At 31.3% G+C, this 138861-nt stretch overlaps 19 protein-coding genes, 1 long non-coding RNA gene, 4 other non-coding genes and 2 pseudogenes across 43 annotated transcripts; 13 read left to right on the forward strand and 13 right to left on the reverse strand.

Annotated features, from left to right (window-relative positions):
* Positions 1-3459: 3459 nt before the first annotated feature.
* LOC110619070 (potassium transporter 5) lies at positions 3460-6113 on the forward strand. The gene is made up of 7 exons (XM_043958170.1): positions 3460-3597; positions 3682-3907; positions 3978-4226; positions 4305-4616; positions 4708-4875; positions 4946-5200; positions 5272-6113. The coding sequence occupies exons 1-7, from the start codon at positions 3460-3462 to the stop codon at positions 6111-6113; spliced, it is 2190 nt and encodes a 729-aa protein (XP_043814105.1).
* Positions 6114-7824: 1711 nt separating this feature from the next.
* LOC110619659 (membrane protein PM19L) lies at positions 7825-8949 on the forward strand. Its single transcript, XM_021763190.2, has 4 exons — positions 7825-8119; positions 8206-8425; positions 8516-8561; positions 8645-8949. The coding sequence occupies exons 1-4, from the start codon at positions 7987-7989 to the stop codon at positions 8747-8749; spliced, it is 504 nt and encodes a 167-aa protein (XP_021618882.1). The 5' UTR covers positions 7825-7986; the 3' UTR covers positions 8750-8949.
* Positions 8950-9146: 197 nt separating this feature from the next.
* Positions 9147-11032, forward strand: LOC110619114 (annotated as a pseudogene).
* A 2916-nt stretch (positions 11033-13948) lies between these two features.
* On the forward strand, positions 13949-20490 carry LOC110619250 (annotated as a pseudogene).
* Positions 20491-20761: 271 nt separating this feature from the next.
* On the reverse strand, positions 20762-25733 carry LOC110619251 (graves disease carrier protein). Of its 8 annotated transcripts, none has more exons than XR_006351232.1 (9): positions 25224-25727; positions 24332-24508; positions 24074-24223; positions 23702-23803; positions 23530-23600; positions 23360-23427; positions 22581-22902; positions 21904-21978; positions 21067-21563 (listed from the first exon to the last, which is right to left on the reverse strand). XR_006351232.1 is itself a non-coding variant. In XM_043958333.1 (7 exons), the coding sequence occupies exons 1-7, from the start codon at positions 25419-25421 to the stop codon at positions 20984-20986; spliced, it is 795 nt and encodes a 264-aa protein (XP_043814268.1). In that variant the 5' UTR covers positions 25422-25729; the 3' UTR covers positions 20762-20983. The 8 variants fall into 8 exon arrangements, 3 of the variants coding, with proteins under 3 accessions (XP_043814268.1, XP_021618249.1, XP_043814267.1); XR_002488629.2 differs by having other exon boundaries at positions 21904-22396; XR_002488628.2 differs by having other exon boundaries at positions 21904-22403.
* A 1742-nt stretch (positions 25734-27475) lies between these two features.
* Positions 27476-30777, reverse strand: LOC110619809 (BEL1-like homeodomain protein 9). The gene is made up of 4 exons (XM_021763366.2): positions 30081-30777; positions 28373-28737; positions 28211-28271; positions 27476-28079 (listed from the first exon to the last, which is right to left on the reverse strand). The coding sequence occupies exons 1-4, from the start codon at positions 30594-30596 to the stop codon at positions 27603-27605; spliced, it is 1419 nt and encodes a 472-aa protein (XP_021619058.1). The 5' UTR covers positions 30597-30777; the 3' UTR covers positions 27476-27602.
* A 2756-nt stretch (positions 30778-33533) lies between these two features.
* Positions 33534-35911, reverse strand: LOC110619164 (ras-related protein Rab2BV). Its single transcript, XM_021762431.2, has 3 exons — positions 35647-35911; positions 35326-35549; positions 33534-34487 (listed from the first exon to the last, which is right to left on the reverse strand). The coding sequence occupies exons 2-3, from the start codon at positions 35488-35490 to the stop codon at positions 34005-34007; spliced, it is 648 nt and encodes a 215-aa protein (XP_021618123.1). The 5' UTR covers positions 35491-35549; positions 35647-35911; the 3' UTR covers positions 33534-34004.
* Positions 35912-37261: 1350 nt separating this feature from the next.
* On the forward strand, positions 37262-41262 carry LOC110619163 (cucumisin). Its single transcript, XM_021762430.2, has 10 exons — positions 37262-37381; positions 37458-37546; positions 37634-37731; positions 38401-38638; positions 38725-39238; positions 39354-39457; positions 39778-39993; positions 40075-40186; positions 40273-40486; positions 40564-41262. Exons 1-10 carry the CDS (start codon positions 37283-37285, stop codon positions 41088-41090), a joined length of 2211 nt encoding a protein of 736 aa, XP_021618122.1. The 5' UTR covers positions 37262-37282; the 3' UTR covers positions 41091-41262.
* A 557-nt stretch (positions 41263-41819) lies between these two features.
* TRNAA-UGC lies at positions 41820-41892 on the reverse strand. The gene has a single exon. It is a non-coding gene; the product is annotated as a tRNA-Ala (tRNA).
* Positions 41893-41981: 89 nt separating this feature from the next.
* TRNAA-UGC lies at positions 41982-42054 on the reverse strand. The gene has a single exon. It is a non-coding gene; the product is annotated as a tRNA-Ala (tRNA).
* Positions 42055-42830: 776 nt separating this feature from the next.
* Positions 42831-42903, reverse strand: TRNAA-UGC. The gene has a single exon. It is a non-coding gene; the product is annotated as a tRNA-Ala (tRNA).
* An 8031-nt stretch (positions 42904-50934) lies between these two features.
* On the forward strand, positions 50935-53143 carry LOC110619534. Its single transcript, XM_043958494.1, has 7 exons — positions 50935-51057; positions 51297-51414; positions 51663-51732; positions 51883-52043; positions 52131-52206; positions 52299-52357; positions 52920-53143. Exons 2-6 carry the CDS (start codon positions 51298-51300, stop codon positions 52313-52315), a joined length of 441 nt encoding a protein of 146 aa, XP_043814429.1. The 5' UTR covers positions 50935-51057; position 51297; the 3' UTR covers positions 52316-52357; positions 52920-53143.
* Positions 53144-53306: 163 nt separating this feature from the next.
* On the reverse strand, positions 53307-54120 carry LOC110619533. Its single transcript, XM_021763043.2, has 2 exons — positions 53598-54120; positions 53307-53473 (listed from the first exon to the last, which is right to left on the reverse strand). The coding sequence occupies exons 1-2, from the start codon at positions 54103-54105 to the stop codon at positions 53457-53459; spliced, it is 525 nt and encodes a 174-aa protein (XP_021618735.1). The 5' UTR covers positions 54106-54120; the 3' UTR covers positions 53307-53456.
* Positions 54121-55306: 1186 nt separating this feature from the next.
* On the reverse strand, positions 55307-56204 carry LOC110619531. The gene has a single exon (XM_021763042.2). It carries the CDS (start codon positions 55990-55992, stop codon positions 55459-55461), a length of 534 nt encoding a protein of 177 aa, XP_021618734.1. The 5' UTR covers positions 55993-56204; the 3' UTR covers positions 55307-55458.
* A 154-nt stretch (positions 56205-56358) lies between these two features.
* Positions 56359-56430, forward strand: TRNAP-AGG. The gene has a single exon. It is a non-coding gene; the product is annotated as a tRNA-Pro (tRNA).
* A 116-nt stretch (positions 56431-56546) lies between these two features.
* Positions 56547-59725, reverse strand: LOC110619530 (rop guanine nucleotide exchange factor 5). The gene is made up of 7 exons (XM_021763041.2): positions 59131-59725; positions 58708-58824; positions 58466-58620; positions 58088-58162; positions 57711-58001; positions 57264-57602; positions 56547-57181 (listed from the first exon to the last, which is right to left on the reverse strand). The coding sequence occupies exons 1-7, from the start codon at positions 59411-59413 to the stop codon at positions 56702-56704; spliced, it is 1740 nt and encodes a 579-aa protein (XP_021618733.1). The 5' UTR covers positions 59414-59725; the 3' UTR covers positions 56547-56701.
* A 2204-nt stretch (positions 59726-61929) lies between these two features.
* Positions 61930-68383, forward strand: LOC110619627 (guanylyl cyclase 1). 4 transcript variants are annotated; one of them, XM_021763147.2, is made up of 10 exons: positions 61934-62205; positions 62936-63235; positions 63407-63531; positions 65225-65336; positions 65681-65755; positions 66134-66222; positions 66484-66545; positions 66927-66999; positions 67522-67597; positions 68062-68383. In XM_021763147.2, the coding sequence occupies exons 2-10, from the start codon at positions 63062-63064 to the stop codon at positions 68098-68100; spliced, it is 825 nt and encodes a 274-aa protein (XP_021618839.1). In that variant the 5' UTR covers positions 61934-62205; positions 62936-63061; the 3' UTR covers positions 68101-68383. The 4 variants fall into 4 exon arrangements, with proteins under 4 accessions (XP_021618841.1, XP_021618840.1, XP_021618839.1 ...); XM_021763149.2 differs by lacking the exon at positions 66927-66999 and having other exon boundaries at positions 61930-62205; XM_021763148.2 differs by lacking the exons at positions 67522-67597; positions 68062-68383 and adding an exon at positions 67178-67515 and having other exon boundaries at positions 61930-62205.
* A 14340-nt stretch (positions 68384-82723) lies between these two features.
* LOC110618426 lies at positions 82724-85259 on the forward strand. Its single transcript, XM_021761558.2, has 5 exons — positions 82724-83187; positions 83314-83640; positions 83893-84304; positions 84402-84521; positions 84627-85259. The coding sequence occupies exons 1-5, from the start codon at positions 82891-82893 to the stop codon at positions 84734-84736; spliced, it is 1266 nt and encodes a 421-aa protein (XP_021617250.1). The 5' UTR covers positions 82724-82890; the 3' UTR covers positions 84737-85259.
* A 613-nt stretch (positions 85260-85872) lies between these two features.
* LOC110619447 lies at positions 85873-87967 on the forward strand. 2 transcript variants are annotated; one of them, XM_021762900.2, is made up of 5 exons: positions 85873-86373; positions 86466-86795; positions 87006-87240; positions 87451-87516; positions 87613-87967. In XM_021762900.2, the coding sequence occupies exons 1-5, from the start codon at positions 86155-86157 to the stop codon at positions 87720-87722; spliced, it is 960 nt and encodes a 319-aa protein (XP_021618592.1). In that variant the 5' UTR covers positions 85873-86154; the 3' UTR covers positions 87723-87967. The 2 variants fall into 2 exon arrangements, with proteins under 2 accessions (XP_021618592.1, XP_021618591.1); XM_021762899.2 differs by having other exon boundaries at positions 85886-86373; positions 86997-87240.
* A 4502-nt stretch (positions 87968-92469) lies between these two features.
* Positions 92470-93313, reverse strand: LOC110619449 (18.2 kDa class I heat shock protein). Its single transcript, XM_021762901.2, has one exon. It carries the CDS (start codon positions 93196-93198, stop codon positions 92710-92712), a length of 489 nt encoding a protein of 162 aa, XP_021618593.1. The 5' UTR covers positions 93199-93313; the 3' UTR covers positions 92470-92709.
* Positions 93314-93994: 681 nt separating this feature from the next.
* LOC110619446 (UDP-glycosyltransferase 76B1) lies at positions 93995-95960 on the forward strand. Its single transcript, XM_021762898.2, has 2 exons — positions 93995-94612; positions 95007-95960. The coding sequence occupies exons 1-2, from the start codon at positions 94117-94119 to the stop codon at positions 95909-95911; spliced, it is 1401 nt and encodes a 466-aa protein (XP_021618590.1). The 5' UTR covers positions 93995-94116; the 3' UTR covers positions 95912-95960.
* Positions 95961-97025: 1065 nt separating this feature from the next.
* Positions 97026-98886, forward strand: LOC110619129 (7-deoxyloganetic acid glucosyltransferase). The gene is made up of 2 exons (XM_021762381.2): positions 97026-97699; positions 97816-98886. The coding sequence occupies exons 1-2, from the start codon at positions 97207-97209 to the stop codon at positions 98754-98756; spliced, it is 1434 nt and encodes a 477-aa protein (XP_021618073.1). The 5' UTR covers positions 97026-97206; the 3' UTR covers positions 98757-98886.
* Positions 98887-100998: 2112 nt separating this feature from the next.
* Positions 100999-103899, reverse strand: LOC110618755. Its single transcript, XM_043958048.1, has 4 exons — positions 103777-103899; positions 103431-103743; positions 102978-103343; positions 100999-102300 (listed from the first exon to the last, which is right to left on the reverse strand). Exons 2-4 carry the CDS (start codon positions 103716-103718, stop codon positions 101650-101652), a joined length of 1305 nt encoding a protein of 434 aa, XP_043813983.1. The 5' UTR covers positions 103719-103743; positions 103777-103899; the 3' UTR covers positions 100999-101649.
* Positions 103900-108222: 4323 nt separating this feature from the next.
* LOC110619781 lies at positions 108223-112951 on the reverse strand. Of its 9 annotated transcripts, none has more exons than XM_043958565.1 (4): positions 111995-112951; positions 111139-111218; positions 110830-110913; positions 108223-108685 (listed from the first exon to the last, which is right to left on the reverse strand). In XM_043958565.1, the coding sequence occupies exons 1-3, from the start codon at positions 112354-112356 to the stop codon at positions 110852-110854; spliced, it is 504 nt and encodes a 167-aa protein (XP_043814500.1). In that variant the 5' UTR covers positions 112357-112951; the 3' UTR covers positions 108223-108685; positions 110830-110851. The 9 variants fall into 9 exon arrangements, with proteins under 9 accessions (XP_043814500.1, XP_021619025.1, XP_021619028.1 ...); XM_021763333.2 differs by having other exon boundaries at positions 111139-111239; XM_043958564.1 differs by lacking the exon at positions 108223-108685 and adding an exon at positions 109607-110186 and having other exon boundaries at positions 111139-111239.
* A 6342-nt stretch (positions 112952-119293) lies between these two features.
* LOC110619756 lies at positions 119294-120869 on the forward strand. The gene is made up of 2 exons (XR_002488707.2): positions 119294-119775; positions 119992-120869. It is a non-coding gene; the product is annotated as an uncharacterized LOC110619756 (long non-coding RNA).
* Positions 120870-128930: 8061 nt separating this feature from the next.
* On the reverse strand, positions 128931-131842 carry LOC110619852 (cyclin-T1-4). Its single transcript, XM_021763420.1, has 7 exons — positions 131673-131842; positions 130494-130585; positions 130293-130383; positions 129899-130191; positions 129657-129796; positions 129377-129447; positions 128931-129300 (listed from the first exon to the last, which is right to left on the reverse strand). The coding sequence occupies exons 1-7, from the start codon at positions 131679-131681 to the stop codon at positions 129181-129183; spliced, it is 816 nt and encodes a 271-aa protein (XP_021619112.1). The 5' UTR covers positions 131682-131842; the 3' UTR covers positions 128931-129180.
* Between the last annotated feature and the right edge of the window lie 7019 nt (positions 131843-138861).

Here is a 138861-nt window from a genome sequence, read left to right on the forward strand (position 1 = left end):
AATGTTCTAAAGTTTAATTAAAATATTTTGACTTTAATTATAGCGTGACATCTCTGTATTACCAAAACAATATGGTAGTATTAATTATTTGATCCGGTTTAATTTTATAAATTTAATTGAAATCATCATATTTTGAAAATTAAAACTTAACTGAATCGAAAAGAACATACGGAATTGAGTTTTTAAATTAATTCAATTGAAGTAAGTAATTTCAAATTGATTCAATTGAAGTAAGCTATTGTAAAAATTGAATATTAAGGATTTTAGCCCCTAAAATCAAGTTAAAACTAGTATGAATTGCCCTAATTAGGTAGATAATTATGATCAAATGCTTAATGTCCTTTTGATATGGGTTGTGGTTGGCTAGCTTCACACATAACAAAATTTTCCAAAAGTGGCAAGCCTAAGGCCTATGGCTAGATTGAGATGCTTCACTCACCCAAATGCAAAAGAGATGGGTCCATTTTGTCTCTCCTTTTATAAGACTTAAAATTATTTAATATTTTAATTTTAATATTATAAAATATTCAAATCTAAACTTAAAATTTATTAAAAATTATTATTTAATAAAAAATTTACTAATTAGTATTTTGATATTAAAAAATAAAATTAAAACATCTTTAATATTTTTTAAAAATTTATTAATTAATCTATTTATCAATTTTAATTATTATAAAAAAAATCTAAAATACTTTTAATATAGAAAGATTAATTTATAGACATTTTTATAAAATAGAAAAATCAACTAATAAATTTTTTATATTATAAAAATTAAATAATAAAATATTTAATGGTTAATAATAATAATTTTATTGATTAATAAGATTTTTTTCATATTTTTTCATATATTAATATTAAATAATTTTAAGGTTAATAAAAATGTATATAAAAAATAATAATTAATACTATTGTAAAATTTTCAAAATGACACATAGATTTAAGATAAAATATCAATGGTAAGAATTTAACTAAAACTAATTTAAATAATTTTTAAATGTATTTTTTAATTTAAATCATATCTATATTTATATATAAAGGTGAATTCTAAAATAGATTATGGATGGATCGATAAGTGACATGTTTAAATTTATATAATTATACATAGTGAAATATTTAAATTTATATATTTGTGTTTATTTTTATTTTAAAATTATATTTTTATATTTAATAATATTATTAATTAATATATTTATAATAATAAAATTTATTATTTTTATTATTATAATTTATATATGACTTTTAATTTTTTTTATTAAAAGGTACTTGACTTTTTAATATAATATATTAATCATAATAAAATAAAAATTTTAATATATATATTTTACTTTTATTTTTAGTAAATAAGTTGAAAAAAATTTTAACTAATATTATTAATTAATTGATACTATATATTTTTATTTTTTATTTTTTATATGAATAATAAAAAATATATAAGAGATTGTCAAATATACAATTAATCATATATAATTATATTATATACCATAAATTTATAATATTTTATATATTTATAATTTTATTTCTATATAAAATAATAATTAATATATATAAAATAATAACTAATATATAAGTTAAATACAATTTATTACTTTTATCATCATTATTAATATATAACTTAACTTTTTTTATTTTTTATTTTATAATATAATAAATATAATTTATTATATTAATTATTACTAATCTTTTAATTTTTTACTACTTTTTAATATAATATATTATTGATATTGTAATAAAAATTTTATCATATTTTATTATTAAAAAATTATTATATTTTTTATTTTAATAATAAATATAATATTAAAAATATATTTATAAAAATTAGATAATTACGGTATATAATTAAAAAGAGGTTTAGATAATAAAAATAAATCATTATAATATATATATACATATATTTTGTGAGGTTGAAAAGTGTTATGTTTAGGTTCATATAATTATGAAAATGTATATTTGTATTAAGTAACACATTTAATATATTTTATTTTTATTTTAAGTTATATTTTTATATTTAATAATATTACTAATTAATATATTCATAATAAATGAAATTTATTATTTTTATTATTATAATTAATATATAACTTTTTAATTTTTTATCATTATTATTAGTATGTGCTTTTTAAATTTTTTATAATTTTTTAATATAATATATTAATCACACTAATATAAAAACTTTAATATATATATATATATTTTATTTTTAATACTAAATAAACTAAAAAAAAATTAGAAACAACGTTATTAATTAATTGATACTACATATATTTTATTTTTTATGTAAATAAAAAATAAATATATGAGAGATTATCAAGTATATAATTAATCCTATATAATATATCACATAAATTTATAATTTTTTCATATATTTTTAATTTTTTATCTATATAAAATAATAATTAATATATATATATTAAATGTAATTTATTATTTTTATTATTACTATTAATATATTATTTTTTAATTTTCTATTTTTGATATAATAATACAATTTATTATATTAATCGTTATTAATCTTTTTGATTTCTTACTATTTTTTAATATAATATATTATTAATATTAAAATAGAAATTTTATTGTATTTTATTATTTTTTAATATAATACATTATTAATATGAAAATAAAAGTTTTATTGTATTTTATTATTAAAAAGTTATTGTATTTTTTATTTTAATAATAAATATAATGTTAAAAATATATTTATAAAAAATAGATAAATATCATATAAAAAAATTTAAATAATAAAAATAAATCAAGTAAATATATATATATATATAAAAGTTCATAATAAAATATTATATAAAAAATTTTTACTATCTCATCTATTAGTTTGTTGATTTCACAATTTTTTGAAATCATATCTAATATAATTTAATTAACAAATATTATATAATAATTATATAGAATAAATATATATAATCGATTAAAATTATTATAAAAAATAATAATTATGATAAAGTATAAATAATTAAAGAATTAATAGAATTAATTATATAAAATATTATCAAATTAAAATTTTATTCAATTTAAATAATTTATAAAAAAATTTCAATTTAAATAATTTATAAAAAATAAATAATAAGTAATTAAAATATAATAAAAATAAAATAGTATTTATAATACTCTAAATCAAACATTATAAATTTTTAACAACTAAGTTATTAAATAATCTCTTTCACTTTTTACAAATATGCAACATTTCATATGTTCTTTTTATATAAAATTTACAAGTATAATTTTTAATCGGTTCATATTTTAAAATTATTTTTCTTAATATCAAAATTCAATCTTTTAGATAGATAAAAGTTGATGAGATTTGAATTCTTTGATTCAAAATGACTGTTGGATAGATAAAAGTTAGATAAGAGTTATTCAAATATTGAAATTTTTTGATTCTAAGTGATTCACTCTTTCACTATCACCATCACTGCAGCCACCGCTGTTCACAGTTATTGAAAGGTTATAATGGCAGGTTTAGAAGAAGAAAGGTTATCCATTGAAGAACAACAAAAGCAAGAACAATGTGGACGAGGGACAAGCTTAACTAAACAAAGATCATTTGATTTGGAGGCAGATGGAGTTACCACCTATACTGATCGTCATGTATATATATGATAAACTTCTTGTTTGGAGTTGATTTATGATTAGGATTCAACTAATGGAATTTTTTTTTTTGTGGGTCTGCAGAAAAAAGATTGGAGAACAATCTTGAAGCTTGCATTTCAATGTATTGGTGTTGTTTATGGTGATCTGGGTACATCTCCGTTGTACGTTCTGCCTGGAATTTTTCCTGATGGGGCCGAGAACAAGGAGGATGTCCTTGCAGTGCTTTCTTTGATAATTTACTCCATTATTATAATCTCCTTGATTAAGTATGTATTCATCGTTCTATCTGCAAATGATAATGGGGATGGTAAGCTTCAGCTTCTATTAATTCCAATTTATTGGATATGAAAAAGTTTCTAAGTTGTCATCCATTGCAGGAGGAACCTTTGCACTCTATACTCTGATATGTCGTCATGCAAAGGTCAGTTTGATACCAACACAGCAGGCTGAAGACAAAGAAGTGTCCACTTATAAGTTGGATTTGCCAAAACACAGTACAAAGATGGCTTCAGCTCTCAAAACTTCACTAGAGAGCAGCCTTATAATCAAGTACTCTCTATTGTTCACAACCATGGTTGGAGTGTCCATGGTCCTTGGAGATGGCATTCTTACACCCTGCATATCTGGTAAATAAATAAAAATAAAGTCCTTGCCTTCTTTGTTTGAAAAGAATAAAAATTTCCATCCTTCAATTTCTTGTACAGTATTATCTGCTGTTGGAGGTATTAAGGAGGCTGTTCCTAATCTTTCAGAAGATGTAATCATGTGGATCTCAGTGGTGATTTTGATTTTATTGTTCCAAGTTCAGAGGTTCGGAACTCATAAAGTTGGCTATAGTTTTGCTCCAATTCTCGTCTTGTGGTTTGCTTTTATTGCATCTATTGGGCTTTTCAACTTCATCAAGCATGACCCTGGTGTCATCAAGGCTGTCAATCCATGGCACATTGTGAAATATTTCCAGAGGAAAAAGAAGAATGCTTGGATTTCTCTTGGAGGTGTCGTTTTATGTCTCACAGGTACAGATCCTAATGTAGTGATATCATGGAGTTTAGAATGAACCCTTGAGATTCTAGTTTACTTGACCCTTTTTCACTTGAATAAAATTAGGTTCTGAAGCTCTATTTGCTGATTTGGGCCACTTCCATATTCACTCGATTCGGTTAAGCAGTTGTGCTCTGATCGTTCCTTCTGTCTTGTTAGCCTATATGGGCCAATGTTCCTATCTCAGTAAAAATACAGAAGATGCTGCTAATTCCTTCTACAAATCAATCCCAAGTATGTGTGATTTTTACTAGACCTGCCTTATATTAGATTCAGTACTTATTCCAAATTTTTATTGATGCAGAAGCACTATATTGGCCACAGTTTGTTTTGGCAGTATTGGCTTCGATAATTGCTAGTCAGTCATTAATCTCTGCGTCCTTCTCTATTATCCAACAATCTGTTGCTCTGGGGTGTTTTCCACGAGTTAAGGTTGTGCATACATCTTCAGAACATGAAGGACAAGTGTATGTGCCTGAGATAAACACTCTTTTGATGTTGGCTTGTGTAGGAGTCACTCTTGGCTTCAAAAATACTTTAACGATTGGCAATGCATACGGTAAGGTTGTGATTATGTTACAATAGTTTTTAGCATATAACCAATTTAACACTTTTTCTGCTTTCTTGCAGGAATTGCTGTAACATTTTGTTTCGTGATTACATCTTCATTTCTGGTTCTTGTTATGGTTATGGTATGGAAAACAAATATCATTCTCATAATCATCTATGTCCTAACCATCGGTTTCATTGAAATGTTATTTTTGAGCTCTACATTGTACAAGTTTGCTGATGGAGGGTACATTCCATTACTCTTTGCCTTCATTATTGTCTCCATTATGTTCATATGGAACTATGGCTACAGGAAGAAGTATATGTACGAGCTCAAAAATAAAGTTCCAATTGAAACACTTACTGCTATAGTATCTAATGAGAGGATTTGTCGAGTAGAAGGTCTTGCTTTATTCTATACTCGGCTTGTTCATGGCATATCTCCTACATTTACTCACTATGTGTCAACTGTTCCTGCATTGCATGAAGTTCTTATATTCGTTTCAATCAAGTCATTGCCCGTCAGTAAAGTTCCAGCTGAGGAAAGGTTCTTGTTTCAGCGAGTAAAGCCTGGGGAGTTGATTTTTCGATGTATAGTTAGGTACGGATACAAGGATCAAAGGATGGATCATAAGACATTTCAGGAGATGCTAGCAGATCAATTGAAGGCCTTCATAGAGGAAGATAACTGTGAGGAAGATAGGCAAAGGGAATTGGCATTGGTTGATAATGCTTTGGAAGATGGTTTTGTTTATCTAATGGGTGAGGGTGAGGTGATGGCTGCAAATGGATCCAGCTGGGTTAAGAAATTGGTAGTGAACCACCTCTATAATTGGTTAAGCAGATGTGTGAGACAGCCAGATGAAGTTTTCTTAATCCCTCATAAGCAATTACTCAAAGTGGGAATGACATACGATGTGTAGAGATTCAGCTAGTTGAAATTACCTGATAGGATTGGATTTTGGGAATCAAAACTTCCTTATTTCATTTGAGTGTTTACTTTTAAATTGCTTGTTTTACAGTGTGCATCTGTGTTGAGGGTAGCTTTGCTAGAAATTGATTGTAATGGTTGGATTTCAATGACTATAGACAATTGAGACTCTCCCACCTCACATTTGCCAATAAAAAATTGAGATGGTCCCTCTAAAATTTATTTAATGCCCTAATAGTCTGAAAAATAATATTATCAAAATCATTTTTTTCCTTCAAGTTCACTGGCTTTCTCTTGAAGCAATTCATGTTCAACAACCTGCTTCCAGAATTTAGATTATGTTTGGATTTACGATGAACTGACCTGTATTATCTTATCTTGAGTTGTGGCCGGCAGATAAGGAGAAACTATTTCTTTCTCATGCTTCAAGCATCGTTCAACCTAAATTCACCACGAAAAGATTGAACCATCAAGAAAAAGAAAATTAAGAATGGACGAATAACTACACACTAAATACTGAACAAAAAATGTATTTTCAATACCAAATACATGTAATCTTCATAGGACTCGTTCTGTATCCATTTGTGAGTCCTTCTCTGAGTAAAATGCAGCACTTTCCTTGAGCAGTGATGCTTCAAAATCTCGTTCATTGGTTCTATTCCCATTTCTACATAGATTGTCACAGTACTTTTCACCAAGTCCTGATCAATTACTTCTCCATAGTTGTTTGATAATAATTTTAGCAATTGTAACCACAATTTTAGTCAATAATTTTAGTATGAATACAGTTTCAAATTAACAATCTCTGAGGCAAGTCCTGCAAGACCCACATTCTTTTTGCTCTTCTTGCCTTTTCAGGTCCTTCCAGGTAAGTTCTTCGGGCATGTCTCTTTCAGCCCTTGAGTGCTTGAAAATGGCCAAATGGGTTTTGACCAAAGCAACAATTATCTGACACCCCGTTTGCACAGCATTGGGACACTAGAGATCTTAAATTGAAGATGGAGGGGAGAATGGAGAGCTGGCATAATGAAGCTCCAGCCCATATTTCTGTTTTTCCTTTTTGTAGATTCTGGTAAAGATATAGAGTTGGTTGGTTAGCTCTCGCTGCGTTTTGTGGTCGATCCACCTTGATCTTTTGGAACGAGCTAACAATATTTTCTCTGCTTTGATTCATCTTTCTTTATTGAACATTAATCTATTGCGTTCTGCATTTTTCAGTTTTTAAGTTACTGTTTATACTTTGTTCTAATTTTCCAGCAAGGAGTAGGTCAAAGTGGCACCCTCTTCGCCATGGCAGACGAAAATACTAAAGAATTCTGTACCTGCAAGCCCGTGACAGCAAAGATATGGAGAGCAGAACGACAAAGGAACAGCTAAAAACGCTGCCAGATTTAAAGTGTTTGCCGTGAGTCTAAATCAGGCACTAGCAATAGGATAGAGAATCTTTGTAAAATAAGGAACCGGGGTGAGTACGCTGTTTAATAGTCTTTCTAAATAAATTTACCTTAATTAATACCTGTAAACTTATTTCGGAGCTTACCCAGGATTACAAGCAAACATTATTCCTTCACTGTCCGCAGAGCCTAAAATATTCCAGAAAAAAGTGATCCAGGGACACAGTTTCAAGGCTTCATTTGATTCCTTCCTCTTCAGTGAGGCAAGTCCAGTAAGGATAAGGGATTAAAGACATTTCTTGCAAATTAAGAAAGTCCAATAATCCATCAACAAAAATTATGCATAAAGATGTGGCAGGATCACCCTCTTCATAACTTGTAGTCAGGAACAGTAGAACTCCTTACCAAACCAATAAGGAAGACGCAGAACAAATAGTCTTGTCCGCTTGCCATTGTCTCCAAATTCCCAAAATGGCCACGGCTTCAGGAGCATCCAAATCAGCAGCCTTCTTGCTCTCAATTATAAATATTGCCCTGTATTTCATCATTATAGTAATTGCTTCATGGGCTGTAAATCATGGGATTAAAAGAACTCGAGAAACAGGTAAATTCAGATATCTGCACACAGAAATGTTTAGTTTATCAGCAACAAGCAGGTATTAACAAGTTCTTGCCTCTGTGCATATGCAGCCTCTGTTTTATCAATTCCTGCCCGCATATTTCCAATATACTTCCCAATGGGAAACATGGCAACAGGTTTCTTCATCATTTTCTCCCTTCTCTGTGGAGTAGTTGGCATCGGTACCTCACTTACAGGACTCCATAATATTGTTCAATGGAACGTTCCAAACTTACATGCGGCTGCTGCCTCCTCCGTGACATCCTTGTCCCTCACTCTGCTAGCGATGGGGTCGATATTTATGATCAATTTTATGTTTCTCTTTGTTCACCTGCTGTTATTTTAAGATCTTATTCATGTTTTGGTTGTTTGGTTTCGCAGATTGGCATGTAAAGAGATTAACGTAGGCTGGACAGACTCGAACTTGGTAAGTTCAAAACTTATTAAATGCAAGAAGAAAGATATTTTCAGAGTAAGTTCTGACGGTGACATTGCTGTGTCGACAAACAGAGAACTCTTGAAGTTGTGACGATAATAGTGAGCGCTACCCAATTGTTCTGCACCGGTGCTATCCATGCTGGGGTTGGAGATGTTACTGCTCGATACGGGGCATAATTAACACATAATTTCCTATTGAACTCTGCATAATTGTGAGAGAAGATGCATTTGTGTATGAGAGTATTGAATAAAGAAGCTTAATGGTTTGATTTGCCAAATAATTGTGTTTTGAATGTTTATGTAATTACAATAATTATTTTTATTATCTTAATGTTAATTAAGCCATGGAGCACAACTATATGTTGTGTTTTTGTAAACGCAATGATATTGATATGTCGTTCAGATTTTGGGAAAAGATTGAAACGATATTCTTAAAAATACGACGTGCCGTTTTTAAAACGAGAATGCATTGATATTCGCTGTTGTTCACAAATGATAATACGACATATCGTTTTCCATAATTCATTTGGCACAAACGACAACCGTTTTACTTTTTAAATTTTATGTAAAGGAAGATTTACAGCATCTACTCTTCTATCTCTTCAACAACAATACCAATGAGCTCCGCTAACAGCACAATCCTAACGACCATCCCCCCTTCTTCATCTGGCAAGTTTCGAAACCCTAATTTCAAAACCTTAATTCCGCAAAATCGCGTTCTTATTTACGCTAAATGTCGTCTAAACCATACACCTACTATTTGGATTTATAAAATCCCTGCAAGTTTGAAGCTGAGAAGTTCCAGAATTAGAGCTTCAGTGGACAACCACGGGTGAGACTGGAAACTGGTTAAGTCGCCAACCACCTTTTTGCATCCTGTTGACCCCAGAATCAAATTGGTAAATTTCATTTTGAATTCAATTCTTGTTTGTAGCTTCAGTCCACTTTTTATCTTCATAAAATTGATTGTTGCTAATTTTTTAGAGGATAATATATTTGCTTTTGCAAATCAATCCTATTATTTTGCTTATGCAGATATGGCTCTTGGTCTTAGTTGTTTTGCCAGCACGGGCACATATAGTAATGCGTTTTGTATTGGTGGTGTACATTGCTCTTCTGTCAATATGGATTCTCCCAAGACAAGTCTGGATGGTAAATTCAGTAGTTTGACTTTTTAAATGCAAAGAGCAGGATATATAAAAAATTTGCCTCTGGATAGTTTACTCTTTTGAATGGTTTTATAGTGATACTTATTGCTGAATTTCCTGAATCCTCTTAGGATCAATTGGGAAGAGTGTCATTGCTTTCTGGAATTCTATTCGTAATGTTGGGGCTGGGTGCAGATAGTGCACCTCCTCTTGTCCAGCCAAGAACTCCACCGCCTGCAATGATGGGCTTGCCTAATCTTCCTGTGTCTTTGGAAGGTTATTCATATTTAATAATGAAGCTAGGACCATTAAAATTTACAAGGAAGGATTTATCAGTAGCAAGCACAGCTGCATGCTTAACCTTCACTGTGAGTTCCTTTCATATCCTTAGATCCTCTTTGTCTCTCCATGATAATTAAGTTCTTGTGAACCTTTTTCCTGTGGCATTTGAGGACATGAATCATTCATGCATGTACATGTGCACTCAGACATGATTAACATGGTCCATATCTCAGAACCTTGCAAAAAGTTATCTCATGGGTTTTAGTAAGCATTTTTTAGACAAACACACTCTTGTTCACTCTGAGAGCTGGTCTTTGTGTTTTTTGATAGATTTTCCAAAGTGCAAGCCTCTGCCTGGCAACCACAACTCCAGAACAATTGGCATTTGCATTGCGGTGGTTTATGCTTCCTTTGAGGTGTATTGGTGTACCAGTGGCTGAGATCACTCTTACCCTCTTTCTGTCTTTGAGATTCATCAATCTAGTGTTTGATGAGGTAAGAGAAAGATCAGTTGATTAGTTAATTATTTGTCAAATAAACTGCAGACTTTAAATGTTTGCTGTTGATCTCTTTGATAATTCAACAGGCTTATTGAAAATTGTAACATTGATTGCCCTCGTATTCATTTTTCGTTTTTTCTGTTTGCAGGTACGCGGAGTTGCACTAGGGATTGTATCTCATGGGATAAATTGGGAGCAATTGACAATCATGGAGACAATTGATAGTAAGCACACAGTTCTACCATTTTATCTTCCGAGAGAAACAAGAATAGAGAAGGGGGTGAGGGGAGGTAGGATGGGATCTGGGTTCTTTATTGCTGTATAATATTTAATTTAGAGGCTGTTCTCAAATATAAGTTCTTTCAAACTCGATGAAGAAGGCTTTTAGAATCTGGTCATAATGTAGCTCTTCAATTACATGATATTTGTGTCGCAAAGAGAGATGTGAAAAGAACATAATTTCCGCTCCTCCATTACATGTGTAGTATTTCATGCTTCAATGATAAGGTAATTGGAGTTGAATATGAGCATTCACTTGAGTATCTAATGCCAATAAGTCGTGGTCTAACAAGTTGGATTCTAAAATAGGCTATGGAGAAATTGACAAGTGGCATGTTTAGATTCATATAATTATTTCAAAGTGACACTCTTACACTTATATATTTGTGCCAAGTAGCATGATAAAGTTATATTTTTATATTTAATAATATTATTAATTAATATGTATATAATAAATAAAATTTATTATTTTTATTATTATAATTTATATATGATTTTTTAATTTTCTACCGGTACTACGAGTTTGTGATTTTTAAGATGTGACTTTTTAATTTCTTATCACTTTTTTACTATAATATATTTATTATAAAAATTTTAACATATATATTTTATTTTTATTTTTAATAATAAATAAATTGAAAAAATATTATATCTAGTATTATTAATTAATTAATATATTTTTAATTATATTTTTATTATTAGTAAATAATATATATATATATATATATATATATATATATATATTTATTTATTTATATACACATATATAATTAAATTTTAAAATATATTGATGAGAGATTGATAAGTATCGCATTAAATTTACATATTAAATATACAATTAATCCTAAACATAAATTTATAATTCTTTATATATTTTTAATTTTATTTTTATATAAAATAATAATTAATATATATATTAAATACAATTTATTATTTTTATCATCATTATTAATGTATGATTTTTTATTTTTTATTTACTAATTTTTTGATTTTCTATTACTTTTAATATAATATATTATTGATATTAGAATAAAAAAATTTATTATATTTTATTATTAAAAATTTATTATATTTTTATTTTAATAATATATATATAATGTTAATATATATATATATATATATAGTGGTTAATAAGTGCATACCTAGGTTGATGTAGTTATGTCAATGTAAACTTGTGGATGTGTGTCCAGTGATCAATTTTAACATGTTTTATTTTTATTTTTATTTTTAAAGTGTATTTTTATATTTAATAATGTTACTAATTTATATGTCCATAATAAATAAAATTTATTATTTTTATTATTACTCTTTATATATATCCTTTTAATTTATTATTATTATTATTATTAAGTTCCTATAATTTTTTTAATATAATATATTAATCATAATAAAATAAAAATTTTAATATATATATTTTATTTAGAGTAATAAATAAACTGTAAAAAAAATATAACCATGTATTCCATCTCTTCCCTAAATAATAATAAATATACGAGAAATTGAAATGTGTACAATTAACTCTGCATAAGTATGTGGCATAAATTTATAATTGTTTATATATTTTTAATTTTTTTATCAATATAAAATAATAATTAATATATATTAAATACAATTTATTATTTTTATCATTACTGTTAATATATAATTTTTTGATTTCTTAATTTTTAATATAATAAATATAATTTATTATATTGATCATTACTAATCTTTTATTTCCTATTACTTTTGAATATAATAAATTATTGATATTATAAAAAAAATTATTGTATTTTATTATTAAAAAATTATTGTATTTTTTATTTTAATAATAAATATAATATTGAAAATATATTTATAAAAGTTAGGTACTACCACATAAAACAATATTTAAATAATAAAAATAATATATATATATATATATAACAAAATATTAAAAATTTTCACAATTGATTTGATAATTTTTTAAAATTATATCTAATATAATCTGATTAACAAATGTTATATGTTTTTTAATTTTTTTAATATAAATATTTATATAGAATAAATATATATAATCAATTAAAATTATTATAAAAAAATTAATTTTAATAAAGCATAAACGATTAAAAAAATTAATAAAATTAATTACATAAAATATTATCAAATTAAAATTTTATTCAATTTAAATAATTTATAAAAAAATAAATATCACTAATTAAAGTATAATAAAAAATAAAATAGTATTTATAATACTCTAAATTAAGTATTATAAATCTTGAATAATTAAATTATTAAATCTGAATTGTTATAATATATTAATAATTGTGGTAATTTTAATTTCTTTTACTTTCTATAAAATATTAAATCTGAATGGTAAGGGGTAAGGGCATATCTCAAGCTCATAAATGTTTGCCCGGGAAATTTTTTTTTTTTTTTTTCAAAGAAAACGGAAGAAAGAAAACAAAAGAAAAAGCGAAGTGAAACAAACAGAAGAGAGGACAAAATTCCTCTCCAGCTCCAATCCATCCCATTGGTGCTCAAAAAACATTCTCTCCTCCAATCTTTCCCTTTCGATTCTATACCATCCACCGTCACTTCCATATTCTCCGTCTCAGCAGATTCCTTCTTCCCCCACATTTCATCTTTTTCCGATCACTCTTAAAGCTCTTTTCCTTTCTTTCTCAAGCTAAGAATCTCTTTCTCTTCTAGATTCTTTTGTTTCCCTCTTATTAATTCCTCCCTTTTTAATCAACCATGCTCTACTGCGTTGTTCCTTCCCTTTTGTTCTTCTCTTTACCCATTTTTGTTCATTCTCTTCCTTTCTTTTTCTTCATTTCTTTCTGTCGTTTTCATTTCCTTGGGTTTCCTTTGATTTCATCATTTTCTGGTTAATTCTATACATACAAATAGCTTCCTTTCAATTCCCATGGCTCCTCCATCTTCTTCTTCGTCGTCTTCAGGTGTCAACCATATCTCTAATCCATGCATTTATGGTAAGATCAACATCTTTCCTTTTCATTTTTTTTTCCTTGTTTTCGCCTCCAATTTGTTTGATAATTTGCTTCCTTAACTGTTTCTTTTCTTTGGGTTAGACTTTAATGTGTGAAAATTGATATATATATATATGGTCTATATTTGCTATTGTTTCTGTGGGTTTATTGGAATTTTTATGTTAAGAGGGGACTTTGTTTGTTTATACGCAGAGAGAAAATCTCGGTTCATGAAATGGCTCAGCAAGATTTTCAAGAGTGGGTCTAGTCACGGAGGTGGTGGTGGTGGTGGGGGCAGCCGTCAACCACAGCTTGAGGAAAACATGGTCAGCTGGCGGCCACCAGCTAGATCTTTGGTAAATTTTTTTATGGTCATTTTCCATTTTCCTTATTTTTGTTTATGAGCATGTATCTATATATTCAGCCAATCAATGAATAACATTTTAGCTAAAATCAGGTAGATATTATGTTTAAATTTATGAATTTCTTTGGAGATATATAAATATCTTGATGCCGGTAAAAAATTTACTATACGTATGTGTGTGCATGGTCTGTTATCATTGATGTTAAAGTTGATACTGAGAAAAATACTTTTTCACATATATTAGTCAGAGTTAAATAAAAAATTTTGAAAATTTTTCGAGAATCATTTAAACTCTAACCCTTAAACTAATATATAATAATTATTTAAATTTATAAATTTTTAAAATAATCCCCTAATCCAAAAACCGTTAAAATATAAAAATTCAATTTAATCCTCTTAATTATAATTTATTGAATATAGATGTGAATTACTCTAAATATTTAGAATTTTTTTAATATTTCTTAAATTTAAAATTATTATAAGTATACAAAAATAATTCACTTTAAAAAAAAATTCAAATTATCTTTTATTTTTCCTTTAATTAGATATCAATTTTAATATTAACATTTCATTTAAAAACTTATAAGTGTTATTAAAATATGTAAATATTATTATAATTATAGATAATATTTTTTTAATAAAATTTAACTATAGAAATTATGAAAATATAAGAATTGTTAAAAGTAATTCAAAACTAATAAAAGATCATAAGATATTTTTTTTAATTAATTTACAATATTATTTAAATTCCATACCTATATAAAAAAATTACATTTAAACTTTTAATATATTTTATTATTTTTCTTGTTTTTATTACATATTATATTGTAATAATTGTATTTTTTTAAAGATATGTTAAAAATTTTTAAAAAATTTTTTAATATTAAAATATAATCTTTAAATAATAAAAAATAAAAAAATATAAAATCATTTATGATTTTGATTGATATAAAGGATTTTTCAATTTATTATTTATTAAATTTAAATATGAATTCTTCTAAAATTTTTAAATAATATTTTATTTATTTTATAAAATTATTATATTCATTTATAACAATATAAATTAATATAAACTATATATAAATTAAATTATTAAAATATAATATTAATATTATTTATTTAAGGGCTTAAATGACTATTGTGATATTTATTAAGGGTTTTATTATCATTTTTTATAGAGATTTAATGGTGTTAGATTTTAGTTTTTTTTGTGTTATTTTTAATAGTTTAAAGGTCAAATGGAACATTTTACTTGACCGAAACTTAAATGATTATTTGCCTAAAAAAATTGATAAGTTGTAACTATAAAAAAATATTAAAATAATAAAGTATTTTTTTAAAGAAAATCTTAATGAAACTTTTTTTTTTAATTCCTAAAACTCAATTCCAAACGGCCATGTTAATTTGGTACTTTAAGCAACCATAAAAGCCTTAAAAGTTAGTTTTTGTATTCCTTTGCAACTTGTGAAATGAATGGCAAATATGCTTGTGACACAGTGCTTTATAAATATCAATTTATATTTGTTCTCCACTTTATTAATTCCTTATGCTACTGATTTTTTTTATTGTCTTTTTTAATATGTTTCTTTTGAAGGGCTTTTGCTTATAAGTTAATGCACCGTAGGTTCTTTGCCAAACATGATGCTTATTTATTTGGGCCACCAAAAGTTTACTTAATGTGCAAGCAACTTCTACAACAGGTCTTCCTTTTCAACAATGAGACGCTTCAAGTTAAGTAGTTAACCACGTAGAGTTTGACTAGTTTGCCATCATCTCCACATGCAAAGGAGCCTGGAAAACAGTTCGTGGCATTTCTAGACTAATTAATAAAGATCGATGATTCTTTCTTTTGAAAATGTCTCCCTTCACTTGACTTGTGGTTTAGTTGTGTGGGTTACATCCTATCTATGTTGAGATGATTACTGAAGCCCTTTATATCTTAATTTTGGCCAATCATGTCAGTGCATTTTGCAAAACATCATTTTGGTGATTGATCTGCTCAAAGTGCTTGAAAAATGAAAAGAAAGTGGTTATTTTATAGCAATTGAAGAAGTACATAATTTATTTATATCCCAGATGTTAGTTTAACATTATTTTGTAATTTTGGGTGCTTTGGAGTGCCCGATTATGTTCATTCAACTGTTCCATTCCATGTGCAATTAGAAGGGGAGAATAGTGCAAACTGAAAAGGAGGAAGTCTGTCTAATTCATAAGTGCCATACATTGCAATACTGAAAATTCTACATATTGGTTGCTTAGTATTTTGCCAGTAATAATAATAATAATAATAATAATAATAATAATAATAATGAGCTCCTCTACCATAATCAGGATGAGCACTCGAGAGCTGATAAGCAGAAGGAGAAAGCAGATCATGCTGTTGCACTTTCTCAAGCAGAAGATTGGAAAAGACCAGGTTTGAAGTTTTTATATGTTTCAGGCTCCATACATATTAAGTTCACATTGTCTTCTCTTTGGGCTTGTGTTGAAAATTGACCCTTTCCCAGGATATAGATGCCGCACAGATAATGATGAAGATCTAGATAGGGCACTTCACGATAGCCTTAATCCACCTGGATATCGTCCTCTTGCCCCTTCTTATGCGCCTCTACAATATTACAACATAGGTTGTAGGTAAAATACAAATCATCGTTGCGAAGAATGTGTAGCTTAGTTCAGCCAAAACATTTTTCTTAGGCATACATCAAACTTTAGGTGTTAATTTGCCTTGTAGTAGATTTGATGAGCTGATTGGGTTGCTGGCTGGTCAAGCGCCATTTATATGATTTTGCCAGAATGACTAATCATCCTTCTGGCTTTTAAGTTAATATATGACAATGACTAAACGCCAATGAATTATTTGCTAGTGCGATGTTGCTTGATCTAGGTGAAGGCTAACCCTCAAGATGCATATACTAGCTATGGAAATAAGTATTAAGCAATGATATGAATTGGCTCAATATGAATACATATCCTTTGCATGTTTTAAATTCACAAATACGACAGGATTGCAAGAACAATCATATGAAATTTAACATACATTATTCACTGGTAAGTCTTTTCTCCCTACTCCATTAAGGCAGGTTGAGCACAATGAAGTAATAGGAAATAAAGGGCATACAGAACTAGGATGACATGGGGTTAATTCATGAGAAATAGCAGCTCCAGAATTTTCTGAAGATGCAGTCTAAACAGAGTGGAATGGAGGAAACAAATCCATATAGCCAACCCAATTAATTTGGGTGGAGACTTAATTTAGATTAGTTGTTATTGTTTTATTAGTTAACATACCGTAAGAAGGAATTTAGAACTTTTAACTTCTCTGCTTGGTGCACCGCCAGGATGCTGAACTTCTGACTTCCTTCTTATGATTAGGGTGGTGTAGCATTGTGCTACATTGAAGATTTGTTTTTGAATTCAGGTAAGAATTTTCTAGGCTGTTTGGGGTTCTTGTGACTCCCATTTTCAGTTTGCTCCAATAATTTATGTATAACTCTTTTCCCTTGCTTATTTAAACCAGAAATAGCTTGTAAGTGGGAAAAATGAAGAAAAAGGAATCATAAGTCAGTTAGAAAAGTTTGAGCATTCCAATCTTGTACTTGGTTGGTCATGAGTGCTTATCCCTGGAACTTACAGATTATTATGTGGTGGCTGCCATCGTGACATTGGTTATGGCAATTACCTTGGATGCATGGGAAAGTTTTTTCATCCAGAGTGCTTTCGTTGCTCTTCTTGTGGTTACCCAATTACTGAGGATGAGGTAGTTTGTTCCTCTTGGTTTGCAACTATCTTAATTTCAATTTTGGTTTGTCATATTTGTCACTAAATTAAGTGAGTCTAATGTCTTGAAAATTGCACATAAAAGTAAGAAAATCCAATCATGAACTTTATATTTTTTGTTTCATCTAGCTCTTAACTCAATTTTCTTTTTCTGTTGATCCAAGTTTTCTTTGTCAGGTAGCGATCCATATCACAAGTCTTGTTTCAAAGAGTTGACACATCCCAAATGTGAAGTCTGCCTTCAATATGTAAGAGAAAAAATTGTTCTTCAGTTTCCACTTTATTATTTGCAGTTGTTATATTGAGACAAATGGTAGTTTTCCTATTCGTCCTATTAACTGCATTTCTTAACATCAATTATGAACCAGCTGAACAATTTGATTAACAACAAAAACAGCAGCAACAACTAACCTTTAATTTCAAACTAGTTGTGTTGATTTTATGGATTTGAACTAAGTTTCTCAATTAATAATTTGACTTATTTAATAGAAGTTCAATCCTTTGTATCTGATAATAATAATAATAATAATGATTACTCTTGATATAAAAAATTTGCAATGTGTTTGAATTTGATTCAACAGTATTATATTGTTTATCAGTTAAGTGAATGTATCAAATCATAGATAGGAAGAATGGGCACTACTTGTTGAACATGAATGAAGCCATTGTTATGGACTGGATTCAAAAACCAACCATTATGCTTGGTCCAGCAAATTATGCTTGTTTTGTGGCTTAGATATTATCCACGTACATTATAATAGGCTCTACTAATATAATAGTTTTCACTTCATATATTTTTCAGATCCCAACAAATGAAGTTGGTTTGATTGAGTATAGATGCCATCCATTTTGGTCCCAGAAGTACTGCCCATCGCATGAACATGATAACACAGCTCGCTGCTGCAGTTGTGAACGCTTGGAGGTATTCACCTGAGATAGCATAAAATTTTACGGTCCGATAGGTAATCACTTAATGTTTGGAGGAAATATGTGAGCATTCGAATCAATTTTGTCTACCCATAATGCTTATTGGTTATTTTCCTTGTCTTTTTTATTTGCTGCCATCATGAAGTCTTGGGATACAAGACACTATTCTTTGGAAGATGGACGGAGCTTATGCTTAGCATGCATGGAATCTGCTATTATGGACACTGGTGATTGCCAACCCCTTTACCATGCCATCAGGGACTACTATGAAGGGATGAATATGAAATTGGATCAGCAAATTCCCATGCTTCTTGTTGAAAGACAAGCGCTCAATGAGGCTATTGTTGGGGAGAAAAATTTAGCATGTGACCTCCTGCTATATCATGTGGGTTTGCATATGAAATTGCCCTTACTCATTTGTGTTCCTTTCCAGGGCTATCATCACTTGCCTGAGACAAGGGGTCTATGCCTTTAAGAGGAGCAGACTGTTACCAGTGTATGATATAAGACAGCTATGCTATTAGATTTTCTAATATTAATGGTGGTTTATGAGTGAAGAATTGAATCCATACCAAGTTGTTTTCTCTTTCTTTTTTATTATACCCAGATACAGAGGAGGCCAAGAATTGGTGGTAACCGGCTAGTTGGAATTAGAACTCAACCACAAAAGGTGACTAGGAAAAGTTGTGAGGTTACAGCTATTCTTGTGCTTTATGGTCTTCCAAGGTAACAGTTAGGGTAGTTTTCACTTTATCACTTTGTCATTTATTGGTTGGTGTTATGCATCTGGGTTTGCCAAAATTTCAATGAAGGGTCATGGGTTCTTTCCTATCCGGTAAAAAAATGAGCTTTCTTATGTTTCTGCTTTTGGAAATATCTCATTTATTGATTTCCCTGGTGGATACAGACTACTAACAGGTGCTATTCTTGCCCATGAGTTGATGCATGGCTGGTTACGACTTAAAGGTTTTCAAGCCTATCCAAATGTTCTATGCTTCTTTACTTTTTTTTTTTTCAACTGCACTGTTCATTTTGATAATTTCCTTTCTAACAATGCAGGTTATCGTCATCTTAATCCCGAGGTAGAGGAAGGTATCTGTCAAGTGCTCTCATATATGTGGCTTGAATCAGAAGTATTGCCATCAAAAGGCATGCCATGTACATCAATAGCTTCCTCCTCCTCATCATCCTCTTCAAAAAAGAGAGGGAAGTCCGACGTTGAAAATAAACTGGGCGAGTTTTTCATGCATCAAATTGCCAATGATGCTTCACCAGCTTATGGGGGAGGGTTCAGGGCTGCTAATACTGCTGTCAATAAGTATGGTTTACGTCGCACTCTTGATCATATCCAGCTTACTGGCCATTTCCTATTATAATACTAACACAAGTTTATATGTTGCTTCATGGTTCATGCCCTCATCTCTTCTTTAGCCTGATTTGATATAGTATTTTTGCTCCTTCAAAAAGATTTGAGCTCATTGCGGAAGTTTCAACAAACCCCCACTTAATTTTTTGTTCTTGGGGTCCTGTATGACATACGCCCAAAAATCTCTTATAAAAAAAAGTTCAAATATTGATTATGTTCTATTACTATTTAGTCAAGAAAATTCATTTGGGAACAAAGCAGGGAGAGCAGAGAACCTTATTGTATTCAATCCCTGATGTATTCAAGATTATACAATTACATTCACTCTGATTACATGTAGGTGGAGAATATATGGTGTTCTGATCTCTCTCCCCCTCCCTATATCTGGCTCTGCTGGGCAGCTGCCATGTCTTCCATGATAATAGTCTTAATTATAGTCGAGAGCTTTGGTTATATGTGCAGTCCAACCAGTATAAAGAGAATAAATCTCATATACTCAAATAACTACTATTCTTACAACTCAAAGCCTCAAAATTTGGTGGAACCAATCAACAAAATTAGTTCTCTTCATCATCATCATAAGAAGAAAAGGTCAGAACAAATCATTATAATGCCATCTTTAGGGTGAGACAATGCCGAAGGCTGCTAACAGTATTGCATTTCTATTAAGAAGAATAGTTCTCCTTACAGTTACAAGCTTGAACAAACACATTAAAGAAATAATTAGCTTCTAGGGACTTGAAGATCTTGGACAAACAAAACAAAATTTGTAGATAAGAAGCAGAAGCCGTATCTGCGGATTGATTGACTCGTACTGTCATGAGTTTGGAAGAATGATGTTGGAAACTGCAAAATTCTTCAACTCAGTATGTCAGTTACATGTCCCAGTTCTAGATAAGGTGATAAGAAACTGGACTACTGAAGGTTGTCCAATGGTATTAATCTTGTGTGTAAATGTTAGACAAACTGTTTAACGATACACTTGAATTATGATTAAGCTTTGACCTATCTACACAGAACAATATAATTCTCATAGTAGCATCACAAAATTAAGCACCATGAGAAAACCTTGGAGTACAACCGAAATTGCTATTGCATATAACCGTGCGTTGATTGTTTCATTGCATATCAACCTCAGAGATATGCTCACAGCAACTACAATTTGGCAGTAACATCTGCTAAAAGCAATTTCAGAGTCTCATAGGTCATAAAACAAATGCCAACACCAGGAACGACTTTGTAGTATTCGGGCATAATGCCTCTATATAGACCCCAAAAGCCCTCGGTCTGGATTATATGTTTGAATGTACCAAAAAGACCTGTCGTGTAAACACGGGCCCGGCCACCTGCCCCTTCCAATTGCTTCCGTCGTCTCACAAGATCAAGAGGAAATGTTGCTGCATGTTAAACAGAATGCATCATTATTCTTGAACATGCAACTCCTTTTAACTGGATTAGATTTATGAAGACAACGGAAGCTAAACAGGTCTCAACCGTTCATATACATGTATGCATATATAGTGCGCACTGGGAAAAGTCGGTCACTTGGAATAATAATCTCAAAAGCAAATGAATTACAAAAAAGAACTCCACATCTGGTATTAAGAATTCTAAGCCATCAGCATATATGAAATACTGGCAGGAGTAGGCTACCTTGCACTTGCATGCAAACAGAAAATGCACCAATGCAGCTATTATAAATGCAAGTTATGTTAATCTCAAACAAACTGAACATACCGAGTTCTAGCTCACCATGAGAATTTGGACTTGTAGCTGCTTCCAGTACAGTTCTGATTATCGCTAGGGTCGATACTTTTGAACACGAGCAATAAACATAAGGGAAAGTACAAAAGAGTACCCTAATATTTCAGACTTAGATTTTAGGGACTTGTGGTTCAAATTTTTCACAAAATGATATCTTAAGCTTTACTTTGTTAGCACTTTAAAGATAAATGCTCCAACACCGTTAATTTCACTAATGAGACTCTGTAAGTTTATTAAAATGATATTTTTTAAAAAAATTTAGATCTCATAAAAAACTGAAAATAAAAAAAAAATGAAGTAACAATTTTTTTGGAAAGGAAATATATTATATTATTTATTCTACACTGCCACATTAGCAAAATTAATGACACAAAACATTGTCCTTAAAGTGCTAACACAGAAAAGTTCAGGGTTTCACTTCGTCATGAATTGAATCACAGGTTTGCATGAAAACCTCAAGGTACTTCTTTGTACTTACCCCGAATTTCATTAAAATTAGGAACAAAAAATACTTTGTACAAAAAACTATGGATTTAACCTTTTCTATCAAAACCAGTGGGCTGAACCTTGACAACTGCATCACAAGGCTTGAAGGATTTATATATCCCAATTTAATGCAATTGCCAAGGAAATCTAATTGAGATGCATACCTCAAAGAGGACAGCTCTCACATTTGATTTCCGAGAGAGCAGTACTATTTCACCTGATAGTAATGCCATCTATTATAGAATCAACTGCAATGCTTGGGAAGACAAGTTCCACATGAAATGTCGGAGAAGAGAAGTTAATGCAGTTGAGATTCTTAAATAGAAAAAGAAGTTAGATGAAAAGCAATGAAACAGTAAATTTTTTCCTCGACTTCCTTACTAAAATTATAAAATGCAAAATATAAATAACTCCTGTCGGGTCTCTGGCTCTAGGGGTCAGTCTGGTTAGATGCTTAATGCAGAGCCTGCACCACACCCTGCTTCTCTGCATCAAAAGCATAATAAACAGCTACAACATTAACTTCTTTGTTTAGAAGTTGACATCATCTAGTCAGACAAAGAGTAGTCCAATGAAAAGTTTACCAAACATTGGTATCTGCTAACTAACATTTGACACAGTCAGTAAAGTTCTGTGAGAAGTGAAAAAAGTTCTGTAACCTTTACATCTCCTGTTCCTCTGTCTTGTGATAAACATAAGGAGCAGACATGACATGGAAAGGGCCATTATTCAAAGGGAATATGCAGAAAAAAGATAGGAATATGTGCAGGCATTTTGCAGAAATAACACAGTAAACATTAATCAAGGTTGAAAAACTTGGACAGTTAATACTTTGCTGAGATGAACTTTCAAAAGCAAAGACTATGATTCATTTAACATCACTAGTAAATCTCGATTAAAATTTGCAAGAAGCCTTTCATTTAATATGTTTCAGGTTAATCACCTGTTGAGGATGCAATTCCCGATAGACTGCCACAAGCCAAACTCACTGCAACAGTAGGATCATGAGGCCTGAAACAAAATAGAAAACTATAAAGATTACAACTGAAGAATAGGTTTGGTGGGATACTCTTATGGGAACCATAGTGTTATTGATCCAACTAGGACGCTTACCTGTGCGATTGCCAAAAAGATCTTAAAGTCTCATACACTGAAAAGCTGATAGCTATACTGGGTCCGACACCCTGCATTAGTATTAAAATCAATATATATATATATATATATATATGAGAAATGATGGGAATTGTCTAGAGTAAATCTTATAAACATAAACACAGAATGATACCAAAAGTGTTGCTCCAAGTCCCTTGTAGAGTCCCAAAACACCCTCCTCTCTGCTAATTGTTTGTAATGCATGCAATATACCTCTGTAATAGATTACATTTGTCTGCACATTTAGAATAGAATTAATCAATAAACAAGCATAATGAACACATGAAAATATAATTACAAGTTTAAAGAAAAAAATAGGCTAACGTTTCTTTACACTTTCCTCAAAGAAATTTTGAATTATAATTTGGGAAATAATAGCAGTTTTCACGTCCCTGAGCATGAATTAATGTGTTGACAAGCCACATAATGAGCAGGTAAGAATAAGGAATCTATAAAACATGATAATGGGCTGAATTTATCAAAGGTTAAGCATATCTCGTCTTACCTGAGCTGCAAGGCGGGTTCTTACAAGATCCAACGGATATGTAACAGATGCTGCTGTTATTCCAGCCATACCACCGCCTATAAAATGAACGAGGACATCTCCACCCACATTTTTCCTGTGGTTTTCTAGTCCCGGTATCATATGTAGCAACTGCAACACAAGTTCACCTCGTCAAAGTTTGATCAGTAAAGCTTAAGATTAAGCACTAGCAATGCAATCAAACCATTTTTCCATAATCATTCATGAAATTTTAGATACCTTTTTATAGTGCTCGTATGAATAAAAGTTGACAGATGAGTAAGGCAACCGATGAGCAATTGTGACAAGATTCCCCTTCCAGAAAGCTCTAACTCCTTCCTCCCTAAATATTCGAGAGGCCTCATGCCATATGCTAGCCTTTCTCAATGTTGCAACATCAGAGTGCATACCTTGCACCTGCAAAGATAAGGTCATGAAGAAAATGGTTCTCAATACAAAGCGTTCCTAAAACCACATTGATCATCCTAATGTTAAATCAACCAAAACTAGCATTCACTATTTCCACCTGTGATGATCCCTTGTGACGATTGGAGGACTATTTCAACCCATGTCTTAAAATTCCCCAAATCCAAGCATCAAGCTAGAAGAAACATGAACTCTGGATATCGCAAATAACTGAAAATCTCAACCTATAGAACCTGCTTTATTATATATCAACATTTTTTAATAAAGAATAGCTGTTTACCAACAAACTAATAGCTAATAACTGCTCATCACAACTTGTAACAAAAGTTGCCAAATCAAGTAATTAACTGCTTATTCACGCAAATCAGACTATCATACAACATCCTTTACTCTTTAATTTGAGTTGGTTCTCAAAACTCCATCGATGGCATGCTCCTCCAGTTTATCCATCGAAGAATTCCATTACACTTAACACGTATTCTTATTGTTTAAATCATTAAAAATATGGTGGTGTTCAGATAAGCTCATACCACTAAGGAAACAAAGAAGGCAACTTTACACCTCAAACATGGCAAGTTAAGAACATTAACAAGAAAATCTTCCCATAAAAATTATCCCCACTCCCATACTTCCTTAGAAAAATTATATAAAAAAGAAGATTTCACAGAAAATTAAACCATAAATTGATAAAAGTAAAAAAGAAAACCTGAAAGAGTATGGTAAGGCGAGCAAGAGGTGCAGTGCAAGTCTTGCTAAGAGCACCCGCCATGCCACCGGCCATGAGCTGCGAAACTGTTCCGATTTGGGATTGCTGCTGTTGCACTGGCTTTTGCTGTTTCTTCTGCGAATTGAGAGTTCTTGTCCCTCCCTCTACCACCACTCCAACTCTCGCCTCTGTCTGCATCTCTCCCTCTCTCTCTCTTTATCTCTGCGTTTCCTCTTTCAAAATTTAAACGTAAAACCCTCTTATATTCAAAGAAAATAAAAGAAGAATTTGGTTCACCAATTTATGAACTAACAGAAACCCACGAAAAATTTCTTCGAATAATTGTTCTCTTTAAAGAGATTATTCACTTTTGAGTTCTAGCTTCCGGGGTGACCTCCGCTTATGGCGCAAGCAAAAGTGACAAAAAGAAGAAGAAGAAGCAACAGGGCACAGAGACTGCGTCGTTTTAATCCAACCTACCCTTGACAACTAAACCAAAGTCCAAAGATTCGTCCTTTGGTGCTTGGTCGGTTTTGGACTTTACGCTATCTTGTATCAGCTTATGATACCCGAAACAGCATCAGCCGTTGATATGTTATACAATAGAGTGATGTGATTGACTTTGACATAAGGGTAAGCGATCTTAACGGTTGAAATTAATTCATTCTGTAGAGAGGGAAGTAGGGAAGTGTTTGGAAGTTGGAATAAGTGGAAATTCGGATTGGAATATCCTATGAAAGTCGGATTTCGGATGAAGTACGTTTGTTTGAAAGATGTCGGATGCTAGATTTAAAACGACGGTGCTTTTGCAAGTCGGCTAATCCTTTTAACTTCACTTGTCGACTGCCACGTGCACACACAAGTTTTTGCCATATCACTCGTATGTACCCTAGGTGCCCTCTTCCTTGAGCTCGAAGAAGTTCAATTGTTTTTGGACAAATGCATGTCTTTAAATTCGCTAGTTCACTGGCACGCACTATTTTAAAATTATTTAATTAAAATATTTTTATATTTTAAAATTTTCAATTATTTAATAATATTTTATTAAAATATTAATTATTTTTTAATATTTATATTATTTAATTTTTATAATTTTAAATATTTTATTTAATTTTTTATTAAAATTATAATTAAAATAAATGACTAAAAAATAATTTTAATAAATATAAAAAAATTTTAATAAAGCAATCGTATATTTAATTTAATAATAAATTTATTTAAATAAATTTGACAAATCTCATTTAATTTTTAATTTTCATTTAATAAAAAAAATTTTAATAGATTAATTTTAAAATAGGAGATTAATAATTTTTTTAAAAAAATATAAATACTTAATTGTAACTTTTTTATTATTTCATAAAAATAATTTAAATTTTCTTATAAAAATTAATATAATGATAAAATATTTTATTATCTTATTTAAAATTAAAATATTATTATATTTTTAAATTTTTTCACTATTTTTTTCTTAAACTGATAATTACATTTGTTTTTATCAGATCTTAAAATGATAATTTTTCAAAAAATAATTATTTATAAATAAATACATCATTTTATATAAATTTATGAGACAAATACTCAAATTTTAAATATTTCAATTTGTTTGAATAAATTTATAAAAATATATTTATATTTATTTTTAAAATTCTGTTATATTTTATTAATTTAATATGTTATTCATATTTCGAGAAAACTCTTATTTATTATAATATAACTATTTAAAAAATAATAATAAATATAATTAAAATTTTAAAAATTAAATAATTTAAATCAATTAATAATTTTGTAATAAAAAATTAAAGAGTTAGTGACGAGCATGTTAATTTCACGAGGGTTGTATCATTTCCCTTCGCTACGGATCAACTAATAAAATTAGGATGATTATTGAATTGGTTTAATTTAAAATTAAATTAAATTAAATTAAATTAAATTAAAAATTAAAAATTTAATATTTTTAAATTTAAATTTTTAATAAATTTTATTTTTAATATTTTAAAATTTAATTAAAATATTTTAACTTTAATTATTATTTAATTTATTTATATAATAAAAAATAATATATTATTATTATTAATTGATTCAGTTTGATTTTAATTATTAATTATTAATTGATTGAGGTTGATTTTAATTAAAATTAAATTGAAATAATTAAAATTTTTTAAATTAAAAATTAAACTGAATTAAAATAAATAAAAAATTAAATTAAATTTATAAATTAATTTAGTTTGATTTGAATTGAATAGCCGTATGGATAAAATAAGAAGATTGCCGAGTTGAAGTTGCATTAAAATCTAAAGTGTGTTTTATACTTTAAGCACAATTAAGAAAAGCAGAAAACTACATCCAGAAAATTTTGGGCAATCTTAATATCTTAACCCTCTATTGCTTCCCAAACTGCTGGTTCTGTGCCTGTAAACTTGCAGCCGATGCTGAATCCATCATACTGATCATTTCCAAGTTTACATGGTGAGCTAAGTTCATGGGAACTGATCTTGACAAATCAATCCCAATATTTTGATGGAGTCCTAATGCCAAAGAAACTCCATTGCTTCCATTGACAGCAGCTTGGTAATGGCTCGAAGAATTGTTAAATGCATTCCTCAGATCTCGTCTCTGCATGGATATATCAGCTAGCTCTTGGTTTCTGGAGCGTTTGGCTTGGATATCGTCGGGCTTCTGGGGCTGAGTTGTTTGGATTTGCGACAGATTCTCCGCAGAGAAATCAGGCAGAAGGAAACTGGGATTGTGGTTGACTGCTTCTAATGGTGATTGAGCTTGCTGAGATGCAAGCTTGTAAACTTCTTCTACCATTGGTTTCCAAAGTCTAACTCTTGCATTGATGAACCAGTTAGAAACCTGCAGATACAGAGATTAACTGAAATGCTAGAAACAAAATTTTTAGCCTTTCAGGTTGATTCCTGATACATTTGAAGCAAGCAGGCATGTCTCCAAAAACAATGGAAGGAAATTTGAAGTGAGAAAGTCACCTGAGTCCTTGACAGACCTGTCTGTTGAGCAAGAATCTGCTTTTCTGAGTCAGAGGGATAGCTGTAATACATAAAACATAATTTCATAAACTACATAATTAACACTTATAATCAATTTCTTTTAACCACAGAAGATGTTCTATATGTTTTTGAATCACTTACGGGTGCAGGAAGTGTTCGAATAACCATTTCTTCAGGACAGCAACTGCATGATCTGGGAGTCCTCGTTGTGATCTCCAAACAGGATGTTGAAGAAAACTGATGTTGAGACTTTGATTTTGGTTTTGCTCATCAGCTGCCCAGAACCTTGGAATCCTTTCACCACTGATGATGTTGCCATCATCAGAAGTCTTGCATGTGAAATGAATTTGGTCCAAAAGGGCATTCTTCAAGCAAGTGAAATGCTTTGAAATAGTTTTGATAGCATAACAAATGTAAGGAGCTGCATGTCCAAGACCAGCAACAGTTTCAAATGAAGCAACAGCTGATTGCATTTGCTGGCAATAGAGCTTGTATCTTCTGTATACCTGAAACATATAACCAGACAACAAATTTTTCATGTCCATATCTGAAATTCATGATCTTACAACTAGCAATTTGTGGGTAGATGAAAAGGGTATGCCCAAATTTTTTTTGTAGCCTCTGACTAGGATTCAAACTCGATATCTAGAATGAGTTAAAAGCTCATTGGTTATGTTTGTTAATTAATGAAGAAGCGTTCAATAATAGAAATTTGACTGGCACAGTAATATCTGCAACAGTTTCAGTTAAAGAAGCAGAAGGAAAGCAGGAAAGAAAATAAAGCAAATAAAAACAGAAGAACCCTAAAGGAACAGTACATTGATTCAATATATGACAAGACAAGTCATCTTTTTAGCAAATGTCTACTAAATTTACTCAAATATCTTGTCCCAAGAAACTGTTGTCCTGACATTAACAATCAAATCACTAGTTTTCAATAACTCAATTGGAAGAAAACACTAACAGCAAAGATTCACAAGCATCCATTATCTTTCATCAACTTTCTTTTATACTAATCTTGGACTGTTCCATGCATAGTGTTTGATTGGCAGTGCATGTGTGAAGCTTTTTTACTGTACATGTTTGGAAGAAAAGAAGTTTGAATTATGCTGGCCTGTGCATAAAGTTTCACATGCCTCATACACTGGAGAAATCCATATAAAAAAATATTTTTTGATGTAATTAGTTCCTATCCGAAATCAAATTCAAAATCTTTCAGTTTTAAAGATTAAGGTTTAAGTTCGAAGCTGAATCAAACCTGTTGATATTGAAACTAAAATCAGACAGGAAGTAACTTGATCAGAAGCAATAAAGACTGAATTTTTTCACTTTAAAGCAAGTATAGCAAATCAGATACATCAAATTTGAATTAGAATCAAATCATTAAACTGTCAATTCGATTCGATTTCTGCCCGAAATTGGACCAACCCATGTCTCTATAATGTACTCAAAATCAAAAGCCAAATACTATATGAATATTTAATTTTCAATTATACAACTAATCTCATTAATTTTCCAATTTGAAATAATAAAAAATAATGAGAAAATTTATTCACGCCATTTTTTTAAAAAAATGTAACGTCAAATATTTTAGAATTTAAAAATGTTTATATATATATATGCCTAATAATTAACATGGTCATTTACTTAACAAAATTCCATTGAAGCTGAGTGCTCAAGCAAGTCTCACAATATATTTTCTTAACAACCAAACAAAAATATATTTGTTGCATTCATTTTTTCGAATTGGGAAAATTAACATCTCATTGAAACAGTTGCAAAGAATATTAATGAGAAGGAAAAGTTATTAAATTCTATAACAAAATGAAGAAGAAATTAATTAACATACCTCGTCAAGCATCAAGATCAACTTTGAATTCTTCCATCGATGCTCTATATGATCAGCAAAAGCAACACTTTCTCGCATAATAACTTCACTTTCGTTCAAGAAATCCAAAGAAAGATTCAAAACTTCATAATTTGCAGTACCACAAAGATCATCCAAAATCTGCTGTGCAGGTTTCAGGAACCTTGAACTTTTCAAGATTGTTGCATAGCCAGTAAACGGACCAAGAGGGAAAGAACTTGTGATTTCGCCATTCTGCTTCAAGAAATCTCCATAAACTGAAACAGCATTGCATCTTTGGCTGTCGAGTTGAAATGAAAGAGACAAAGATAAACCCTGAGGGTGGTAGCTCATCAAGTGATGATCTTTAGGGTTTTGAAGGGAGGAGAACGGAGGAGATGGAGAAGGGTTCATGAGGGTTGGTGGATTTTGCACTTCTTGGCTGGTTTGAGAAGTGAAACGAAGCTTGTTTCTTCTGTTTTGCTGTGGTACATGGAAGGATTCAAAGTTTTCTGCCATGAAAGGAAATGAAAGCTTTCTGGGTTTGAGAGAGAAAGAGAGAGAGAGGGAATGTGAAAGAGAAGTGATGATGATTGATGAAGGACAAAGGGTTATGATATAATGATTAAATTTTTTCTGAGTTGCAGAGAGTGTGGTTGCAGTGACAGGCCTGAGAGGTCTTGACGTGAAGTATGGGGGAAGAAGCTTTTTCAAAGAAAATAATTTTTGTAAATCAAGATTGAAAATTTTTTTTATGGGAAAAATGAAACATCACATGAAGTAACAGTTTTATTACATTCTGAAAAAGAGAATTTGATTTAATATTTTAATACAAAACTGTACTTGGTCAAGTTATTATTAGGTTACAAAATTTCAATACTAATCTCTCTAAATTGCTTTTGTTCATATATAATTAATTGATGTATTTGGATAAGATGATTTTTTGTCAAATAATTTTTTTTCAAAAATATTAAAGAAAAATTTCAATTTACTTATAAGTTGAATAATTATTTTAAAGACATTTTCACCAAAAGGTATTGTAAAAAATTATATATTTTTTCTGGATTTTTAAATAAAATCTTCTCCTTATTAAAACAAAACAAAAAAAAAACTCAAATACCTTACCATCCTACCTCCTAGCCAACAACACAAACACACATAAATTCAGAATATTAATGGCTGCCGAAAGCCAGCAAAAATTGTCTAAACAATTGGTGTTGAAGTCCTTTCCAATACAGCTCTTGCCATCTTTCTCTGTAAAATGATCCACCAAGATTATAAGAAAGCTAAATAGGAAGTGTCCAAATTCATGCCCACTAAGTTTCAAAGCTATACCCAAACTTCTCATAGAGTCAGGAACTTAGTCATAAAAATATTCTTCTATTCAGCTAGAGAACTGACAGATGCTGGTGGGATATGGAAATTGTGAACAATTTTTCTGTTCAGTGTAGCTCCTTGCTTGACAAATTAAGAATGTTGTGGGTTGAGATTCATGGTAGAATCCCACATCATGAGATTAGTAAAATATATATATAAAGCTAGCTCAGGACTAGACTGTTATAATTGGTTTATATTAATCATTCTGAATCAAAAAAATCATGTAGAAATAATGAAAAAAAAAGAGAAATCCAAGACACTAGCAAACATACTCGGTTGCAATAAAGCTGGGCCTAATTAAACCTTTTAAAAAAAAATTAAGATCCTAATCAATGATCGATGAAATTCCTGAGTCTCACTATACTTGCATTGTAGGCCTGCTTGCTGCATAACTTGTGGGTTGAAACCACAGCAACATTGAGCAGTGTTGGAAATTTACTCACCTGAGTTTATTAGTGTGACCTAAGAGCCTGCCTTAGGTCATTCAAAGTCTTGGGAACTTCAAACCAAAGATCAGGATCGGAAGGATAAGGTAATTTTTTTCTTCCTTATAGCAGCAACCAAAACCTGGAACATAGGTGTGAAAGGGCTCCCTTCTGGCAACCGATATCGTTACTAAGGCCTACCACGATAGAATGTTACAATACTAAAAGCCATGATGATGGCGAGAATAAGGTATGCTGCACCCCAGCTCCCGCTGTCTTCAACATAAACTATAACCGTAACGCCAAGAAATAGGCCGCAAGGAACTGAAAAAAAACCCAAGTTGAAGTATTCTTCTTCCTTTCCTCCGAGTGACCATCGTCATCAAATTGATCAGCTTCAAAGCTCTCAAGGCATGGCTTGTGTCCTCCTGTCCCAAGAGAGAGACTGTACATGGCAAGGAAAAACACCACTACGTGAATTTTTCTGGGATTCTGACATATGACTGAATTGCATGGCTCAGCTTGTCAAGAGGCTTAGACCCTGAAGTTTTAGCGATATATATAAACCTTTACACACATGAACCATATAATAAATTTGATATATTCGATTGTAGTGTTTATATGAATTAGAAGTTCTTAAAATATTTATATGTTCTACTAAAAAATATTTATTTATTTTAAAATTTAACTAATAATTATTAATTTATGTTTTTCAAAAAATTTGATAATATTCTAAAAATCAATGAAACTCAATGTGTTGTGATTTATTTTTAATGCATATCCAAGAGAAAAATAAAGGATTGCCCCAAATTCCCTTATAGTCTTTATTGCGATTTATTTAAAATTATTTTTATACTTAAATTATTTTAATTTATTTTTTTGTTTTCTTATAATTCAATTAAAATAAAAAATGTTATTATAATCACCAAAAAAATATATTAATCTAATGTAAATTTTAATCCAAAACCAATCATAGCTAAATAAATAAAGTTAACTATTACCTCTATAATATATATATAGTCCTCCTTTAATTAACCTATACCAAATATATTTTAATTGAAATTGAAAATCGAGAGTATTATATTTTTTAATAATCAACTCAGACTTTTATAAATGGAATAAATACTAATCGAGAGTATTATATTTTTTAATAATCAACTCGGTGTGAATAAGATAATGCATTACGTTTCAGTTTCGAGCCTAAACAGCCAGTTTCCAATCTTTTCTTTCACTGGATTTAAAGCCTATATATATTTTTTATTAAGAAATTGAGCAGCGGATGTCTTTTGTCTGTTTATGCCCAGCACTGAACAAGGCTACTGTGTTTTTTGTTTGAACTTAGATAGACATTTGGAGTGGGGGTTCATGGGTTTGAGGGGCTGCACCTGCTGTGAAGTTTATGGCCTGATTCACCTTCTCAATGAAAGATCTGGACAATTTGTACACCAGGCATCACAAAATAAATTAGTACATCTCAATCATTGTCCGATTACAAAAGTAGTTTTAACGTCCCACCATCTCAATGATGCATGATACTAGTGCATCATTGTTAGTGATGTACAATGGAAATTCATTATTAGAACAGATTAGGCCAGTGAAATCATGTCAAGACAGTGGAGAATAGGTCAATTGGGCTGAAAAATACATTTTTCAAGTGTATACACACGACTACTAAGAATAAGAAACACTACAACATCACTCGAAGTTAAACATATAGGAATGGACAAGTACCCATTCCAAGGAATTACTTATACTCATTCATATGATTCCTTACAGTTTTTACACTTCAGCAATTCATGTCAATTTTCCTACAACATGTATACATTTTCTCAAAATGCAACATAAGTACATTCTTAATTGCCATAATTCCTAACATTTCCTACCATTCAATGAATCAAGTTTAAGATCTGTCTTAAATTTGAGAGAACCTTCTTTACCTAATCAGTTCTTTTGTTCATTGTTGATTGTTTGTAATGAAATATTAACCTGCTAGTATGGCCTCTTGGGAGAGTATTTTACAGAAGGTGAAAAGGGTCGTGTACCTTCTTTGTCAAATGACCAAAAATGAAACTTTTTTGGGAGTTCTGGACTCTTCTTTCTCAATGTTGTCAAGATCAGGATCTTGCTAATTAGAACAACATGGTCTGTTGTTCATATCACCAGACTGATTTGCAACATTAATTGTAGTTCCTTGAAGTGCAGTTGATTTAGCTGCTGCCTGTGCTGCCAAAGCTTTCTTGCAAACAATATCGTAGACATCAAGCAGAATGGTCTGAAATGCTTTCTCCACATTCAAGGCTTCCAATGCTGAAGTCTCAAGGAATGCAATGGCTTCCTTCTCAGCCAACAACTGACCATCTTCCGTTGGGACTGCTCTCAGGTGGTTGAGATCAGACTTGTTCCCAGCCATTATGATCACAATGTTGGAATCTGCATGGTTCCTTAGTTCACGGAGCCACCTTTGGAGATTGTCAAATGTTTGCCTCTTTGTTATGTCATAAACCAAGAGTGCACCAACTGCACCTCTGTAGTATGCACTGGTGATGGCTCTGTACCTTTCTTGACCAGCTGTGTCCCATATCTGTGCTTTAACTGTCTTCCCTTCTACCTGTATTAAAATCAACCAAGCTTAATGAACAATTAAATTATACAAGAAAAATAACAGGTTTAGGAACTTCAAGCTTTAGAAGCAGCCAGACAATTGAAAATTTTGGGTAACTTACTGGTAATACAGAGAATGCCTATCCCATTCAAGAGGCCAATATTTCACAACCCAACATCACAGATTCTACTCATAATCCAATTATGGCAGAATATTATCAAACTCTTATGCTTTGTTTGGATGGAGGGAAGAGAAAAAGAAAAGAAATTTAATTTCCCAAAATTCTCTTGTTTGGACATTAAATAGAGGAGAGAAAAGAAGAGATATGGAGTGAAAGGAGGGGAACTTATATTTCTCAAGTCCTCATATTTAATTTGGAGATGGGAAATGGAGAGAAATGAAGAGAAATGGGTATTAATTATATTAAAATACTTAAATATCCTCAACCTTTTAAAACACAACCAAGTATCCAAACAGAGGGTAAGCAGTTTCTTTTGGTAATTGGAAATTTTCAAAGGAGAATGCTAATAGTATAGTCTGTTTATCATCAAATATGGAATTCAAATTCCCATGTTCTATGCCAAAATTAATATTTATGTTCATCATTTATAAGAATATAGTAATAAGAAATGTCAAATAAATATACAAGTATGAAATGAAGAACATTTCAAGAGCAATGAGAGATTCATTTAACAGAATTTAAACTCGAGATCCTTTTAATGAAAAAAATTCTTTATATCCTAAATAACTAGGGAAAAATAAGTGATTAATGGGATTGATCAATTGAAAATAATAAAAAAATGGAAATTCGAAGATCCCAATTCAAGGGTAGGGAAAAGGGTACCTGAAGAGTCCTGGTAGCAAACTCCACGCCAATGGTGGACTTAGAATCCAAGCAAAAGTCATTACGAGTAAACCTGGAAAGAATGTTGGATTTACCAACACCTGAATCCCCAATCAACACAATCTTGAAAAGATAATCGTATTCATGATCCACCTTGTATGCCATTTAGTAGTATTCTCTTCTACTTCTTCTTTTTCTTCTTTCTCTCTTTTGCGTTGCCAAACCTACATCTCACGCCCATTAACACTTCACATAGAACAAAAGAAAAAATATATATATATATATACATCAAAGGGATTCCAAGGAAAGAAAGGAACTTACATAAAAGAGTATGATGGAAATTGAAATGAAATGTTGTTGAAAGCTTTTGGTGAAGGAGAAGGTTGAGGGAAAATAAGAGAAAGGAGGCGTTTTCCAAGAGGGAGAGAAACTAAAAACAGGTTAACTAAGGAAAAGGCGCCTAACACGGCTTTTCATTTGGGTTAAGGATAGAAATTCCTGCTTTAAATTTAAATTTCATCCTATCGTTTTATATATGAATCATATCCAAATGAAACTAAGCAAGCATTGCATCTCAATTGTTGGAATATACATTTGGTAGGTTACAAGGGTGTGTCTAAACTTAGCCCCGAAGATCACCTGTTCCCTTTATTCCATTTTACTTTATTTTCTAGTCACCTACGCACGCACCTGCTGGTGTGAGTGGAGCGTAATTCTATTCTTTTCCTAAACATGGCAAATTAAAACGGTCATAATTTTTTCCTTTTTCTGAACAATTAAAACAGTCCAGTCCGATCCAAATTGATTCAACTAATTTTTAGGATTCATTTTTCATTTGCCTCAAAATGATTAATTCAAACAGTTTCGTATTAAATTTGTGATGATCTCATCGTAACTGAATTAAATACTCTCGGGTATTGTAGTTGGCTAATACTTCAGACGGTTCCGCCTCGTCTCACACAGGTAGCCTTTTTCTCCTTGCAGGTCCATTGGTTCTGCATAATTTATCTGACCAAAGTGGCTTTAATAACCCAAATAATTTAGCAGTTTCATGCTAACTATTATATATAATTCGAAATTGCTGTAATTCGCCGATATGAGAATGTCTCCCACATTCAAACTGCTCAACTGGGACAACAGAAGCCGTGCGGTGATCAGTCGCCATATACTCCGTTGTGGATAGAGGCCATAAAGGTGTGGAAATACCCCCTAAAAATTAGGCAGAAGACAAACAGTCATGAAGAAGAACTTTCAGTCATGAAGAAGAACTTTCAGTCATGAAGAACTTTCAAAATGAAGAAGAGGAGACCATAATCACTGCATGCAGAGCGGATTATATTAAAATTCATATTTTTTCCTTAATAAAATCATATAAAATTTTAGTTTCATTTAAAATGAATTTATTTAAATTAAAAATAATAATAATTTCATTCCAAATAAGAGAATTATTATTAAAAAAAAATTGAATTGAATTTTTATAAAATTTTGGATACCAAAAACAAAGTATAAAATTAAAATAATCTTCAATCTTTTTAAAAAAATTTTACTTCATCCAATTGGCATGAATATATTCAAAAGTCTACAAGCATAATATTTCAGCAAATTTATTCAAATCTACATAATATAAAAAAAAATGGTAAAATAACCATTGATAAACTTTTCAAGTTGATTGATAATTATATTATTATAATTACCTATAATTCAAACCGTTGACTAATGAAGCCGGACATTATTTTTAGACTCAAAACATTATCAATGGTAGCTGACTACACAGGACAACCACTAGCGTCCATAATATATATATATATTTTTTATTTTGAAATTAATTTTTCTTTTGATATTACATACTTGAATACATTGGAATACATTGGAACAATCGAACATCAGACTTATAAAAGCTTAGCTTCTTCTACTTATCTAACACAACCCAAAGCAAGCAAGCATTCTAAGCTCAACAATGGATGCCAATGTCTCTCTTCTTTCATGGCTTCTCTTGCTTAGCCTTTCATGCGAACTACTCGTTCCCAGCACCACAGCTGCTCATGCCAATCCAAAGGTAAACAGAGATCTGACTTCTGAGAACTACTGGATTTTCATATTTTGTTTAGATTCTAACTGCAGAGCTTATTCAGTCTTATATTGTCTATATGGGAGAACGACCTAAAGGCCAATTTTCCATGTCATCGCATCACTTGAGCATGCTTCAGCAAGCCATCGGCAGGTCTTTTTCCTTTATTTTCGAGATTGAATTATAATTGTACATTTTTATTTTTAAGAAATTAACTAAGTAAAATGCAAACAAATGCAGCAATTTTTCGCCAGAATCTCGACTAATCCGTAGCTTCAAAAGGACTTTCAATGCCTTTGTTGCGGATTTAACTTGGGACGAAGCACAAAAAATAGCAGGTCAGTAATTTCTTTCTGTAACAGTCAGCTGACTGTTTTTACTGTGAAAGTCATCCCATATTGAAAAAATTATAGAAAATTAAAAAACTACTAAATAATTTGGATTAATCATTTTGAATTAAATGGAAAGTGGATTTAAAAGTTATTTAGGTCAGTTTGAATCGGACTATTTCAATTGATATCAGAACCAGTTTAGATCAGATAAATTGTGGGCCTGTAAGGAAAGAGTTATCCGTGAGAGACGAGGTGGAGCTGCCTGAAGTCCTAGCGAACCACAGTATCTAAAGGTCCGGTTCTGGTTAGCAATTATATTCGATTTGGTCTTCGTTGTAAAATTTAGTAGGACCGAGTGTAACGGTCAACTGTATGTTTCCACTGCGGAAATTACAAAATTTAATGGACCATTATAGAACCGAGTGTAATGGTCAACTGTTTGTTTTCGCTTCAGAAATTGCAAAATTTAGCAAGATAAAGTGTAACGGTCAGCTGTCTGCTTCCGTTGCGGAATCCGTCCCACATCGGAAGATTATAGAAAATTGAAATAGTACATAATAAGTAATACGAAACTACTAAATAATTTTAGTTAACTATTTTAGACGTAGTATAAAGTCGGACCGGACTATTTTTTCTTAACAAGGAAAATTATTAATTATTTATACACGTGTACAGGAATGGCTAATGTAGTATCGGTGTTCCCTAATAAAAAGAGAACACTTGATACAACAAGGTCTTGGGATTTCATAGGCTTTTCTCAGCAAGTTAAAAGATCAACTCTCGAAAGTGATATTGTAATCGGCGTGCTTGACACTGGAATTTGGCCGGAGTCTGAAGCTTTCAACGACCAAGGTTTTGTTTCACCACCAAGCAAATGGAAGGGCAGTTGCCCACCAGATTTCAGATGCAACAAGTAAACTTCAACAACCATATTGTTAGCTAGATTTCTAGCCTTAGATTTCTGTAGCCTTCACTGATAAATTTTAAAACGCGATGCAGTAAACTCATCGGAGCTAAATACTATCGTAACAATGAAACATATGACCCAAGGGATGATCGATCTCCGAGAGACACAGCTGGCCATGGGACACATACAGCGTCAACAGCAGCTGGGAGCTTGGTTAGCATGGCAAGCTTATATGGACTCGGCGAGGGAACTGCACGAGGAGCAGTGCCATTAGCTCGAGTTGCTGTGTACAAAATATGTTGGTCTGATGGTTGTTATGATGCTGATATTCTTGAAGCATTTGGTGACGCTATTGAAGATGGAGTTGACATAATTTCTCTCTCAGTTGGAGGAGATGATATTGAAGATTATTTTGAGGATACAGCAGCTATTGGAGCTTTTCATGCAATGAAAAAGGGGATATTTACGTCAACTTCAGCAGGTAATAGTGGTCCTGGTGCTGGATCCATCAGAAAACTTTCGCCATGGTTTCTTTCAGTAGCTGCTAGTACCATTGATCGGAGGTTCATTGCTAATGTGCAGCTGGGAAATAACGAGACTTACGAGGTATATACTACATACTGTATGGTTCAAATTTTATATACCAATAATATTTATTTAAATCGGATCCATAGTATTAATATATAATAATATTTTTTAAAATATATATATTTTTTTATAGGGTATTTCAATAAATACTTTTGACCTCAACCAAACCATGTATCCTCTGATTTATGGGGGAGATGCACCAAACCTGGCTCAAAATTATACGGCTGAGAAATCCAGGTACCTGTTATTGTTTTTTCGGCAAGTCTTAAATTTGGACATGCCAAGCATATTAAATATTATTTTATTTTATTTTATTTCATTTTTCCGACGTGGGATAAGTTACCTAGTTCACTTTAGTTAATAATAATTAACCACATTACTACATTTTTAAATTTAGGCAATAATACGATGTTAAATTATTGATTTAATATCACTGAATAATTAATAATTTATAGTAGTTCAAGATTAAAGTTCCCAAAATTTGCAAAAATATGAGCAAGATAGAGGATACTTGGTAATTAATTGGAAAAACTCAATGGACATTTATTGCTTAACAGGTTTTGCAAAGAAAATTCACTGGACGAGAATTTAGTGAAGGGTAAAATTGTTCTCTGCGATGCCCGGAGCACTGGAAAAACAGCATTTTTTGCTAGAGCAGCTGGTGTGGTGATGAAAGGTCGACGACCCAGAAATCGTGCTTTCTCTTATCCATTGCCTGCATCTCACCTTGAAGATGAGGATAACAATATATTTTCCTACATAAGATCAACGAGGTACGATGTCGATCATGGAACAGCTAATCATTGCATTTAAATTACGCTAACATCCTAATGAATTGTTCATAAAAATTGCAGTAATGCAACTGCAACTATATATAAGAGTACTGAGGGAAATAACACGTTAGCACCTTTTGTTCCCGACTTTTCATCAAGGGGTCCCAATCCAATCACGCCTGACATTCTCAAGGTAATGATCAAATTGGCTTTGTCCTTCTTTCTCTCTAATAATCCATTGATGGACTCGTTAAAGGCTTTTAATGTTACTGCATGCAGCCAGATATAGCTGCTCCAGGAGTTGAGATTCTAGCTGCATGGTCTCATGTTTCTTCGGTGACTGGAATCCCAGGTGATGTTAGATTAGTACCCTACAATATCATCTCAGGGACATCAATGGCTTGCCCTCATGCAACTGGGGTAGCTGCCTATGTTAAATCACATCACCCCACTTGGTCTCCTTCTGCTATTAAGTCTGCTCTCATGACTACTGGTAATTCTCGTTTTCATATAAATGGCTTTATGTTCTCAGAAATCAAACATAACCAAGTTGATCTTCCTTGCTTGCAGCTTCACCGATGAGTTCTTGGACTAACTCTGATGCAGAATTTGCTTACGGCGCAGGCCATATTAATCCTGTCGAGGCCAATGATCCTGGTCTAGTATACGATGCTGAGCCAATTGACTACGTAAAATTTCTGTGTGGACAAGGATATGATTCGAATCGTCTACAGATTGTTACAGGGGACAATAGCAGTTCTTGTTCTGAGACTGTTAATGCAACAGTGTGGGATCTCAACTATCCTTCCTTTGCACTTTCTGTTTCGAATTCAGAATTTGTTAGTCGAGTTTTCAACAGGGTTGTCACGAACGTTGGATTGCCGACGTCTACGTATAAAGCTACGGTGACTGCTCCTCCAGGGCTGAAAATCCAAGTAAACCCTAGCATGCTGGCGTTTACTTCTGTTGGTGAGAAGCTATCTTTTGCGGTTACCATTGAAGGATCAATGAATAGTCGTATAGCTTCAGCTTCTTTGGTGTGGGACGATGGAGTGTACCAAGTGAGGAGCCCAATCATTGTGCATATTTTATCATGAAGTTTTAAGATTCTTGTATGAGTGGAAATGAAAACTCTACCTTGTAGGCAAAAATTTTAGTATCTTTTTTTTCCTATTTTTGATTTTCAAGCAAGTCCTTTGTACTTTTTCGCTTAGTTGAAATGATAAATCTTTATAAAGTAATTTCAGCCAACATGGTCTCCATTGAGTTTTTGTGTGCACAAGGCTATAGTACTAAACAACTGCAAGTTGTTACTGAGGACAATAACAGTTGTTCTGAAGTACCAAAAACAACGTTGTCCGATCTAAATTGCCCTTCTTTCACCTTCTGCACCGTCTGGGCAAATCTGTAGGCCGTGTCTTTCATAGAGTTGTCACAAATGTTGGATCACCAGAGTCCACTTACAAGGCCGTTGTGAAAACTTCGAAAGCAGAAGACCAATGTGACACCTAATGTTCTTTCTTTCAAGAAGCTTGGGGAGCAGAAAACTTTTCATGTAACTTTGACAGCAAAACTGGGCAGTGCTTCAATTTCTGGGTCTTTGATTTGGGTTGACGGAGAACATCGGGTGAGGAGCCCTGTTATTGCCTATGTTTCTTCTTAATGATGATTCTCCTGCCATAGTTGAAGCAAGACCACTGGCAGAAGTTTTTTCTTTTTAATTTTCCCCCTTGAGAAGTCATGTCAATTTAATTTTAATTTGCAGTTCAAAACATTTTGGAGAATTCCCGAGAAAATCTACAGTTCCAACGTAAACATAAAAAGAATGGAGATGCAGGGGATCGAACCCTGTACCTCTCGCATGCAAAGCGAGCGCTCTACCATTTGAGCTACATCCCCCAGGCAGAAGTTTTTTCTTTCATTCTTTAATTTGCTGCGCCAAACATTTTGGAGATTTCCCGAGAAAATCTACCGTTCCAACGTAAAAATGGAGATGCAGGGGATCGAACCCTGTGCCTCTCGCATGCAAAGCGAGCGCTCTACCATTTGAGCTACATCCCCTTGACTGTTTATTCTTATAAAATAAATAATAATTAATATTATAAATAGAGGCAATTTATGGGATGAATCTTGTAAAAATCAAACTTAAATTACCTTGCATAGAAATTTCAGTGATTAGTTTACTATTATAAGTTAATTTATTGAATTAATTAATGGCAAGGATAATTGAGAAAAATTTTATATGCTTATTTGTTTCTGATGAAGAACTTAATTGTAACTAATTACCCATCTTCAGGAAATTTCCATATTCATTCCAAATAGGAAAAACAAGGAAAGAGAGTCCTATATTTTACTGAAAGTAAGCCATGTGTTCAACAATTAGAAGCTGCCAAGCAATTTGTCTTAATTACTTGTATATTTCCACCCAAGAGAAGGAGTATGTGAATTTTGAATTAAAGATGTTTTTACTCTTAATTATTCAGCTTCTATGTGAAATTTGAAATGCTCTTGATTTCTAAGTCTCACAACTACCTCACCTTGAATGTCAATTTTGATTCAAAGAAATTCGTGTAATACCCCGTGTATAGATGAAAATTAAGATATTTATTGGTAATCGATTCAATTAAATCTTATTACGTGTCTGAATTTAAATAATACATAAAATAAAAAGTAAAGTAAATTTATTTATTTTATTAAAATTAACTATTCATCTATAATTATAAAATCGCTTAGTTAAAATAATCATTTTTCTATTAAATAACATATTAGCTAATATGTTATTGAGGAGAAGAAATCTTTTGCTGTTACCTTACCAAAAATAGCATGAAAAAATAGAATGGAGATGCAGGGGATCGAACCCTGTACCTCTCGCATGCAAAGCGAGCGCTCTACCATTTGAGCTACATCCCCTTTTACTGTAAAATCAGAGTATTTTATTGTTTTTATTGTATAAAATAAATTACTTCCCTTACCTCAGTTAAGTCATTTCTTAAAAAATTTATTTTTCATAAAATAATCCATTTGAATCAAACAACAGTTAGAATTAATTATAAAACTATTAATTATGAGAATAATTGAGAAAGATTTTCTATGATGCTTCTGATGACCAACTTCTAACAAAATACCCAGATGGTAGGAAATTTCTATATTAATTCCAACAGGAAAACAAGCAAAGAAAGAGCTACTCTCAACTGAACAAGCTCTTTATTTAACAATTAAAAATATATATTTATATATGAACGATGTCGTATCAATCGTCATCCTTACCAAATAATTATTTTGTTAAGTTAATTTTCTTCAAACATTGGCTATTGCGATCATAATCACGACTTTTGCTTAATTCCCACTTCCCAGCCCCTGTAACAAGTTCAAATAAATTATCACGCCATGGCCGACGGTGTGATATATGTGCTTCAATTTTAAAACAGTGAAATTATTCTCAGTTATCAATTTTAATTAATTAATTTGCTGCTCAATTAATCCTAATTTAGGGTTTCCCCCGTCAAACAAGTTCTCTTCTTTTTGACTAAGCAAGATTTTGATGCTTTGTTTCTTGAATTTCTTCTCTTACCATAATGCATCCATATGGCTCACAATTTCCAGTCAAGATAGGGAAATCATGGGATTATAAATATATATATTCATTTTTTTTATGGTGCTAAATTACTTTTCATGGAGAATTAAATTTATAATTTTTAAAAATAAAAAATATATTTTGATATAAATTATAGACAAAAAAATAATTTATTATTAGTTTATTAATTAATGTATGTTATTTCATATACATTCCTTTAATTCCAAAATGAGTTAGTAACATAATTTACATTTAGCTTTTTAATAAAGCAATATGATTGAAGCTGCATATATTAGAAAATTAATAAATAAATTTTTTTAACAACTTAATTTATATAAAAATTATTTTTTGAAATTAATGAAACAAAATAATATATAATATCTTTCATTATTTTCATTTTTCAAAACAATGAAAATAATATATGAATAGTCTTGTCATAATAAAGGCTAATTTAGAAAAAAAAAAAGAGAGAGAAAATATTAATTTAACTAATTATTAAAAGCTTCAAATAATAATAATAATAAAAACAAACACTAGCTGGCAAATAGAAAATTCAAAACACAATAGAAAAGATGAAAGAATATTTCCAATAGATAATTAATGTTGGAAAATAGTAATCCAATCAAACAAACTGGAAAGAAGCTTCTATATACTAATTACCATGCAAATTCAAAATTCACATCAACACAAATATTTCCCTTTGTTCACATTTATTAAGAATAATTTCTCAATAAACAACAAAAAAGCCCATATATTCTACAATCAATTTTAAATATTGACCATAAAATGGATAAATCGTGGTTCAAAACTTAAAATCTCATAATTTTAAATATATTAATTAAAATAAATTAATATAATTCAATTTTCTCAAGATATCAATGAAAATACTATATTATCATTTATTACTAAATTAAATGGTTATTTCGAATTAATTGATTTTGTAGAATATGATAATTAAATTCAACTAAATATATATGAAAATTGAATTAAATTCAACCGTATTGATTCAATTCGATTTGAAATTTATTTTAAACTTTTTGTGAGATCTCGAGAGGTGACTCAAGCGAGTGGCCGGCTATGGGATAACCCAACAGGAGAGAGGAGGATTTCTGCAATTCTACTCACTGAGAGATCAAGAGCGAGAGGGATAAAGATGCGATGACGAAGAGACGAGATGCGATGGGTCAACAATGAGACCAAATGCAAAAGAGAAAGATGTGATTTAGAAGGGTCATGTAAACCTTTCTATCTGATCGGACTGAATAATAGGAAGACCGATCTATTGAATATGAAAAATCAAACCACCAATACTCTTAAGTTTATCAAAATTCAGAACTGACTGACCTCTTTAAAACCTATAGAGGACTGAGCAGACCTCTTCAAAATTCATACTATAACGAGACTTTGAATGCAGACATGGTCGACCTCAATGACCTGAAGAAACTCACCTCTATGTAGGTCGGATGAACCGAACATGACATGATAAAATCAGGGTAAGGATGTCGACCTCTTACCTAGTCGTCTCTTTGATACAGCACTAGGATCATGAATATGTGTGCAGTGATACGAACTAGTTAGCTTCACATTTATTATCATGTATCCTATCATTAATATATCGCCTGACACATCTGCACAAAATCATCTATGCCCAATCCGATGGGACACGGCAGCGATCATAAGTATATATATTACTAAACTAACCAAAAGAGGGGACTTTCTCTCTGTGTGGGAAAAATCCTAGAACCTATCCTTTCTCTTGGGGCAACTTTCTCTTCTCTTTTCCTCTCTGTTTTATTTCCCTTGACTCCACTAAAAGGCCTCCGATCTGACTTGAGCGTCGTAGGGTCTTTACCGTAACATTCTCAATGGATCTCTAACCCCTTTTTCATATTTTACAAGTACTTCTCTCAATATTGGTCATGGAGGAACCCATATGAAATCTCCAAAGCATCCACCCCTCATCAGTCCAGTCACACGTCAATGATCGATCCATCAAATTAAATCTCTGTCTAAGTGTCCACATCTGAATATTCCGTCGAATCTCCTATCATTACATTTTATTTCATTTGAATTAAAAAAACTTGATAAATGGAAATATTTTTTTTTAAACTGGGAATTGAGGATTGGGAGAGTAGAATATGAAATCTTTCAGATTTACTCAGATGCACCTACCACTGGCTAAACCCGTGAATGCATACATGGGAAGATTTGTCACCTTATAGAGAAATTATTAAACAAATACATGAAATAAAAAGCCAATGAAAATTTAATACATAAATATATTCAGTTGCTAAAATTAAAAATTGTTTGGTAATCTTTTTTGTCTTGGGCTCACTTTTATATTAGTAGGTTACACCATCATTACAACACTAACCGTTTCATTGATTTACCATTGCAGGTAGAATAGTTTATATGGAATCATGGTTATATTATATAATTTTTTCAGTAAAAGAATTAAATTTATTCATAAATCATGCAACGAAAAGCTAAAAATATTAAATTTCAATTTTCGATTTAAATTTAATAAATTCAAATAAAATTAAATAAATCGAAAAAAATATAGTTATTATTCTTTAGTCTCGATAATTGGTAGTTTTATTAGACCTTTTAACAATAGCTCTAGAGTTAATTTAGATAAATAAAATAAAATTTAATATCTTTTATTCTGCCACATGTATAATTGAATATCAAATTTAACATTTTAACTTAATTCTTCCAATCCATTTCAAAAAAAAAAAAAAAAAAACTTAATTCTTCCAACTTATGGCCCACCCCAAATGACTAAATTGGGCAAAGGTGTAAACGCGTTTGCCTTCATCATTACTCTGCCCTCTTCTTCTGTTCTCTCTTGTATATATCTCGCAATCTAATGGTAACTCTCTCATGCACCTGTTTGATCATTTGCCTAAGAGAATTACTAAAGAGATTTCCATTCTTTCAAATACAAAGATTCTGATATAGAAATTAAAATGGCTCTGCCCAAACGCCTTACAGCTTCGGTTTTGCTAGTAATGATCGTCGTCATCTCTCATGATCAGTACCCTCCAGGAGGTGCTGAAGCTGAAGCCACACCATTATCATCGCTCAAACGAGGTGATTGATTAAGTTTAAAGTTTTTTTTTTATTTTTTGAGTTGGATTCTTGACATACATGGGTTTAAATCCATGAGATTAATTAAGTGATAATTATTTATAAAATGTTGCAGTGAAAACGAAGAAGTTCTTTGCGAGTCTAGGGTTAGAGTGCAAGTGCTGTGATGGTGCTAAAGGTGAATGCAGAAGCTCATGGAATTCATCATGCTCGAAGCTCCAGTGCCTTCCATGGAAATCCTACTGATTTTTATCAGTGTTTCTTGCAAAATCTCAGGCCTTTAACGTAGGATTTCCCAAGTCTTCTGACAGAAACATGTCCTTTTTCTTTTAGGTGAAAAGTCTTAATATTAATGCTTTTTTTTTTCTTTCCTTTGCTAGAAATAAAGGGTTGGATCCTACTGTATGGAGTAAATACTCGCTATAAATATTTTATTTAACTTATTCTGTGCGAATAAAATTTAGTATCAGTCTAATTGATTTAGAAATACTGTAATTGTAACGAAGAAAAAAAAAAGTTAAATTTTATTAAATTGCAACGAAACAATAAGCTGTCTATGGCCATTGGCAATAATCTTGCCTAAGTTTAATTTTGCCTAAACTATAAGATCTCTCATTTTGATTTGATCGGCTTGATTAAAGGAATTTGCCCTACATGATTTTATTTATCTATAAATTTAAAATAACTCAAATTGAATGATAAGTAAAATTAAGAGTCAAGCTTGAAAATATAATTTGAAAATATTGAATAATTTAATTTGACTCAAAAATTAAATTAAAAATCACATTTTAATATTCTGAGTCCAAAAATTAATTAACTTTAATTTTTTTTTACGTATAACTATTTAATAAATATGATTATAACTTAAATTAGGTCTATTGTATGATTATTTAGTTTATACAAAGTAATTAAAATTTATTTTATTATAAAAATATAATAATTTTATAATTCATCTCATTAGATTTTTATAGAATGTTGTTATCTTCTGTAAATTAGTTAATTACAAAAAAAATATTAATTTAATAAAAAAGCAAATTTTTTCATATATAAAAATATATACATTATTTTTTATTAATATTATAAATATATAAATTTTACCGAATAAGTTATAATCATTTAATATTTTATGTAATTTGTGATTTTAATTTAAAATTATTTTATGAAAAATTAAAATATTGTAAAAAAAATACAAAAGATAAATTATAGAATATTTATTAACTTTATATTTGATATGATTGATTTTGTAAGAACAAAATTTAAAAGAATTTTTATAAAATTATATATATAATTTATAAAATTCTTTTGTCCCATGTGAATATAGAAAAATAGAAGTCCACAGTAAGAAGCTCAATAGTTCACCAACTTATATTCATCAATCTAGAAGTACAGAGACCTATTTAGAAAAAGAAGCCATTGCAAAACAGGTGATTGTCGATAAGAGAGAAATTTTGAAAAAGCACAATTTCGATACTATTCACCGTACAGGTAAAGAAAGAAAAACACTTAATAAAAGTATAGAAACAATAAAAATAAAAATCGCAAATCTGAAAAGCCACCGATGCAGATTTTAAGAACTATCGCCCGAATAGTTACCGAATAAAATGGGCAAGTTCCTCCACCCAAAGCAGAGGAGCCAACTGCTAGAGTCCTGCACCGATCAAACGCTGAAGTTTTCTCTAACTCTCTCTGCTGCCCTTTTCGAGAGTAATAACAGTACGTTTTCAAATCACGACTTCAACCAATTTCTAGAAATAATAATATATTTCAGTAACTGGAATTCCCATTATATTTATATACAGAGAGAAAATTTATAATTTACTCTTTAAATATTGTCATTATTAACAAGTCAGTCCCTCTATTTTTAGAAACCTATTAAAACATCTTTATATTTTCTTTCCATCAACGAAATAGTCTTTCCGTCCTCTTTTCCATTAAAATTAGATAAAGTAGGAGGGAGAAAATTTTTAAATTTAATTTTACCCTCAAATAAAATCATTTATTTAGTCCTTGGATATTGTTATTATTAACAAGTTAGTCCTTATATTTTCAAAAATCTATTAAAACATTTTTATCTTTTTCCATATATATTAAAACGTCCTTATCATTTTTTTTCGTCAATAAAATAGTCCTTATCTTTTCTCATATTTATTAAAACGTTCTTATCATTTCTTTTCATCAACGAAATAGTTCTTTCTCATCGTTTCTTTCCATCAACGAAATCGTCCCTTCCTATATTTTTAAAAATTTATTAAAATATCCTTATTGTTTCTATTTGTCAACAAAATAGTCCCTATCTTTTCTCACATCTATTAAAATGTCCTTATCGTTTCTTTTTGTCAACGAAATCATCCTTATCTTTTCTTTCCTCCTCCTCCTCCTCCAAAAAAGGAGAAAAAGAAGAAGAAGAGGAAGAAGAAGAAGAGGAAGAAGAAAAAAAGAAGAAAAAGAAGAAAAAGAATGAGAAGAAGAAGAAGAGAAAGAAGAAAAAGAAGAAAAAAAAAGAAGAAAAAGAAGAAGAAGAAGAAGGAGAAAAAGGAGAAGAAGGAGAAGAGAAAGAAGAAAAAGAAGAAAAAGAAACAAAAGAAGCAAAAGAAGAAGAAGAAGAAGGAGGAGGAGAAGAAGGAGAGGAAGAAGAAGAAGAAGAAAAAGAAGAAGAAGCAGAAGGAGAAGCAGAAGCAGAAGAAGAAGCAGAAGAAGGAGGAAGAATTGATGAAGAAGAAAAGGAAGGAGGAGGAGGAGGAAGAGAAGGAGGTGGAGGAAAATAATGGGGATAATTTAGTCTTTTACTATATTTTTAACTGCAAAAATAGACAGAATGACTATTTTGTTGACGGAAAGAAAAGATAAAGACGTTTTAACATGTTTCTATAAATACATGAACTAACTTGTTAATAATGACAATATTCAGAGACTAAATTGTAAATCTCCTTTATATATATTTATGTCATTTTGACTTTTTTATTTTCCATGCATTAAATTTCCAGCCAACTTTTCACATTTCCTTTTTTTTTATTTCTTTTTCTTTTGTTTTTTTTATTTCTATTCTCAATAGAATATATTCCTCGGTCCTCACCCATTTTGTTCCATTTGCATTAAATTTCTTATTTCTTGACCTCAGAAGTTCCAGAATTTTTCTACATTTAACAAGTATTATATATTATTATTATTGATATTTTAAAATCTAGAGAATAAAATTTTATAATATGTGTAAGTTTAGACGGAGAAAAAAGTATTCCTTTTCTTTTTTTTTTGTCTGCTAGTGATTTCTAACGGTCTCTCTGTTATAGTGCCACATGTTTCTGTCACGCAGATCCATATGTACGGAAGTGTCAGACTCCTTCTTCACACCAAGCGGTCATTTAATCCGTAGGACTGCAAAGTAATTGGACCTGCTATCCTTCATCACATCACATCACCAACCTGAATATCTTCTTATCGAATCTGAATTCACGGACGATCCGGTCTGTTCCGTGCGCTTAAGTCAAGACTTAAGATAATGGACATGTTAACTAAAGAAAGTCCCATGGGTTTACTTTCTTGGACTCGCACTTGTTCAGGAGTGATGAGATCCGACGGTAATCGATTATTATATAAAAAATTAATATGTATATTATTTTTTAATAAGTTGAAAAATTTATATAAAATTATATACATTTAAATTATGAATCTATATATTTAGATTATCTTTATCCTCTTTCTTTAAAATTTTATAGCTGCAACTTGAACTCAATATCCCATTCAGCAACAGTTAAAGATAAACAATTGATCACGGATCACAAATCCAAAAACATTGCTAAGTACATGGAACATGATAAAGCTTAAAGAAAGCCATGCAGACACACGTGAAAACATACTCCCTGTTTCTTTGATAAAACATATATTCCGCCATTGATTCTTGCAAGGTTTGTAGAACAAGTACCGCCTTCATTGCATGGTATAGATATGAAGGTATCTTCTTCGATTTCAGCAAATGAACGAAGAGAGAAAGCAAAAAAGAAAAAGAATTAGATGAAGGGTCAACCAACCATTTCTTGCAAAAGATGGCAAAATATTATTATATCCCACGAGCTAGCCCAAGTTGATGTGCAACGACCTTATCCGATAATATTATCTTCATGCATGAAACTAACAGCAAAACAGAGTCAAAGATATGGGCATGGACGACACGTGGCAACAAGGGGTTGGAGATGACAGGATTTTCCACTTGGAGTTTAGATGAAGAACCCATATGTCCAAGGATAATTGAAGAAAGGCACATGGATTAAAATATTATGAGACTCATATAAAGTTTTAATTTTTTTATTGGTAGTACTTTCGGATGCGGGGAAGAATTTTGCTTGGGCACAAGAATCCAAAGAGACCGTCGATTTCTTGCATGGGGCTTATAAATTGCAGAGATGGTTTGCTCTAAGCTATCTCCACATCTGCTATCTTCACGTGCTCTCTGTTTGCTCCTATTTTTTTCTTCTTTTTTTCACCTTCTGCAAATCTTATCCATCCATTACTGCTGCCTGTCTTTTTTTGGGTCGTTATAGCTGCTTAAATAGATAGATATAGTTTTGTTCGTTGGCTGACAGAGAAAAGTTTAAGGTTTTTTTTCAGAAACAGTAGTATTATTGTCTTGATTTATTATCTGTAGCATGGAAAACAAGAGGCAGCAGAGTGGTGCTTCTTCTTTTGATCATATTTTTGGCCCTAGGGGTTCTTCTTCATCTTCATCAAGTCTTTTTGGGTCTATTTTCTCTTCTTCTTCCACGGTATTGCGCTTTTCTCCTCTTCTTTCAGATTATTCTCTGGATCCATTTGTGTTTTGTGCTTGTGGGTGTTCTTATTTATTTTATTTTAGCTCATTAATCACCATTGATAAAGATGATAGCTTCATGTCATAATACAACACATGGTGGAATAATAACTATATTGCAATTTTTTTTCAATATTTAGATAAAAAAGAATTGAACTTGATAAATTTTGCTTTTTCTTTTGATTTTTATGGTTCAAATTTTAGGGGCTGGGAAGAGACTCTTCAGGAATTATGGGAAATCAAGGTGGGAATAGCAAATATGGGAATAATCCAGGTATGTGTTTGTTCATGTTTAGATTCTTTTTAAGTTTATTACCAATCAAGCTGTCTGTGAACAAAGTGTCATCAACAGTGATTAGGTGGCCAATTTTCAGATAGAGTCGATTATAAAAAAAAAAAATAATAATTGGGTTTTTTTTCTCAGATAATTCCAGTCAAAGCAATAAGGGAGGTAGCATTGGCAAAGATACGAGTTGTGTTTATGAAAATGAAACACCAGAACCCTGTTATTTCAGCTCGTCTATCTACTATGGTGGCCAAGAAAATTATTCTCCAAGGACTAAGAACTCTGAATCTCACCATATTGTGAGTGTAAAACTACGAACCAAATTATTATATTGCATAAGAATCTACGAGGAACTGATTTTCTTTCCTTTTCTTTTTAATGAACAGTTGAAGAAAGATGACAAAACTGATGATCCCAACGGCAACAATTCAAACAGTGCTTCAAGAGGGAATTGGTGGCAGGGTATATTAACAATATACTTCTTAATTAATTATTTTTTTAATTAATGAAAATTATGATAATCTGATCAATTTGGAACAAATGGTTTTCTGCAGGTTCACTCTACTATTAACTCTAGACCCACATGTGTAAAATTCAGCATCTATAAGCTAAGGTTAGCTAGTCTTTTCGTCAATTATTTAGCTCATACAATCTCATCCTTCTATTTTAATTTAATTAAATTCAAACGGCATAAATTAATTAAACTTTTATAAAAAATTATATCTAAAACAACGATAATAAATTATTATCTCATATACTTAAACTGTAATTATAAGTTTATAATAATGGTTGAGGAATAAGATAGTAATTTACTTTTTTTATAATAAAAAAATATAATTAAAATTATAATTCATTAATATAAAATAAATTATTTATTATAATATATTATATTATATAGTTAAATTTACAGTAATTTTAAATTATTTTTTTTTTTAAATAAAAATTAAAAATTAAGAGAGTAGAACCTCAAATCTCTCGTATGCATTTACCACCGAAATAAAGCTGTAAGTGTAAATTATTATCAAACTATTACCTTAATAATATTGAGGTGATAATTTTATAATGGTTAATAAACTTTAAAAATGTAGCATGGTGGTTGATTTTTTTTTTTTTTTTCCTTTGACCCATCATTCAGTTTACTAAAATATTCTGTCTGTTTGTTTGATATGACACAGGAATGATGGCTATGATCAAACTTCATACTAAGAAAATAAGATGATAATTATATGTTGAGTACTTTTGTTGGGGCATCATATGTTTGTGATGTTGGGTTCTTCTTTACCCTACTTGTGTTTTTACACAAGATCTGATATTTTGTTCTGGGAGGCTGATGCCTTGCTTCTTGTATACTATGTTTCTTTTGCTCTTTTGCATAGTTAACCTTATCATCCATGTACTCAACCATGATTTCCTATTGAAAAACTTGCTTTCTAGTTCGAACAGTATAACGAAAGTAATTAATTAGTCTATATATTTTTAAAAATAGATAAAATAGTCTCATAATTAATTTCATAGCCAGAGATCATATAGAGCATAAATAACTGGCAAACAGAAAAGCAAAATGGAAATTAAACATTAAAAGTTTATTTATTATCAGATTCCTGGATGTCACTGTCATTTGTTAGCTAGAAGGGAACTAGCTGCAAAGCTGCAGACTCCGGAACATTCGTAGAAGCAAGTATATTACAGAGCACCATGACTGATATTGCTCTTCAAGGCAATGTGTAAGCTGCAAGATACAAGCCAATTTAAATGGTTATTATTGAAGAAGCTGTAGCTCAAATTGGGATTTGAATATGAAAAATGGGAAGAAAAGGTAAATGAATTGAAAAATGGTGAACATGCAAACGAACCTCCACACTTGTAACCCACAGGACGATCAGCTAAGTTGCACCTTTTGGGAATGGTGACTGCAATTTCTGCCTTGACTCCCGAACTCTTTGCTGTGTTAGAAAGCATAACAGCGCAAAGGCAGGCTGGGTTCTGGCCAATTTTCTTTACCTGAGCACAGCACTGGGAAGAAACTGGAGCATTTTCATCTTGCGCTGCTGATGCACAGGGTGCCAGCTTGAAAGCTTCTCTGTCAGGAGTTGTGGATTTCCCACATTCTCCAGCTCCATCAACTCGATTAATCTCTGCAAATCCAAGAATGACAAGAACGATCACCAAGCAAAGAGATTTCAAGAGAGCTGCCATTTCTAATTTCAAATTCAATTCAAAGCACAAATAATTCTCAATCTCATAGGATTTTATAGTGAAACTAGCAAATGAAAGATGCTTACACGTGAATTCCATTAGCCATAGTGGAGACAGCACTAGAAGCATTGTAGAATTATTTATTGCAGCACCTACCCCTTCCATAAACAAAGCCAAAACTTAAATGGCCATTTCAAGCCTATGAGGCTAGTGCTAACTATAGGCATTGCAACCACCCCATTTCCTTTTTATCCCTGAGGGAGCAAAGAAGAGATCTTCATAAGAAGTTGACAACAAGGAATCCACTACATATGATCTGCCTAGAGCACCACAATTTTCTCCAAGACATGAAAGCCTCAGTTCACTCACCATCCCCTTGTCACGCTGCATTGAGCCCACAGAATTATCAAATATACAGCCATCTGCACCTACACTGGCTTCATAGTTCATGATACCCACTCCTGGTTGAGGAAAAATTCAAGCACCAAAGATGCACAAGGAATTAACGCGAAAGGGAGCAGCTCAATGGCTAGTCTTCCCCATTCTCATCTACTTTACAAGAGCTCAGGGCCATTCAAACTAATAACCATTGGAATCAAATATGAACGAGCTGGTGTGAAGAAATTATTAGTGACATAACTTATCACAGCAGTAACTGTTAGTTTAGCTTAGACAGCAAAGTGGTGCCAAAATTTGTCACTGAATTAGTTAGTTCTGGTAGTTCAGTAGATAGCTGGAAAAGTTCTAAAACATCCTAATGGATATATAAACACAGATGTGCTGTTATTTTGAGCATAAATGAGTGGGTATTTTAATCTTGCTATTTTTGTGCCTCTACTATTTGTTCTCTGTTCATAGTGAGCACCCATAGAATCTAAAGAGTCGATTCACGTTGTAGTTTTGTTTTTCTTTTATTCTCGTCAAGTGTGTGTTTGCATGTGTCAACTAAAATTAAACAAACAGAGCAGAAAAATTCAAAAAAGACAGCATGGAAAACATGACGAGCAAAAAGTAAAAGTTTTGCATAGCTAGGTAATGATTTGAAAATGCAGCTAATTAGTAGAGGATAGCCTTTTACATAAATTGGTAGAAATAAGCTTCACAACATATGCATTTTCAGAACTTGGAGTTCCCTGGAAAAGATCTTGGAGGTCCCATAGTCCTCTCCTTGTCCATTTTCAGAGACAGTTCAGAAGAAACAGTATCACACAGTTCCAATCAATACACAGAAAAATTCATCTCATCTCAAACCTGCAATTTTGCAAATTCAAATATCATCCCTTTTCTACTAATATAAATATTTTATTTCTAACTCCCAACCACTACCCATTCATCTCTCCGCTACTAAAAACCCCATCAATTCAAATTGAAGCATAGAAAAATGAAGCATCTTTCCAAATTGTTACGTGAAAGTAAAAGCACTTCCATTTTGAATTTCAGCTCAGCCATAACATCTTCATAGAAGACGTACAAAACTCATTGATACATTAATTTACAAATCATTCTAAAGAATAAAGATCATCGAGTAAAAGCATACAAAACGATACAGACATAAATCAAGAGAGCAAGAGGGACAAAAATCACAAGTGGCACAACCGCAGCGAAGCTATACCCACTTCCACAAGCCAAAGTCCCGAGCTTGAACTGAACCACATTAATCAATGCCAGCATTAAGAACACGCATCCGATAACCGAACCGACACCCGAAGCCAGCATCCCGACCCGCAATGAGTTCTTGTTCACTCGCACGAAGAACTCGGGTAAGTGATGGGAATGAGAGTGAAAATCGGTGGTTTTGGAGATCCGAAGAGCTTGCTTGAGTGCAAGAGCGATCAAGCTGGAGAAGAGGAAGGAACTGAAGGAGAAGACATGATAGGAGACAATGTTCTCGACGATGGTGGAGCCGGCGGCGCAAGGTGAGGTGGGATCGGTGATAAGGGAGCTGTTGGGGTCGGTTGGGTTCCAGGCGAGGCCGACGAAGACGGCGAGAGTGAAGAGGGAGTTCACATTGACGATACCGTCAAGGGCGGTGATGTGGATGCTGGTGGTCATGGTGATTGAAAATGATCTGAGCTGATTGGTGAATCTGAAATTTGAACGGACGGTTGAGTAAAGGGTTTGTTCTGTCACTGTCCTGCGAAGCAGGAAATAAGTGAAGGAAGTGGCTTACCAGAGAGAATAATTGGGTCAGGACTCAGGCGCAAGGAAAAATGGCGGAGTGTATAATACGCTATCGTTTGGTGCTTTGTCCAAAAGAGAAAGGAAATGCTCCATTGAGATGCTCAATTTATTAGTTGATCAACTTTGATAAATGTTTTAAAAATTTATTAATCATTCCCTATATTACTATAATAAAGTATTAGAAATAAATCTAATGCTATCTTGATATAGTTTCAGGCTTCCAAGTTGAACAGCAGCGGGCATTTGGTCTAGTGGTATGATTCTCGCTTAGGGTGCGAGAGGTCCCGAGTTCAATTCTCGGAATGCCCCGTTTTTCTAACTTTTTGGTCCCTTCTTTCACTTGACTTCCATGTCTGAACAAGAACAATCAAAACTCAATTTCTGTCTGCTCTCAGTTACAACCACATACATTCATATACACAAAATTTTTTGAAAAAAATTAAATAAATACTGATTTAATGTAACATATAAGAATCAATAATCCAAACAAACAAATGATTTGTTACAGTAGGAGCCCATCTACCATCAACAGTTCCTAATTCTCAATCTAATATTTCATTCTTTTCTATCCACCAAACTCTTAGCTGAGTTGCTTTGAGTGATTAAGACATGCCGTTGTTATCCCACTTTCATGTCCTCCACCTTCTGTGCCATTTGGATTAGGACATGTTGTTTCAGTTGAACTACCACAGATCTTCGGTTTTGTATCAACACCAAGATAATTCGTCAACACTTTTTTCACTCCAAAGCCTCGACGATTAGGCTTGTGGCTGTTGTTGGAGGTGGTGATGCTGTGGAGAAATGGAGTTCGCTCTCCCCTTGCAGGACTAATACGCGGCGCTGGAGAAAAGTATGTTTTGTATGGAGTGCCTGAGACAGGCACCGAGTAAGGGATCGAAACATTCTTGTGAGCAATGACACTGACTGTTGGAACTGATATTTTATCTGAATGTTTAATCAAGTCATCCACGTACAATAAATCATCAATACGAGCTATGACGTTGAATGATAAGCTCTCCAGAACTCTTGAATAGCTTTCAAGGATGGACTTTCCAACATCCTGAAATTTTTTTGATGAACAAGTCCTGTTAAGATAATGCACTTAGGTGGAACTAGAAGCGAGTTGAAAGAGAGAAGCCAACCTTGTTGAATTGGATTTTGCTAGTGTCCAAGGTGGTCTGGCTTAGACTAGGAAACCGCTGCTTCAAGGAAAGCAGAAGGCTTTCTGCTCTCTCTGCAAGCAGGTCCCTCTTGTCTACGTCGATCATCAAGTCCTTGACCATCTCCCATGATGACTTCGCAGTGGCCTTCGGATTAGAAGTTCTCCTACGCATTGCATATACTGCAGATTCCACACGGTTTGCAATTTCTAGAGCGGCATGCTCAGTTTTCAATTCCAGGCAATCAAGCAGGGATTCTGCAGAGAACTGCTCCGAAGCAATATACCGGTATATGTGGTCTCCTAAACAAGCTCTCCCATTCTGAAAAACAAATCAAAAGAACTAAATGTTGTAACGCGCTTTACAGTGATGAAGAAGCATAGTAAATTTAGTACAATCTAGTGGAGAAAACAAGTTTAAAAGCCATACCTTTGGAAGTGACTCCAAGTATGAATCAGGGACATCCATTTCGGCTAAAGCAATGTTGTTGATCGCCATTGCAGCTTTTAGTATTTGGTTTGTGCATTCGCGTTTGTAGTTCAACTGCTTTCTTGAATCTTCACTAAGACCACCTGCCGGAACACGGGGTAGAGGCAGCCACCACTTCTCTTCTTGCCTCTGAATTGCTTTGCAGAAAGAGTTTGACCCATCTGCACCTGATGCTACAATACCTTGATCAACATACCAAAACTCTGCATTGGCAAAACTATCTAGTATTTCCTGCCATTGAAGGTTCAAAAGGTTAATGATTCAGGCTACCACAAGTTCACAAATGCCCCCCAAAACAACTAATGCCTAAATCTTACAAGAAGCATATTGTCCAGTTTATGCAGAGCTGGGAGATTGATGGAAAGATCTGATCTCAGCTGGCAATTCATGACCTACAAAGGCAGAAAATTATTTAACTTTGGAAAAGGAAGAACAGGAAAATTAAGAATGATTCATGGTAACTAAATTCCTTAGATTTTGATTGCATTTTTAATGTCTCGTAAGTTTTTTTTTTCTGACACAAATTGCCTGCATGCTAATAAAGAAAGAAATTTATCTAATATGAACAACATTTGTTTAACATCCTATGCTTTTTCACTTGATAATAGATTATAATGATGTAGAATGGATCCTTGACAGATTAAGCAAATTATATTTGTAATTCTGAATCAAAATGGCACTAGAATTAGACTTACTTCAAGCTTACTGCCATCAGGAAATGTTTGCCAAGATGGTATTAACTCCACAATGTGATCACCAACACAAAGAAGCCACTCCATCTCTCTTCTCCACATTGATTTCTTCTCTGAAGGCAGTGGCTCCAGTCTCCATAATTGTCCAAAAACAGTAACTGCTTGTTGCAAAACCAAGATTAAATTACAATAAAATTTAGAATTTTTAGAATGGTTTACACATAAACTTAGACAAGAAAGCTTACCACAGAGGTTAGTAATGGCATTTGAGAGAGCCAAAGCTGTGCAAACACCTTTCCCAGACCCTGACATGTCTTCACCAAGCAGCAATTTTGCGAACCTCTCCTTCATCATATCAATCTCTGCACCAAATTTACCCAACAAAATTACTAAAAATAAATTTAACCCAATGATTATTTTATAAAAGAAATTTGTTTTTTTATAAAAAAAAAAAAAGAAAAAAAAAGAAAAAAAAGAAGAAGATGTGTACCATGATTAATAAAGAAATGTCAATTTGAAAATTTTGCTTTTGAAGTTTGAGTTTCATATAGTCGAATAGACTTGGAATTGAAGTTCTTTCAAAATCTCACTCTTATTTAATATTCAAGAACAGATGCATTTAAAATTTGAAAAAAGAAAATAACGAAAAGGGAAACACAAATACCAACCTGAAATCTTTGAGCTCAGCTTTTTAAACTTGGAACCCTGAAAATTGGTTTTCTCTTGATCATCATTTCCACCAGTGGCTGATGAGTCCTTGCAATCTCCAGCTTTCATTATCGGCCATCCTAAAGGAGAAGGAGAATCACACCCAACAGTCTTCACTCCTTCAGTAGAACTAGACTCAGGACTCGAGCTGCTGCTATCTCTTGACTCGGTCACTGACTCAGACCCATTTTTCCTCATCTCATATCCTCCTGCTGCACCATTCCTGTTCACCATACTTTCCATTGTTGATGAAAAAGCAGAAATTTTTTCGAAACCCAAAAGCTCAGATTCATGTAAGATTCACCAAAAACAACTTCTTTCACTCATATAAATTAAACCCCATAAAAAGATAAATCCAAAAGCTCAAACAGTGTGGGTCATGGTAGATTCAGGTTGCTGTTAACACACATTCTCTTTGTCCATCTTTCTCTTTTCTCTCTCACCCACCAGTTGAAATTTAATTTTGAAGCTGAAAACGGTAACTAGTAATGGAACAGGCCATGGATAACGTCTCTCTTTGATTTTGATTTCCTGTCTCTCTCTCTCTCGCTATCAATCTCTGAGTAGAGAATACGTACAAAATATTTGTAAAATACAAAGGCCCATTGCCTTTGGGAGGACGGATACGTCGATGGACTGAAGTTACACTTTTGCCCTCTTATTTTTCTTTATTTATCTACACTGCCCCTCGTAAGAATTTATTCGGTCTTCTTTTAATTCACAAGTTTTTTTAGTTTAATCATACAAAATAATAAATTCAAAAAAAAATTAAATTAAAAAGAACGATAAATATATTAAATTTTAATAAAAATAAAAATAAAAAATAATATTTTTTTATTTAAAATGTATATATAAATATAATTTAATTAATATTTTACAAACGCTCCATTTATTAAAGGGTAAATCAGAAAAATAATATTTAAATCTGTTTATTTGTCAGTAATTTATTTAAGATAATTTCATTAATCCTTTCTATTCAAAACTCTATATTACTACGACTAAAATATATTAAATATACTTCTTTACTTAATTTTCAATTAATATATTTTTAAAAAAATATTATTTTCAAAATACCAACTAAATTCTAAATAAATTTAAAAAAAAATACTTAAACATCAAAAATCTTAATAATTCTTTATTTAAAAAATAAAATAATTTTTTATTTAAAAAATAAAATAAAAAAACCTAGACCTTCTGTGGTCCTTCGGTGTTTAGCTTTTCCGACATCTCCCACTGCCAAAAAAAAAAGCTAAAGGCTAAAAAAACCCACCAACGAGTGCCCAAAAAGCTATAATGTAGCAGTTTTGGTGATGGGTAAAGCAATGACTTTAGATTCGTGCAATGGTTTTGCCAACTTTTCCCTTTTTTTTTTTATTTTCTTAATATTTATTAATATTATTGATGACCGCTGGATTTTTTCATCCTGATTTAAGGCCAGACCCATAAAAACAGCCCATAATCTGAAAACTTTTAAGTATCCTGCAAGATCCAAGTCCAGCCCGCTCAGTTGTAGGACCGGGCTCTACCTAGATTCTTCAATCCAGTCGGTCCAGCCTTTTCGGCCCAATGATCAGACCTCCTCTAAGCTCAACCTTAACCCATCTTCCAGCCCAGCCCGGAAGAAGGAAAGTGGCCAGCCCATCCGACTGGTAAATCCACCCACATGCGTACCAGGAAAAAATTAAGTGACCGTTACGCATGTAGCAGGAATCTGATATTCTCATACATTCAGATCCGTATGGCAGAGACACGTGGTCCAATGACGGAAACTTCGTTACACGTCGCTAACAAACAAAAGGAAATGAATAAAAGGAGAAACACTTTCCTCACGGACTAACCTTTTTCTAAGTTCGTAGAAATCTTATAAAATCCTATTTTTTAGATTTTAAATCATCAATTATAATGTTATTTTTTTATTTTTTAATGTATATACACTAAATTAAATTTCAAGGATTCATAATTTTTACTAATATTTCCATTTTGAAAAATGATTCAAATGAATGTGAAATGGAAAAACAAGAGAAAGAATTCCATTTTAACTAAACATATGGGAAACAAGAAGGTAACATGCTTTTGCTCTCGCTTTTCAAAAAGACTGACCTCCATATTTTACCCAATTTCTCTATTTTATTCTTTTATTTCATGCATTTTTGCATCGTCAAAACCTACAAAGGTTAAGTAAATTATCCATAAATTTTAATTTTAATTCAGGGACTACTCATATTTAAAACCTTTTTTTCGATTTATGTTTGGCCCGACCCGATTGAAATTCAAAAAGGTCATATGCTATGCTTTGGAATAATAAATCTTCAAGTTTCAATTTGATGAAATGAACACTAACCGTCATTTTTCATCATACCCAATTTGAATTTTGGAAACCTTGACATTATTTAACTTTATATAATGTCAAAGTTTGGCAGTGGTTCCAATTGGGTGTCACGGGCTTGACCAGCCTCCCATACTGGACGTCACCATAAGCTTAGCTGGCTTCTAAAATGCTCGCCGTGGACCACCGTCATGGGCCGGTCTTTGTATTTGGTAATGGCCATCATTTAGTCCATTCAAAATTAAATTAATTAAAATTGGGAGATAATCAAATTTAATAAATATATTACTTTTAAAATTTTTTATAATTAAAAAATATTAAATTCAAATTTAAATTAATTTTAGATATATTTTAATTGTTGTATTTAAATAATTAATTTTCTTACTAAATAGAGTTGTTTTTCATGGCCTTGTCTTGGTGATCCAGAAGGGCTACGAATTTTCAAGCCCAAATCATTTCATTCGCTCACCACCGCGAACGAGCCATTCGACAGCTAAAGAGTTGCAACCTCAGTAGCTAAACAGGACCCAATACTCTCTTTACACGATCCAAAATTCCCATCTCCTTGATTTTCTGTTTCTCTTTTCTTTCATGTCTTTCTTCATATAATATTCTTTTTTAATTTAAAAGAAGAACTATAAACAGCTGCTGATTCCGCCTTTCGTTGATCAGACATAGCTTTATCATCTGTGATCCTTTTCCTCCAAAGGTGTTCTTTTCTCTGCGCTTCTTTCTTTATCTGTTTGTACATATGTGCCTTTCTATTTTTCGGTTGTATATATTTTCAAAGAACTGCTCTTTGCTCTGTTTTTCCTTTTGCGTTAATTTGTTTACATATTTGTCATTGTGGGTACTATTTGTTTGATAATAGAATGGATTCTGAGTTTGGTTTCTCTTAAATCTTCGTTAGATTGGTTGAATTGGGATTGATCAATTTTGGAAGTTCATGTCAGATCACTATTTGAGCTGATATGTATAGCTTAATTAGGAGGTGTTAATGCGTTTGAATCATCGTGTTCTTGAAATTTTTCGATGATCTAGTCGTTTGAACGTGGAGCTGCAGCTCCATCTATCCGTTGACTTTTTCTTTTTAACGTAGATATCAATTTGATTAGCTCTATTTCAATGCAAAAAAAACATGGCGTTAATTTTTCTATAGAACTGTGTAATCATGAAAATTTTGGATTTTCACTTGAACACATTCCTAGATGTTCTAATATCAGTTCAAAGAAGTTTTGAATGGGACAATTTGATGCAACCATAAAAGTGGCTAAATTTATTTTATGTAAAGCCATGGTTAGAAGGTAATCTAGCAGTTGCAGTTATTAAACCTTCAAATATTCTCTTTATTGAACCTGGAAAAATTGGAATCTTAACTAATTTTTGTTTAAATGGTCAGTGCTGGAAATTTGATCTTTTGTGCCTTGAATCTGCAACAGGTGAAATCTTTAAAACGTTTTTGGAGGACTAAAAGAGAAAGCAGATGAAGCATATTTATTGAGCAGACAGTGGTTATGCTTGAATATTAACACGGTTCTGGAATTCTATTTTTAATTTGGTCGCTGATGTGGCCACTGTATTTTCTGTTAAGCAAGATTTTTAATGTGGAAGAAGCAGAAGCAAAACTAAATGGTTCAGTTGCAGATAATGTGAATGCTAGAGAATGTCACCTTATCGGGCCATCATCAAGTGGTAGAAAATGCCAAGATGATGTCTTGTGTTGTTCGCTCTTTATTGAAGTAAGAGAACTGTGGCTTTGTCTCTCTTTTTTTAAGGGTTAATAATTTGATGTAGAATGTTAATGTTTGCTAATCAGAAATTCAATTCTGATGGACAATCCTTATTTTCAGTAAAGTGTTCCTTGACTTGTTTTTTTGTTTTGAGTCCGTAAGTTGTCTTGGTGCACATAGGTTCCACACATAAGCCAGCTGCATTCCTGGGACTGTGGCCTTGCTTGTGTTCTCATGGCTTTGAATACTATTGGCATCAACAATTGTAGCATCCAAGCCTTGGCAGAATTGTGCTGCACGACTAGGTCTGTCATTTTTCCAAAATTGCAACTTCTGTTTCTTGTTTTTGTGGAAGTAAAATTAAGGGTTTGATGTAGTTCACCTATGTAGAATATAAAGGGTTTTTCTTTACTCCAATTGTTTGTCACTAGACCAACTGTCATCTATTTTGCATCTGGTACTCAGTCTACGTTTGTGGTTTGGCAGTGGGATGCTTTTCTGCTCAAATTAAGAGAATATTTTGACTTGAACCAGATCTAGTTTTATGTATATCTGTGGATGCTACATAACTTAATTTGAGGAGTGAGGTCCTAGTAAGGTCAAGATATTGAATAAACACACTTTTGAATAAAATTTTAAGCTATTAGTTTTTGGGTCGCTTTCATGTCTCTGAAATTCACCAACATCTAAAGGAATGAGTTGGTTAATGAAGATTATTTTAAAGTTTACCACCTCTACAAAGCATTCAAATACATGGGGCATCTTTCCTAAATCTGCCTTCATATAGATGCGTCCTATGCTATGAGCTAAAGAGAGGGGTTTGATGTGAAAAAGTTAAAGCCCTTGAGTGCTTGCCCAGTTTATTGGCTCACTAGAAGGGTGGCTCATGGAGGATGTGTGTGGGCAGCCATGCTATAAACAAAATTATAGTCTTCAATTTTCCTATTCCTTGATGGGAAGAGATGCTTGATTAATTAGAAACTTCTGAATTGTTTTCTAAGATGGTTTTAAAGAGAAGAGAATATCAAATTAGAATAAGGAGCAAAGATGTGCGGAAAACTTCTTTTAAAACACCAGATGATCAATTCAAATGGTTGGTTATTTCATCTGGCCTTTCTAATGTGCCAAGAACAGTCATTAGAGTTATGATGGAAGTACCCAAGGCTCACTTGAATTCTTTTATTGTGGTTTATTTTAATGAAATTTGGATCTATAGCCACAATAATGAAGAGCACATAAAACATTTGCAACAATTTTTGAGGTATTTTGAAGGGAGCATCACTATACAAACACGAAAGCTTCTTGGTGAAGTGACTTAGTAGACCAGCAACCAAAAGCACTTGAATTACTGGGGAGGAGCTAAAAGGCAGCTGTCTGACTTTTTGTGGGACCGAGGTTTTCTCTAATCCTAGGAGATTGATGGCCTGGCATCTGTAGTACTATTTCAGTTTTGGATTTTACTTTGTTTTTTATTTGTTTATAGATTTTTTTTTTCCATCTCTATTTAGGATTCTTGTCCATTAAATCTTTATTAATTAGGATTAGTTTTCAGTCTATGAATAGGTGTTACCCTACTTAGTAATTGGTATAAGTAAGGTTGCTGGTAGAAATATCAGTAGTATTTTTTCTTTTTCATATTCAAAATTTTATCAAGAGGTTTTCTGTAAATCCTAGTTTTCTTTTTTTTCCCCATTCCAACCACAATCAAATTTATTTTAGCTCTAGAAGTTGATATCTAATTGTCTTAAACTCTTTCACTGCTTCAGTTATTTACCTTGATATAAGAATTTGTTTGTTGTTCAGGTGGAACATTTATGCTGCAAGATGCAGCTGTTCCCATTTTATGTGTTTTATTTTATTTTATTTATTGTGTTCTTCTTATCATTTGGCTGGTTGACTCTTACATTCAAGTGTAAACAAAATAAATCAATTATACTGTCCTGTGAATTTGATCTGAACCTTTTTTCCATGAACCTTTCTGTTGACGTCCTTTTGCAGCATTTGGACTGTTGATCTGGCATATTTACTGCAGAAGTTTTCTGTTCAATTTTCCTACTTCACAGTAACTATTGGTGCAAATCCAAATTACTCTGCTGAGACATTTTACAAGGTGACATTCTGTCATATTTATGTACCTTTCTTTTCCTTTTCGCCATAATTGTTCTGAAGAATGTTTGGATGCAAGTTCATTAGACGTTATCTTGTTGAAAGATATTCATTTCTATAATGGTATGGGATGTATGATTATGTTCAATAATCACTGTTTTCTATATTAGTATGATAGTTATAGTACCTCGCAACGCGATTTGGATTCAGCCTTTTTTTCCCTGGCCTGTCAATATGCTATTATGAAAACATATTTGTTATACTTCCTAATGCTTTTTTTAGACTGATGATAATCTGTAAGCCCTTATGTTATCACTGTAATACCAATAAAAATCTAGTTTTGTGCAGGAGCAACTGCCTACTGATCTGGTGCGTGTGGACATGCTCTTTCAAAAAGCACGGGAGGAAGGGATTAATATACAGGTATATGACTTGCATCTGGGGCACATATCAAATTGGCATATATAGATTTTATTGCAAACATGGTTGTGTTTTCCGAATATTCTCAAGTTCATATTCACAGCTAATAATGAGAATTGACACAACAGCACCAATGCAATTAACTATAATGCCTTTTTTTTTTGTTACAGTATATTTTTGTTCTTTGACATCAATTAAATTCCTAATATTTAAGTATCAACCGAAGTCTTAATATTGATACATATCTTATAGCCATTTTTATCACTGAAAATTTAGGCCAGTGTTAGATCAATCAGAAAAGTAAATATCAACAAATAAACCTTGATTTGTTATTTCGATTTGCTTATGTAGGTTAAGCTTGTGAACCTTTTCCTTTTACAGTGCAGGTCAATCAATGAAAAAGAAATTTCTCTCTTGATTTTGTCTGGGAAATATATTGCAATTGCTTTGGTTGACCAGTACAAATTAAGGTATAATCTTCTATGATTTATTGCTTCTTATTTTCTATCCAGATTTACTTTGTCCTTTAACATACTGCAATGCCATGACATTCTCTTTTTCTCACCATCTTAATAAGAACCTATATTGCTACCTTGATTTGCCAATTTCTCCTTTTCTCCTAATTCATTTGTGTGATTTAAACTAAAAGCCTAACTTATTGTGTAATGAATGACTTGTTTTATTGTAACAATAGCATAATATTATCTGTTTCTCGTAAAATTTCATGCTAGCCGGTCTTGGATGGAGGATATTATCTTATCAGGCTTGAATGGGAGCAACTCAAACTATACGGGTGAGCAGTAGCATTTTTTGTTCCCCTCTGTGATAAAATATGATATAGACTTACAATTATGTTTGTGTTTTATAATAGAAAATAGTTTCTGCTCATCTCTGTGGATTAACCTATCTTGATAATAAGAGATTCACAAGGCACACTATAGGCATGGCAAGGTGGTGGTGGTTATGCAATTCTATGATTATGATTGACTTTGTAACAATGAATCATTATGAATGCGAACTGCGATGAGATTCTGTACATTCCAAATGTTCATTAATGTATCCTGATCAATCACTTGTCACAACTTTTTCAAAAAATAAATATTGGCAGGCTTGCTCTTTGCAATATAATTATGCGGGGGGATAAGTTGGTGACACTAGCTCTTTTTTTTATTAGGTCACTATGTTGTGATATGTGGTTATGATGCTGGAACAGATGAGTTTGAGATTCGAGATCCTGCCAGTTCTAGGTATCATCTTTGCTTCCCTTCTTATTGTTATTGAAGTCTCTATCCAACACTGGTGCTCAAGGATAAGATGAAGGGTCCAATAACTATGCAATGAAATGTTTTTTGCCCTATTGAATAATTAAAATGTGTAAATTCGTGCTGGAGTAATAAATAATTACTCAAATATGCATCATATCAGGTGACACAATTCGTAAAGGATCTTCAGACCACACTTCAAAAGTTTTAGGTTCATCTAACTGTGAGTCGGATACATCCATTTGAAATCTCCTCTCTTGTGCATACCTAGTGCACTTGTCCAGAGAAGAAGGGACTATCAAAAACTTGCTGGCAAATACGTCCTTTTAGCAGTTAAAAATTTTTATCCATTTTTCATGATATCATGCACGGATCAGATATTTGGCGAATTCTTCAGAAAAATTGTGTCTTCCACAAACTTCCTTTGACTTGTATTGTAGGCATGTCAATTGTGATTTGCAAATTGAGTTTTACATTGTGGAAGATTGAATTTTGGGGAAAATGCAGGAAAAGTCAGAGGATCTCATCAAAATGCTTAGAAGAAGCACGCAAATCCTTTGGTACTGATGAAGATCTTCTCCTGGTAAACTAATATTTTTTTCCCTGCAAGTATGATTGCATAAAAAATCACCAACGTTTTTCTTTTGAGAGCATCTGTTTAAGATATGATTCAATCATAGCCTTAAGTGTTCCTGCTTGAAGTAGTGATATCATATGCACGAGCCAATCCTCGGTTGCAGGCTCAAAAAAAGAAAAGAAAAATAGTCTAACTCTGTAATATGATAGCTCCTCCATCTTAAAAACTCAAGTTTATCCAGGGTGTGAAATAAGCCTCTCAAACTTCGTAGTTCTTTCTTCTATTTCGTTTGATTATTATTTCCACGAATATTTCAATACAGTAGGAGGCAGAACTCAAATCTGACAGGTCTAAGTTAATTATAGAGAACCGAATGGGAGAAATAAAAGAAGCTAAGGTCTTGGCTTGCATACTTATTAATCAGCAACTGTTCTAACCACGACAGTTTGGTTTCAATGTGTGGATTGCAGATATCTCTGGAGAAGAGCGACAAGCAAAACAGTTCTTAACTGCAACTATATCCAGATGTCAACGTTTTCTCCTTGACATCCTTCTTCAATCTAAGCACAGCTACTTGGTTGTCTGATTCTTTTGCATATGTTACTATAATTGTGCATAATGTGTGTAAAGTTATTAAATCATCAACTGTTGAACATGCATATTTGTGCATAAAAAAAAAGTTCATCAAGCCATGTTCTGAAGTGTACAAATGTACATTATCATGTAATATGTAATAATGCTAAATTCTAAAATTTTTTATGTCAATCATAAAGAGTTTTCCATGTGAATGAATTAACTTTGCAGTCATTTTCTTCTCCTTATCTGCAACCTGTAAACTTGCATGCCAGCTATTTGTGATGTAGATTTGATTCAGAATTCAAGAACCCAAATCTAGAAACTTAAAGTCTGAAAGAGTTTTAAATGGAATGGGTACTATGATTTGGTGAAGTCTTGATTTTTAGTTCATGAGCTTTTGTGGGAGATATTAAATGAGACTTGTGCAGAGTCAAAACCCACAACAGAAGATTTTGAAGCAGAGAGTAAATTTTGGTGGGGACTTTGAGCTCTGAAGTGGAGGAGGGCCTTTAAGGTTTTTGGTGTGCAGACTGCTGACCTCGTGAAAGGCTTAATTGCATCTTCATCATCTGTAAATGTCTCCATCTGTCAAGTTCTTGGCCATACTGCATATTGAACTGTAGCCAAAATTTCAATATAAGCCATTACCTATAAAATATACCCCTTCATCATATTGTGACACGTGTATATCATCCAGGTTAGTTAGAAGAGGGATAATTAAAATATCAAGACCGGCAGTGTCCCAGCTCTTCAACCTCAGGTCCATAGAAAAATTGAGTAGTCCGATCACTAAGCCGGTCGGAATAAAAGTAATAATGAGGGATATCCTTATATTAATCTAATACCCAAAACCCTAATTTAGGCCAGCAAGACATAGTTGATTTTATTATTAAAGTGGGTGCAGAGAAGAGGGAAATGGTGATGGTGGTGACATGGCAGAGACATGGAGGAGGGAATCAAGTCAAAAAGTAATGGAAGACAAGTTCCAAGATATCTCCCCAAACAAGGCATTATCCGACACATGCTAATACTCTTTTTTTTCTCATAGAACTATGCAACCATGTCTTTCCCATACCTTCTTCTATATTTTTGTCTCATTCCTAGTTATTGCTTCATTATTTTCTTCTTTTTTTTTTCCTAGGTTTTCTCGCACTTTCTCTCTTGCCAATCACAAGAACCCTTTTTTTAATGTGGGTCAAAGTGAAACTACAAGGTTGTTTTTCATTTATTTTTGTACAAAATTTGTTGTTCAAGTAATAGTGTTTGACATGAACCCAACAATTTTTTTTTTTCTTTCTGATCAACATTCATTTGTTTCGATTTAAAATTAAACTAAATCAAATAAAATAAAAATTAAAATTTCAGTATTTATAAAAATCAAATCGAATTAATTTTAATTATAAATTAAATTGAATCGAACCGATCTGATTTAATTCAATTTGATAAATTTAAATTTTTAATAAATTTTTTATTTTTTATAGTATTTTAAAATTTAATTGCAATATTTTAATTTTAATATAATCTAATCTAATATACTATTATTCGGTTCGATTCAATTTTTTCTATTTTTTATGATTAAAACTGAATCGAATCGAAATAACTGAAATTTTTGAAATTAAAAACCAAATCGAACTGAAATAAATAAAAAATCAAACTAAACTTTTAAATTAATTCAATTCGGTTAATTTTTTCGATTTGAACTGAATACTGATTTCATTCTTAGTGTTTCTGGAAATTTTTTTTTTACTTATGATATAAAATTATATTATATAGCTGCTATAAATAATAAAATATAACTACAATAAAAATATTAAATCATTTAATTAATATAATTTTTTTAAAAAAAAATAATAATAAAGGCATGAATGATGTATTAATGTAGTGGTGGAGAACATGGATCACATAATGTTAGAAAAGGTTGAGACATGAGATTTTCCATTATCCCATATTATGCAACTTTGTCTGGTTTTTAGATTTAGGGCTAAATGCATTGTAGATTTATTAGCTAGGCTTCTCTTTTCTTATTATTTAATATTTTGTTTTTATTTCTTTGTTTCCTTCTAAAAAACCAAAAATGGGATTTTTTATATATAAAAAATATATTCGATGATGTGCATCTTCTTTCTGTATGGTCCAAAATCTAGTTAGTTTCACATATTTAGATCTGTTGATCACATGGACAACTTAGTATTAATTTTTTATAAATATTTAATTTTTAAATTTTTAAATCTAATTTAATTTTAAATTCAATATTTTAAAATCATTCCATTAAACCTACATCTATTTGGAAAATCAAACTTTAGTAAAAAAAATTAAATAATACATATAACTAAATTATAAATGCACCCACAGATTTAGTTTGGTGATAAGTATATCTGAATAAATTTAAGAGATTTTAAATTCTACTTTTCCGATTTCATTCAAAAAAATATATAAATACATGTAAATATTTAAAATTATAAACTAACTAATTAATTTGATAATAATTTAGGGATTTTATAGCAATTTATTTATGTGGGTCAGTGTAAAATCAAAGGGGATACCCAGGAAATCCACAAAAGTCATTAGGTTGGGTAGTGGAAGGTGACCTAACCAAGTTATTTATTTACCACAGCACATGTACACTGCAAATGAGAAAATAATTGGCTATTGTGAACCTATATTTTAATTTTTTTTTTATTTATTAAACATTTTATAAAATTTTATTTTTTAAATTTTTATTAATAATATTAAATTAAATTTAAAATCATCATTTTATTAAAATAAATTATATTTATTATATCCATAAATAAAAAATAATTAACTTAAACACAAATTTTATTTTATTTTGAGATTAATTCAATTGATCAAATATTTTGATTTCGATTAATTTCAATATTTTTTTCCATTTCAATTCAATTTGATTAATAATTTTAAAGCCGATCAAATTTCAATAAGTGGAAATTAAGATTAGATTTGGTTCATGGCATGAAGGTGGGAATTATCTTTAAAAACAAAGGTGGGAATTAGCTTGAAAATAAATTATTACCGTTGGGTTCAAATTTGAACTGTGAACCGTTGATTTGCCTTTGTTTTTTCACAAATTATATGTGCTCTAATGAGTAAATTGGAAAACGACATTTGATTTGATTTTTGAGTTGGGGCCGTCCGTCAGTCCGTCCGTCCACTTTTTTCGGCGGGAATTTTCAAAGCAAATTTGCGGGAAACTGAAGCAAAAATAAGGAATGACCTGATCATTATTTTATTAGATTTTTTTAATAATAAATTTAATAGTTAGTAAATTTAATATTTATATTTATATTTGCACATTAATTATATATATTTATTTTAGTTAATTGTATATCAATTTAATATAAATATTTAATAATAATATACAAATTATTTTATATAAAATTAATTAATTCAACTGGAAAAAAAAAAAAAAAAAAAAAAAAGCCAAAGAAGAGGAGTTAATGCTGGCTGGGCGGCAGACAACAACCCCACGTCTAATTTGCTGGCGTGCTCGTATCCCTCTTTCTCTGCATTTTCAATTTCAGGCATAAACGAAAAATACTATTTATAAACTATTTAAACTTTGGCATGATAAAAGCACGATTTAGCTTAATTTTATTTTTTAAACGATATAAGTTTAGTTTTGATAATCATTAGTCCTCACACCCACTTAGACTGAATCGGGTCTCATAAAAACATATTAGACTTTGAGAGAACACTCCTAGATAGGCCTATTCAGCGGCTTCGGCCCTGAGTTTAGCCTGAATGATAGGCCGGATTGTTTGCAAGCCCGAGCTCTGTAAGAAGGAAGCCAGCCCGATGATAGGACATGGGGAAACGAGCAGACCCCGTCTCTTCGCAGCTCTGTCCACAAGCGCCGAGAGGAATTAAATGGCCATCTGACATGAAGCAGACGCGTTTGATGCTTTCGTACGTATGAGTCTGTATGACAGAGACAGGTAGTATGTAGCTGTGAGACAGACAAATAGAAAAAGATAAAGGCAGGAGAACACTTTTTCCGGACTCAAGCTTACACACGTATTATAAACCCTATTCTCTGAATTTCATAATATCAAGTTTTAATTTTTAAATTTATTTAAACATTTAATAAATGATTCGAACTTTATTTCATTAATTTTTTATTTGTTAAATAGCAAACAAAAAATAAGAGAAAGCATAATTTTTTATGTGCCTTATGCCAAAGTCACCCTTATGTAAAAATTTCTTTGTTTTAATTTTTTTTATTTTGAATTTTGGTTAGTTTTGTTATGATTTGGGATAGTTTAAGTTTGTATTATATAATTATTTTTATTGGAGTCTAGTCGAAGTGTTACGATTGCCAATAATAAAAGATCGATAATTATTCGATATCGAAATATGGTATGTATCTCTGAAGGCGGCTTCATGACTAAGCGAGATTAAAATCATCATGGGCTAACTCTTTTCAATGGTGTAGATGATGCATCATTCGGATTTTGTTTCCATTTCTTTCTCTTATTGATTTTTTGTTGGATCCTTCTTGCTATAATCTGCCTTTTTGATAAGTTCGTGGTTGTCTCCCTTATGCCTTAGTCATATTTATCTTCTTTGTTAATAACATGCACCATATGATGAATCTATCGATGCACCATAATGAATCTATCGATTGTAATTAGATATTATTTTTCGTGTATTTTAAATATTTAAATATAATTTTATAAAGATAATTATTTATTTTTAATATTAATTTAATTGAATATTAAGTAAAAATAAAATCTATAAAACTATATTACTAAATAAAGAAAATTATAATATAATTATAATTATGAGATTATTATTTCATTTAAATAATATCTCTAAGCATTTCTAATCGATATTGTAATACCCGGCTATGTGCTGATCCAAGACTGACTTGTAATATGTTGACCCTATGTGAGTGGGTTTTATGTTTTCATAGTGCATGCAGGTCGAGTTTGGTAGGGAGGCACATTTTCAGTATTGTTTTTATGTTTATGTTTGATCATGTATGGGATTTATCAAGTACACAGAGAGTATAGTTGGCTTGCTACGGGTCCCGGCGGCCTTAAGCCGATCTGAATCCTAATGCCAGTGATGGTTCGGACCATTACAGAGGGATACCGATTTTCGGGCTGTTACAGATATTTTGATCATAACTGAACAATAATTACAACTGTTAATACTAATACATATTATATCATTTTCTTTTAGAGAAAGCAACGGAACTCACTCATATAACTAATGTGTAAATATTTATTTTATAAATAAATATACTAAATTGACATGTGTAGTCTTCACATATTAGATAATATTATATAAACTTGTAGTATAATTATTAGAAAATATAATTATTTATAATTTAATTTAAATTTATAATAAAAAATTAAGTTAATACTATAATTATATAAGAAATAAATTTAATATATTAGAAAATTTGCGTTCTTAATATACTATAATAAATACTAAATAAATAAATATTAAGTAAACAATTATAAAATACTCTCTTAATCACGATATGAATAATATTGTCTCATATTTATTATTTTTTAATTAAATAATTATAATATTAGTCTATATATTTTTTATTTCAATATTTAATTTTATGTATGTAATTAAATTTATTAAAATTTTTATTAAATTTATTTTTAAATTTAAATGAGTTTATTTGACTGTTAATTAATAATTCTAAGGGTATGAGTAGTCACAATCATAAGATCACAAGGATGGGGAGAGGAAAGAGAACCCAGTAGTACAAAGGATTATTATTAGCACACACTCGATTGAGTGTGGAACAAGAGAATATCTCCTCCTCTCTTTTTTTTTTTATATAATTTTCATCTTATATATTTTCCACCGCAACACCCTCACATCAATTTCAAAAGACAATTCTACCCTCGTAATCTCTCTATTTCCATGTTCTACCTTATCATATACACACCAATTATGGACTTTCTCACTACCCTTACAAGGAAAACAGAAAAAAAGGGACAGATATCTAATACCTTCCCCCAATCAAATCAAAGTTTCTAATTTTTCTTTTCTCTTTTGAATTTTCTTTAAATAATTTCTGTGGTATTTTTTGACCAAATCGAAATGGGGGGTGGTGTCCTTTTCGGCTGGTGAGTCACGTCCCCACCACCGCCACGTACACGTTCCTATCCCCTCTCACTCTCCTCTTCAGCCGAAATTTCCTCAAATCGCTAATATTACATTATTATTATTATTCATTCCTTTTGGCGGGAAATTTTATCAATTCTACTTCAGAGTGCTTGTTGGGTCCGGGCCTTTTTTTTTTGGTTTTTCCCCAAGCCTGACAATAAAATAAAATAATAATAATAAAGATCGGACCGGGTCTGGGTCTGGTTCTGGCGCTGAACCGGATTAAGCTGCCTCTAGTCTAGTCAACGATTTATGACTTTCATTCAGCAGAAAATTTTATAGAGAGCTGATTTTGGTCTCTAATTACTCTCAATCTTGAATTACTAATATAAAATTTAAATAAAATAATTAAAATAAAAAATAACTACACAAAATTATTATATATTTAATTATTTTTCATAAATAATAAACTATATTTATTGTTTTATAAATAAAAATATAATATAACTGCTTTAGTGTCAATTAATTAACTAATAATATAAAAAATATATACTTAATTTAGTTATAATGGGTTTAAATAAAAATTGGATAAATAAGAAATTTAATTTGATTCCGTTTCATTTAACGGCATGCGTCCTTTTGAAGAAGAAGATAACGGACGTTAAAACGGCTGAAAGGGACCGGACGGGCGTTAAAAGAGGCGGGGAGAGTGGTAGCGTAAACAAGAAAGGACAGTTAAGCTGCCGAATCTGTATAATATCCACGTAGGCGGAGATTCAGATTCCAATGTTGCCAAAGAATTACACGGAGGGTAATGCTCAGCTTACACGACAAATCACAAGATTTCCATGACACCATGACACCACCTCCTTTTTACTTTTACCACATTATCCATTTATCAAGGCTAAGCCACTATGTGAATGCTATATACCTAACAAATATCTATAATTTTACCCTTATTTTTGAAAGTTTTCTTTAAATAAATAGAAATCTGAATTTTGAGTCCTTTAGCTTTGTACTTTTGTTTTCAATTTTTCACCTCTCAAGCACATACCATTACCAATTCCAATTGTAGTCCTTCACTAAGTGAATAGGGTGTCCTTAAAAATTAAACTACTCAAATTTAAATTTGATTTATATTAGTAATATTTGAATTTGTTTCAAATTTAATTAAAAATTAATTTAAACTATTCAAATCTATCCCAAACTTGATTATTATTATCCGAATTAAATTTGAACCCGTTTAATCTTATATATTTTAATTAATAATTTTTATAAAAAATATTTTTCATTAATAATTTTCATTTAAAAAATCTAATATTTATAAAGAATATTTAAATTTAAATTTTTAAATAAAAATATGTAAAAAAATATAAATATTATTGTAAAATATATTTTTTATATTAAATTAATTATTTATATAAACGGATTCGAATAGTGGGTACTCGGTATATAAAATCTGAATCCGATCTGAACCCGCAACGGGTATTATTTTTAAAACTTGAACACATTCCAAATTTGATTATAACTATTCAAATCCATTTTATTAGGGTTCGGTCAGATTGGGTACCCGAAAATATTCGATCCGTTGTCATCCCTTAACTCTATCTGCTTTCGCCTTTGAGGATTTCTATTATGGATGATATGTCATAGACCAATCATGACAGCAATGGCAAAATAAATAAATTTTTAATGTGTTGTATTAAGTAAAATTCTTCCATTATATATAATCCATCATTCTAAAATAAGCAATATATTTTTATAAGTATGATCAAAGTTTTAATTAATATTATTGATGTTATTTTGATTTTTTCTGAATTGAGACACTAAATATAAATATGTAAAAGTAAAGATAACACTTAGTGTGTTGATTTGATAATTTATTTAATTTTTAAATTAATAGTCTGTCTATAATAATAAGACTATCATAAAAATTATTTGAGAGGTTGATGTACTAAAATGTTCTTTTATTATAGGCTCTCATAGTCTTTATCGTGTAATCAAAGTGAGATTTAAAATCTATTAAAAATACGGACTCTTTGAGTCATTTTTTTATTATTTGTAGTGTTTCTCAAAAATTTGATTTAAGATTTATATCAAAATCAAAGAATTTAGTCTTAATTGATTTTTCTTGTTGATTCGATCATACTTATTGAATTCTAGCCGAATCCATAGTTTCGATAATGATTGTCGAATTTATGTACTTGATATTTTAGGGCTAAATCCACGGACTCCACAATCTTTGCCAAATCCTTTGAGGAATTAAGTCAGTGAAGATTGAATCCTTCAAATAGTTGATTTTATTGATCGAATTTCAAAGAATTCGATCGTTTTAAGAGCTGAATTTTTTTAAAATTTAGTATCGAAATCTTATATTATTGTTATTTTATTTTAAAGATACTAACAAATAATTTTATACATTGAGAATGGAAACTATTATTTTATATATTGGATGATATATATAGATGGGTTCATATTTGGACAACAATTATGAAAAAAAAAAAGGCTAAAATTTGGTAGGAGGTTTTGGAAATATGACTGCTCGTTCTCAATACTAAAACTGCTTTATTTTGCGGCTAAATTAAAATTTATCGATTAAGGAAAAAGGGGAAATGAGCAATTCGAGAACTAAAATGATTTAGGTGATTATGTTCACACACTTTTTGACCATAAAAAATATAATGTTTATGACATAAACTTTCCACTACATTATCCAAAACGCAGCACATCATCTCGTTGCAATACTCATGCTTTTTCCAATACACTCTTTAGTAACCAAATTACATTTCAAGAGAAGCAAGGAGAAAATGAAGTCCAAATAAAGGGAAGTGAGAATAGGAAAGTGAAAAGGAATGAGAATAATTTCTTTGGTGCCGGTTCATGTTCTCTGCTGTGGTCTTGCAATGGTTTTATTGGGTTTTTTTTTTTTTTTCGATGCCCGCTTTACTTCTTCCATGCCTTAAAGCAGAGAAAATGTTGTTTTGTATTTGGTTTTTATTTTATCTCCTTTCCTCTGTCGTGATTTCCTCCCTTGCTAAGAAAAGGCGGTTGTTTTTCTTTTCTTTATTTTTATTTTATTTTTGTGTTTGTTGGTTTCAAATTTTGATATTTTCTTAGAGCGAGTTCTATGTGGATCTGCTTGAGGAGGTGCTCTGTTCTTGTTCTTGGAAATACTCATCGATTACAAGACACTAGCATCTTAGGATCGCACCATTGCATCCAATAACAAAGCTTCCATCGGCCATTAATAAGCTAAACTCTTTCGTGTCGTCCTCTATTACTTGGTCATGGCATTTACTATTCTGCATGTGCCATGAGTCTTTCAATTTACTTCTTTTTTCTTGCATGTTGTTTTGTTGGTTATTCGGTGATAGGCGTCTCGTTATTTCTATCATTAATTTTTGAATTGCATTTTACTTCTAATTTCGGTGTTGAGGCCGGTGGTGGTCAATCGGTGTTGTTGGATTTACTACATTGATTTGATTTATTTAGTTTAGTTTGCTAGTTAAGTTTGCTTTGTGTTTCGTCTTGTTTTTTTATTTTTTATTTTATTTTGTTGAATTTTGGACCTTTGGCTTGTATTTGTAACCCACCATCTTTTGCCCTTTGGGCATTAGAACAGCAAGTTTTTGCATGATAAAAAAAAATACATTTTAAGAATAAAAAAAAGCCATAATTAAGCTAATAAGTTTATAAATTTAAGAAAATTGACAGGAAAAAAAACTTTTATAATTAAAATCAACAAATTGTTGGATTAGTGACATATGGAGCTGATCGTCAAGCATAATTTTAGGGATTTAGGGATTAGTGACAAATGCACTTTTCATAAATATTAGTTTATTGCTTTTAGTAGTATTTAGGGATTGTAACTTAAATATACAATTAATAATTTTAAAATAAACCAAACAATGACCAACATATATTTTTTTTTGAAAAAAAAAAGAAAAAGAAAGAAAGAGTGGGTAATTAGATGAAGGTGCAAGCTGATGATAAAGAAGAGAGTTTGACCAATGCATTTAAATGGGAATATAAAAAAAAAAAAAAAAGCAACAATGATAAGAAATAATGGAAAGGGAAGTCCCATATGATTATGTCTTTGCTTTAATCAGTGAGACATAGGTAATTAAAGCAGTGCTAAAAGGACAATAATTAAAAATCTAATAATAATAATTATATACATAATTTACAAATTTTGAAATTAAACTCATACTATATTTTCTACATTTAAAAAATCTCAACTATAAATACTTAATAATTACAATTATAAAATCATGTTAATTATATTCGTAATAATTCAATTATGTTATAAAATATTTTCAAAATTTAGAGCGTTAATAATTTTAAAAAAAATTCTAATGATGCAAATATATATTATGCAAAACTAACTGACCATGTTTTGTTTTTCTGTAACTAAATTTAATTAGAATTGATTTTATTATTAGGGGTGACAATTCGTTCGGTTCGGTTCAAAATCAAACCGAATCGAATAAACTGAAAATCAAAATTTTAGTATTTATAAAAACCGAACCGATTTTGATCAGAAACTAAATCGAACCGAACCGGTCTGACTCTGTCGATTCAGTTCGGTTTGATCGATTTTAATTTTTAATAAATTTTTTATTTTTTACACTTTATTTTTAATATTTTAAAATTTAATTAAAATATTTTAATTTTAATATAATTTAATTTTTCTATATTATTGAAAATAACATATTATTATCACTAATCGGTTCGATTCAATTTTTTTGATTTTTTTTTATCAAAACCGAACCGAACTGAAATAATTAAAAATTTTAAAATTAAAAATCAAATTGAACCGAATTAAATAAAAAATTAAATTAAATTTTAAAATTAATTCAATTCGATTAATTTTTTCAATTTTAACTAAATACGACTCCACCAATTTATTATGTATGTATGTTTTAAATTATACAAATAAATTATTCATTAATTTTAAACGGATTTTTGGTTAAAAATAGTTGGGAAGGGCAAAAGAAATACAAAAGAAAACGACAAATTTGCATGCAGCCACTCTAGGTTAACGTTGACTCAAAAGTTCTTATCAATTTTTTAAAATTAATTTGTCTCATTTCTCACTCACGCTCGTTGATTGAAATTATTGTTACTTTGCCTTCACATAAAGATTGAAAAATTATTTTTTACTCATGAAAAAATTTATTAATTTTAAAAAATATATTATTAAAAATTTATTAATTAATTTTTTATTAATTTTATTTATTAAATATTTTATAAAAATCTAAAATATTTTAATATTGAGAGACTAATTGGTTATTTTTTAAAAAACTTAATCAATCAATAAATAAATTTTTTTAAACTATAAAATATTTAATAATTAAAATTAATGAAATAATTAATTAATAATTTTTTAAAAAATTTAAGTGATATTTTAATATATTTTTTAAAATTTTAAAGATGTTTTAATATATTTTTCAGAATTAAGAGGTTAATTAATAAATTTTTTATAATTTGAAAATTAAATAATAAATTTTTCTAAAAAATTCACTTGGAATAAAATAGTATATGAGTCTTTTAATTGGATAAGAAAACAAATTTTATTTCTCTAAAGGATTTTCTTTTAAATTATAAGGATTGAAATTCTTCTACTCATTATATTTTCAAACATACAAACATATAAAAATTTATAAAATTAAATTCTTTTAAATTTTTAGATTTCAAATAAGGATTATTAATCCACATTTATTGGTTAAAAGGTATATCATTTATCTAGTAAATTCAAATTTAAATTTCTATTCTTCTAATTTTTTATTAGAAAATCGCTTTAGACTTTTGTGATAACCTTGATTGTACTCTAAATAACAAAATAGTTTTAAAACACATTAGAACCCTCTAAGCGAGTCATCCTATCATTGCATTATCCGACTCGTGATTAAAATAGGCTGGATTGACCAACCGCCTGGACCCACCAGAGGAGAGTCTAGTTCATGAAAAGGAGAGTCTAGCTCATGGAATATAACGGGAGGCAGGGGAGCAACTACACCATGACCCTGCTAACACTAGCATCGGAGAGGATAATTAAATGGTCATCTGACAAGAAGAAACAATAAGGTACTTCCGTACTTACAAAACTGTGTGATAAGGATAGATGGCACTGTACAAAAATAACGGTTATACGTAATTAGAAAATAAAAAAAATGAAATAAAGGAGGATATGTGATCCTCTCAGATTAACCTTACATGCGTATGTAAATTTTATTTTTTCTAAATTTCAAAATATTATTTTAATTAGTTGAATTTTATACCTTCTAAATATAAAAAAAATATTAGAAAAATATTTATTTAAATTGAGTTTTTATATATCCATACGATATAGTGAAATCATAAAACTCACAAGTTAATGTAAATAAATTATAATAAAGTCCATATAAAATTCTATTAATTAATCGCTTCATGCTAAAAATATTTAAATTTTTTTTTATAATATTTAACGGTTAAAATTAACGAAGTGATTAATTAGTAGATTTTTTAAAATATATATAATATTTTAATATATTTTTTAAATTAAGAGATTAACTAATGAGTTTATAGATATTAAATAGTATTTTTTTATTTTAAATACAAATTTTATTTTTAGAAAAAAAGGAGAGATTTTTAAGAGATTCTTTGAGGTGTATATCATTTCTCACTTTGTGTAATGCACTATCTTACCTTATCAATCTCAATTAATTTGCAATTCTATTTTGGGATAAAATAATACACAAGTCATTTAAACCTTCTTTTTGCTCCTTTATCCTCAATCATCCTAATTAGTTCATCATATTGACACTAACATTCATAGATTCATAGAGGTATAATCAAGATAAGCACATATTTTTTCTTTAAAAAAAAAATTCATGATTTAGGTAAACACATAAAGTAATTTTAATCAAAGGCTCGAAATTGAATTCTTATTTTTTGTTATAGTTGAAGAAAAAAATCTTTTTCTACTCAAAAAAAAAAAGAAAACTTTTAAAGAGATATAAATAAATTTATAAGTGCCGAAAACTATATAATAAAAAAAAAAAGAAAAAAGAGAAACACATTTCTTATGTTTATATAAGGAATAAAAAAAAAACATTAGTTTCACCGATCTTATTATTTTAAGTCTTAGGAATATGTTTAGAGTCTAGTGGTATGGTGGATGACAAAGCTTGTCATATAGATTTTGAATTCTTACAAGAATTTAATCGATGAACAAGTGATAAGTCACATGTAAGACAAGAACTAGAGACTAGGATAGCATATCAATAATAGAGCAAATTAAGAAGAGCTATGGAAGCAAGAAAAATATTTAAGACTACACTGAAATTTTAATACTATATTAAATTTGAGTCACATCTAATTTATTTTAAAAATTAACTAAGAAAAAGAGTATTAAAAATATTTATAAAAAATACATTATTCTCGCCGTAAATCGATATGGAATTTAATAATATTAAATATTACAAATAAAAGGAGAGACGGATATACATCAAATATTGGAAATAAAAGAAGAGGCGGATATAGGATACAGAATTTGAATGAGAGGTTAATGTTTGAAAAAGTTGAACTTCTCCACCAAACTCTTAATAGATCTTATAGTGTGACTAATCCTAATGATTGTTACCATTGGACTTAAAAGGGAAAAAAAATTTTGTCTAGATGTTGGTTAAGCAACATGGGCATGCTTATACATATAGTTATAAATAAATAATCTAGTGGTTGTTGCATTATTATGGAAATGTATAATATCATAAATAGTGGGACCAATATTCATTATGATAACATGGTAAATTTTGGAAGAATTTTTTTAAAAAAAATATATTTAAAAATTATTTATTTTATGTAATCCTTATATGTATAAGGGATATATTATTAATTAGGTTGAATTAGTTTAAAATATATATTTTTATATATTCTGTTTAAATTTAAATAATTTATTTACATTCGTCTGTTCAATAAATTATTGACTTACATGTCGAAATAATTGTCAATAGAATTCGACCGCTTCACTTTTTTAGTAACAAATTACTTTTAATTCTTTTTCGGCTCCATTAAAAATATATTTATACAATCATAAATAATTAATTTGATATATTTAAAAGTTTAATTAGTGAAAATAAAATGTCAAAGCACTTAATTTGCAAGATTTTAATAAGCTCTTATTAGTCATACCATGATATCCTTAATGTTTGAGAAGCAAAGATTCATTTAAATTTAAATTAAGAAGGCAGCATTAGCACATAAAATTAGGTATCCATTATAACTAATTATGGACAAATGGCAGGTGGGTTACATAGCAGGACAAATGTTTCCAACCACTGGGCCATTCCTCCAGTTGTTTTCATTTCTTTTTTTTTTTCACATTTAAAAAAAAAAAAAATCAATTTAATTTAATTTAATTTGAAATTTTGTACCTGAAACCTTAATAAAGCAGGTTGTCTTCTACATTCTCTACTGACTCTCTCTCTCTCTCTCTTCTTTTTCACTTTCCTCTTCTTCTGTTGGGCCCATCAGCCTGCAAAACCTAGCAAACTCTTCAGGGTCATTATTAAATCTTCCTCCACCAGCTTCTCTCATTTCCATCTACCCATCTCTTTATTCTTCTCTTTCTCTCAAGCTTTTTTCTGTTACTTATCATGGCTGGGTCTCTTCAAGACTTGGAATCTTGGCTTCCTACTGAGTTTCTTACTCAGGAAGAGTTGCTCATGGGCAAAGATGATTTTAAAAATAAAGGGTTTTGCTCTGAGTTCAAGCCTGGCCTTAGCTTCCCTACAGAGTTTCCTTACGAGTTTGAGTCGTTTGGCTCCTCTGTTTCCCTTAGCTCGCCGGATGATTCTGTTGTTGGCTCTATTGAAACTGAGAGTAGTGATGAGGATGATTTTCTTGCTGGGTTAACTCGTCGACTGACTCAACAACTCACTGTCAAACCTGAGGTGCGATTTCTCTTATTTGCGTCTTTTTTTCTTACAGATTCTCCATGTTTTTCTCTTTTCTCGATGGGATTGAAGTAGGTTTTGACGTTTTCTTTTGTGCTTTTTCCTTCTCTTTGTACTTAATAGAAGTGGGTTATGGCCGGCTCGCCTGAGTCGACACTGAGTGGCATCGGAAGCTGGTCGGTTTCAAGTAACGGGAGCCCAAATGGTGGGCTGTCGCCTCCAACGACGCCTTTCACGGCCAAAAATGATACATGGGATCTGATATACGCAGCTGCTGGACAAGTTGCCAGGCTAAAGATGAACAATGAAGGAAACAAGTACAACAACCATCAAAGGATGGGACTACTGGGTCCTGTAAGGAGCCAACATGCAGACGCTAACCTTAAACATCAGAATCCAGGGCTTTACTCGGCTCAGAGCTTTAACCATCCTGTTTCACAAATGAATCAGGTAATTCACATGAGTTAATTGAAGGGAAATGCTCTGTTTTGATGTCCAGAGGAGGAGAAAATGAACTCAGTAGATGGGTCTACCCAAGAAAAGTAAAAAAAAAAAAAGGAAGTTGCATATGAGAACTTTAGCTCTAATTTTTGTATTACGCATTTGGATGAAGTGGGTCTTTTCATTTCTTGCCAAAAAATGCATTTGATTCTTCCAAACTTTGGTTGGCTAACGATTCTTATTTGTCTCTGTTTTCTACAGTACCATTCTCAGGTGAGACAGGAGCAGCTGCTAAAGCCGCAGTGCCCTTTAGTTTGGGGTAAGCAACAAGTGAAGGTGGGATGGCAAGCCCAGCCACAGCGGCAGCATCCTCGGCTGCAGACCCAGTCTCACGTCCAGCACCAGCAACAACAGATCCAGAGCAAAGGCACTAGTGTTGTTGGATATGAAAATGGGAGATGTGTGCGTCCTCTGGGTATCCCACAGTCTGCTTGGCCGCCTCTTCAAGTGCAACCAAATCAACAGCAACAGCAACAGCAACCACAGCAGCACTCAAATGCAGGGATGAGAGCTGTTTTTCTCGGTGGATCTGGTGTTAAAAGAGAATGTACTGGGACTGGTGTTTTCTTGCCTCGGAGATATGGTAATCCACCTGATTCCAAGAAGAAATCAGGTAAATCTCCATTGCTAAAGTTAACTAAATCTTCTTTTTCTTTATCTTTTAACATCTTTTGAAACTTACCCTTTTGGCTTTCTGCTTGTTTCCTCAGCTTGCTCAACAGTTCTGCTTCCAGCAAAGGTGGTTCAGGCTCTAAATCTGAATTTTGAGGACATGAACATGAACAGCCATGCCCAACAACGCATTAACAGTTCTTTTGCCTCTGATTATGGTATGCCAGTACTTCCAACTAATTACATCAATGTGATTAATTAATTAACTATCAGTCCACAAATCTAAACATTTTGTTTTTAATTTTGATTTTCTGGTTCTGCAGATGCTTTAATGGCAAGAAGAAATGCCCTTTTGGCACAGCAGAAGAGAAATTTGAGAGCTGAGGGTGTACTCAACCATGAAGTACACTTGCCTCAAGAGTGGACATACTGATGCTTTAATATATAGTGTTGTTTTGGTGGACAGAAGAAAAGCAAGTATAGTTTTAGAAGTATGAATAGGGTTTCTATGGCATAATTTGGTTTTTACATAGGAAAATGAAATTCAAGAAGGGAGGGAAATAAGAAGAAAAGCTAGTTTTTTTCTTTTTGGGGTTTTTGAGGGAAGTTTGAAATCAGCTTTTTTTTAAAGATTAAGCAGCAAAAGAAATGAAGCAGACAGCAGCCAGCTGCAGTAGGAGGTATTTTTATTGTAATAAAATGTGGGTTTATGTCTTGAAAGGTTCTTTTTGTAAGGGGGCATGAATTTGGGTAGGCCTTCTTGTTTTGATTTTGAGGCATAAACTGTGTTTTGTGTTTATTATTTATTTAGGGGAAAGATTTTGAGTGGATTGGAAGATGGGGAGGTTGTCTTTTGCATGTTCTTCAATGTTCATCCAATCCAATCCACTTCTTTCAATTGTTGTTCAATGTCCCTTGGCAGCTAAACCATGTCTAATAAGAGAAGCTTTTATTTACTTTTGAATTTTAATATTTCTTTGAATCTAAGATCCAATCAAGAAATTAAATAGGAATTTCATGTAAATGGGTGAAATAAATAATTTTTTGTTATAATGTATTTGAATTTGAGATCTTGCCAAGAAGAACCAAAATTCAACGTAAACTTAACGCTAAAGAACTGCGGCTGGCGGCGGAATGACAAGATGATTAACCCCCTCCAAGTGGGTTGCCAAAAATATTTTTCATGTTGGGGGATTTAAAGAAAATTATTAATGGAAAATATTTTTTTTATTTGAAAAAGAAACTTAAATTATCTTAACGATTTATATATTAAGTAATACATTAAAATTACTTCTGAAAAAAAATAAGAAATTAAAAATATTCTTTATATTGTATTTTTCAATTTTTAGTAAAAGTTCTTTGACCAAAAAAAGTTTACTTAAGCTTATTTCTTTATATTAATTATTTTAAAATAAATAAATAAAATTTAGGTTAAAAATATTTTTTTACTTTTTTTTACAATAAATAAAATTTAGCTTAAAAATGATTGTATTTATTTTTAGATGAAAAAAATTAAATTAATATTAAACACACACCATATGCTGACAGAAAAGCAAAAATATGACGTGCTTCCCACATGAACCTACGTGGAGTTCCACAAAATAATTCTTTTTCTTATTTTCTCACATTCCCCGTCTTCTTTGGGCCATGTCCTGAAACCCAGCAAGGCTCAACCGGCGGAAATTATTAAATCTTCAACAGCCAGCAACCCCCTCGTTTCCCTCCCTTTTTCTCGCTCTTTATATCTACCCACATACTTTTGCTACGTGTAATGCTCGAGTCCTCTCAAAATCTACAGTATAAGTATTGGTTTCCACCTGGGTTTTCTTTTACGGTGGAAGAAGAGCTACCATGGACAAAGAGAACTTATGCAACGCTGATTTCAATTCCAATTTCTGCTTCCCTGATGAGTTTCCTTACGGGTTTGATTCCTTTGGTTCCTCTTCTGCTCTAAGCTCCCCGGTTGAATCGGTTGTGGGTTCCACCGAGACACAGAGTAGTGAAGATGATGATTTCCTAGCTGGTTTGACTCGTCGCCTGACTGGGAAACTCGTCGTTGAGCCTAATAAGGTAGCTATAGGAACAGATTTATCATGCTTTTGAGTTTTGTAGTGAAAATAAGAATTGGGTTTGATGTGTTTTTCCTTCTTTTAACTCAACAGAAAAAGTGGGTCATGGCCGGGTCACCCAAATCGATACTTAGTGGAATCGGAAGTTGGTCGCTGTCAAGCAACGGCAGCTCGAATAGTGAAACTTCGCCTCCAACGACGCCCTTTGGGGCCAAAAGTGAACCGTGTGACTTGATTTTGCCAGCCGGTGGTCCTGTTTTGAGGTTAGAGATGAATAATGAAGAAAACAGGAGCTGTAACTATCAAGAGAGGGGATTGCTGGGTCCTGCGTGGAACCAGAATCCAGATACTGCCGGAAAAAATCAGAATAATGGGTTTTCTTCAAGCAAAAGTTTTGGTCAAGATGTTTCTCAGTTGAATCAGGTAAAATGGTTTATCCTCTGTTTGGCTACAGAGAAAGAGGACAACAATGGTAGTGAGAGATAAATTTAAATTTCAGTCTACACATGCTAATTTTTGTATCGGACTCAATCGAGTAGAGTGGGTTTCGATCTGTAATCAAACAAGAAGTTTTGGAATCCTTTTAGGCTAATGGGTCTTCTTTGATTTCTCTTTTGCTTGAAGCAAGTACAGGGAGGCTGGCAACACCACCAGCATCTGCAGCAACACCAAATTCAGAACAGAGGGAGAAATGTGCAGCCTCTGGGTCTGCCTCAGTCTGCTTGGCCTCCTCTTCGAGTTCAGCCAAATCAGCACATGCACCAACACCATCAACAATCACACGTTAGTTCAGGCAAGAGAGCTGCTGGAACTGGCGTTTTCTTGCCTCGCAGATACACCATTCCCTCCGATCGTAAGAAGAAATCAGGTATAGTTAACTAGTGCTATGAATTTGCTCATCTTTTGCATATTATAAGGATCTTTTTTGAGCACCTCTAATTAGTTGTATCATGTTATTGACCTTATTTAGCCTACATCTGATCCTGCTTTAGAATCTTTGTTACCCTTTTGGCTGTTTATGGTTTTTTAACTCAAAAAAATTAACATGAAGTGCTTCAAATTTTCTTGGTATTCTCAGCTTGCTCCACAGTTCTGGTCCCTGCCAAGGTTGTTCAGCCTCTAGATTTGAACCTTCAGGATAGTGGTAAGCAAAGATAAGCCCTCAAGTTTGGTCATTTAACATGATGATATTTGTGCATTTGGAAATTCATGTATGACTTTTGTGGGGTTGTTTATGCAGATGCTTGGTTGGCAAGAAATGGGATATTGGTGAAGCAGAAGGGAAATTTAGGAGCAGCGAGTGTTCTGAAGAATAAAGAAATATGTCTGCCTCAAGAGTGGATCTATTAACCCAAGAATTCAACATTGAAGCTTACAAGAAATCAAGAATCAATTTTGTTGGACAAACATAGAAGTAGCAGATCCAATTGAAGGAATCCAAGAATGCAATAAGAAATCCTGTTTTTTTTTTTTTTTAATGGGAGATGTTTGAAGCAGTTGTTGAGAATAGTTGGTTAATTAGAGGAAGAAAATAGCAATAGAGGAAGAATTTGTATTTTCATTGCAGTAGTAATTAATAAGCAGATGATTTTTAATTGGTTGGGTATTTAATTTATTGAAATTATGGGGTATGATTTGTAATTTTGTAATTTTTTAGGGAGGATTTTGCTTGTTAATGGGCAAAGTTTATATAAATAGATTTTGTTTAAAAAAACTTTCGCCCAATTAAAAAAATGCATGTTGAGTTGAGAAGACCCTTGGAATTAGATTTGAGTATGTGGATGTGGTGGGGTTTCAATTTGTTAAAATCTCTCTTAATAAAATTTATTTATTAAGATTTTTAATATGAGTATAATTTAAAAATTAATAAAAAAATTATATTTTTAATATATATATATATATAACAAAATAAATAAAAATATTATCATTTATAGTTTAAAATATCACTCCACTTAAAAAAAAAAAAATAATAATAATAATAAAAAACATCTATTCAGGTTCTACCAACCATCCATATGGCAATTGGCGCCTCAACTATTCAAAAAATTTATATTTTAGAATGAGTCCTAACCGTATAATTTTTTAATAAAAAACTATTATTATTATTATTTAAATGATAGTATATAAAAAAATAAATTACACTTTAATCTTTAAATTTTAACATAACTAATAAATTGTTATTTATATTTTTAAAATAAAATATTTAAACTATTTTATAATTAGTGTATCCAAATAAAATAAGAAGTCATTCCATCTCTAATTTCATTAATTAATAAATTAAAAGAGAATAAATATTTTAATTCTTTGAAATATTCTCATGTACACTTTCATTCTTGGTAATGTACGTAAAATATTTTATATTATATAAATTATATTTTAATCTTTAAATTTTAATATAATTAATATATAATTTTTATATTTTAAAAATTAAATGCTTAAATCTTTTTATATTTAATAAATTCAAAATTATAGTTTTTTCATTTATTATAAATATTAGTTTGAAACTAGTACGTGATTAAATTTTTGAAAATATATTTTTAAAAAAATATTTTTATAAAAATTTATAATTTATGTAAATGTTACTTGATATTATTTAAAAATAGCTGAACTCATAAATATTTTCTAAAAATTTTAAAATTATCAAGTATTGAAATATTTTAATGAATGAAAAATAAGAATAAAAAATCATCATTTAATTGAATATGATAATCTGAATAAAAGTTAATGAAAATTTAAGTGTTCTTCCAAATAAAATATCAAAATGTTTAAATTTTGATAGACGAGAGAAAATGAATGGAATTTTAATTTTTTAATATTTTTAATTTAAAAATAGAATAATAAAAATATTTTTAATACTTTTAATTATAATAAATGGATGAAAAATTAAAATCTAAATAAACTGATCATAGAAATATTTACCATTTAATTAAAAAATATAGTCAACGATTCGCTAATTATATTAAAATTTAAAGAATAACGTATAGTTTATTCATTTTTATGAGATTCAATAGTTTATTCCATCATTTTACGGTATAAAAATAAATATATTTAAAATTTAAGATACACATTCTTACATATTTATTTTAAATTCAAAATAATTTATTATATTTTTTCATTCTATAAATTTATTTATCACCAACCATCTCATTTTTTTTTATAAATCCATCAATTACAGTTTAAAAAAATATATATATATATAAATATATCTCGATGTGAAATGGAAACATATATGAAGAATGTATTAAATAATAACAATTAGTTTATATTTTTATTTAAGAAAATAAATAAATAATAGTAAATTATATTAAAAATAAAATAAAATAAAATAGTATTATAATAATTAATATATTTATTAATTATAATTAAAAAATGACAATCAAATGAAAAAAAAATGAAAAAAATGAAAAAAATATTTAATAATGGATTTATAAAAATATAAAATTATAACCCAAAAATAAAAATAAATTATTGAATTATTTTATTAATAAAATAATTTTTAAAGATTATATTCAAAAAATAAAGAAATTAAATTATATGTTTCATAAAAATTTAAAAATTATTTTTTAAAAGTAATATTTCCTTTTAAATTCCATTAAAATCTTAATCTATACATAAAAAATTTCCCCGCTGTTTTTGCTGCCAAAATGTAATTGGTAGACACCTTCCGTTGTTGTGATCTTATGATGCGTGAGCTTCAAACCTGTATCCAATCTATTTTCCTTTTTTCCATATATATTAAAAAATATAATTTATTTTACATATATTACATTTTATTAAATATTAAAATATATTTTAAAAGGTTTTTAAAAATAAAAAAATTAAATAAAATTATAATAATCCGTTTTTATATTATTATAATTTAAAATAAGTGGATACAAATTTTAAAATAATAAAAAAGAATAAAAATATTGGTATCTGTTGTAATAAAAGCCTTTATTTGAAATCTTCATGTCTGTGTGTTTATATGAAATTGGATTTTAATTAAGAATAAATCAATGAAGACTTATGAAATCATGGCATTTACAAATGGAGTTGTGAGCACATGGAGATGGGTGCTTCAAATTCTTGATTAGTCTCGATATCATATTAAAAATTAAACTATTAATTGAGTTTAATTTAAATTTAAATTTTAATTAATTGTCAATTAATAAAAAAAAATAAACTGTGAATTCAGATCTTGATTAGTTTTTTTTTAATATTGTGTGATCTGGAAAATATTATTAGTTTATGTCTTAAGAAAAGTGATTAAACTAAAATGATTGGCATTCATTTTTGTTAATAAAATATAGGTTACTGAGGATGATGTGGTCTGGGTATGGGCCTTGATGGGTATGTATTATTTAATTCCAATTAAAAAAATAAAATGTAACTAATTTAATAAATAAATAAACCTATCAATTAATTGTGATTATTAATTTGGATTCCTGCTGCAACGGCTCATAATCTTACATCTAAAAAATAGAGTTTACAACGGCTATATATTTTATCAGAATGCCAAAACTCTTCTTTTTTATTCATTTTTTTTTATCTGTTAATAATATTTAACTGTCTATCTGCTACAATATCACCTATTTTTGTGTTAGAATATCTTTTTAAGTCAAATTATCATTTAATTCATTTCAATGCGCATACTCATAAAGCTGTAGAGTGACTAGACCAGCTATTTTTCATCGCGTCATATTATCAAATTGAGTTACTCTCTATTGGACCTACGCTCATGATTGATCCGCCTTACCCTAGATATCCGAATTAAAACTTATGATATGAGATTGATGTGCTTGAAAATGGTATTATAGATTTTGAATTTGTATTTTTTTTTGGGGTCTGATCTTTCCTAAATATAAAAAGGCCAACAATTATCACCGGAAATCAAAGTGAAAAAAATTAATATTTAAAACTTATTAGAATTTACTAATTAGTATTAATTTTAATAGTTAAAAATATTTTATTATTTTGTATTGAAAAAATTTATTAATTAATTTTTTAATTTTATAAAAATATATATTAATTAATTTTTTTATATTAAAAATATTTTATATTTTTTAATAAATAAACTTTTTAAATATCAGTACAATGTATTATTAAAAAGTGAAAAATTTATAATACAAAAAATAAATAATAATTTTTTCTTAAAATGATGTTGATCCATCGGAGTAGAAATTGGCATTAGAAAAACAGGGTTAATACTTTAGATTAAATATTAATCTACAAGAAAAAAACCATTAAGGAGGTGCATAGTTTTGCTGTTTAATGATGGGTTGGCTGCTATGATGCTCACCGCATGGGGGCAGCAATAGCATGTTAGCTGGTAATCATGAGATTTTCCTTTTTTTTTTTTGTCAAGTAATTATGTTGGCACAAAATGCTTAGAACTAATAATAATAATAATATATGAAAAATTAAAAAATAATCTAAATAAAAAATTTATTATGTAATTATAAAATATTATCAATTATTATATCTTTAAAAATTTATTAAAATATTTTTATATTTCTTTTAAATTTATTAAAAAATCTTTATATTTTTTCCTGTTAATAAAACAATCTCTATTTTTTAAAACTGTATCATCAGGTCTGAATCGAATTTTGATTATTATACAACGCTCCTTGAACCTATATCCTGATTAATTCAGGTGGATCGCTAAAAAATTATCACACATCAAATAATCATTTTACAAATAATTAAATTTAAGATAAAATTTAAATGATTGAACAGATTGATTTTTATTGAAATTTTGCAGTATTGGATTAAAATGATTTATTGGTTTGGAGTATTGGGCTATCTAGCTAAGAACAATGATAGCTTTCGCTTTGAGACGGGTCATGATCCAAGTCTTGTGATCTTTTGACCCGCTGGCCCAACCCAATTTCGATAAGCCACGTCAAAAGTAGAAACCTCAACTCCAAATGCTAAAATCTTTATTGACAATCAAAGCCCTTTAAGCATCAACCTATTAATGCCATGTTTGAATGCTGGGAAATGAGAGAGGAAGAGAAAATAAGTGGAAGGAAAATTTAAAAGAAGAATAAAGATTTGCATTTTGTTAACAATATTCCACTAGCTTATTGCTAAAAAAAGGAAAAAAAGAAAAAAGAAAAACTCCAAAAGTTTACATCTTTATTGACAAACAGAGCTCAATGATACATCAAAACCACAGCTCAGACAAGAAACGCAAGCCATTGGGCAACAACCCAGCTCAATGGTACATCAAAACCACAGCTCAGACAAGAAAAGCAAGCCATTGGGCAACAACCCATTAGATTACAGACAACATTTGCACTCATCTACTTGTTTATTTGGTTTTAAATCGAAGGTCGAACTTGCCTCTGTTTTAGTCTCAACCAGAGATATCAATGGCCTTGACATCAGGTTTCTTAACCTCCTCTTTAGGCACAGTCACTGTCAACACTCCATTCTCCATACTCGCCTTAACCTGATCAACCTTCGCATTCTCCGGCAGCCTGAATCTCCTCAGAAATTTCCCACTCGACCTCTCAACTCTATGCCACCTATCGTTCTTCTCTTCCTTCTCTTTGCTTCTCTCTCCACTTATCTGCAAAACCCTGTTTTCCTCTATCTCCACTTTCACTTCTTCTTTCTTTAGCCCTGGCAGGTCAGCCTTGAAAACGTGAGCCTCTGGAGTCTCCTTCCAGTCTATGCGTGTGTTGGCAAAACCTGACGTTTCATTTGCGAACTCAGAGCGAGGAGCTGAGAGAGCTGTGCTTGAAAATGGGAAGTCATGGAAAGGGTCCCAGATGTCGAGTGAGAAGGGGTCGAAGACGTTGGTCCTCCGGCCGCCGAAGAAGCTGCTTGGAATAAGAGACATTTTTCTTGCTTGTTTATTGAGTTTCTTTGCTTTGAAGTGGATCTCTCTGCGATTTGAGAGATTAAGGAAGTGGGTATTTATAGGGAGTTCTGAGAAGTGGGTTGCAGATGGAGAGTTCTTGATTCTTCATGAAGATGGAGAAGGGCGATCTTTCTGGAATGGTCAGGGAACTCTAGAAACACAACGTGCACATGCATGAGTGGAGAACTTGAGACCATGGGCTCCATTAGTGGGTCTGCTTGATGGAGCCCCAAAGCCTATAGTCTCAGTTCTCCAATCTTCCACTGCCTCCTAGTTATGGGATTTCATGATAAATATCTTTTTAAAGAAATCTATATTATAAGAAAAATCACAGTAGAAAATCTTAAATTATTTTAGTAGAGGCTGGGAATTCAATTCTACTAGAGTTTTAGAAGATGTAGGAAAATATTATAATTATAGAATTTTGGGTTGATTAGTTTTCTTTCATCTATTGAAAATTTTGCATACGCCGATCATTTTCTTATAACTATTATGAGATTTTATTAATAAAAGAAACTTAATTCATCATGAGAATTTTCAACAATATAACTTATTTTTTATTGTTTATTTTTATTTTAAAAAATAAAATATATCTATATAAAGACCTTAATAGAACTAAAAATAATTTTTTTAAATGGTTTAATTTTTCATTCAGGATGATAATTGGTTTTGTTCTTTGTGCAATGAGCTCACTGTGTGCGTCATTGCTCTGATGATGAGTACTATGCTTAGGTAACTTATAAATGCTGATGGTAATTTGAGCAGAACAGCCTTGCCAGGCTTCTTCAATGTGGACATATAGCTACCTTATTTATGTTGGTTGTTCTTTGCTCCAACATTTCAATTCTACCAATTTAGGCTTATCAAAAAATTGAAAAAAGAAAGAAAGAAAACTACATGGAGAACATGAGACAATCTCATATCCAGCAAAGAAAGGGCAGCAGATTAATACTCTTTACCTTGCCTTTACAAGGTCACATAAATCCTATGCTTCAACTTGCCAATATTCTCTACTCAAAAGGCTTCTCCATCAGTATAATCCAAACTAATTTCAACTCTATAAACCCATCAAACTATCCTCATTTCACTTTTCATTCAATCCTAGATGGCTTATTGGAAAGTGAAGCCTCAACAGAAGATATCATCCTATTTCTTTCAATCCTCAATGTCAAATGCGTTGAGCCTTTCAGGAATTGCTTGGCTAAGTTGTTGTCAGATGTTTTGGAAGAGCCTGTTGCTTGCTTAATCACAGATCTTGTTTGGTGCTTTGCTCAACCTGTAGCTGAAGGCTTTAAGCTCCCAACAATTGTTGTGAGGACCACCAGTTTATGCTCTTTTCTTGGATTTGCTGCCTTCCCTCTCCTGCTAGACAAGGGCTACCTCCCAATTCAAGGTGAAAACTCACTTCAAGAAATTAGATTACTAGTGGGGATAAAAATGGCCACTAAAATATTAATGACGAAATTAAAATTTCGCTACTTCATCGCTATAAAAACTATATTGCTAAAAATTTTAATGACGAATTTTTATATTTAATTGTGGAATTTTGGTATTTATCTATAAATTTTAGTACATTTTTAATCCCGATTTGTTTTTCATTAAAATTTCATTACAAAAAGTTTAATCGTTGTAATGACTATTTTATTTCTTTTTAAAGTTTTTTATGTTAATTGGGTGCTCGAAAATTTACCCAAGTTGGCTGCCTTACTGCTAGTTAGATATCTTGGCTGTTGTAATTTTTATCCAAGAGATTATGTAACTATTGACAATATTTTCTCCTGTCTCAGCTTGTCGATTGGCGGAACCAGTGCAAGAGCTTCAACCATTAAAAGTGAAAGATATTCCTGTGATCAAAACTAGCAAACCAGAGGCTCTTTATGAAATAGTAAGGGGGATGGTTGAGCGAGCAAAGAACTCTTCAGGGATCATATGGAACTCATTTGAAGAACTTGAAAAAGATTCACTGACAACATTAACTAAAGACGTTCCTGTTCCAATGTTCCTCATAGGTCCATTTCATAAGTTCTGTCCAACTTCTTCAAGTAGCTTACTAACACAAGACAGAAGCTGCATTTCCTGGCTAGATACTCAAGTTCCTAATTCTGTACTCTATGTGAGCTTTGGGAGCATTGCAGCCATAGATGAGGTTGAATTTCAGGAGATAGCTTGGGGGCTAGCCAATAGCAAGCAACCCTTCTTGTGGGTGGTTCGACCTGGACTAGTCCTTGGATCAGAATGGGTTGAATCATTGCCTGATGGGTTCCTGGAGATGATAGGAGAAAGAGGAAGAATTCTCAAGTGGGCTCCCCAGCAGGAAGTGCTAGCACACGCTGCCATTGGAGGGTATTGGACACACAATGGCTGGAATTCAACGTTGGAGAGTTTATGCGAAGGTGTCCCTTTGATATGTCTGCCTAGTTTTGGAGATCAAAGGGTAAATGCGAGATTTGTGAGTGATGTTTGGAGAGTTGGAATACTTTTAGAGAAAAAATTGGAGAGAGGGAATGTAGAAAGTGCAATTAGAAGGCTAATGGTGGAGGCAGAAGGAAAGGAATTGAGAATGAGGGCTCTAGATTTGAAGGGTAAAGCAGAATTTTGTGTAAGGGAAAAGGGATCTTCTTGCCGAAATCTGGAGAATTTGATAAACTATATTTTATTATTCGCATGCAAGGATGCAACTTTATGTCAATGAATTTTAGTAGGAAATATTTTATTGTCTTTCTATATTCAGAGCATATGAATGAAATCTTTTGAAATTTATTATTATTAAGCTTCTAGAATTTTAAGAAATTTATTACTTCATTCTTATTTTAAAATGGTTTAATTAAAATATTTATATATTTTATAAAATTAAATTATTTAATTTTTATTAAAAATTATTAAATTTAATTAAAGTAATTAAATAATATAAATATTTAAAATTATATAAATTAAATAATATATAGTTATAATTACAAGAATTAAATAATGTTAATTATCACTTACTTGACATTAGCAATGATGAGTAATCATGATCAAGAAAAAACAAATAGCCAAGTCAAAATTTAAATAGGAAAAACCCGTGAGTGCTTGCAATAATCTCTTATATATTATTTACTTTTTAAATTCAATAATTTAATATTCATATTTTTTATTATGTTAAATTTACTGTTTTTTTATTTAAATTTCTATTAATTATATCTAAAATTATTAATTATTGAGTTTATTTAAATAATAAAAAATAACCGTTCTAAATTGTTATAAAATTTTATAAATAATATAATTAAATATGTATAAAATCATGATAATTAGATTTAATTTTAAATTTAAATATTAAATCTACAGTGAGATTATAAAATCTATATAAGAGATAATTATATTTGAAATTTAAATGTATTTGAAAAGTAAAAGATAAATATTTATTGATAAATTAAAAATTTTTAAAATATAAATTTATTTTTATAACATATTTTTTATTTTTTAAAGATGAATATTTTAAGTTTTGTATTTTAATTTTATTAAATTAAATGGATATATTAATTTTGAATATGGATGAAGAAACGTTTGCAATTTAAAAAAACGAAAATATTCCATTTCAAAAAAAAAAAAAAAAAGAAACGAAAATATTGTTACAAAAATATAATTTGCATGTATGTACTTAATTGTTATAATTATTATTTGAAATTATTGTCACAAAAATATTATTTATTTATTTTCAATGTAAAATTTTCAATGAAAATTTCAACGCACGGTTAACAATTTTCCAAGCATTTCGTTGAATGGTGGACTGATTCCATGCAAATTGTTTTCCTCGCAAATTGTTTTCCTCATAGAAAAGTCTTATGCGCAAGAAATTTCTCTCACCAACTCGACATGAGGAGTCAACTATAATGGCAACTCAAATTTGATTTGGAAACCTGCAAAAAGTTTCATGCGGTTAGAATTCCACCCTTATTATTTGCCTGTTAAATTGGTATTCTGCAGCCTAGTTAGGTAAAAAATTCAAAAATGGAACAAGGGCCAATTCCTTCTCCTCATGTACTCATCTTTCCTGCCCCAGGCCAAGGCCATGTAAACGCCATACTCAAGCTTGCAGAGCTTTTAAGCCTTTCTGGCTTTAAGATTACCTTCTTAAATTTCCACCATATCCATGAACGTCTACTTCTTCATACAGATATTGAAGCTCGTTTCTCCAAATATCATGGATTCCAATTCAAGACCATACCAAGTTTTCGGCTGGAACAACCTCGACCGGCCGATGCGGTGAGAAAGTTACTTGAGGAAGTGGAAGTGAAGAGCAGGCCGATTTTTAAGAGGATGGTGATTGAGAGTAATCCAGCAGTTAACTATATAATAGGAGATGGGCTGATGGGATTTGTGTATGATGTCGCTTTGGAGCTTGGAATTCCTGCGATTCAGATGCATTGTATAAGTGCTTGCTCCTTCTGGACTGTCTTTTCTATTCCTGACGTTGTTGCAGCTCATCAACTTCCTATCAAAGGTAATCACTTAATTAATGAGCTCATCAACTTTCTCGATCTCAAGTTTTTATACGTGCTCTTTATTCCATGCAATTGATTAATTACTTACGAGTCCAATATCTCTTGAAACTGAAAGGAAAAGAAGACATGGACAGGTTGATCACAAGAGTACCAGGAATGGAATCATTTCTTCGATGTCGAGATCTTCCAGCAGGGTTCTGCCAAGTCAGCGACTTATCAGACCCAAATCTCTTCATTCTCACCAACCAGATACGACAATCTCAAGCACTCATCATCAACTCCTTCGAAGAGCTAGAAGGACCAATACTTTCTCAAATACGCACTCGCTACCCTAAAATCTACACAATTGGACCTGTCCATGAGCATCTGAAAAAAAAACTAAGAAGCATCGGAAAGCAAGAATCATATTCATCATCGACCGATCTATTTAAAGTTGACAAGACCTGCATCACATGGCTGGATAACCAACCACCGCAATCTGTACTCTATGTAAGCTTCGGTAGCGTTACAATAATGACAAGAGAGCAGCTCATGGAATTCTGGTACGGTTTGGTTAACAGCAAGAAGAAATTCTTGTGGGTTATAAGACCTGAATCTGTTAATAATCTTGGAGAAATTCTTCAGGAGCTTCAGGAGGGAGAAAAGAAAAGAGGATACATTATCAAATGGGCACCACAAGAAGAGGTTTTAGCACATAAGGCAATTGGTGGGTTCTTGACACACAGTGGATGGAACTCTACTCTGGAGAGTATAGTGGCTGGTGTGCCTATGATCTGTTGGCCTTATTTTGGTGATCAGCAAGTGAACAGCAGGTTTGTGAGTGAGGTGTGGAACCTGGGCTTGGATATGAAGGATGTGTGTGATAGAAGGGTTGTGGAGAAGATGGTGAATGATCTGATGGTGGATAGGAGGGAGGAGTTTGTGAGATCAACGGCTAAGATGGCAGAGTTGGCAAGGAAAAGTGTGAGTGAAGGTGGGTCTTCTTCTTGTTGTCTGAACAGTTTGATCGATGATATGAGGGTGATGATCAAGAAGGCATGCATCGTTGAAGATTGATTTAAAATCACATGGTTAGTCAGTATGATTTAGTCTTTTTAGTTTTTTTTATTTAGATATTTTAAGTTTCATTTTCTTGCCTGCCTACCAAATCAGGCCATATTCTGCAATGACATTTCTAATTTTGTTATTAACATTTTATTAATTTTTTTATAATGCCTTTAAAAAATATTGAGTTATAATTAGTAATTGCATTGAATTAAAATATATTGAAGTGTCAAACAGATTAGACTATAAATATATTGTAACATCTGAATAAAATTTTTTTAATTATATTTTTATTTATATATTTTAGCTGATCTGCTATATTATTTAATTTCAACTTAAATTATTTGATCATCAATCCCCTATTCTCAACATGTATTAGTGATAAATTATAATTATAGCTTGCAAATGTATGCATGATTTAAACTCATGACATTTTGTATCCAAAACAATCACAGTACCAAGCTGTGTTACATCACTTTCAATCGGTTTATAATCCGTTTTCTTTTCCACTTAACGTCTGAGCTCCTTGCCGGGTACCCTTCCATCTGCGCTTTAAGAGCATTCTCTGCCTTCACGTCCGCTTGAATTGCTTTTGAAACCAAGAAACAGGATACGCAAGAGATGGGGTGGGATCTTTTGGGTTTATTTATATTGAGTAATTAATTAATTTTATTTAAATAATTAGCTTATTATTATTAATTAAATTTAAAATTTTCTCTTTTAAAACGGTTAATTTATCTATCCGCTGAGATTATTAATTAACTATAAATTAATTTAAGTATTTAGATTAATTTAATTATAAGAGATAATTAATGAAATTAATTTATTTAAATACTATGACCAAATAATAAATTAATAACATTATGATAATGAAATGATCTATTTTTCTAATAAATGATCAATCATAAATCTCCCAATTTCAATTACCTTCTGCTAATTTTTTTATTAATTATTTATTTTATAATTTCAATCATATTATTTTATTTCTTCTTTAATTTTTTTTTAAAATTAAAATTTTCAAATAGTAATTTTCTCTCTTTTTATTGTAAACTGTATTTTTTATTCTATTTATCATTCAATTTAAATAAGGGCAGTTTTAATGGATGGATCCGATGCCCGTTATCCTAACTAGCAATGACCATTCTAAGGGATTTGCGAGGACATTGATGAAAAAGAGAGTAGGGTTGTTTACAATGACAACACAAACCACAGGAACGAAGATCATTATATTCCTGGTTGGAGAGTTGATGAAATGGGCGAGTTTTTGGGTTTTATGAAGAAGAACTGGTTTTGATAAATGAGCCGGTAATAGAAAAATTGGGTCTAGTAGTTAAGGTGGGCTAGGTCGGAGATGGACTTGGAAATTGAGATGTGGTGGGCGTAGGCTTGGTGTAAGTGGAACGGTCCCCAAACCCAAAGGATTTTTCAGTTTTCTCTGAAGAAACGGGGAGTTCGTATGTGTGAGGACAGGTGATAAGGAGTTCCCGTTCTACTTCTCTCGCGAGTAACATAGTGCGAAAAATATCAGTAGTTTCATGGCTGCGGAGTCTCACCCTTACGTCTGCTTGCAACCCATTCAAGAAAAAACTCAAAGAATGAGAATCAGAGAGGTTAGGTACCTGAGCTGCCCGAATCACAAAGTCGTCAATTTAGGCATCAACAGAACTTGTTTGTATAATGACCGCTAACTGTAGCGGTGTAGGAGTTCCGTCGAAAACTGATTCCACGTTAAAGTAGGCTGGCGATGCAGAAGCCAACGCAACCAATGGAGGGCTCCCTCCTCCATGCAAACCATAGCCATGAGAACCTTAAGCTCTTCACGCGTACCATTTAATTCAAAGTATTGTCGGCTCTGGCGAGCCAACCAGCTGGGTCAGTGCCATTGAAGCTGGGTATTTCAAGGTTTTTGGAGAATGGGATAGTATAGATGGGAAAATGGATTGGTAGGGGAAGGGGCTGAAGTTTGGGTGACAGTGTTGGGGTTAGGAGATAACCAAGTGGAGACTTCTCCTTCCTCCACAATTTGTTTGCAACGGTTGAGCGTTTAAAGAAGGTTTTCGATGGAGGCTAATTTAGAATGGATTGATTCATTATCAGACTTCAATTTGAAAAACCCATCATCCAGCAAGGTGAGATTCTTCTCTATCGATTCAATTCGAGAGTCCATCCTGGTATTTGGTATTCGGGCGGCAAGTCGAACCAATAATGATAGAGTAAGGAATCCACAATATTAATCAGAAATAAAAAGAGAAGATGAACTCCAAATAAGGTATATATTTCAGAAATTTCAATGACTGGTTACAAGGAAATATGCTCTCATTTCCCTGTCCCAAACAGAGAATATCTGTTCCTAAACAAGAATAAAGAAACTTTGTCTGTTCTCCCCCTGTTATTTCTGCTATTTATAATTTGAAGGTACACTAATCACATGCTCCTTGCCACCTGCTATAACTAATTTCTGTCCTGCTCCAGCGATGAGATTTTCGTCCTTCGAGAATATACTTCTACCTGTTCTGACCCCTTCCTTGTGCAGATTGCATATTTGGGTTTCTGCTGAGTGCATGCTTCTGCCCATCACTCCTCCCCTGCCTGATCATGTGAATATGTAAAAGCCATGATCCGGCTTGTATTATAAAATTTCTTTATAGTTAGACACAGAGCAATACAGGACTAGATTAATGGCAGGTTCAAATCATATAGAGCACAGAACAATACAGGATTAGATTAACCGCAGATTCAAACCTTATTATGTGATAATTTAAAAAAAAAGCACTAGGACTTTATTTCTAAAAATTTGAGCTAAACATGTCTATATATCTAACTCAGCTTAGAAAACTCATACGCAACCGAAGCATATGAAATTCTCTTGGAATATGTACAAAATGAAACCAAATTTACAAACTCTTCAATAGTAATCCTCATCATCCTCATCTTCAGTACTGGTTTCTGTACTGTTCTCCAAGTAATCAACATCAATAGCCACCACCTTAGAAGCACAAATCCTAGCAGAAGCTGATCTTAACTTCAATGGCAATTTTTCATTGCTGCAAGCCACAACTCCATATGCTTCTTCTCCCTCTTTCTTCAAGTCACTAGGTGGCAAAAAGCAATCCATCGACAATCCTTTTATGTTAAAATCCACTTCTTCTATAGCCCAGATCTCTTCCATTCTTGTTCTTGAATGTCTCTCTGAGTTCTCACCAAATCTAAACAATGAAACTGATGTTCTACCTCCATGTGCTATGTTGATCCCATCAGTGGTTCTATAATCTTGAATTCTGGACTCCATTGTCGTTTCCCAGAAAATGCTGTCGTTTCCTGAGGCTTTGATTCTTATAAGGTGAGAGTCTTCTAGTTGGACTAATAGGCCTGTTTTTTGACTGAAGTATCCCCAGACTGTGTGCCTTATCATTTCTACATTGCTTGTGCTTCTTGCTCTTAGTGATGAAGGTTCTGCTTCTAGCTTTAGTACGAAACAGTCCTCGTCGTCGATCGACTTCTCGCCGATGCAAATGGAGTTGGAGAATAAGTTGGCAGTGGATTTGGGATCAAGACCCTGTTGAATTTGATTCAAGATTTTGAGAAACTTTGTAAGCAAAGCAAGAAATCACACATTTTTATGCAATTCTACGTACTAAATTCACATGGGTATGTTGGATTTCATGTAATGGGCTTTCTAGTTGGCCAGGCGAGGGACAAGAGAGGCCATATTGCTCAACCTGGACCTTACTTCAATGGGATGGCAGGTCTACAAGGCTGTTGGCTTTTATGAACTTTCTTTCTACTCCACCAAAATTGTTGACTTTTTGTATTAAGATCAAGAACTTGGTGGCTAATGGCAAAACTTGATAATTAAAGTTGGCACCCGATCGGATCACTGAAAGATAAAATGCTTTTAAAATTTGTTTCATTTCTCATTAAGGGAAAAACGCATCCAACCACCCATTATAATATTTACATTTAATTAATAATTTAGATATACTGTGTTCCACATTAAACTGAGACATAAGGGAAAATTTGTGGAAAATTGTGAATTTCATGTCGTTCCAGTTATTCCCTTCTTTGAGAAAGTTCAAAAGAACCCAAAAAAGATAGGAGCTGAATAGCTTTAATTTCACACTAATCAGACAAGAGAAGCCCATGAGAATGCACAGAACCATGAAAATCAGTGGAAAAATTTTCCAAGTACACTAAAGGAAACAGAGAGAGATAATATTTTGATCATGGTGTTACCTGAAGGAACCGCCTGAGTGGCCTAGGTGGACCTCTGGAAGCATGGGAATGGTGCCATGGGGTCTGCCTCCAAGCCACCTTGCCATCACTGCCTGCACTGATCTTGCAGCCTGAAACCACCAGCTCCAGGCACCACAAGTCTGGCCTTTTTTGCCAGAGAACAAATCCTCCCATCTCTCCACCTCCATTCATCAAATTCTTCACTTTCACCACCTTATTATTCAAGCTCCCTTCTCCTGTGCAGAACTCTGAAGCTCCCATTTTCACCTTCCCCATTGCGCACATGCTGTCTACAGAATTCAACGCCTTCTCTCCTCCCACTGCTGCAACATACTGCTGCACTATGTATTTCGCCATTGATGCCTCCTGCAAATACCAACTCTTTTTAACAAATCTTTTCCGAGAAATATAATCAAAATCCCGGAAAAAATTAGTGGAGATTATAATACTTACAATAGGTTGGTCTTTGATGTTACGGTTGATGAACTTGTGATCACAACAGATGGGAAAAGGAATCAAAGGAGCTCCGACAACACCAAGCAAGAGTTGGATCTCTGTGTTCTTGCTTCCAAATAGATTTGTCAGAGACTTATGATCAGTGTTTGGTCTCATCCAAGCTTTCAAGTTCTGCCATGACTTATTACCATTCTTGTTCGAACCAAACATCTCCTCTGGGATTGGAACCTCCAGGACAGTCTCCAGCCCATCTTCTCGATCAAAATTTGGACAAAGTTTCCTCATCAGAAAAAAAGAGAGAATATTGCAGATGATCAGAGTTAATTTTTGCTTCAAGTTGCAGGAGTTTTTGAGTAGAAAATAAAGAGATAGACTTGGATTGAAAGGGATGAAGAAGAGATGTATGAGAGATGAGTTTGTTTAGGCAGCTATAGTGAACATATGACCAACCGACCATTGCCTACTAATAACGTGGTACACTTTCTCTTCATGTCGTGTTTGCACGCTTTCTCTTTAATTTTTTTTTCTTTTTATAATTAATAAACTTTGTTCTACTAATTAATTAATCATTCATCAAATCAAAATTTGTCTTATTAAAGGGTATATGTGAAAACTTTGACTTGTAGTGGGTACCAAATAGCTATTCTCCATTCTGTCTAATGACTTCAATTCTCTTTTGGGTTTGATTTTTTTGCTTATATTTATCTTTTTATTTGTTGGGATGGCTAGTGGGTTTCAAACTTTTTCAAAATTCAAATTACAGATTTGTCAAGGATTTTGATTTTTGGATCAAAATTTTGAATATATATATATAAGAAATGTGAATGGGATAAGTCTTGCATAACTATAAGTATTTTAAACAGAAGAATCTATCAAACACTTTGATTTAAGACTGTTACTAAAGTAGTTGTTTCCTTTCATGATTCCAGCTTAGTTGCTAGCTACGACCCAGAATAAAAAACAAAAAAAAAAACAAATAGACTTCTTACCCAATTCAAATCTTTATCAAGCCTCTAACTTTATTTTTCCGTATATTCATTTTTATTTTAAATTTAAACTCTACCCCTTCCAATCTTAAAAATTATTCAAATGTTATCGAGTTAAAACTTATTACATAACAAAACTTTTACAAAACAGTTTTTATTCTTTTTTTTTTATATGAACAAAGCATACTTGATATAGTATCCGTATTGAAATCAGAAAAAATAAAATTTAAAAGACTTAAATTTAAAAATTTAAAATTTGATTGGCAAAAAATCAATATTCTGAAATATGCATTCAAATATCTTAGCCGACGCCTCAGAATAGTCCTAATTCAAATATAATTCTTTTAAAATAAGAGACTCAAAGAGAGTCTAACACGAAGTTTTTATCCCACCAGAACTCTATCTCTAAATTAGCTTTATCAGACTGAGACATAAATAGAGTCAAATAAGAATTCTTGTCCCACTAAAATTCAATCTCCAAACCTATGGGTAGTCTTCTTCAAATATATAAGTTCATATCATTATTCACTCTTTTATGCTAATCACACTTTCAATACTATTTAAACATCAAAAGTTTTGTCCATCAAGTCACCGGTGCTCTACTTATTTTACGGATTGAACGCCTTAATTGTTTTTTTATTAAAAATAAACATATTTAAACTATAATATATGAATAAACAATGAAATTTACATAGATTAGTCGACTAATTGGGTGCAATTAATTAATCTTACTTTGTATGAACTCAAATCACAAGATACTAAAGCATCTTTTTAATTGTAAAAGGAACAAAGCTTCCAATAACTTAGAAAGTGAATGTCTCCAAGACAATGAACACTTTGCTGCCTTTGACAGCAGTGTTTGTAACAGCTATCTTAATTGGACAAAGACATTCAGAAATTTTTTAGATTTTTCATCCAAGTATCCAAAGATTGTTAGCTTTAAATTAATGTATCCAATTATGTTGTGCACGTTCTTGCAATTTTTTAATATTGCATTCTTGGATTACCTATCATTCACAAACGTGGCATGTCAATTAGGTAGTAATACTTCTCAAACATTCTATGTATCCCCTCACTCCGTTTCTATAATTATTTGAAAGAAGCAAAAAAAAAAAAAGAACATTGGGGAAGTATTAGTCTTGATATTATATTGACCTTAAATAGTACAATATTTATACTGTCTTGATGGTAAATAATTTTTACACTCTTTTCTTGACATAAAGTAATTAATATTAAATTTTATAATAAATTTAAATCGAACCTAATTTTTACTGTCGACGTTCGATGAAAATTCACAATAACTTTTGTGAAAAGAAATTTCGAAATACACGACTTTTAAAAGTATGACGAGAGCTGCAGACCTGATCACAAAGTTCGATATGAAAATTTTATCGTTTAGAGTATTAATTTTACATTTTACTTATTTTTTTAATATTTTTATAATTTTATATATTAAAATTTTTTTCTATTATAAATAGTTTTTCTTAATTATTAGAAACTCACATCTCAATTTTTAAATAATTTCAATAAAATTTTTTAATTTTTAATTTATCTTTCTCTTTTTATCACTTTTATATATATATAAAATTAAATTATAGGAGAATAACGGTGGAATGGTATCTCACATGTAAAAGAGATTAGAAAACATAAATGTGTAAATTATTGATTTGGTCCCACAATAATGGAAAGAAGAATGAAGTATGCACTAAAATTCAGAGATGTAATTGGTGATGTTTGTTCCCCCATGTTTCAGCAGATCCACCACATGTCTTCTCACAATCTCCCATGAAAATGTTTTTCACTTCTATTTTGGGTGTGTAATATAATTTATGTATGCTAAATGTTTATCACTTCCCCATTTTTCCTTTTCTTTTTCTTTTTACTTCCTTAACAATGCTTCTCTTTTCTTGCACTTTCCATGAAAAATCCACAAAAGAAAAAAAAAAATATACTCACAAATCAATAACATTAAAATATTCAAAAATTCAGAAGATAATAATGAGAAAAGATTAGAGAGATTATGAGCTCAAATCTTAAATGAAACTTTTGGGAATCATGCTTGATTGCTCACAATTTATTATTTATGATTAAGGAGCACATGAATATTTGTCATTTTGTAGGAAGAAAGGGATACAACTCTATGTATTGTCTTTTCATTAAATCCAAACACCACGTTATCTCAATATACATGAACCCATATCACCATGATTAAAAAATAAATAATTAAAATGAAAATCTCTTTCTTTCTGATGGATTAAGATTTGATTTCCCCTGAAAATTATTAATAAAAAATATCAGATAAAGAGAAAAATAAATACTAAGTTCCCACCATGAGATATGGTTAAAGGCTACGAAATGTTAGTGTTAATTACCGGTAATTGCGGCTTGATTTGAAAAATAAAATTGACCAAAATCTGACCACCCATCAGCCATCACTACCTTACATATCTAGTAGGTGCTTGCTTAGATTTGCAGTGTGTCTTTTGATTTGGTTTTCTACAAAGGTGAGTGAGAAACTCACACACTACCTAAGCTAAGCTACCTCAAGTCTTCATACCCATCATTTTCAAATCAAAAGGTTGGTTGAGCAATTCTTAGAATGTCCTTGAGTTGGTTACAGCCATTAACTGGCTTTACTGCCTTACAGCTAGTGTCTTAGAAAAGAAGAAGATAGCGTAGAAGAAGAAGCTCAACGGTTGTTTTCCGAAAACCCCAATCGTAATATTATACTTTTTCAATGATCCAGTTGTGCCTTAATTTAGTTCAACGGATTGATTGGTTAGCTAGTGGATTGTCCATTTGATAGCTCTCTAATCATTCCAATAATTAAGGAGTGACTACTCAAGCAGCTAGGCCCCATGCCCATTTCTTTTTATCCTTTCACCTCCTTTATACACATGGAGAACAGATATGAAAAGGGAAAGAGAGATACCAAAGATTTCATTGAAATTCAGTGGGGTATTTATTGATTATATTCATGAACATTCTATCATTGCAAACATCTAGTTGCCTGCTGCATTCAAGATTTCACCTTAATAATGAGTTTGTGTATCAATATGGTAAGAATTTTCACTATTACAAATAAAATTATGAAAAGGGGAGAAGCATTAAGTATATGGCTTGAATTTTAGATACATTTTCTTATGGATCTAATTTTGACCTAATTTGAAAATTTCAATACTACCATCCGAATTAGATAAATTAGATAAATAATGAAAATTTGGGTTGATAGTGTATTAATAATTTAATAAAAAACTATTTAAATTCCATCGGCAGAGTTTTAATTAATACCGATTAGTTAATACGAAATAAGAAAAAAAATAAATTAAAAAATAAAAAATCTTATTCAAATTTCTCAAAAATTGCACTTTTCTAATAGTTAAGAAAACTATTTATAATAAAAATAAAATTTTAATATGTAAAATTATGAAAATATTTATAATATTTAAAAATTATGACCGATAAAATCTGCAACTCTCGTCTGATCTAAGTTTACCGTAAAATCTAAAACTAATTGAACCATGTCATAATATTTTTTTTTTCATACTCCTTATGATATTTTGGCTGGATATTTTATGTATGACGACTACATAGACTTATAAAAAAGTAAATTTTCCTAAATCACATTTGTCTGCATAAATTAACTAATAATTTATTTTCTTTGAAGATGATTTTTAAGAAGAGTTTTTTGCTTAGATTCTTCTGCTTGATTGGCTTCTGCTGCTGAATCCAATATTATCTTGGGCAGAATATTGAGAAAATGAGCAGAGAAGCATTGCATACAAAAGCTGAAAAAACAAAAGTTACAACAACACATAATACTCTTCTTTGATCGCGTAATCCAATCGACATTACCAGTTTTTTCAATCTCTAATACTAATATAAACATCACATAAATAGGAAAATCAATAACCTTGCAAGGACCTTAGGCTGCAAGTGGTACAGAGTTGGTACCTGCATAAGCTAGAAGCTATTCTGCTCGTCATCTTTTCAGTCATCAAACCCAAGAAAAATTACAAAACTCAGTCCTAGGATTATGAGGGTACATTGAAGTGAAAGAGCCAAGAGATGACAAAAGCAAACACCATACATGCTAGTAAGAAATTCAGGAATCGATGGCCTTGCCAGAAGTTCCGAGTCTCTGTTGTGTGCACAGGAGCTGCTGTTGCTACTGCAGTTTCATTCACCTCATTCCATTGCTCTACCAACTCAACCTCATTTGGACCGGCAACGTTTCGGGCAACTGATCCACAAATCTCACAGGTTCTGCAATTAGACAAGAAAATCACCCGTGTGAGCGACCCTAAACAACACCAAAATCCCTATATGTTACATTTTGAATCACCATGCACAAACCAATCATGACCAGAATCTGCAATGATCAGAAAGAAAATATTCCCATCGCCAACTCCAATCACAATGTAAAGAACAGAAATAGCTATGTGCAACATTAGCATCTTCCGAATTTGTTCTCAAAGAAATCAGGAAAACTAGACCATAAAATTGGAACTACTGCAATGGGAACATTTGGTGAACAAGTAAGCATTGTCCATAGTTTAACACGGTTAACATCAAACAAACTTCACCGAGAAACAAACAGAGCAAAAAAGAATAATGATCTCTAATGGTCATTGATCAACATGCAGTACATTCTAAAAGAAAACAGACAGATAAACCACATCATCATAGAGAGTATTTTCCGTTTAAACAGGCAAAGAATGAGAAACTAATTAGTCACGAAAAGGATTCATGACCCCATCAATCAAAAAGCTATGACTCTATTATGATTCTATGCAACCAAGCTCCTGCTAGTGAATTTGATATCTGGATATAGTTCTATCATGATCATTTTCACAAGAAACCATGCAGAAATCTGTGTTCTGTTTCTATATGAAAGTCCCAAAGAGTGAAAAGAAAAATAGATGGTGGAAATTAAAATTATGCTATAGACCAACTTTCCAAGGCAACTAGCCAGTGGGCTGCACAGGATCAACTAAGCACCTGTTACTGTATTTGAAATCAAATTTTATACATGCTGTATTGAAATTTGACTACACTTCATTTTCCAGCACAACAGGTGCAGTCCATTCTTAATCCTCAAATTGGATATGCAGCAAGAACAATGGTCGCCTGTTGTACAACGCAAGCACAGGGTGGCGAGCCTGCATTCTCACATTCAGAACTTCAATAAATACAGATGGGTGAATATCCAGTCAGCAACTTTCCTACATTGTACTCTTCTATGATGTATAAAAACAAAAACTTTCGACTGTATCGACTATCGACTAATAGAATAGAGTCCTTGTACTGTATGCTAAATGTAGTTTACCCTATACTGATTTAGAAACAGCTGTATGTAACTGTAATATTGTAAATTCTTATCAATATAAGTAGATTGATCCCACAATGGAACGATGAGGGAAACACTTGTGGAGCCGCATATTCTACTTTTGTAGGACAGAAAACCGCAACAGAAGATACAGAATGGAGAGTCCTAACTCACTCCAAAAGTAGCTCAAGGGGAGGAGTGCTTGTGGCCTATATAAGGGCACATTACTCCTTCCTTTCCACAACCGACGTGGGATTCAATACACCCTCATACCCGCCCAGAATTTTTACTGGTGCTTAACGTATTTATGGGTGGCCCAACATCGAATGGAGAGGATCTGATACCATATTAAATCTGAGCCAGACCTAACTCGCCCCAAAAGCTAGGTTAAGAGTTAAACTCCAAAACCCAATAGTGCCATGAAAAATGTGCTGGAGCCTGGAATAAGATATACAACAATGTCAGACTACAGCAGACATGAAAAATTTTGGGGCTGTTATTTTGTGTAAAGTCACCAAGGGAAGCCTAGTTCAAATTGAACAAATTGGAAATGTCAACAAAGAATGGCAAGCTTGAAATGTAAATCAGATATGGACATATTGTACATGCAGCCGCCTGTCAAGAAGCTTCTCAGCCATATTTTCAAACTTAATGCAAAATTGCAAAATATCATCCAATTCTCTGTAAGTTCATATTAACTATTATTAGAAATAGGGAAGAAAGGCAATGGTTATTGTATAGGATATTAAGACAAAAATAGGAAAGTGGTGAGAATCTTCATTAACATGGCCCATTGGCTCAGGCCACCCAACCAAAATTTCCTTCTTTTAATGCAGTGCCATAACTAACTTTAGTTGATCTTTCTTCATAAGCCACATATGTTATGGGACAACAATATCTAATATATCACCACTTTAAACAACATGACAAATTGTAGGGGTGTACCTAACTTCCTTAAATGCATGCATTTTGAAATTATTCAGTGCAAGATACATAAATCCAATTCTCACGGGCAAAAAATAAATATGACGTGCCACATTTATATTGGGAATACCAGTTGATGGCAAGTACTTCAACCTACCAGGTCTATGGTGAAAACTCACTTAGACCGGGTCTATATGGACTCGTAGTGTAAAACAATAGAGTAAATATATGCAAAGGGTACCTGAGGTATGGAGAAAAAGTGAAATGTTAAAAGAAGAATTATTTTCACAAATTAGTTACTACAAAGCAAATGACAGAAGAAACATTTGCAAATGCATAATAGGAAATACAAGTGGAACATTCTGATGGTTTCATCTTTTTCCTTTATTATGTCACATACGTTGAGAATTGAACAATCACACAATCTAAAAATAAGCACGAAAAAAAATTAATACAAAGATCTAACCTGGTTCACTAATTTGGCTACGTCCACGGCGGCTTAGACTCCATATCTTAATGACATATTCTCCTGATTTAGTGCAGAAGCTGCTTTTGCATTCTTTTTCTCTTAGTATGTAAAATTGGAGTTTATTCTAAATTAATTTCCATTTACTAGAGAGCAAAAGATAGAAAAAGAGAATATTTTCAGTTCACAAGCTTCTTGGTTCTTGCATGACAATTGTTGCCAAAGCATATTTTTCTAATCTACATCAACAAAGTCCAAAACAACTTCATACAACAAACAATAGAAAACAAAAAAACTTAGGAAGTTCATGAAAGCAGCAGGATGCTTCTTGCAGGAGTGTGGAATAGCCTGCTTGCTTTCCATTTCTATTCGTTAGACTAACAAATTGCCACAAGGAAAGTGTTTCTCAAAGCAAATTTTTTACTGCTTCAATTTATTTCATCTGTTATAATATTATTTTATTCATCATATCCCCATCTACCAGTGAAATATTTTTGCAAAAGGGCTAGTGTGTGCCTATACCTTTTGCCACATCAGCCAATATTAAGACGGCAGCAGACAATTAAATAAGGACTAATCTTGCCAGAGAAAACCTACAAAATGAATTAAATATTGTGCATTTCCAACTCCACATTAGAAAATAAGATCTCAGTCTATCACTCAAAACATCTAAAATTACAAAAGAGAACCAAAATTTCATCTCCAAAAGCACCAGTGAAAAGGTAATTTGCAAGAATAATACTTTATCCTGAATCAATACACATTTAAATGAGCTAGATGCTAAGAACCCCAAATGAAAGATGCAACTCTGCAATGTGTAAAAGGTTTAATTTTTGTTTCTCTTTTAGCTACTTACTTGTTGCCCTTAATCTTGAACCAGGCTTCTGCACAGTGCTTGTGGGCAGAAGCCAAATCATCCTTGCATGAACAACCTAACTCAATAGGCAAGCCAGAATCCAGATTCCCAGCATCCAAGCTAAGATGACAAATCCTGCAGTCTCTTTCAATCTTCACCAAATGTACCTTAATCTCGGGCACCACACGCTCCAGATCCACCTCCGACATAGAGGATCTACTCTCCTTCATAATTTCACTGCTAGAGCCAGACTCACTTGAAGAGCTTTTTTGCTCTTCATCATCTGACTGATGATGGTGACTGCTTTTCTCCACATCATAATCAACAACATCAACAACATGGAGTTTCTGTAAAGGTTCCATTTTCAAGACCCAGATGGTGAAGCTTCATGTAATGGCTTTGTGAGGCAAAGATCATAAATACCCACCAGAATAATTCTATGCAAACTCTCACAATCTCTGGTAAGTAACAATACACTGTGGTAGTCTCTCTCTCTCTCTCTCTCTCCCCCTCCCCCCTCTCCTTTGTCAGTTTTTGAGCAGACTGAAGTGGAGAGAGAGAAAGATCAACAGATAACAGAGAAAATACAGATGCAGAGAGTAGAAGAAATAATAATGGAAGGTGTTTCCTTTGCTTTTCTTATCAGCAAAATTCTTGTTTTTTAGTATAAAGTGCTGCCCATCAGTATTTATTACCCATATGTTAATTGGGTTAGTGCAAGGAAGGAAAACGTAGGCAGCAAAAATGATTGAGAGAAAGAGAAAGTTGCCAAAAGAAAACCAGGATTTGTTCCACCAAAAATAAAAAAATAAAAAAGTAAAAACCAATGGATTTGCAGTGATTTGATGTTGAAGTGACCTATTAAATCTGATTTTTCATCAGCAGTATAAGATAATATACGTGCAAAAAAGCAGATTTTTATTTGTCTTCTTCACTCTTCAGTGCCTTTTTCATTTTTATTAAATTGCATCATGAACCTGTGCTCCCCTTATTTTGATGGAGTGAGTCTCCATTAAGCTAGAAGAAGACAATATTGTCCTCCACTTTCTGATATAAAACTTGTTGCAAGAGGGGTAAAATGGGCATTTTGATTCTAATCATGTGTTTCAATAAGGATTGCTTCCTCTTTATGAAAAGCAGAGTTGTGGCAGATCAGCAGCAGCTTCATGATTGTGCTTGATTTTTCTGAAGCCTAACTTTAGGTTTCAGCTCATGTAACTTGGCTTTGTCTGTAAGTTAACTTTTTTTTTTTTTTAATAATCATATATACTCTCATTATATAAAATTACTATTAAATTTTATTTATATTGAAGTAATTTATTGAAAATAAAATATTTTTAATAAATATTTAGCCTATTTATAAAGTTTAATAGTCAAAGTGGTGATAGGAAAAAGGACAAAGGATTTTTGTTATAAGGCAGCAGCGTAGGGGACCAGTTGACACTTGACAGAGAAAGTTCTATATTCATTCGACAAGAAGGAGAAACAGTCTCGCCCCCCATTTATTGTAAAATTATAATGGGAATAAATAAAATTGACCGTAATAATATTTAGAGTGATTAAATTTAATTCAAATTTAAAGACATATTATTATTATTTCAAACCGTGAAAAAAAAAACAAAGAGAATAATAAGATAATTTAAACTTTAAAATTTGTCTTTACTCTTGAAGGAAGGAGACTAACAATATATTACTTTTAAATTAAATTTTAATTTTAATAGAATTGAAATTAAGAGATTAAATTATTCTATTTCTAAAATATAATGAACAGGTAGTGATTAAATAAACTATAAGAATTAAATAGTATTTTTTATAAATTATTTTTATTGAATAATAATTTTAAAATTTTGAGCAATATTGGTTCAAATAAAAAAAGTTAATTGATCTGAATTAATTCAGAAATTTAGTTTAATTTTTTATTAATTTCAGTTCGATTTAATTTTTAATTTTAAAATTTTTAATTATTTCGATTTAATTTTATTTTGATTAGAAAAAAAATAAAAATTTAATCGAATCGATTAATTATAATAATATATTATTTTTTATAATATAAAAATATTTCACTATAATTAAAGTTGAAATATTTTAATTAAATTTTAAAATATTAAAAATGAGGTGTAAAAATAAAAAGTCTATTAACAATTCAATCGATTAAATTTAATTTAATCAAATTAAATTAGATTAATTTGATTCGATTTATTTTCTATTTAAAATTAATTTAATTTAATTTTAAATTAAAATTGATCAAATTCCCCCTAATTATAAATGATAATAAGAGGGGTCAAAATAGAAACTGCTCTTCTCGTTTTCGCCTTCCCCGCCTAATTATAAAGACCAACAATTTTTTTTAAAAAAAATTTCTTTTATGAAACTACACTACAATTCCCTCCTTGGAACATTACTCGCATATGCATAGGCCCAAGCCCATGTTAGCCATTATGAAAAAAAAAAAGAAATAAAAATAATATTTATTAAATTTAAATTTTCTGTAATTAGGCCCAATTTGTGATAGTCCCTCCAACCTGTTATTTGAAAATAGGCCCAATCCCACACCACCATGTAATTCATCATGATTCGGTGAACTAAAAGTAATTAAAAATCACAAATTTTTAGGAATATAATTAAAATAAAAAATTAATTTTAAACCCAATTTAAAAAATTTAATTTATTAAATATATTATGAAATTATTAATTAAAAATATAAAATATAAAATTAAATTAACTAAATACGTACTACCTATATAAAAAAAATAATTTAAATATTTTATCTCGAAAAACATGATTGAAACATCTATTTTTTCTCTTTGAAGTCATTTATGAAATCCATTCGTTTCACTTCTATAATATATTATCAATTAAATAACACTGTAACTTCATTTGGAAAAAAAAATTATAAGAAAATAAAATTAGATGAATTCTTAAATAATTATGTATAATTTTTAATTTTTTCAAGTGAAAATTTTCTAAGATTAAAAACAATTGCAATTTTCTCATTATAAATATAAAAAATTAATTAAAATTACGAATAAAAGTAAATATTTTAGCTTATCAGTATTAGCTTAAATGGGCAGACATGAAATTGTGGAAAGTCTATGAGGGCAAGTAACAACAATGGACAATTCAAATTCCTTATCTCACTTAATTAGGTGCTGAGTTGTCAGATTGTCTTCCTTGTCCCATCATTTATGGAATATTATTCTTTTAATTTTAATTTTGATCGTTCCCTTCAACTACCTGTCTGAATCCCTCCATTAAAGAATTGCTTGGCTACCTCTTGCAATAATACAAAGACTTATTGTTGTATTATGTTATGGCTTCAATCATTAAACAAAAATAACAATTTTTTTTTATAAAATTGTACTTTGTATTTTGAATTTATTAATTCGACTAATTTAAATTTATACCGTTAATTTTTCATAACCCGTAATTTCAAAAAATTTTAAAAAATTAATAAAAAACTAAAATTAATTAAAGAAAGGACCACATAAAAATTAATATTAGGTGCATCAAAGGGCCAGTTATGACCTTTTTCATGGGCAAGCATGGAAGCCCCGCCTATGCTTTTATGATTTGTGGTTTGGAATCTCTCCCTTTAACATGACTCAGATCTGCACAATCCTTCGTAAAGTGAAAGCCGCACCACACCATAAATAAATCTAGTGACAGATTTAAGGTCCAGCAAGAGCGGTCGTCCCTTCTGAAATTTTAATTTTTACTTAAAAGTTGATTGAATATAAATTTATTTTTAATAAAATATTATGTTTAATTTCATAAATATCAGGTTAGCTTCTACGTGTAAATACTGTGTCGGTCAGACATCAAATCCTGAAAGGCAACGGCTAGGAAGAATGTTTTATGTGGCAACTACAGGACTTGGTACTAAACATCTATGTGACAAGGAAAGGAGATTAAAGAGCTATTATTCTAGGATGTGGGAAGGAGCTAGCTAGGCCCCTGGTATGGTCTTTCAGAAAACCCATGCTTCAAAATTAATAATGAGAAGAAACCAGTTTAGGTTTTGTATTTCAACTTCCATCCGATTCATCCCTTTCCCAAGTTAATCTAAAATTTCATATAAATTTGTAAAGGTTAATTAATTATGAATTTATTTTTCATTTAATCTAAAATAATTAATTCAAATTATATAATTATTAATTTAAAATTAAAATATTCGAATAGTTATTTTCTCGTAAAACCGTGATTTGATGGGTCCGAATCAAATTAGTTAGGATGTTTAAATCCAAATTGTGGGTAATTACTTAATGTCCCACTCCATAAGCAAACACACCTGATTGAAAGCTATATGGAAGCAACTCCAAATAAATTAGGAGTAGGGCAGAGGCAGTTTGGTAGGGTATGTGTGTGTCCTTATCACTTATTGAATTGTCCTTTGTTAGACTTAGACCTCCTAATTGGGTCCATGGGATTGAAAATTCATCTGCAACTCATACTGAAACTCTTCTTCTGATAACTGGTCATGTACATCATTAGGATTTTTCAATTTCCAAGTTAAAACCCTAGGGCATCTTTCTTTTTCTATTTGTTTTCTTCTCCAGCCAATCCACATGTTGTTGCATTCAATGATCCACAACATTTTCAGACCTAGAAATTTCATATCCCATCATGTCTAATTTTGAATTTTTCAACTTCTTTTTTTTCACATATCAAACTCATAACACTGCTGAAATTAATTAATAATTAGCTATTTTTTATAAGCAAAATTACATTAATAAATCTAAAAATTTTAACATAGCACCGCCCATTTACAAACAGTGAACAATGAGAGATTTCTCCCTCAGGGACGATTAAAACTGTTCATAAGGTTATGAAGTATCGAGATCTGGTCCTGAAAAGGGAACAATCATCTTCACAATTGGCAGCACAAAGTTATTGCATCCCATATTCTTTTTCACTTGCAAAGGATGACTTTTGGTTCAAGACACCAGGAAGATAAGATCTGCAGCCATTTTTGCAGCTTGAAAAGTTTTGCAAGATAACTGCTGCAAAAGTATGCATACTATTTATGTATATGAATTTAATTTTTGATCTGATAATAAAGAAGGATGCCAAAAGTTGTGGTCCATTGCTCTTGAAAACATGCAGTGAAGAAACTGTTGCAAGAGGGTAAACAACAGTAGGACCACCAAATTATAATTTCAAATGATACAAAAGCAAATTGAAAAAGAAAAAGAAAACAATGATAAGAAAATACAATTTACCATCAATTAGGGTTTCATTATACACATACCCGTTTGAGTCTCCTGCTTTCTCACTACGATATGATCATGGAAAATGCTTAGAGGGAAATAATAATAACAATAATAAATTAAGTATGTAATTGGTAGCCGCTGAGTTAAAAGAGTCTATTTCTAAGACTGAAAGCAAACAAGAAAGAAGTGTGTATATGGTAGAATATGGCAGGGTTTCCCTTTGGAAGTCTTTATGCCGTACCAGATGGGTAACAAAGACTGGATGGATATAAAATTCATGTCCTGCAAAGAAGAGACATGGCTTCTCAGATATGCACCCTTGTGATGGAAACAACCCAAGATGCTACCAAAATTCCTGCTTTTCAAATCACTGTATTTGGACAGAATCAGCCAACCACAGTACATATTTTTACCCCACTATATACTTGAGAGAGAAAGAGGAAAATTTTAAAAATATTTTAATATATTTTTTAAATTTGATAGATGAATTAATGAATTTTTCTGTAATAAAGGACTAAACAGTAAATTTACTTAAATATTTATGGAGTGGTGGGGTTTGTATAGCACCATAGAAATCCCTGCACTGTGCTTGTGGTCCATGTATGCTTCACTAGTGTGGACAAGATCTAGCACCATACATCATGATCTAAAGTGGTCAACTTGGAACTTTGGAGATCATGGCTCTTTCAATCCAATGGCTGATATGACTTGTTCTGATGCCTTTATGTTGTAGCTAATTAATCACCATAGTTATGGCTTCCCATGTTTCTTTCAAATTCTCTTCAAGTTGGCCATACGAAGCATTAGCTTTGAAACTAGCTTGCTAGCTTTCTCACTTTTATAGTCATTACAAAATCAACAAGATAGTAAAAAAACATAAAAGGATGGAATGTGCTAAAATTCATTTATTTTATATTTAATAAAATTATAATTTTAACTATATTTTTCTTTTATTAAAAAAATAAAAAAAATTATTTTTTAAATTATTGTTATTGATTTATTACTATAATTAAAATATATAAAATAATAATATAATGCTATTTTCTTACACCTATTAGTCATAAAAGGCAATTATGGTGAGAAGTGCAGTATGTTTTGGGATGGGCAAACTCATTCAAGTGATGAAATTATGGCATCTTCCCTTTTCTAATTCACTTTTTACCAACATGAAAATGACTATTAATTTCTAAGAAATTATTTGGCTATATGTGCTTTTTAATTTAATGATTAGAAGTTTCTTACACAAGACGAAATCATCATTGTTACTATTGAATTTGTTATTTTTTTCATTAAAAAAATCAAATCTTACAATCCTCTCTTTCTACTTGAGTTTGCAAGTTACAATCCTTAATAATTATTTTAATTTTAATTTTAATTTAATAGTTTCAATTCGTGTATTGAAAAAGAAGATTATGTAATTATACTGTGATTTTTAAATATTTAGATAATAGGATTTTATCGTGTGAATGTAAGTTTAGAAAGGAAGGGAGGTATTCCTCTCCTTTTATTTTTTTCTTTTTATCCGTTAGTGATGTCTACGGAAACGTCAGGTCCCTACTCCATGTTAACGACCATTTAATTCCTTTCGGAGTGTATGCGGACAGGACTGCGAAATGACTGCGTCTGCTAACTCTCCATATGTCATATCACTGGACTGAATTTTTTCCGTCGAATTTGGGCTCGCGGGTGACCCGGTCTACTTCGCTTATCTGGATTAGGTCTCAAAATACTGAGTAGGTCGGCCTAAGAGTCTTTGTGGATTTTGGGTCAGCTCTATCTTTTTAAATCTGGATTAGGTCTCGAAATACTGAGTAGGTCGACCTAAGAGTCTTTGTGGGTTTTGGGTCAGCTCTATCTTTTTAAATCTGGCCTTGGTGGAAGAGACCCAGTGTGGTCATCTGTATTTTTTATTTTATATTATATATAAAGGGGAATTGGGAATGTATTCCTTGTGAAATAAGAGTTTGGGTAAGAAAGGGGAACATGGAATGGACCACATGGCTTTCATAAAAATAAGCAAACAATACAATCAAATTTAATAAATATTGCCCACCCAAGTTGTTGGGGTTATTTCTCATAAAAGATAACTCATCCACCTCTGCTAAAACCTTTTACATGTGTCTTGTTTGTTAGAGATAATATGCTTAATTGAATTAGAAATTGAAAAAATAAAAATAAAAATAAAAATTATAGTAATTGGTAGAGCACTTAGTCTGTTTTATATTGAAAGCTCCCCTCAACCCACTTTCCTCTGGAATAAAGAGAAGATGGACAGAGAGAGAGAGAGTTTAAAGATGTTTGCTTTGTGGGTTTCTACTACTGCAACTAGAGGAGACATCCAAAGGGATCGCATTGATCCTAAGCTCTTCTTCTCTCCCCGTATTTTAATCTTTTGGATCATGCTATCCCTTTGGATTCCTCCTTTGGTAGCTTCTTCATGGCCTTTTCACGGCGGCTCAGTCCATGCACCACCAACTCATCTCCATGCATCCCAAGTTGAAAACTGCCGGACGCCGAATAACCCAGTTTTGAAGTATGTGGCCAGAAGCCAATGGAAATATCGATAGATCAGTAAGTATATAAATTTCATTTATATTAAATTTTAATTATGGATTTCTTTTTCAGTTAATTGTAGAAAATCATTTTTGCAAAAAATATTGCGTCATATAAACAACTTTCTTATTTGCTGTAAAAAGAATAAATTATTTATATAATTTGAAAAAAACCCTGCAATTTGGAAACCCAAAATCTCATATGAATTCATTGGATCTGATCTTATACTTACAGGTCAGTTCCCAGAAGAAGCTCTCTGATTCTCCTTATGCATATTAATATTTCTTTTTCAAAATAAAAATCAGTTATTTTCAAACAGTTAGAATATAGGGTTTTTTTTTTTTTTTAAATATGATTTGTCTCTTGTAAATGGGATTGAGAATTTTTCTTTGAATGAATCAAGAATCATCATGAACAAGAAAACCAAGTGGAAGCAAGCTATTTGATAAAACAGTGACCCCATGTGTAGAGAATAGCAATAATTTCTATAAGCTTTGACAAGAACTTAATTGCCCCATTTCTGGAAACTTTTGATCATTACATACTTCCAACAAATTGATTTCACCTTTACAAAAAGTATCTTTTTTTTTTCTTTTTCTCTTCTTCTTTTCTTTAAAAATGATTTAAAACCCTAGAATTAATTGCAGAAAGAATGAGAATTTTTATATTTTTCTCGCTCAGTCTTGTGATGTTACTTTCTGCAATTGCCTAATTAGCTATGCCCTAAAAGCTAAGAAAGTTGGGTTAAAAAGTCCTTAAAAAGACTAGCATGGCCATGTTTTCATGGCTATGTGGCCCTTGGTAAGACTCCAAATCACATGGTTTGAGGACTTTAATTAGAATCCAAGGCAATGGAAGATGATATTAAAGGACTTTTTTTTTCCACTTTGGGCTTCATATTGAGTGTCCCAAAGGCAAAAGAATCATCTACATGTGGTGAAAGGAAAAAAGAAAAGAAAAGGAGTCCTCTAAACCTTGCCCTAATTTTCAACTACAGGCTTCTTTTTTTTTTTTTTCAATCCTAGCTAGCTAGCACATGACTCCCAAAATTCAAGTAATCTCTCATACCCATTTGATGATCTATATCTTTTTGGCACATGGCCTCAACATTTCACCATCTTACCAACTCCAATTTTTGATGCATTTCTTATTCAATAATTGGAAGGCACACCTTTAAATCAGCATGAAAATGGAACTTTCTCCTTGAAATATTAACCTTTTGCTTCTCATGTACTATTTGATGCATTTTTCATCTAATTAGTTAGTTTTTTTAGGATAAGTAAGATGATTTGTTTAAAATTATAAGATTTAAGTAATGGATTTTAATTCATTGATATTAAAATCACTTTTAAAATTAAAAAATCTTAAATTCAAATATTAAACAGAATCAATTGTATTGAAAAAGATATTATAATTTTTACGTCACGTCTTAAATTTCAATTCAAATAAAATATATCTCAACAATAATAAAAATATTTAAAATTTTTTTGGACATTCTCACCTTCGCTTAATATATATATATATATATATTTGATTATTGTAATACTATATTATAAATAAAACTTTATAATATCTTACCAAGAGAGTCATTTGATTTTGAATGATTCTATCTCAAATTAGCTCTCTTCATTTACTCATTTGCTACCAAGTTTGATCTGAAAACTCTAAATATCAAATCGCCAGAAGAACTTAATTAAAAAAATAATTTATTTTAAAAAGGGTTAATTAGGATATAAGCTTGAATTAATAGAGTTTAATTTCCTTTATACATAACATGATAGATGCATAAATCCACCGCATGCTAATTAATTTCTAGAGACAATTATTATTTAGTCTCTATAATATAAAAAAATTTACTAATTAATCATTCATTTTGAAAAATACATTATAACACCATTGACGCTTTAAAAAATCTACTAGTCAATCTTTTCATTAAATTTTTCATTAAATATTTTACTATTTAATCACTATAATTTTAAAAAATCTATTAATTAATTTTTAGATTTTTTAAAAAATTTTATAATTAGTTGCTCCATATCAGAAACATTTAAAAAAATTTTTTATAATATTTAATTAATAAATTTTTTAAAATGTCATGAATATTTTAATATATTTTTTAAAATTAAATAACTAATTAATGAATTTCTATTCGTTATAAAGATAAAATAATATATATATTTTTTAATTTTTAGGTATTATTTGATAAACAGTGAGTAGTTGAGCATTGTGCAATTGGAAATTGTGCCATTATCTTCAACTATTCAAGCATATGGACCTAATTAAACCTACATTTCCTTAGGTAATTAGGTATAATTTTTATATATTGAGCCGAGCTACCATTGATTTTAATTTTATAGCCATTATAGATAAAAAAGACATAAAATCCCAAATAGAATAGTCACAATCTTATTTTAATTTAAGATTTATGAAATCGAAATCAGATTGTAAAGTTTTTTTAAATATTTAAAGCTGAATTTAATATGAATTTTGATCAAATTAATAGTTATTATTTTTATCTTGAAATTTAATTTTAATTCAAAATTTAATTTAAACCAGGCGTACATCCGAATCTAAGGGTACAAAATTGTGTTCAAACGTGAAAATAAGTAGTCGAAAGTGTCTCTTTCTTAGACTACATAGGCTCTATAAAGGACACAAAAATTTCCAAAAGACTGAAATTTTTTTAAAAAATTTTTTCTAATAAATAAATTAAAGGAAAACACTAGACACGATTTTAATTCCCTAGTCCTTCTCAAAGGAATTGGATGCTCCTTGTCTGGGGTCCCATTATTCCTCTCTTCTTTTCTTTTCTTTCTGTAAGATAATATATAACTCAATTTAATCAGTATGTGTTGCCTATGGACCCACATACTGTTCGAAATTTTGGCACTTAGAATTGTTATATTATTAGAATTAATTGTCACATTATTAGAATTGTCTCAATGATAATAGCTTAAACTTTTAAGCTGGTCAAGATTATCGATTTAAATCCAATGAAGAAGGCCGTTAGCTAAATGGGTCAAGATTCTGCTCAAATTCCTTAAGATTATGAATTTAAATCCAATGAAGAAGACGGTTAGCTAAATGGGTCAAGATTCTGCTCAAATTCCTTTAAATTATGCATCGCACTTGAATTGTTATGTTGTTGTAATTGCACTTCCGTTAATAGATTAAGCTTTTGATATAGGTTTTGTTCAGCATCAATTTTACAAGTAACGTTTAATGTTTTGATCGAGTTAAAACACCATTAAATTATAACGTTTAATGTTTTGATTGAGTTAAAACAATCATAATGGTTGAGAGATGAATTATAAAAAAATATTTTTTTATAATATTTGATTATCTACGATCGGAACAATTATTTGTTATTGATTGAATAGAGGCATAGTATTAAGTGCTTAATCCGATAATTTGGATTATTAAACTAAGTTCATTGAATATTTGTGTGTGATTATGATAAAGAGTTGAATATATTGGAGCGACCAGAGTCGTTATAAAATTTGAAACGAAAATTTCATCGTTTAAAAGATTAATTTTATATTTTGATTATTTTATAAATTTTTTTTTATAATTTTCAATATTAAAATTTTTCTATCTATTTTGATACACTTTTTAATTTTTCCAAAATTTTAATAAAAATTTTCAGTTTTTAACTCTCGTTTTTATTATTTCGTTTTAATCAAATATTATTGGTTAAAACTTCTAAAGGAATTTAATCAGTCCTATATCTAGTCTAATTTAATTAAATATTTATTTAATTAGTTATTAAATATAACCAATAAAAACAACATAGCATATAGATTTTATCCAATTTGGCCATGTTGATTTACAAATTTACTCTCAGTTTTTCTCTTTTCACTTGAGTGCTTCGATTGTTCTTTTGTTATTTCATTCACATAAGCATTTTATCATGAAATAAATCCCTTGTTTGCCTCAGTCCTTCGTTCCAAACGATAACATTTAGAGCTCGCATGCTCTCTATCCTTTACCATCTTTGTGCTTCGACCAAAATCTAATCGAGGAGTTTGTCGCTCTTTCTGAGAGAGAGAGGCGGCTATGCATCATCTTGGTGCTCAACTAGCTGTGCTTGAAGCTCAATTTCCATTTATTAATGGAATACATATAAGGATTTATCAAATCAGTTAAAAAACACCTAACTTCATTTGATTAGAAAAAGCATAACTAAATTCAACTGGTTTTAATTTTAAAATTGTTCTTAAAAATTAAAATTATAAAATTTAAATTTAAATTTGAATCAAAACTAACTCATTCCATAAACGAATTCGTGAAAAAAGAATATTAAAACTCTCACAAAAAGCACGGATCGAAATTAACTCATTCCATAAACAAATTTATGAAAAAAGAATGTTAAAACTCTCACAAAAACTATGTTACCCTTATTTCAAACTAATTTAAAATTCAATATAAAATAAAATAAAAAATTATTGATAGAAGATTAGGACAAGTAAACTATAAAATTCTAGAGAAACTCCTATCTCTCTAAAATTCACCCTTAAATTTATATTTATCTTTTCTTTTTCTCTCGTTCTACTTTACCTTTTACTTTAAAATATTTTCTTTAGGTCACTATTGATGAGTTTCTATAACTCATAGGTGGCTCTTCTATATTTTCTTACTTTTTGCAATTTCTCATATTTTCTTTAAATAAATATCAGATTTGTTTTTAACAAATCTGATCTCTCTTTAATACTGGATTCTTCTCTCTCTATTTTTTGAGATTATTCCTCACTTCTTTGATATTTCTTTACTTTTAGTTAAAAACCTATTAATTATTGATTATTGATTATTTTTTATTAGAGACTTAAAATTTATAAGTATATCTAATGATTTTCATCAATATAACGACTCGTTTCTCTATTGGTATAGAGAAGTTTTCAATTTCTTATACTTGTATTTTGTTATAATTATTATTTTTGGATAATAAAGAAGAGTTCTGAGAAAATTGTGATATTTTTTAGAATGAAATTAGCAAATTTTCTATTTAGAAAAAAAAAAAGAAAAGAAAAGGCAGTAGCAGTCAAAGTTGATGAAGCTATATTCTCCAACAAATATCCTAAATTTATGGCGGTTAATTTGCAGCTTTGAGTAGTTGGTCTAAAAAATCAAAAGCACATAAATTAGAAATCCAGAGAATATCTTCCTGAGTTGAAACACAATCTACATAGAATCTTCTCCACCATTATTTTGCATTTGACCATAACTTTGCCTTTGTCTCCCATCCATTTCTATTAATCAAACCCACAAGTTTTATGATTTTGTGGGAGCAAGTTCATGCCCATGGAATTGGGAACCCCACCCACCTAAAAATTCACATAAAGATTTTCAATAACTAATATATTCTAGACTTTTAGGACTTGTCCTTCTCGTTTAATCCAATTTATTTTCTAATTTCTTGCATCCATAGTTCTATCTTTCTTATACAAGAGAATGACATTGTTCTATTTTAAATAAGAGAATCGTTAAAAATAAATAAATTAAATTTTTACAAAACCTTTTATCGGAAGCAAAAGAGATAAAATCACGATATTATACAGATTTGTCACTATATATTTAGTCAATAAAATTTATAATATGATAAGTAATAAAGGAAATTTTTTTATTGTTTTTAATAAATTATTAATGATATCATTAAATTATTTAATTAGTATGATTTTTATGAGTTGGGCTCAAATAATAAATTATAAATATACAATAGTCAGTTTACCTAATAAAATAAGAAACTATTTCTATTTAAAATAATGATAAAAAAAAAGAAAAAGAAAAATAAACAATTTCTATTATCAGTTAGGTCTACTGAAAATTTGCGGCCCAAATCAGGCGGTAAGGCCTGGCCAGAACCAGAGCTCAAGTTTTAAAGAGATACTCAATCGGCATGTAATTATCAAATCAATGTCACTGTTTTAGTTCTTCAAAACCAGGGAACCCTGAAAATCCAAACCCATAAAATCACAAATCTCTTATTTCCCGGCCTGCATTATTCTTTCTGGTCGTGATTTTCCATCTTCTAAGCCAGTATGACATTTCTGGTGATTGCCTTGTAATTATGATACAAGACTATTTAGACTCCATCAGGAGTTGTAACCAATATCGTTTGGTTAAAACGAAATAAGAGAAAAAATAGGCTAAAAAACGAAAAGTCTTATTGAAATTTTTTAAAAATTGGAAAGTGAGTTTCTAATAGCCAAGGGAGGCTATTTATAATAGAAATAAAATAATCCTAATCCTAATAGGAGTCTAAAATCCTAATAGCCAAGGGATGCTATTTACAATAGAAATAAAATCCTAATATGCAAAAATAATCCTAATCCTAATAAGAGTTTAAAATTCTAATAGTCAAAGAAGACTATTTACAATAGAAATAAAATCCTAATATGCAAAAATAATCCTAATCCTAATAGGAGTCTAAAATCCTAATAGCCAAGGGAGGCTATTTACAATAGAAATAAAACCCTAATATAAAAATACCCAAAATATCCAAAAATAATTAAAATATAAAAGTTAGCCCCGGTCCAAGTCTGCCGTAAAATCTAAGACTAGTTGCCCCGTGTCATTCCCTTCCACTTGTAAAGAACTCGTTCTCGAATTGTCATCAGCAGGGTAGTACTGAAATAGATTTGCCACATTAAACGTCTTGGAAATTTTCATTTCATGTGGGAGGTCAAGAACATAGGCATTGTCATTGATTTTCTGAATGATCCGGAATAGACCAATCTTCTTGGCGTCAAGCTTTTTCTGTCCTCCACCACGCTCCTTGCGTAAATACACCATAACTTGGTCACCGACATTGAAGGATTTGAAACGCCTATATTTATCAACTATAACTTTACATTTGTTATCGACTTCTGTAAGGTATTGTTGTACCTGTTTGAAAATATCCACGTGCTGCTTTGCCAAGTTGCTTGCTGTAATACTGTTGTAAGCAAATTCCACCTGGTCTTGGAAGTTTTCACTCTCCTTTGGACTCATCTTGTAATGAGGCAGATTCGGTAATTTTGATCCAGGAATGAGATCAATCTGATGTTGGATATCCCGCGGAGGTGGAAACTTTGATGATTCCTCCACTATCTTAGGAAACTCCTTAAACAGCTCTTCGACGGGTGGTGGTAAAAATGGTGCATCCTCCATTGTACTTTTTTCTCTCACCAATAAAGTCAGTGTGCCCCCAGATTTCTCAACTGCGCCTGATAGCTTCTGTACTCCCGTAGAAACAGCAACAATATGCTTCCCTTCCACCTTAGAATGTTTCGCAGAACCGAAAGGCAAGATAATAATCTTCTTTTGATTCCACGTGAACATGTATGAATTCTCCTTCCCTTTATGCAAAGCATCAACGTCAACCTAGCAAAATTCCACAGCAATCCATATCCACAACATCATAATTAACAGGTTCAGTATAAGATTTACCGATCGAGATAGGCACGCTGCAGATTCTGTTGACCTCAATTGTCGGTCCTTCCTTAATCCATCCGACTTTGTATGGTGAGGGGTGAGACTGTGTAGGCAACTGTAATTTTTCTATCAATTGCTTAGCTATCAAATTCTCACAACTACAGCTATTGATAAGTAGCCTGCAAATTGCCTCTCCTACTCGACACTTGGCCTGGAAAATCTTCCTCCTTTGCGTCTCATCCTCCTGTTTAGTTGAGCATAAGATTTTCTTCACTACATAGGTGACTGCCTTTCCCTTATTGTCGACCACAAGATTAGCGGCCACAGGATTGGCGACTGGTTGGGGGTGTGCGGTGGCGGCGGGTTGGTGGATTCCCTGCTGCAAGGACAATTGTCTGTTCATCTCCCTCAATTCTGCCAAAGATGCCTCAATCGCAGCAAGTCGCGCCTCTTGGTTATCTGCCATGGTCGAACTTCGCTCTGATACCAATCTGATACAGGACTATTTAGACTCCGTCAGGAGTTGTAATCAATATCGTTTGGTTAAGACGAAATAAGAGAAAAGATAGGCTAAAAGACGAAAAGTCTTATTGAAATTTCTTAAAAATTGGAAAGTGAGTTTCTAATAGCCAAGGGAGGCTATTTATAATAGAAATAAAATAATCCTAATCCTAATCGGAGTCTAAAATCCTAATAGCCAAGAGAGGCTATTTACAATAGAAATAAAATCCTAATATGCAAAAATAATCCTAATTCTAATAGGAGTCTAAAATCCTAATAGCCAAGAGAGACTATTTACAATAGAAATAAAATACTAATATGCAAAAATAATCATAATCCTAATACGAGTCTAAAATCCTAATAGCCAAAGGAGGCTATTTACAATAGAAATAAAACCCTAATATAAAAATACCCAAAATATCCAAAAATAATTAAAATATAAAAGTTAGCCCCGGTCCAAATCTGCCGTAAAATCCAAGACTAGTTGTCCCGTGTCAAATTATCAAATCAATAAATAATACCTGTTTTGTGTTTGTAAGTGTGAAGAGTGGAGAGAAGCTGAAGTCTTTGATTGACTGTGGCACGAGTCACAAAACAGTAGAGGACAGATTAATTAAACTGTGTGATCAAAGACCATAATCCAATCACAGCATATTCGATTGATCTGCCAAACATCTGGACAGTTAATGAGGTTTATGTATAAAAAAATATTCAGTTGACATCTACAACGGTTGAAAACTAACCATTAATTATGGTAGTTCCCAAAATTCCTAAATAACTTCATGTATATCAGAGAGAGAGTTTCAGTTCAGTCAAACTCGAAAAAAGATTATAAAAAGAAAAAAACTGCAATAACATGTACTCACGCAACAAATTTGAGTTGGTGAGCTACTTAGTTAGCTGCAGATATTTTCAGACATGCATCTTTCACATCCCAAAAAGGAAAAAGGACTCAAACAAGGTAATCACAAAAACTTTTCCAACTGGTAGAAGAAAAGACGGAAATCTTCTTTGAAAATAAACAACCATAAGTAAATGCTCAAGACAAGTTTCATTTATCAGTGTTAATGGCTACCAATATGCTAACAGATAATTTCATATGTTAATCGAATTTGAATTCTCTTTAATATGAGAAGATTTTATCAAGGAAGAAGGGGAAGAAAAACTACAAAAGGGATGGCAACAAAAATCAGAAGCGAAGGAGAACTTTAATGGACTCCATAATGTGTTAGAAATTAGTAATATCAACAACGAAGATATGGACTAGAGCTAAAACCAAACTTGATAGTCTCAAAATGTCTGTGCTGATCTGAATGGAATACGAGATAATGAAGTAAATGTCTCCATAATATGTAAAAAAAAAAAAAAATGAAAAACTACTAGCATTATCTATAGCGAAATTCGGATATGGACTAGTCAGAAGCTAATATCAGAACTGGGTAATCCCAAAATTTATGTGCTGAAGGGAAAAGGAAGGACAAAAGAAACACAAGGTGGAATTCTAGGACACTGTCAATTTGTCGTACTATGTGATTCCGCCAGCGCTTCAGTTAGCCTCTGAATTTCTTTTTCTGCACCTGCCAACTTCTGGGACAGTTCTTCCGCTCTTCTGTGAAGAATTCTAAAAGTGTGCTGCTTGTCAAATAAACAATATATGAGGAGGCTGGTATTGACATATAGCACAAATTGTTATAATAAATCATCTTACTTTGTCTGATGGCAAGATGAAGCGACTTTGTTGCCTGATCTCTTGACTTTCAAGAAAGGACTCACCAACCTCTACACAAGAAAGTTAGTTGAAGGACCAAGAATATGGAATTGAAAAATACTTACCTAAACCGAGTTTTGCATACCATACTCATCGAGTTATGCATATCAAATTCCATGTATTTATATTATGTATTTATATTATGAATATATGTGGATCTGGTCTAAGTAAAATTGTCCAAAGATATGTGTGAGAGAGAATATGGGAGAGAATGTACTACCTTGTACCATATCCGGATTCAATTCACATTGTTCCCACCAATCATATCTGAAGGGAAGGTCAAACATCGTCCTCCCAGCATAAAGGGCTCCAGCGACCAAGTAGTGGCGAGGAAACACAAGAAATGCCGTGCTGAGAAGCCTTCAAACAAATACTTTAAGGTTTAGCATAAAAGCAAAAACAGAACTAAATACCCTGTAACGCTTCTCAAAGAAAAATTAATTAGCATACAAAAAAACATACCCATCATTTAAAAGTTGATAGCAAAAATGGCGAAGAGCAGGTTGTATGAAGCGGGTGTGGTAATGAAAGAGGTCATGGGGAAGATCAACTTTCATATCATCGTGCTGCAAGAACGAGAAGACCACTCTTTCAACCCACAACATTCTTTCTTTCCATCCATCTGGAGCTACCATTTTTGTGAAGCTTTCACCAGAATGAATAAGAAGAAACGAATAGTTGCAAATTTGATCGATCTGTGCGTCATTAGGAGTATAATTTCTTTTCGCTATCATCATGCAGGCAGTAGCAACTTCCTGCAAATAATAAAGGGAAGAAAGTGAGAGGTGGAGCAATAATAATAATAATAATAAAGCTGTAGCACAAAAAGAATAAACAAAGAATGGAAGAAGCTTACCCGGTGATCATAATAGGGACGTTGACGTGAGAAAAGTCTTTGGCACATCACAGTGGCAGCAGCAGAACAACGGTAGCGATCATAACGATAACTATTTATAAATTACAAAAAGAAAAAAAAAAAAAGGTAATGCTTTCTAAAGAAAAACGACTTCAAAAAAAAAAAACACAAAGAAACTATGAAAGAAAAGTTAGAATTTACAAATTCAGCAGCCTGGATAAAGCGTCAATGAACCAAAACGTGTCCACCCTGAGGTTTGCTTGTCTGTTCCCGTCTATGCCATTATAATGTAGCTGAAATATTATCATTTAGTTAATATATAAAAATTAAACTGAAGCAACTATAAGAAATAGCTCACACATTTTTTTTAATTTTTTTTTAAAGCAAATTGAATTGGTATATAATATAAATCAATAGAAACAAATTAGTCAGCGTAACTATGCACAAATACAACAAGATCAACGAAGCTTGTTACCAGTTGGAGTGATTGACCAAGTGTAGAAAAAGCAAAAAAAGAGAAGAAAAATACATGCTTGAAATAAAATTACTGAACTTAAAAATATGGCGAAATGAGATTCATCGATGCCTTTAGACTTACCCCAAAATAATGATATGGAGAACACGTTTGGCGGACTTAAAAAGATATATGAGTTACAATTCATGGTGGCGATCAATTTGATAACAAAATCAAAGCTTAGAATTTATCCATCAAACGCATCAACTGAAAAGGTTACATTATGTGTATTTTTCCCCCTTTTTCCTTCAATTACTCACCTATACAAGAAAATATCATGAATCAGCAAACCCAACTCCTTTGTAGTTTAGATCAGGAACTGTCATTTAATGAATTATACTAATTTGGTGGGAAAAATTTTTATATTAAAATAGCAATTCACAATAAGAAAAGTCCACATGACATAAGTCTCTCATCTTAAAATACAAAATATATTAATTAATAAATATTCGGAATCAAGAGGGTATAACCAGTAGTAATGCCTGAGGATTAACAAGATTCTCAATAGAATAAATCACCGGAATTAATAATTATAGAATTTCGAAATTAAAACTTCTGCATCGAATTTATTTGGAAACTACTGTAGCGCCGAGACCTACAACTAACTCCTAACAATATCTAACGTCCAAGGTTTTCTATTGCAAAAAACAATTCCGTTTAAGAATTAAAATTCACCAAACACAAGCATCCATATGGAAATGGAAGAAAACTCCATAGTTAGTGTACAAGAATCGATCAAAATAGATAGCAGAAACGAAAGAAATCTCTCTCAGAATGTGAATCGTCTCTCGATAATAACATTTCCTTTCAGGAATTCAAATTTACCAACACAAGTAAACAAAGATTGTAGAATGGATAGGACTGACCTCTGCCATTGAAACTTCTTGGGATCGAAAGAGAAGATAATCTTTTCAATTCCAATTTCGAGAGAGAAATGAAAACTGTTGTCTGGAAATTTATACTTCACATGGATCCGCTCCTGTTATTTATTTTTGAAAAAGAAAAAGAAAATTAAAAATATTATTTGGAAGACTGATGTGAGATGAACAGCAAATAGAAAGAGCGGGAAAATTCGTCTTGGTAGCTTCTTATTATCGAGCACGCGACTAACGGTATCCACGTGTCAAATTTTTAAGCTCAACTAATTTCTTTTTGTTCATCATTTATTTGTTTTAATTTAAAGAAACAACACTATAATTAAAAACTAAATAATATTATTCTTGAATACTAAATAATAGTATTTAAAAAATTGGGAAAATTACTTCTTAGTCCCTCAAATTTAACGTAATTAACACTTCTGTCCCTCTATTTTGGCGACCCAACACTTAAGTCTCTCACTTTCTCTTCCGTCCAAATTCGTAGTCCTTCCGTCCATTTAAACCGTTTGGTCAAAGAGTCAAAAGTGAGAGGTGATAATTTTTTTCAGAAATACCCTTCTTTTAATGTGAAATTCCTTTTTTTTTTTCTCTTTCATGCTTTCCTTGATCCATCCGACTTTGTAGGGTGAGGGGTGAGGCTGTGTAGGCAACTGTAATTTTTCTACCAATTGCTTAGCTATCAGATTCTCACAACTGCAGCTATCTATAATTAGCCTGCAAATTGCCTCTCCTACTCGACACTTTGCCTGGAAAATCTTCCTCCTTTGTGTCTCGTCCTCCTGTTTTGTTGAGCATAAGATCTTCTTCACCACATAGGTGACCTCTCCATCTTCAGAACCAGCAATAGATCCGTCATCGTCATCCACTTCCTCATCAGTTTCAGCCACCTGCTCAACTATATTAACCTGTCGGCGGTCAACATTAACTCCTCTACGTTCTGGACAATTATTTGATCGATGACCAGATTGCCTGCACCGGTAACAGATGTCTCCCGTTGGCTTCTGGTAAGGATTGGTCCTGCCTCCTTTGTCTGTTGTAGTGGTGACTGCCTTGCCCTTACTGTCTCTCCTTTCTTCCATGGTATTCGGAGGGTTGCCAGAATTTACAACCTTAGAAGGCTGCCCGCTGTAGTTGCCTCTATATTGCTGCGTCCCTGTTGAACTAGAGTTTCTGTAATTGAAATTCCGGTTGTACTGCTGCTGTCGTGGCTGCCAATCAACACGCTCTTCTGCCCTTTTTGCCATCTCAATAGCGTCTGCCAGGGTGAAAATCGCAGCTACTCCCATCATACAACGAATTTCGTGATTCAGCCCCCTCTGATAATGAGCAACCTGTTGGGCCTCGTTCTCACAGTTTTCACATCTCGCCTGCAGCCTTAGAAACTCCTCGGTATACTCATCCACCCTTCGGTTCCCTTGTACACAGTCATGATACCGGTTATATAAAACCTGAGCGTGATCGCTAGGCAAGAACCGTTGTTCAAACATCTGCTTCATCAGCACCCAGTTTCGTATGGGCTCCAGCCTCTTCCGATAGCGTTCGTTTTGAATTGAATTCCACCAGGCTGCTGCACCCCCTTTCAACTTATAGGCCACAATTGGAACCTTGCGTTCCTCTTCCACGTTCATAATTTCAAAGAAGCGTTCAACCTCTGCCAGCCAATCAAGAACAGATTCAACATCTAATGAACCAGAAAAGTTTTGAAGGTCTACCTTGATCCTGTAACCTTCCTGATAGTTCTGTTGGGGATTTGCAGGCATAGGATTGACGACCACAGGATTGGCGGCCACAGGAATGGCGGCCACAGGATTGGCGGCCACATGGGGATGTGCGGCGGCGGCGGGTTGGTGGATTCCCTGCTGCAGGGTCAGTTGTCCGATCATCTCCCTCAATTCTGCCAAGGATGCCTCAATCGTAGCAAGTCGCGCCTCTTGGTTATCTGCCATGGTCGAACTTCGCTCTGATACCAATCTGATGTAGGACTATTTAGACTCCGTCAGGAGTTTTAACCAATATCGTTTGGTTAAGACGAAATAAGAGAAAAGAAGGACTATTTAGACTCCGTCAGGAGTTTTAACCAATATCGTTTGGTTAAGACGAAATAGGAGAAAAGATAAGTTGAAAGACTAAAAGTCTTATTGAAATTTCTTAAAAATTGAAAAGTGAAAAGTGCGTTTCTAATAGCCAAGGGAGGCTATTTATAATAGAAATAAAATAATCCTAATCCTAATAGGAGTCTAAAATCCTAATAGCCAAGGGAGGCTATTTACAATAGAAATAAAACTCTAATATGCAAAATAATAAAAATATCCAAAATAATAATTAAAATATAAAAGTTAACCCCGGTCCAACTCTGCCGTAAAATCCAAGGCTAGTTGCCCCGTATCAAGAAGAAGAAGAAGAAGAAGAAGAAGAAGAAGAAGAAGAAGAAGAAGAAGAAGAAGAAGAAGAAGGAGGAGGAGAAAGAAGAAAAAGTTGCAGAAAAGGGTAGGAAGAAGAAGGAGAAGAAGAAGAAGAAGAAGAAGAAGAAGAAGGAGAAAGAAGAAGAAGAAGAAGAAGAAGGAGAAAGAAGAAGAAGAAGAAGAAGAATAAGAAGTTGCAGAAAAGAGGGTAGGAAGAAGAAGAAGAAGAAGAAGAAGAAAGAAGAAGAAGAAGAAGAAGAAGAAGAAGGAGAAAGAAGAAGAAAAGAAGAAGTTGTAGAAAATGGTAGGAAGAAGGAGAAGAAGAAGGAGAAGAAGAAGAAGGGGTATTTGGGTTTGGGTTTAGTGAGGGTTAATTTTGTCAATTCACGTGTCCCAAACGGCTATTTTGGACGGAAGGACTGCGAATTTGGATGGAAGAGAAAGTGAGGGACTTAAGTGTTGGGTCGCCAAAATAGAGGGACAGAAGTGTTAATTACGTTAAACCTGAGGGACTAAAAAGTAATTTTTCCTAAAAAATTTTGTGTTGAAATATTTTTAGTATTTTTTGTGAAAAATATTTTTAAAAATATTTTTATTATTAAATTTTAATTTAAAACTCCATTTTATTTATAGAAAATAACTTGAATTAAAAAATATTTTTAATAAAATAATTTATTTTTATTATTTAATTTTAATTTAAAAAATAAAAGATATTAAAAAATTTTTATATGAAGACATTAATAAGACTAAAAAATAAAATACATTGACAAAGTTACATATAAAGGCGTTGATACGAAACAAATAATTTTTTTTAAAATAAAAAAGTTATTTTTTAAATAATTTAATATTTTTAATTAGGAAATATTTTCTTCATCTATTTTTATTTTTATATTTTATAATTTTTTATTTTTTTCTTTCATTTCCTTATTTCTTATTTATTTTCTTCTTTATCATCTTTTTTATATCTATTTTCTTTTCTCTAATTTAGCAATTTATTTTATTAATAACGTATTCATAATATTTTTTATTAGTAATTATTTTCAGTTGTAATTTTTATAAGCATTTAACTTTTTAATTTTTTTTCTCTAATTTAGCAATTTATTTTATTAATAATATATTCATAATATTTTTTATTAGTAATTATTTCCAGTTTTAATTTTTATAAACATTTAACTTTTTAATTTTTTATTACAAGATATTTATGGTAAAGTTTTGATAATTTAATTTTTAAAAAATATTTTTTAGAGTATTTTTTTATATTTTTAATATTTTACTGATATTTTAATAAAATTATAAAGAAATAAATTCATTACATTTTATATTTAAATTGATATAATAGTTAATAAAAAAATATTATTTAATTTTTTTTTATTTCATTAAATTTTTATATTTTTAAAATATTAATTATTTAGTCTTTTTATTTATTTAAGACGTTAATATATATAAAATTACTAAAATATCCTTATTTTAATTAGTATATATAATTTCAAAATAAAACTACTTAATTCTATAATTTTTATTAATTATTTAATCTTTACAACTAACAAAAATACTAAATAATTTAAAAAATTATTTAATCTAAAATAAAGAAATTAAATAGTCAATTTCACTTGCTTTCCAAATTAATATTATACTGTTAAAATAAATTTTCTTTTTCTAAATGATAAAAAAAATCTTAAAAAATATTAATTCATTAACTTTTGAAAATTCTTTGAACCTCCAATCACTAAATATTAAATGATATAAGAAAAACATAAAGCTTATTTTCTATATTTTTAATGATATATAAAATTTTCCACCTTATTTTTTTATTTTATTATTTTTTTTATTTTTAAAAATTTTATAATTTAAAATTAATATTTACTCTTTCGTTTTTAAAAAAATTTAAAAAATTATCGTTATTGAAAAAAATGAATGACTTATATGAATTAAATTAAAATTTTTAAATGTGATCAAAATTAATGATATTACTGAAAAATGATAAAGAAAAGTAAATAAATATAATTTATAAGTTTATAAGTTAATTTGACATTTATTATTAACTGTTATAATTATATATATTACATAAATATTTTCTAATATATAAATGGTGAATAATTAGTTGTATAATGAAATTGAATGTTAATAGTTGATTAAATATTGTTTGATCATATATATTAATTAATATACTTTTAATAAGATTAACAATAAAATATTATGTTAAATCATCTATAGAAATTCATAGGGATATATATTTTTAATTTCATTAATTTTTATACTATAAATTTTTATTTTTATAAAAATAATTTTTTCCATGATTAATTTTGCTTTTACATTTACTAAAAAAAATATTATTTAATTTTTATATTATAAAAAATTAATTAATTAATTTTTTTAAAAAAAATATATTAAAATATTATAAAAATTAAAAAATCTATTAATTAATTCTCCAGTTAATTTTAGCCATTTTAATATTTAATTTTTATAATTTAAAATATTCATTAATTAATTTCTCAATTTTATAAAAATTCTACTAATTAATTTTTCTTATAATATTTTAAATTTTTGAATAATATTTAATAGTTAAAATTAATGGAGAGATTAATTTGTAAATTTTTTAAAATATTAAAAATATTTTAATATATTTTTTAAAATTAAAAAATTAGTTAATGAATTTTTAAAATTAAAAATTCTGCCAATCGCTGGTATAGGTCTTGTGTCTACACAGCACAGATAGAATTCTCAACCGAAACTGCTTGACACCAAATAAACATTATTTAGCCTCTCAATTCCAAGCAGTGTGCAGTATGGAATATCAACAACGAAGATATGGATTAGAGCTAAACAAGAACTTGATACTCTCAAAATCTATGTGCTGAATGGAACACGAGATAATGAAGTAAATGTCTCCATAATGTGTAAAAAAAAAAACTACTAGTATTATCTATAGCGAAATTCGGATATGGACCAGTCAAAAGCTAATATCAGAACTGGGTGCTCCCAAAATTTATGTGCTGAAGGGAGAAGGACAAAAGAAACACAAGATAGAAGTCTAGGACACTGTCAATTTGTTGTACTATGTGATTCCGCTAACGCTTCATTTAGCCTCTGAATTTCTTTTTTTGCATCTACCAACTTCTGGGACAGTTCTTCCACTGTTGTGTGAAGAGTCATAACAGAGGGCTGCTTGCCAAATAAACAATATATAAGGAGGCTGGTATTGACCTTTAGCACAATTTGTTATAACAAATCATCTTACTTTATATGATGGCAAGACGAAGTAACTTTGTCCCTTGATCCGTTGACTTTCACAAAAGAACTCACCAACAGCTATGCAAGAAAGTTAGTTTAAGGGCCAAGAATATGTGAGAACAAAAGAGAATATGGGAGAGAATGTATTACCTTGTACGTCATCCGGAGTCAATCCATATAGTTCCCACCAATCATCTCTGAAGGGGTAGCCAAACAACTCCTTCGCAGCATAAAGGGCCCCAGCGACCAAGCAGTGGCCAGGAAACACAAGAAATGCCGTGGTGAGAAGCCTTCAAACAAATACTTTAAGGTTTAGCATAAAAGCGAAAAACAGAACTAAATACCCTGTAACGCTTCTCAAAGAAAAATTAATTAGCATACAACAAAATATACCCATCATTTAAAAGTTGATAGCAAGAATGGCGAATATGAGGTTGCATGAAGCGGGTGTGGTAAAAAAAGAGGGCATGGGGAAGATCAACTCCCATCTCATCGGGCTGCAAGAGCAAAAGGACCATTCTTTCAACCCACAACATTTTTTCTTTCCATCCACGTGGAGCTACCATTCTTGTGAAGCTTTCCCCAGAATGAATAAGAAGAAACGAATAGTTGAAAATTTCAGCTTTCTGTGCGTCATTAGGAGTATAATTTCTTTTCGCTATCATCATGCAGGCAGTAGCAACTTCCTGCAAATAATAAAGGGAAGAAAGTGAGAGGTGGAGAAATAAATAAAAAAATAAAAAAAATGAATAAACAAAGAAATGAAGAATGAAAGAATCTTACCCAGTGATCATAATAGGGTTGATGACGTAAGAAAACTCTTTGGCACATCACAGTGGCAGCAGCAGAACAACGGTAGCGATCATAACGATAACTGTTTATAAATTAATAAAAGAAAAAGAAAAGGTAATGCTTGTGTGCTCACGCACAAAGAAGAAAAGAAAAACACAAAGAAAATATGAAAGAAAAGTAAGAAATACAAATTCAGCAGCCTGGATAAAGTGTCAATGAACCAAAACGTGTCCACCCTGAGGATTGCTTGTGTGCTCACGTCTATGCCATTATACTGTAGCTGAAATATTATTATTTAGTTAATATATAAAAAACTGAAGCAACTATACATTTTTACTAATAAATATTCAGAATTAGGAGAGAACCGGTAGTAATGCCTAAGAATTATAACAAGATTCTCAACAGAATAAATCACCGGAATTCATAATTATAGAATTCCCAAATTGAAACTTCTGCATCGAAGTAACTCCTAACAATATTATCTTACTCCAAACAATAAAGAAAACAATTCCGTTTAGGAATTAATCCAGATAAAAGAAACGAACAGAAATTTCTCAAGTCCAAAGGTTTTCTCTTGCTAAAGACAATTCCGTTTAGAAACTAAAATTCACCAAACACAAAGCAACTATATGCAAATGACAGAAAACTTCATAATTTGTGTACAAGAATTGATAAGAAAAATTAAAGCAAACCAGATTGAAGAAACGAAGATCGTAGATTGGATAGGACTAACCCCTGCCATTGAAACTTCT

The sequence above is a fragment of the Manihot esculenta genome, chromosome 7 (genome assembly GCF_001659605.2).
Source record: "Manihot esculenta cultivar AM560-2 chromosome 7, M.esculenta_v8, whole genome shotgun sequence".
Taxonomy (NCBI): domain Eukaryota; kingdom Viridiplantae; phylum Streptophyta; class Magnoliopsida; order Malpighiales; family Euphorbiaceae; genus Manihot; species Manihot esculenta.

What these genes read in the sequence shown, in the direction of transcription:
- LOC110619781 (XM_021763331.2), bottom strand. Translation starts at nt 112,356, where the DNA reads ATGGAACCTTTACAGAAACTCCATGTTGTTGATGTTGTTGATTATGAT. An exon ending in TTCAAGATTAAGGGCAACAA is followed by an intron (nt 108,686 to 111,994) that starts GTAAGTAGCTAA and finishes GTCTAATTGCAG; the next exon opens with AACCTGTGAGATTTGTGGAT.
- LOC110619164 (XM_021762431.2), bottom strand. Translation starts at nt 35,490, where the DNA reads ATGGCATACAAGGTGGATCATGAATACGATTATCTTTTCAAGATTGTG. An exon ending in TTGCTACCAGGACTCTTCAG is followed by an intron (nt 34,488 to 35,325) that starts GTACCCTTTTCC and finishes ATTTTAATACAG; the next exon opens with GTAGAAGGGAAGACAGTTAA.
- LOC110619659 (XM_021763190.2), top strand. Translation starts at nt 7,987, where the DNA reads ATGGCCACGGCTTCAGGAGCATCCAAATCAGCAGCCTTCTTGCTCTCA. An exon ending in TAAAAGAACTCGAGAAACAG is followed by an intron (nt 8,120 to 8,205) that starts GTAAATTCAGAT and finishes GTGCATATGCAG; the next exon opens with CCTCTGTTTTATCAATTCCT. An exon ending in GCTGGACAGACTCGAACTTG is followed by an intron (nt 8,562 to 8,644) that starts GTAAGTTCAAAA and finishes GTCGACAAACAG; the next exon opens with AGAACTCTTGAAGTTGTGAC.
- LOC110619449 (XM_021762901.2), bottom strand. Translation starts at nt 93,198, where the DNA reads ATGTCTCTTATTCCAAGCAGCTTCTTCGGCGGCCGGAGGACCAACGTC.
- LOC110619534 (XM_043958494.1), top strand. Translation starts at nt 51,298, where the DNA reads ATGGAAAACAAGAGGCAGCAGAGTGGTGCTTCTTCTTTTGATCATATT. An exon ending in CAAATATGGGAATAATCCAG is followed by an intron (nt 51,733 to 51,882) that starts GTATGTGTTTGT and finishes TTTTTTTCTCAG; the next exon opens with ATAATTCCAGTCAAAGCAAT. An exon ending in ACTCTGAATCTCACCATATT is followed by an intron (nt 52,044 to 52,130) that starts GTGAGTGTAAAA and finishes TTTAATGAACAG; the next exon opens with TTGAAGAAAGATGACAAAAC.
- LOC110619533 (XM_021763043.2), bottom strand. Translation starts at nt 54,105, where the DNA reads ATGGAAGGGGTAGGTGCTGCAATAAATAATTCTACAATGCTTCTAGTG.
- LOC110619627 (XM_021763147.2), top strand. Translation starts at nt 63,062, where the DNA reads ATGTGGCCACTGTATTTTCTGTTAAGCAAGATTTTTAATGTGGAAGAA. An exon ending in GTTGTTCGCTCTTTATTGAA is followed by an intron (nt 63,236 to 63,406) that starts GTAAGAGAACTG and finishes TGGTGCACATAG; the next exon opens with GTTCCACACATAAGCCAGCT. An exon ending in GAGCAACTCAAACTATACGG is followed by an intron (nt 66,546 to 66,926) that starts GTGAGCAGTAGC and finishes TTTTTTTATTAG; the next exon opens with GTCACTATGTTGTGATATGT.
- LOC110619446 (XM_021762898.2), top strand. Translation starts at nt 94,117, where the DNA reads ATGGAGAACATGAGACAATCTCATATCCAGCAAAGAAAGGGCAGCAGA. An exon ending in GGGCTACCTCCCAATTCAAG is followed by an intron (nt 94,613 to 95,006) that starts GTGAAAACTCAC and finishes CTCCTGTCTCAG; the next exon opens with CTTGTCGATTGGCGGAACCA.
- LOC110618755 (XM_043958048.1), bottom strand. Translation starts at nt 103,718, where the DNA reads ATGAGGAAACTTTGTCCAAATTTTGATCGAGAAGATGGGCTGGAGACT. An exon ending in ACATCAAAGACCAACCTATT is followed by an intron (nt 103,344 to 103,430) that starts GTAAGTATTATA and finishes TGGTATTTGCAG; the next exon opens with GAGGCATCAATGGCGAAATA. An exon ending in CACTCAGGCGGTTCCTTCAG is followed by an intron (nt 102,301 to 102,977) that starts GTAACACCATGA and finishes CAAATTCAACAG; the next exon opens with GGTCTTGATCCCAAATCCAC.
- LOC110619129 (XM_021762381.2), top strand. Translation starts at nt 97,207, where the DNA reads ATGGAACAAGGGCCAATTCCTTCTCCTCATGTACTCATCTTTCCTGCC. An exon ending in TCATCAACTTCCTATCAAAG is followed by an intron (nt 97,700 to 97,815) that starts GTAATCACTTAA and finishes TGAAACTGAAAG; the next exon opens with GAAAAGAAGACATGGACAGG.
- LOC110619251 (XM_021762557.2), bottom strand. Translation starts at nt 25,421, where the DNA reads ATGCAGACAGAGGCGAGAGTTGGAGTGGTGGTAGAGGGAGGGACAAGA. An exon ending in GAACCCGCCTTGCAGCTCAG is followed by an intron (nt 23,804 to 24,073) that starts GTAAGACGAGAT and finishes CTAAATGTGCAG; the next exon opens with ACAAATGTAATCTATTACAG. An exon ending in TCTTTTTGGCAATCGCACAG is followed by an intron (nt 23,428 to 23,529) that starts GTAAGCGTCCTA and finishes ATTTTGTTTCAG; the next exon opens with GCCTCATGATCCTACTGTTG.
- LOC110618426 (XM_021761558.2), top strand. Translation starts at nt 82,891, where the DNA reads ATGGCTGGGTCTCTTCAAGACTTGGAATCTTGGCTTCCTACTGAGTTT. An exon ending in AACTCACTGTCAAACCTGAG is followed by an intron (nt 83,188 to 83,313) that starts GTGCGATTTCTC and finishes TGTACTTAATAG; the next exon opens with AAGTGGGTTATGGCCGGCTC. An exon ending in CTGTTTCACAAATGAATCAG is followed by an intron (nt 83,641 to 83,892) that starts GTAATTCACATG and finishes TGTTTTCTACAG; the next exon opens with TACCATTCTCAGGTGAGACA.
- LOC110619163 (XM_021762430.2), top strand. Translation starts at nt 37,283, where the DNA reads ATGGATGCCAATGTCTCTCTTCTTTCATGGCTTCTCTTGCTTAGCCTT. An exon ending in CGAAGCACAAAAAATAGCAG is followed by an intron (nt 37,732 to 38,400) that starts GTCAGTAATTTC and finishes ACACGTGTACAG; the next exon opens with GAATGGCTAATGTAGTATCG. An exon ending in GAAATAACGAGACTTACGAG is followed by an intron (nt 39,239 to 39,353) that starts GTATATACTACA and finishes ATTTTTTTATAG; the next exon opens with GGTATTTCAATAAATACTTT.
- LOC110619447 (XM_021762899.2), top strand. Translation starts at nt 86,155, where the DNA reads ATGGACAAAGAGAACTTATGCAACGCTGATTTCAATTCCAATTTCTGC. An exon ending in ATGTTTCTCAGTTGAATCAG is followed by an intron (nt 86,796 to 86,996) that starts GTAAAATGGTTT and finishes TTTTGCTTGAAG; the next exon opens with CAAGTACAGGGAGGCTGGCA. An exon ending in TTTGAACCTTCAGGATAGTG is followed by an intron (nt 87,517 to 87,612) that starts GTAAGCAAAGAT and finishes TTGTTTATGCAG; the next exon opens with ATGCTTGGTTGGCAAGAAAT.
- LOC110619852 (XM_021763420.1), bottom strand. An exon ending in TATCAACTTTTAAATGATGG is followed by an intron (nt 129,797 to 129,898) that starts GTATGTTTTTTT and finishes ATTTGTTTGAAG; the next exon opens with GCTTCTCAGCACGGCATTTC. An exon ending in GAATCCGGATATGGTACAAG is followed by an intron (nt 129,448 to 129,656) that starts GTAGTACATTCT and finishes TTTCTTGTGTAG; the next exon opens with AGGTTGGTGAGTCCTTTCTT.
- LOC110619531 (XM_021763042.2), bottom strand. Translation starts at nt 55,992, where the DNA reads ATGACCACCAGCATCCACATCACCGCCCTTGACGGTATCGTCAATGTG.
- LOC110619530 (XM_021763041.2), bottom strand. Translation starts at nt 59,413, where the DNA reads ATGGAAAGTATGGTGAACAGGAATGGTGCAGCAGGAGGATATGAGATG. An exon ending in TGCCATTACTAACCTCTGTG is followed by an intron (nt 58,621 to 58,707) that starts GTAAGCTTTCTT and finishes TGCAACAAGCAG; the next exon opens with TTACTGTTTTTGGACAATTA. An exon ending in CTGATGGCAGTAAGCTTGAA is followed by an intron (nt 58,163 to 58,465) that starts GTAAGTCTAATT and finishes CTGCCTTTGTAG; the next exon opens with GTCATGAATTGCCAGCTGAG.
- LOC110619070 (XM_043958170.1), top strand. Translation starts at nt 3,460, where the DNA reads ATGGCAGGTTTAGAAGAAGAAAGGTTATCCATTGAAGAACAACAAAAG. An exon ending in TCTTACACCCTGCATATCTG is followed by an intron (nt 4,227 to 4,304) that starts GTAAATAAATAA and finishes TTTCTTGTACAG; the next exon opens with TATTATCTGCTGTTGGAGGT. An exon ending in AACGATTGGCAATGCATACG is followed by an intron (nt 5,201 to 5,271) that starts GTAAGGTTGTGA and finishes GCTTTCTTGCAG; the next exon opens with GAATTGCTGTAACATTTTGT.
- LOC110619809 (XM_021763366.2), bottom strand. Translation starts at nt 30,596, where the DNA reads ATGGCAGAAAACTTTGAATCCTTCCATGTACCACAGCAAAACAGAAGA. An exon ending in TGATCTTGATGCTTGACGAG is followed by an intron (nt 28,738 to 30,080) that starts GTATGTTAATTA and finishes TATATGTTTCAG; the next exon opens with GTATACAGAAGATACAAGCT. An exon ending in CAGGTCTGTCAAGGACTCAG is followed by an intron (nt 28,080 to 28,210) that starts GTGACTTTCTCA and finishes CTGTATCTGCAG; the next exon opens with GTTTCTAACTGGTTCATCAA.